The sequence below is a fragment of the Carcharodon carcharias genome, chromosome 1, assembly GCF_017639515.1.
Source record: "Carcharodon carcharias isolate sCarCar2 chromosome 1, sCarCar2.pri, whole genome shotgun sequence".
Taxonomy (NCBI): domain Eukaryota; kingdom Metazoa; phylum Chordata; class Chondrichthyes; order Lamniformes; family Lamnidae; genus Carcharodon; species Carcharodon carcharias.
In genome coordinates, this window is record NC_054467.1 from 1409591 (window position 1) to 1514624 (window position 105034).

Sequence of the window (105034 nt, forward strand, 5' to 3'; positions counted from 1 at the left end):
AACATTGCAGCAGGCCAAGGACGGACATGTGGGAATGAGAGCAGGGTGGTGTGTTGAAATGGCAAGCGGCAGGGAGGTCTGGGTCATGCTTGTGGACAGACCGAAGGTCACCTGCTGAGTTTTTCCAACATTTTCTGTTTTTGTTTCAGATTTCCAGCATCCACAGTATTTTGCTTTTATGACAGAATTTGGAAAAAAGACTTGAAGCAAAATAGGTTTGCAAGAAGCCAGAAGATCCAAAGAGACAGCTGAAGCTCTGGAAGTCTTTACTATGGGTGTATGAAGCAGTGGTGATCTGTTGGCACAGCTAAGTCAGAGAGAGAGTGTGTTGAAGAAAGCTTGAATGCACATGGTAATCCAGGGGTGAGAAACATCGGAAGGAAAGCTCAAAACCCAGGAGAGGGGCCCTAATAGAAGGCATCTGAGAGAATGCATTGAGAGGTGGGAGGGGATGGTGTTGTTTGGGAGAAGTGAGTTCTTTGAGAGTGGAAATGTGACAAGCGTCTGGGGGGGGGAAAGTAGATAAGGGGTCCATGGCATCTGATTGAGGTGGCATCTGTCACTTGGTTTCAGAGTGTGGTGTACCTGACCACAGGTCACCTATTGGTTTACATAGACAGTGTACTTACTGTGAATAGCTTTTGTAACTTGCGTAATCCTTATGGATCTGAATATATCTGTGAAGGTATAGTTGTGGGTGAAGGACTATTGTAATATAGTTCATCTTTTCTTGTTTAATAAATGTTTTATTCTTTTGTTAAAAGTTAATCAGCTGACTTCTGTGACTCTGTTCAGTCACCACTCTCCACGTTTCTAAACAAAAAATAAAAGTTAGGACCCATCAAGCCGGCTTGCACCCTGGGATCTGGCTTGTCCAGTAATAACATCAGCTCAGATCACAACAACTAGAATTTTGATTTGAGTCTTTCCTAGCAGCTGCCTTAGGCCAATGGACATTTTTTAAAAAGTTCTTGAGTCCCACTTCCATCAAGATCAATTTTCCTGCTTCCTAGGTCTGGGAATTTCAGAACCAGTTAGTCCATTCCATTGTGCCTGCTCATTAATACAATTAATGTAGACATCAATTGATTCATTTTTAAAGATTCCTCTTTTGACAGGAGAATGGTGCTGATGCATATTTGGCTATTTCACAAGCTGATCAGTTACACCTGATGGTATATGCAAATGAAGAGAAGAGCAAATAAAACATTTAGCGGAGCTCAGCAACAATCAATGAGTAAATTACTTTCAAGTCACTGGTGAAATGGGTAGATAAATGGCAGATGAAATTCAACATGAGTATTGTGTGATGTGGAGGAACAGTATAAACCAAATGATGAAATTTAAAAGGTGGTGCAGGAACAGAGAGATGTGGGATGGCAGGACAAGCTGGTAAGGCTGTTAAAAAAGCATATGGGATCCTTGGTTTTATAAACAGAAATATAGGGGCAGATTGGGGAATGCATGCCAGCAAACCCCCCCCCCCCCCCCCCCCCCCCAACCGAACCACATTGGCGTGAGGCCAAGCAGCCCTGCAGCAATAAAGCACTTATTAATGAGGGCCGAGTGGATCTTCCACTGTGGGCAGCATATTATTAGGATCAATAGGCTTGTTAACAAGCCTAATTGCCCTTAACTGGTCATTTTATGGGGGTGAGATTGGGGATGGGTGGGAGGGTAGCTCTATTTTACATATCCCCCCCTCCCCCCCCCCCGGCCCCCACCAGCAGCAGGAAACATGGGTGTCGGGGGCACTTAAAATTCAGCCCATAGAGTGTAAGAGCAAAGAACTTATGTTGAAATTTTATAAATCACTGATTAGAGCTAAGCTGTAGGATTGTGTTCAATTCTCGGCACCACATTTTAGGAAGAATATTAAGTTCTTGGAGAGGTTGCAGAGGAGATTAGAGTTCTTTGAAGGAGTAACATGTGATGTGGATAAAGGGGAGCCTGTAGATGTACTGTACTTGGATTTCCAGAAGGCATTTGATAAGGTGTCACATCAAAGGTTATTGTGGAAAATAAAGGCTCATGGTGTAGGGGGTAACATATTAGCATGGATAGAAGATTGGCTGGCTAACAGGAAAGAAAGAGTATGCATAAATGGGTCTTTGTCTGATTGGCAGGATGTGATGAGTGGACTACCACAGGGGTCTGTGCTGGGGCCTCAACTTTTTGCAATTTATATTAATAATTTAGATTGGAGGAATGAAGGTATGGTAGCTAAATTTTCAAATGACACAAAGATAGGTAGCAAAGTATGTTGTGAAGAAGACATAAGGAGCTTTCAGATGGATATAGATAGGTTGAGTGAGTGGGCAAAAATCTGGCAGATGGAGTTTAATGTGGGAAAATGTGAAGTTGTTCACTTTGGCAGGAAGAACAAAAAGCAAAATATTATTTAAACGGAAAACGACTGCAGGATTCCAAGGTGAAAAGGGGTTTAGGTATTCTAGTGCATGAATCACAAAAAGTTAGTATGCAGGTACAGCAAGTAATGAAGAAGGCTAATGGAATGTTATCCTTTTTTAAGAGAGGATTTGACCATAAAAGCAAGATACAGTGATACAGGGCATTGGTGAGACTACATCTCACTGTGGGCAGTTATTGTTTTGGAGACAGTTCAGAAAGGTTTACTCGATTGATACCTGGAATGAGATTGAGCTCTCTTATGAGGAACAGACTGGGCTTGTTTAAAGTTTAAACTGGAGTTTAGAAGGGTGAGGGGTGACTTGATTGAAGTATATAAGATCCTGAACGGTATTCACAAGGTGGATGTCAAAAGGATGTTTCCTCTTGTGGGTGAGTCCAGAACTAGGGGGCACTGTTTTAAAATTAGGGGTCACCCTTTTAGGACAGTGATGAGGAGAAATTTTTTCTCTCAGAGGGTTGTTCGACTTTGGAACTCTTTGTCTCAGAAGGTGGTAAAGGCGGGGTAACTGAATACTTTAAGGCAGAGGTAGATTGATTCATGTTAGGCAAGGGAATCAAAGGTTATCGGGGGTAGATGGGAATGTGGAATTCGAAACACAAACAGATCAGCCATGATCTTATAAAATGGTGGAGCAGGCTCGAGGGGCCGAATGGCCTGCTCCTGCTCCTAATGCACATGTGCCTACGTTTGTATGTTAGATTTACCAGGTTGGTAGCAGGGAATAGAAAATTTAATTGTATGCCGAGACTAGAGAAACTGAGATTGCCCTCCTCACAGGAATCACAGAATTGTTATGTCACAGAAGAGGCTATTTGGCTCATTGTGTCGGCGTCGGCTCTCCAAATGAACAATTCACCTGATGCCATTCCCCCTGCCTTCTCCCCATAACCCTGCATTCTTCATTTTTAGATAACAGTCTAATTCCCTTTTAAATGCTTTAACTGAACTTGCCTCCACCACACTCTCAGGCAGTGCATTCCAAACCCTAACCATTTGCTATGTGAAAACACTTTTCGTCATATCGCTTTTGCATCTTTTGCCAATGACTTTAAATCTGTGACCTCTCATTCTCAATCCTTTCACCAGTGACTGTTAAACAGTTTATCTCTATCTATTTTGTCTAGACCCCTCATGATTTTAAATACCTCTATCAAATCTCCTTTCAACCTTCTTTTCTCCAAGGAAAACAGTCCTAACTTCTCCAACCTATCTTCATAACTGAAGTTCCTTATCCCTGGAATCATTCTCATGAACCTTTTCCGCTCTCTCTCCATATACTTCCTAATGTGTGGTGCCGAGGCCTGGATGCAATACACCAGCTGAGGCTGAATTAGTGACTTAAACAAGTTTAACATAACCTCCTTGCTCTTGTACTATACGCCCTTATTAATAAAGCCTAGGACACTGCATGATTTATTAATTGCGCTCTCACCCTGTCCAGCCATGACATATAGGCATATACACCCAGGTCCCTCTGCTGCTGCAAACCCTTTAGAATTGTACCTTTTATTTTATATTGAGTCTCCATGTTCTTCCTATCAAAATGAATCACTTTACATTTCTCCACATTGAATTTCATCTGCCACTTTTCCACCCATTCCAACAACTTGTCTATGTCCTCCTGAAGTTCTATACTATCCTCACAGTTCACAGTGCTTCCCAGTTTTGTATCATCCACAAATTTTGAAATTGTGTTCTGTATCTTTCTCCAGCCCAAAAACCATCCATTAATCCCTACTCTCTGATTCCTGTCACTCAGCCATTGCATATCCATGTTGCTACTCTCCCTTTTATTCTATGAGCTTATAACTTTGCTCACAAGTCTGTTGTACGGCATTGTAATAAATGCATTTTGTAAGTCCATGTACAACACATAATAGAATTGCTCTCATCAACCCTCTCTGTTACCTCATCAAAAAACTGCAGCAAGTTAATTGGATACAATTCTCCCTTAACAAATCCATGCTGGCTTTCCATAATTAACTTGCATTTGTCCAATTGACTGTTACTTTCTTCCAAATTATTGTTTCTAGAAGTTTCCCCACCACCAAAGTTAAGCTGACTAACCTGCAGTGGCTGGGCTTATCTTTACACTCTTGTTCGAACAAGGGTGTAATGTTTGCAATTCTCCAGTATTCTGGAACCACCCTTCAATCTATGGAAGACTGGAAAATTATGGCTGGTGCCTCTGCAATTTCCACACTCACTTCCCTCAGTATCCTTGGATGCATCTCATCTGGTTCTGGTTCCTTATCCACTTTTAGTACAGACTACTCATCCAATACCTTCTCCTTATCAAATGTAAATCCTTCCAGTTGTATTAATTGCCTCCTCTTTCACCATGGCCTGGGTAGCATCATCTTCCTCAGTAAAGACAAATGCAAGGACTCAGGAGGGCTAAAAGGGGTCATGAAAAATCATTGGCAATTAAGGAAAATCCCAAGGCTTTTTATACATATGTAAAAAGCAAAAGGGTTGCCAGGGAAAGGGTAGGCCCACTCAGGGACAGAGGTGGGAATCTGTGTATGGAGTCAGAAGAAATGGGAGAGATACTAAATGAGTACTTTTCATCAGTATTCACCAAAGAGAAGGACTTAGTGGTCGATTTGTCTAGGGAAGTGTGTGAAGATAGCCTGGATCATGTTAAGATCAAAAAAGGGGTGTTAGGCGTCTTGAAGAATATTAAGGTAGATAAGTCCCCAAGGTCAGAAAGGATCTACCCCAGAGTACTGAGGGAGGCAAGGGAAGAGCTCGCTAGGGCTTTGACAGAAATCTTTGTATCCTCACTGGCTACGGGTGAGGTTCCAGAGGACTGGAGAATGGCCAATGTTGTTCCATTGTTTAAGAAGGATAGCAGGGATAATCCAGGAAATTACAGGCCGGTGAGCCTTACATCAGTGGTAGGAAAATTATTGGAGAAGATTCTTCGTGACAGGATTTACTACCATTTGGAAGCAAATGGGCGTATTAGTGAGAGGCAACATGGTTTTGTGAAGGGGAGGTCGTGTCTTACTAACGATCGAGTTTTTCGAGTAAGTGACAAAGATGATCGATGATGGAAGGGCAGTGGATGTTATATACATGGATTTCAGTAAGGCCTTTGACAAGGTCCTTCGTGGCAGACTGGTACAGAAGGTAAAGTCACACGAAATCAGAGGTGAGCTGGCAAGATGGATACAGAATTGGCTTGGTGGTCATGGAAGACAGAGGGTAGAGTGGAAAGGTGCTTTTCTGAATGGAGAGCTGTGACTTGTGGAGTTCCACAGGGATCAGTGTTGGGACCTTTGCTGTTTGTAGTATACGTAAATGATTTGGAGGAAAATGTAATTGGGCTAATTAGTAAGTTTGCAGATGACACTAAGGTTGGAGGAGTTGCAGATAGTGAAGAGGATTGTCAAAGGATACAACGGGATATAGATCGGTTGGAGACTTGGGCGGAGAAATGGCAGATGGAGTTTAATCCGGACCAAAGCGAGGTAATGCATTTTGGAAGGTCTAATACAGGCAGGAATTATACAGTAAATGGCAGAACTCTTAAGTGCATCAACAGGCAGAGGGATCTGGGTGTACAGGTCCACAGTTCACTGAAAGTGGCAACACAGGTGGATAAGGTAGTCAGGAAGGCATATGGCATGCTTGCCTTCATTGGCAGGGGTATTGAGTAGAAAAGCTGGGAAGTCATGCTGCAGCTGTATAGAACCTAGGTTAGGCCACACTTGGAATATTGCGTGCAATTCTGGTCACCACATTATCAGAAGGATATGGAGGCATTGGAGAGGGTGCTGAGGAGGTTTACCAGGATTCTGCCTGGTCTGGAGGTTATTAGCTATGAGGAGAGGTTGGAGAAACTCGGATTGTTCTCTTTAGAGCGACAGAGATTGAGGGGTGACTTGACAGAAGTTTACAAAATTATGAGTGGCATGGACAGAGTAGATAGTCAGAAACTTTTTCCCAGGGTGGAAGAGTCAATTACTAGGGGACATAGATTTAAGGTGAGAGGAGAAAACTATAGAGGAGATGTACAGGGTAAGTTTTTTACACAGAGGGTAGTGAGTGTCTGGAATTCGCTGCCAGAGGAGGTGGTGGAAGCAGGTACGATAGTGGTGTTTAAGAGGCAGCTTGACAAATACATGAATCGGATGGGAATAGAGGGATACGGACCCTGGAAGTGCAAAATGTTTTAGTTTGACAGGCAATATGATCAGTGCAGGCTTGGAGGGCCGAAGGGCCTGTTCCTGTGCTGTACTTTTCTTTGTTCTTTGTTCAAAGTATTCATTTAATACCTCAGCCATGGCATGCTCCCTCCAAGTGTAAATCCCCTTTCTGGTCCCTAATTGGCCCATCTCCTTTTACCACTTTTTTACTGTTTATATGCCAAAGAAGACTTAGGGATTCCTTTTTCTGTTAGCTGCCAGTCTCTTTTCATACTCCCTCCTTGCATCTCTTATTTGCTTTTTTCACTTTCCCCCCTTCACTTTTATACACAGTCTGATTCTCTATTGTATTATCCACCTGACATCTGTCATAAGCACACTTTTTCTTCTTTTCTTAATTTCTATTTCTTTTGTCATCCAGGGAGCTCTGGATTTGTTTACCCCACTTTTCCCTTTCGATGGGATATACCTTGACTGTGCCTGAACTATCTCATCTTTGAAGGTAGCCGACTGTTCAGTTAACACTTTTCCTGCCAATCTTTGATTCCAATTTATTCGGCCCCGATCCATTCTTACCGCACTAAAGTTGGTTCTCCCCACAGTTAATTATCCTTACTCTGGATTGTTCTTTGTCCTTTTCCATAGCCAACTTAAAACATATGATACAATGATCACTGTCTCTTAAATATTCTCCTGCTGACACTTGATCCATTTGGCCCACCTCATTCCCAAGAACCAGGTCCAGTAGTGCCTCCCCTCTCGTTGGATTGGAAATATACTGCTGAAGAAAACTTTTGTGAACCCACTCTAGGAAACTCTTGCCTTTTACATTACTATTATCCCTGCTTATATTCGGATAATTAAAATCCCCCATTATAACTACTCTTTAATTCTTACAACTCTAAAGAAGGTTAAGGAAGATTTGAAAGAGGTGTTCAAAATTATAGGGTTTTGATAGGATATATAGGAAGAAACTGTTTCCTCTGGTGGGATGGTCAGTAACCAGAGGATGCAGATTAAGAATAATTGGTGAAAAATCAAATTTGAGATAATTTTTTTTACACAGCAAGTTATGATTTATAATGCACTGAAAAAGTGGTGAAAGCAGATTCAATAGTAACATTCAAAAAGGTTTGGATATATACTCCAAGGGGAAAATCTGCAGGACTATGAAAAAAGAGCAGGGCAGTGGGACTAATTGCGTACCTCTGTCAGAGCATTGGCACAGTGACAAAGAGCAGAATGATCTCCTTCTGGACTGCATCATTCTTGTGTATATTTTTAACATTTCATCAATCGAAGAACTAGTGAAATGATGTGCAAAAATTATGGCCCAGAATGTAAGCAACCTTCATTTCACTTTCCACCAGCCTATTGCATTCCTTTCATAGAATCATAGAATGATACAGCACGAAGGAGGCCATTTGGCCTATTGTACCTGTGCCAGTTTGTTGAAAGAACTATGGTGGATGTGGAGAGGATGTTTCCTCTTGTGGGAGAATCTAGGACTAGGGGAAACTGTTTAAAAATAAGGGGTCGCTCATTTAAAACAGAGATGAGGAAAATTTTTTTTCTCTCAGAGGGTAGTGAGGCTTTGGAACTCTTCCTCAAAAGGTGGCAGAAGCAGAATCTTTGAATATTTTTGAGGCAGAGCTAGAGAGATTCTTGATTAACAATAGGGTGAAAGGTTATCGGGAGTAGGTGGGAATGTGGGGTTGTGGTTATATTCAGATCAGCCATGATCTTATTGAATGGTGGAGCAGGCTAGAGGGGCCAAGTGGCCTACTTCTGCTCCTAATTCGAATGTTCATGTCCAATTAGCCCTATTGCTTAGTCATTTCACTATTGTAATGCAATTTTTTCCCCTTCAAGTACTTAGCGGGTTTTCTTTTGAAAGTATTTATTGAATCAGTATTGAACATTATTTAGAACTGTGGCCAGAACCTCCGTAATTTCCACCCTTACTTTCCTCTGTTGCCTAGGATACCTTCCAGTGACTTTTCTATTTTGAGCATTGCCAACCTCTTTCTTTTTATCCTATCCAGTGTCTCTACTTCCTTCTCATTTACTCTGATATTGGCAGCATCCTGTTCTCTAGTGAAGACAGATTTAAGTATTAATTTAATTGCTCAACCATTCCCTCCAGTGAATCATTTTAATGGGGACTAGGGCTTCAAAGGTGGAGGTGAAGATGTGGTTAAGTTGATCGGTAGCTGCATAAATGTGGTGATAGGTGGGCCAAAGGCTAGACACTTTGAATTTAGAAAGTGCAGTTGTAAATGAAATAGGAGAGTTCTTAGCAGGGGCAGAAGCAGAAAGAAGTAGGATTGGGTGGAGGAAGGGAAAAGTGGTTAGAGAATGATACAAGGAAGTACCTTATTTGCTACTGATATACATCATAGAATGGTTACAGCACAGGCGGCTATTCAGTGCATCATGTCCATGTCTATTCTCTGCAAGGGAAACACACCAAGTCCCACTCCCTTGCCTTCAGATAATTATCTAATTCCCTTTTAAAAGTTACAATTGAATGAGTCTGTCTCCACCATATTCTCAGGTAGTGTATTCCAGATCCCAACCACTCATGGCTTAAAAAAAAATCCTCACACGGCCAATGCTTCTTTTGTCATTCACCTTAAATCGGTGCTCCCTGGTTTTAGATCCTTCTGCCAAGGGGAACAGTTTCTCCTGATCAACTCTGTCTGGGCCACTCATGGTCACGATAGGAGACCGCCATCAAATCTCCAAGGAGAACAGTCTCAGCTTCTCCAATTTATCCATGCACTTAAAGTTCCTCATCCTTGGATCCATTCTTGTGAATATTTTCTGCCTTCACATCCTTCCTAAAGTGTGGTGCCCAGAACTGGTCACAATACTCCAGGTGAGGCTGAACCAGTGTCCTTTCCTTGGTTTTGTACTCTATGTCCTAGTAACAAAGCCCAGAATCCCAGATGCTTTATTAACCGCTTTCTCAACCTGCTCTACCGCTTTCAATGCTTTGTACAAGTATACAGCCAGGTCCCTCTGCTCCTGTACTCCCTTTAGAATTGTACCCTTCATTTGTCTTTCCTCATTCTTCCGACCAAAATGAATCAATTCACATTTCTCTCCATTAAATTTCACCTGCCACTTGTCCACTCATTCCACCAGCCTGTCCACTGTCCCCCGCATGGTTCACAAAACTTCCAAGCTTTGTGTCATCTGCAAATTTTGAAATTGTGCCCTGGACACACAAGTCTAGGTGATTCATATATTTCAAGAAAAGTAGTACCCTAACACTGACTCTGGGGAAGACCACTGTATATCTTCCTCCAGTCCAAACAATACAGGTTCACCACTACCCTCTGTTTCTGTCACTCTGTCAATTTTGTATCCATGCTGCCACTGTCCCTTTTATCCCATGGGCTTTAACTTTGTTGATAAGCCTGTTGTGTGGCATTTTGGAAGTTCATGTACACCACATCAACTGCATTATCCTCATCAACCCTTGCTGTTCCATCATGAAAAATCTCAAGCAAGTTAGTTAAACAACATTCACTCAGGTGACGAGAGATGGCAGGTTGATAAGTCACCAGGACCAGATGGATTGTTTCCGAGGCTGCTGAAAGAAGTCAGGGAGGAGATAGCAGATGCTCTGAGGATGATTTTCAAATCTTCACTAGATACAGGGGAGGTACCGGAGGACTGGAGAAATGCAAATGTAGTTCCTTTGTTTAAAAAGGGATCAAAGGAAATGCCAAACAATTATAGGCCAGTTAGTCTTACATCAGTGGTGAGCAAATTAGTAGAATCAATCCCGAGGGCTAGAATTAACTTTCATGTGGAAAGGCATGGACTAGTCAGGGATGGTCAGTATGGACTTGTTAAAGGAAGGTCTTGCCTCACAAATTTGATTGAATTCTTTGAGGAAGCGACAAGAAGGGTTGATGAGGGTAGTGCAGTGGATGTTGTGTACATGGAATTTAGCAAGGCATTTGACAAGGCAGATTGGTCAGGAAAGTAAAAGCCCATGGGATTCAGGGTAATGTGGCAAACTGGATAAAAGGTTGGCTTTGTAACAGGAAACAAAGGGTAATGGTCGATGGATGCCCTTGTGAATTGAAAGTTGTCTCAAGTGGTGTTCCACAGGGCTCGGTGTCGGGACCCTTGCTGTTTGTGTTATATATTAATGATTTGGACGTGATTGTGGGGGGCACGATTGGGAAATTTGCAAATGACACAAAGATTGGCTGAGTAGTGGATAGTGTAGAGATTAGCCATAATCTACAAAACGATATAGATGGGTTGGTGGAGTGGGTGTAAAGTGGCAGATGGATTTTAACATAGAGAAGTGTGATACACTTAGTTAAATGTATCTAAGCACCATTTTATCATTCTGTGCCACTTCCTTAATCCCGCTTGCAAATACGTTCTTTCATATTTACCTACACTAAACTGTATAGGCCACTGGTTTACCCCATCCTGCTAGACTATCTTTGACCTCCAAATATGTTTCATAATCTCTGACATAATTTTCTGCCATCAGCAGATTTTCATAACATTCCCTCAATTCTGAAGCCTAGATCATTTTTAAAATTTATGGGAAATAAAGGTATCATGCTGAAGGATAACAGCCTTTAAACCTTTTCAATCTAAAAAATATCAACAACTTTGTTTTCAATTCTCCAATGGCTACGTTTCCATTCATTGATCTGCCTTAAGGCTCACCGGAAGATTCGTCTCTGAAGTCCAATCAAATACTTTTTGGGAACCTGTATCAATCATGTAGGTTGCATGTCCAAAAATTTCATCAGGTTGGACGAGCATGTCCTGCCTGACTTCAGAGACCTTAAGCCCAGAGAGACAGAGGCACCGGGCCCGGACGGACACAGAGGCACCGGGCCCGGACGGACACAGAGGCACCGGGCCCGGACGGACACAGAGGCACCGGGCCCGGACGGACACAGAGGCACCGGGCCCGGACGGACACAGAGGCACCGGGCCCGGACGGACACAGAGGCACTGAAATAAAAACAAAAAACTGCGGATGCTGGAAATCCAAAACAAAAACAGAATTACCTAAAAAAACTCAGCAGGTCTGGCAGCATCGGCGGAGAAGAGCAAAGTTGACGTTTCGAGTCCTCATGACCCTTCAACAGAACTAAGTAAAATTAGGAGAGGGGTGAAATATAAGCTGGTTTAAGTGGGGTCGGGGTGGTGGTGTGGTTATAGGGACAAACAAGCAGTGATCAAAAGATGTCACAGACAAAAGAACAAAAGAACAAAGAGGTGTTGAAGGTGATGATATCTAAACGAATGTGCTAATTAAGAATGGATGGCAGGATACACAAGGTACAGCTCTAGTGGGGTCGAGTTCTGGTCATAAACCAGCTGATCGCCGCCATGTTGTGGTATCGACTGGTCACTTTGACCCCTCCCCCGGACTTTGTCACAAGAATCCAGAAATTGTTAGTTGACTTCTTCTGGGACAAAAGATTGCACTGGGTCGCTGCTGAGGTTCTGAGTCTCCCGCTTAGGGAGGGTGGTCAGGCGCTAGTGTGCCTACGCACACAGGTGGCGACTTTCCGCCTTCAGACCCTGCAGCGATACCTTTACTTCGAGCCTCCTCCTAGATGGTGTGCCCTGACGACGTATTTCTTCCGTCAGGTGCACGGCCTGAATTATGACGTGCAGCTCCTGTTTATAGAACAGAGGGGCCTCGGTGGCTCCTTGCAGGCGTTGCCCGTCTTTTACCAGGACCTGATCAAAGTCTGGAATGTGGTCGCCTCGTGACGCAGCTCTCCCCCGTCAGGAGTAGCGGCTATCGTCAGAGAGCCGCTGCTCAGGAATCCGCCCCTCGGTCCTTTTCAGTGGTTGGCGGAGAGGAGGGCTGTGGCCGCAGGGGTGACCAGGATCGGGGACGTGCTGGGTGGCGGAGGACTGGGCTGGATGCTCTCACAGGAGTTGGCGAGTCGCGCGTCTGTGAGTGTCCAGGTCGCAGCCGATGCCATCCAAGACCTGAGAACGGTCATGCTCAGACCCTACGTTATTTTGGGTCTTGAGGTGGCCCAGGTGCGCGGTGGTCTTCCGTCTGAACGTTCCCCTGTTCGGACAGAATTCCACATTGGCCCCAAGCCCCGAACCCTCCCTCGGGTGCTGGTGCCCCGCAATATGAGCCGCCTCGGGGACATGCCCTCTGTGCCTTTTGGCACGGCAAAGAGGAGCTTTTTGTACGGACTGCTGCTGCACACCTTCCATTTTCTCGCCCTTGTCCGCCGCCCGGACACGCCCTGGCGTGCCTTGTTGCCGTCCGGCGGCAGAGGCCCCTGATGGGAGGCCCTCTACGGAGGTGTTCTCCCCCTTTCTATCAGAGACCTGGGTTGGAGGGTGTTGCATGCAGCAGTCCCCTATAATCATAGGATGCATAGGTTCACGGACTCCCAGGACACATGCCCTTTTTGCGGTCTTGTGGAGTCTGTGGACCATGTATACATAGGGTGTTGTAGGCTGCACTCCCTTTTTAGTTACTTGAAAAACCTTTTACTGATGTTTTGTTTTCACTTCAGCCCCACGCTCCTGATCTATGGACACCCGGTGCGGAAGGGGGTCGGGAAGGAGGACGACCTCCTCGTGAACCTGCTCCTGGGCCTGGCCAAGTTGGCCATTAACAGGTCCAGGCAGCGGGCGATCGACGGGGGAGTCCCGCCCGATTGTTTGTCCCTCTTCCGCGGCTACGTTCGCGGCCGGATGTCCCTGGAGAGGGAGCACGCGGTGTCTGCTGGCACTCTCGAGGCCTTCCGTGCTCGGTGGGCACCGCGGGGACTGGGGTGTTTTCTTAACCCCTTTAATCACATTTTGATTTAAAGTTTGTAAGTTTCCTTTAAACTTTGTTCTTGGTCTTTCAACTGACCTGAATTAGGGGCTGTGCCTGATTTATCCCAATTTTGTTGATTTGGTTTTAACTCGAAAGAGTTACAGCTCCAGTGGGGGTGGGGTGGAAAGACTAACGGGCATAAAAGGTATAGATTTAAAAATAATGGAAATAGGTGGGAAAAGAAAAATCTGTATAAATTATTGGAAAAAACAAAAGGCGGGGGAAGAACCGGAAAGGGAGGGTGGATGGAGGAGGGACACTGAACCCGGACACCCGGGGACCAGATGATGGGGCGGGACCTCTGGGCACTGATAAGGGCAGATGTTGCCTTGGTTACGGGTGCGTGCACCAGCTGCCAGAGGGGCGGGGCCCTGCGGGAGGGGGCGGGGCAGGGCGGGGCGGCGTGGGACAGGGGCGGGGCCCGGCGGGAGGGGACGTGGCGGATAGGGGGCGGTGCCTGGCGGGAGGAGGCGGGGCGGGGCGGGGCGGGGCCGGGCCCGGCGGGAGGTCCGCAAGGCGCAGGCGCGGAGTCGCTCGGTGAGGCGGTTTGTGCTGCAGCCGGAGCTGGAACGGGGACTCAGGGGTGAAGATGCCGCTGGAATTCGAGCTGTGCCCCGGGCGGCTGATCGGCGGCGATCATCCGTGTTTCATCATCGCCGAGATCGGCCAGAACCACCAGGGCAGCATCGAGATCGCCAAACAGATGATCCGGATGGTCAAGGTAGCGGCAGGGCCTGGGGGGGGGAGGGGGGAGGGGGGTGGATGCAGGGGGAGGGGGGTGGGTGGGGGAAGGGATGAGGGAGGGAGGGGGTGAGGGGTGAGGGATGGTGGTGTGAGGGAGGGGAGGGGGTGAGGGTGGTGTGAGGGGGGCTGAGGGAGGGGAGGGGTTGGGGGTGGGGGTGAGGGTGGGAGGGTGGTGTGAGGGGGGCTGAGGGAGGGGAGGGTGCAGGGAGGGCTGAGGGGGGGAGGGTGGGGGGGGGGAGTTGCGGTGAAGGGGTTTGAACAGCCCATCCGAAGGGGGAGGAGGGTGATTATTCTAAAACCAGTTTTAAAATAAAATCAGAAATTGATGACAAGACTCGAGCAGCATCATCAGAACCTTCAGCAGAAACATGATGAACAGAAGCTAAAACTCTGAGAAACCAGTAAGTCCCCCCAACCCCACGCCCCATGAATCTTGCCTGTCTTTGTAACTAACCAGAAGGGGGTTCTTGCTGCTTCCCTCTTGTCAGTCTCCTTTTTCCCCCTTGAAGTTTTTACTTACCTGCCCGCATTTGTCCTCTTCAGTGTCTGTCCATTTTCCCCCCTCCACTTCCTTGTTTGTCTCCTGTCCACCTCTCTGCTTTATATTGGTTTTCCACTTTGTGTCTGTGGTCCTGATATGCTCAAAATATTCCCTCTGTGATTCTCCTGAAGCTACTGATTCCAGGCAGATGACTTTTAAGTGTCTGGACCTTCAGTGCTGCCAGGCTGTTTGGCTTGTGGTGATGAACTGAGGAACTGAATGTCCATCCTCACCTGATCACCATATTTTTGTGGATGGGACTTTGGAATAGCAATCCGGATTGGATTGTGCCCAGTTTCCCACCCCCTAATCCATAGCTGCTTCCTAATAAAATAAAATGCTGCAGATGCTGGAAATCTGAATTAAAAACAGAAAATGCTGGAAATACTGAGTCAGACAGGCTCTGGAGACAGAAACAGAGTTATTATCTCAGGATGAGGATTTCTGTCAGAATTGACAGATGTTAAAAATTTAATACCTTTTTAAGCAGATGCAGGGGATAGTATAGAGGGCAGGAGAGATCAAATGGTGCGAGGCAGAGGTGTAGTGATGGGACAAAGATTCTGCCGATGCTATCAGTTCTCTGACATCTGCTCCTGTCTATGTGTTTGAGCAGATTGTGATTTTAACAATAACTTCAGTGTCTTTAATGTAGTAAAATATCCCAGGGTGCCTCGATGGAGTGTAAATCACAGAATCTCACACTGAGGTACCAAAGGAGATGTTAGGACAGGTGAGTGTGGAGGTCTGGTGGCCCAGTGGGTGGTGTCCTTGCCTCTGGGGCAGAAGCTCTGGGTTCAAGTCCAAACAGGTTGATTATCAGCCTGTAAATCCTTCCAATAGCCTGATGGCAGACAGCAGGCAGTAAGACCGGGAGAGTTTCTGGTCAGCCATACTGCAGAAGGCAACAACAACCCACTGCAGTACTTTACCAAGCGTAATCATGGACCCCTCAATGGAAGTCCACGGTCACCAACACCCTCTTAGGACATGGTACCTGGAGGAGGACCAGTGAGCAAAAGTTTGGTCAGTAAGGCTGATATGGCTGATTATAAATATTTCCTATTGGATGGGTTTGGTTAAATTGACTCTTTAGAGTAATTTCTAAATAATCTTTTTCCAACACTAAAAATGATAGCTGCCAAGGAAGAAATAGTAGTTTACATTTCATTTTTGTAAATGCAGTGAGATTCATTTGGTTTAATTATAAACTTGTGTGCTGGCTTGTAAATTTTTTTTTATTCGTTCATGGGATGTGGGCATCACTGGCTAGGCCAGCATTTATTGCCCATCCCTAACTGCCCTTGTTCAGAGGGCATTTAAGAGTCAACCACATTGCTGTGGGTCTGGAGTCACATGTAGGCCAGACCAGGTAAGGGCAGCAGATTTCCTTCCCTAAAGGATGTTAGTTGAACCAGATGGGTTTTTTGTGACAATCAGCAATGGTTTCATGATCATCATCAGACTTTTAATTCCAGATTTTTATTGAATTAAAATTCCACAATCTGCCGTCGTGGGATTTGAACCCAAGTCCCCAGAGCATTACCTTGGGTCTCTGGAATACTAGACCAGTGACAATAGTACAATGCCACCACACCACCACCTCTCCTATGTTATGAAAAGAATAAGTATTTTGTAAATTTCTGCTGTCTTTGTGTTTTTCATTCGTAGGAATGTGGGGCAGACTGTGCAAAGTTCCAAAAGAGTGAGTTGGAGCACAAGTTTAACAAGAGAGCTTTAGAAAGGCCTTACCCGTCTAAACACTCGTGGGGAGCCACCTATGGAGATCACAAGCGCTACCTGGAGTTCAGTCACGAGCAGTATAGGGAGCTCTCCAAATTTGCACAAGAAGTTGGTATCTTTTTCACAGCATCTGGCATGGATGAGGTATGTCCTGTTTTTAGGTTATTTATGCCAATTTGTGTTTTTACTTCTGGTTAAATATAATGTCCCCTGTAAATACTGTTTATATTTGCATAGTTTTTAAAATCCAGTTTCATAAAACAATCTGATAGGATCAGACAGGAACCTTCAGGTCATAGTTGCAAGTTTCATCTCTCCATTGTGCTTGGATATCTAAATAATAGATTTCATTTAACAAAAAGGGATGGTTAGCTGCAAGCTATGTTCAACATTTCCTCCTAACAGCATAAGGGTTGATGTGTCTGTGTTGTTAGCAGGAGCTGTTGTGTAATGGCCACACACATTCACAATCTCTAGTTATGTTACCCACTGAATATTCAGATCAGAATGACTCTTTTATTGGTGATCTGTACATCAACTTCAGTTTACCCATCCTTGTTCCATAACCATTAATATCCTTAGCCAACAAAAATCTATCATCTGTTAAATTTTCCGTTGATCCCTAACCTCAGATTTTTGAAGGCGAGAGCTCCAGATTTCCACCAGCCTTTGTATGAAGAAGTGCTTCCTGACTTCCCCCAAATAGCCTAGTTCGACTTTCAGGTTATGCCCCCTGATCCTATACTCCCTCACCAGATGAAATGGTGTGGAGAGAAACTATCAAGTTATCTAACCACGAGCACCTCGTGTAAATCATCTATTAATCTTCAATGAAACAGGTACTTTTTTATTAGTCTACCACTACAATACTGATTGTCAATGTAAAACACAATTGGCATGAGTAAAGGCCCTGTTTATTTATCAGACAGTGCCCTTCCCACACGTGCTGTCATTTCTTTCCAGTTCTTGTGGAGACCAACTGCTGCCTGCGTGCACAAAGTGGGAACTCTGGCAAAATCCAGGCTGTTGCTTCTAGAAAGGTACCAACAGAGGGAACACTGCTTACCTTTACTGTCGCTGGGTCAAAATCCTGGAATTCCGTACCCAACAGCACTGTGGATGTACCTACACCACATGAACTGCAGCGGTTCAAGAAGTCTGCTCACCACCACCTTCTTGAGGGCAATTAGGGATAGGCAATGAACGCTGACCTAGCCAGCAACACCCACGTCCTGTGAAAAAATAAAAAAACTCTGTTATGAGAGCCCCCGGATTAAGATAAGAGCTGGTGGGGGCACTGACTAGCAGGATGATGGTGTGTAAAATGATAGTTGACACCTTTCCCATCTAGCAGAGGCTGCTGGCAATATGCATGGCTGCACTGTCAGGAAGCACCTCTTTTTCATGTTTTACTCAGTCAGCTGACACACCTGTAAACTTTTATTTCCTGGTTAATTCAAACTGTTTTCTTTTTGTTGCTATGCCTATTGAAGCTTAACTTGAGTTAATAGTCATTTCACAATTTGAGTATCTTTTCAGTAGGCACAGACTGGAATCAAGATTGTTGAAATGAGTTGAGGAAAAAGGTTAGTGAGCAATAAGGAAGTCTATAAATGGAAAGATACAGCCAAACGTCCAGATAAATAGCAATGTTAGAATGAAAGACAAAATAAAAGGATTAATTATCAAAATCCATGCCAGTTGCAGACTGAGTGTTTGCTCCTCTATATTGCAGGTGGCAGTTGAATTTCTTCATGAACTGAATGTGCCTTTCTTCAAAGTTGGCTCTTCAGACACAAATAACTTCCCATATTTGGAAAAAGCTGCCAAGAAAGGTAAATAAGCAACATAATTTTCCACCATATGATTCAATTTCTACTTGTACTGATTATTTCTTTGCGTTGGCAGGTCGGCCAATGGTGATCTCTAGTGGAATGCAGAGCATGCAAACAATGAGGGAAGTTTACAAAACTGTGAAACCCATCAATACTAAATTTTGCTTTCTCCAGTGCACCAGTGCATATCCAGTGGAGCCAGAAGACACTCACCTACGTATCATCACGGTCAGTATAATGCCCAAATGTAGCATTCTCATTGAGAGTTCCTAAAAGTTAGGGCTTATCTGCCTGGCTGTACTTGGAATAAATCTCCCTTTGCGTTCTTCTCCATCTCCAGAGAATTGCCTGTTTATTCTGTGCTCTTCCTGTCTTGCCCACAGTTTTTAGAACTTGGCAGCATTGATTGGGGCCATTCAGCCCATCATGCCTGTGCTGGCTCTTTAGGGTTAATGGGATAGCTCTTCCGATCTCCTGCTTAATTGGGAACCAATATAGTTCCGTTAGCACAGAGTTGATAGATGAACAGGATTTGGTACAAGTAAGGACATAAGCAGCATCGTTCTGGAGGGCAGAATGTAGCAAGCTGGCCAGTTGTGTTGGAATAGTCAACCAAGTTGCATGTGACCCCATTCTCCTGCATCCTTTGAAGACCCAACCAATAAGCAGTCCATTGTTCTGCAACTATCAGTAGCTTTTATGCTGTATTGTCTTAATCTCTAGAGTTAGACACTACAGATTTTAACACTTGGATTTTAATGTTTATACCTATTCCTGTTTCCTTGCGCTGGACTGCTTTTTGAATTGGCAGTAAGGAAGATTTGAGTTTTTGTGAAGGGAAACTATGTCCTCTTCTGTTAAAAAACAACCAGGTTTTATAAAAGCTAAGTTCACTGTCCTAACAAACATTGAGTGAATAAATATTTCTGTTATAAACAACTGAAATTATCAGACAGTAAATGAGGGATGTGTTTGTGGGGGGGAAAATGCTATAAAATTCTAGGCCATCACTGTTGTGTTGCAAACAAAAGTCTGCACCCCAAATGAGACCTGCTTCTTCAACCTAGATATTGTTTCTGCTTCTGTGTTGAGGTGCTTAGTGGTCTCCAGCCTGCCTCAGCAGTGCTCACCTCTCCAGAGTTGTCAACCCTTAGCCCATCTGGAAGATTACTGAGCCAAGGTCGGAATCCAAAACCGGCGGCAAAATCCAGCCAGATAAGAGCATCAAAAAGCTGTGACTTATTCCCTATAGGCTGCTGCTGACTGTGGAAGTAAGTAAGCATGCTCCTGGCATGCCCTCCTGCACTCTTCATTGAACCACGGTTGATCCCCAGGCTTGATGATAATGGTAGAGTGGGGTATATGCTGGGCCATAGGTGCAGATTGTGTTCGAGTACAATTCTGCTGCAGCTGCTGCCCCACAGTGCCTCATGGATGCCCAGTCTTGAGTTGCTACATCTGATCGAAATTTATCTCATTTAGCACAGTGGTAGTGCCAAGCAACACAATTGAGGGTATCCTCAATATGAAGGCGGGACTTTGCCTCTACAACGATTGTGCAGTGGTCACTCCAGCTGATACTGTCATGGACAGATGCATCTGTGGCAGGCAGGTTGGTGAGGATGAGGTCAAGTATGTTTTTCCCTCTTGGTTCCCTCACCACCTGCTGCAGACCCAGTCTAGCAGCTATGTCGTTTAGGACTTGGCCAACTCAGTCAGTGGTGGTGCTACCAAGCCACTCTTGGAGATGGACATTGAAGTCCCCCACCCAGAGTACATTCTGCGCCCTTGCCACCCTCAGTGCTTCCTCCAAGTGATGTTCAACATGGAGGAGCCCTGATTCATCAGCTGAGGGAGGGTAGGGTACATGGTAATCAGCAGGAGGTTTCCTTACCTATGTTTGACCTGACACCATGAAACTTCAGAGTCAATGTTGCGGACTCCCAGGGCAACTCCTTCCCGATCTGTATACCACTGTACCGCCACGTCTGCTGGGTCTGTCCTGCTGGTGGAACAGGACACACCCAGGGATGGTGATGGTGGTATCTGGGACATTATCTATAAGGTATGATTCCGTGAGGTTGACTGTCAGGCTGTTGCCTGACTAGTCTGTGAGACAGCTCTCTCAGCTTTGGCACTAGTCTCCAGATGTTAGTAAGGAGGACTTCACTGGGTCAAAATCCTGGAACACCCTCCTTAACAGCCCTGTGGGTGTACCTACAGCACATGGGCTGCAGTGGTTCAAGAAGGCAGCTCACCATCACCTCTGCAAGGGTAACTAGGGATGGGCAATAAATACTGACCCAGCCAGCGAAGCCCACATCCTGTGAATGAATAAAAAAAAATCACCCCCTGACTCCCCAGAGCTGTCCACCATCTACAAGGGACACGTCAGGAGTGTGATGAAATACTCTCCCTTTGCTTGAATGAATGCAGCTCCAAACCTGAGGAAGCTTGACAGCATCCAGAACAAAGCAGTGTGCTTGATTGCCATCCCATCCACTGTCTTAAAAATTCACTCCCTCCAGCCCCAGGGCACAGTGACAGCAGCTTGTACCATTTACAAGATGCAATATAGCAACTCACCAAGGCTCCTTCAGCAGCATCTTTCAAACCCACAATCTGTACCACATAGAAGGACAAGGGCAGCAAGCACTTGGGAACACCAGCACTTGCAAGTCCCCCTCCAAGTAGGAGATGGGGGGGTATTAGAAAGGCTGGCTGTATTTCAAGTTGATAAATCACCAGGACCAAATCAGATACATCTGAAAAAGTAAAGGTGAAAATTTCTGACACTGCTTAATCTTAAATTGCTTAATCTTACAATAATCCTTAGATACATGAGTGGTACCAGAGAACTGGAAAATTGTACATGTTACACCCTTGTTGAAAAAACGTGCAAGGATAGCTCAGAATCTACAGGCCAATCAGTTTAACTTTGGTACGTGGGAAAGCTTTTAAAAACAATCAGGGACAAACTTAAGTTTCTTGGGTTAGTTAAGGAAATTAATTAATGACCTAGATTTGGATGTGCAGGACACAATTTCAAAATTTGCAGATGACGAAACCTATGTACTGTGATCTGTGAGAAGGATAGAGATAAAGGGAACATAGACAAGCTGGTGGAATGGGTGGACAAGTGGCATTTGAAATTTCATGCTGAGAAGTGTGCATTTTGATAAGAACAGGCAAAGCCAATATTAAGTAAAGCGTACTATTCTAAAAGGCATGCAGGAACAGAGGGACCTGGATGTATATGTGCATAAATCATTGGAGGTGTCATGGGAACTTAAAGATGTTAATAAGACATACCAAAACTTAGGCTTTATAAATAGGAGCATTGATTACAGAAGCAGGAAAGTTATAAAGATTAGTCATAAAACATTGAAGTATGTTGCTCAATTTTTGGCATTACACTTTAGGAAAGATGTGAAGGAATTAGGGAAGGGTGCAGAAAGGGACTTCAGTTACATGGATAGATTGGGGAAGCTGGAGCTCTTCTCCTTGGAGAAGAGCTGGTTGAGAGGAGTTTTGATAGAGGTATTCAAAATCACGAGGGGGCATCTGGACAGAGTCGATAAGAGAAACTGTTCCTATTGACAGAAGGGTTGAGAACCAGAGGACACTGATTTTTAAAGTGAATGGCAAAAGAACCAAAGAGGAGTCCTTGGCCTGCTGCATTGTTCCCGTGAAGCTCAACGCAAACTGGAGGAACAGCACCTCATCTTCCGACTAGGCACTTTACAGCCTTCAGGACTGAATATTGAGTTCAAAAATTTTAGATCTTGAACTCTCTCCTCCATCCCCACCCCCTTTCCGTTTCTTCCCCCTCCTTTTTGTTTTTTTCCAATAATTTATTTAGATTTTTCTTTTCCCACCTATTTCGATTATTTTTAAACGTATTTCCACCCATTGTGTATCTACAGCTTTTATACTCTTTTAGTATTATTTCACCCCACCCCCACTAGAGCTATCTGTACCTTGCCTGTCCTGCTCTCTACTCTTAATTAGCACATTCCTTTAGATAATATCATCACCTTCAACACCTCTTTGTTCTTTTGTCTGTGACATCTTTTGGTTATCTCCTCCTATCACTGGCTTCTTGTCCCAACAACCCCCCCCCCCAAACCAGCTTATATTTCACCCCTTTCCTATTTTTACTTAGTTCTGTTGAAGGGTCATGAGGACTCGAAATGTCAACTCTGCTCTTCTCCGCTGATGCTGCCAGACCTGCTGAGTTTTTCCAGGTATTTCTGTTTCTGTTTTTGTAGTGTTATGAGGAGTGAATGGCTGGGATTTAAAATGCACTGTCTGAGTATGTGGTTGAGGCAAAGTCAGTTGTGGCTTTCGGAAGAGAATTGGATAACGATCTAAAGAGAAAATTTGCAGGGCTTTGCGGTGAATAATGGTGGGGAAGTGGGATAGCTGATTTCCTCTGTCCTGTAACCATTCTATGATTCTACACCACGCAACATCCTGATTTGGAAATTTGCCACAGTACCTTCATCATTGCTGTGCCAATCCTGGAACTCTCTACCTAACAGTGCTATCAACTGCAGTGGTTCAGGGCTATAGCTCATCACCTTCTCAAGGACATTTAGGGAGGGGCAATAAATGCTGGCCTTGCCAGTGACACCCTCATCACATAAATGAATAAAGCCAGGGAAGTGGAAAAACAAAGGATGTGATAACAGGACACGTAGAAAATATCAACAGGATTAGACAAAGTCAGCGTGGGTTTATGAAAGTGAAATCATGTTTGACAAACTTACTGGAGTTCTTTGAGGGCGTAATTAGCAGAATAGATAAGGCAGAGCCAGTGGATGTGGTGTATTTGGAATTTCAGAAAGCTTTTGATAAAGTCCCACATAAGAGGTAAGTGTACATAAAGCACATGGGATTGGGGGTAAATTGAGAATTGGCTAGGAGGCAGGAAACAGAGTAGGAATAAATGGATCTTTTCGGAGTGGCAGGTGGTGACTAGTGGGGTACCACAGGGATCAGTGCTTGGACCCCGGCTATTCATAATATGTATCAAGGATTTGGATGAGGAACAAAACCTAATATTTCCAAGTTTGCTGACGACATGAAACTTGGTAGGTCTGTGAGCAATGAGGAGGGTGTCGAAAGGTTTCAAGAAGGCAGCTCACCACCACCTTCTCAAGAGCAACTAAGGATGGACAATAAATGCTGGCCCAGCCAGCAAAGCCTACATCCCGTGAATGAAAAAAAAAACAGGCTTCAAGGTGATTTAGACAGGTTGAGTGAATTGGCAAATATGTGGCAGATGCAGTATAACGTGGATAAGTGTGAAGTTATCCACTTCGGTGTGAAAAACAGAATGGCAGAGTATTATTTAAATGGTGATATATTGGGAAATGTTGATGTACAAAGGGAGCTGGGTGTCCTTGTACAGTCATTTAAAGCAAGCATGCAGGTGCAGCAAGCATTTAAAAAGGCAAATGGTATGTTGGCTTTCGTTGCACAAGGACTTGAGTACAGGAGCAAGGATGTCTTACTGCAGCTGTACAGGGCCTTGGTGAGACCACACCTGGAGTATTGTGTGCAGTTTTGGTCTCCTAACCAAAGAAAGGATATACTTGCCATAGCGGGAGTGTAGTGAATGTTCACCAGACTGATTCCTGGGATGGCAGGATAGTCATATGAGGAGAGATTGGGTCGACTAGGCCTTTATTAACTGGAGTTTAGAAGAATGAGAGAACATATAAAATTCTGACAGGGATGGACAGACTGGATGCAGGGATGATGTTTCCGTGGTCGGGGGGGGGCCTCTAGAACGAGGGATCACAGTCCCAGGATATAGGGTGTAGCATTTAGGACTGAGATGAGGAGAAAACTCTTCATTCGGAGGATGGTGAACCTGTGGAATTCTCTACCACAGAAGGCTGTGGAGGTCAAGTCACTGAACATATTTAAGAAGGAAATAGATTTCTGGACTCTTAAAGACAGCATTTGGAGGGGCTGGGGGGTGCGGTGGGGTGGCAGGGGAGCTCAGGAGTTTGGCATTGAGATAAGAGGATCAGCCATAATCATATTGAATGGCAGAGCAGTCTTGAAGGGCCGAATTACCTACTCCTATTTTCTATGTTTCTTTGCACATCTGTACCATTGTGTGTTGGTGTCCCCCAAGGACCTACCCTTGGCCCCCTCCTATTTCCCTTCTAACTGTTGCCCCTCAATAACATCTGAAAACACAGTATTAGTTTCCCCACTGACACTGACCCAGCTCTGACACATCACAATCTTTCTTGATTCTCCACCATCTCTAAATTGTCACTGTTTGCCTGAAATCCAGTACTGGATAAGGAGTAATTTCCTCCAACTAAATATTGGGAAGACAATGTATTTGCCACAAATTCCATCCCTCTGACTAGGAACTGTCTGAGACTGAACCAGGCTATTTGCAATCTCGGTGTCATATTTGGCTGTCAATGAGCTTCTGACCACATGCACCAAAACTGTCTGTTTCTACCTCTGTAACATCTCCAAACTCTGCCCTTGTCTCAGCTCATCTACAGCTGAAACCCTTGTGCTTTTTTTGCCCCTAGAGTTAACCAGTCTAACTGACTCCTGGCTGGCCTCTCACGTTGTAAACTTGATTTCATCTAACACTGTTGCACATGTCCTAATTTGTACCAAGTCCAACATCATTGTGTTTGCTGACCTTCCTTGGCTTCCAGTTCACCAAAACTTTGATTTTTTTTTAAATCCCTCCATGGCTTGGCTCCTCCCCATCTTTATAATCTCCTCCAGCCCCACAACCCTCCAAGATACCTCCGCTCCTCCAATTCTGGCCTCTTGTGCATCCCTGATTTCAATCACTCCACAGTTGGCAGCCATGCCTTCAGCTGCAAAGGCCCTAAGCTTAGGAATTCCCTCTCAGCCTCTCTACCTTTCTTTTCTCCTTTAAGATGTTTCTTAAAGCTATTTGATCAAGCCTTTGATCATTTGTCCTAATATCTCCTCCTGTGGATCTGCATCAGTTTTTCTCAAAGTAAGTTAGAGGATAAAACTTAACAATTGTTCATGGGAATCTCTTCCACATAACTATTAATTCAGGAACAAACAGGATTTGACCCAATCTCTTAACTAATTGCTTTGCCAATTGCTCACCCAATTTTCACTTGTTTTCTGTTGAGATGTTTTTTTTTCTTTCTACTTCCAGGAATATAAAAAAGAATTTCCAGATATTCCTATTGGATACTCTGGCCATGAAACTGGAATTGCTATAAGCATAGCAGCAGTCGCAATGGGAGCTAAGGTTTTGGAACGTCACGTGACCATGGACAAAACCTGGAAGGGCAACGACCACCAAGCATCTCTGGAGCCCAGTGAGCTACGGGAACTGGTTCACTCCATCCGTACTGTAGAAAAAGCGTTTGGATCTCCCATCAAACACATGCTGCCATGTGAGATGGCCTGCCACAACAAGGTAACCTTTCTTGAATGGTTTGTGCAGAATGTTGAAGAACAAAATCAATCCTAAACAAGTACTTAAAGCTTTTCTCTTTCTGTGCCAGCACTTTAATAATTATTCAATGCCATTGTGCAAAGACAAGGAAAGAAAGTTTAGCCTGTGTTCGAAATGGATTTTTTTAAGATTATAATCTTTTTAAAAACACTCATCTACTCTTTCTAGACACACGAGAAATTATCAATTCCATGTGTTGGCTTTTTTCCAATAAGATGACTGGTGTAAAACTAGCAAGAATACAGATGAAACACTCATTGGAATAAATTAGTGGCAGCACATTGTGGTTTTGAATCAGTTATTTTTCCGCAGAAGTATTTTTTTATTCTTTCATAGGTTGTGGGTGTTGCTGGCAAGGCCGGTGTTTGTTGCCTATCCCTGATTGCCCTTGAAAGGGCTTGCTAGAGCAGATGTGAGTCACCCACATTGCTGTGGGTCTGGAGTCACATGTAAGCCATAATGGGTAAGGATGGCAGTTTTCCTTTCCAAAAGGACATGAGCCAGATGGATTTTTTTTTACAACAACTGATGATAGTTTCATGGTCACCATTACTGAGAGTAGCTTTCAATTCCAGATTCTCAGGTCTCCAGAGCACCCATCACTGGAGTACTAGTCCAGTGACATTACCACCATGTCATCATCTCCTACATAAATCCAGTTAGTATAATGTGTAGGGAAACCATAACATATTGCATGTTTCATTAAAGCAGTTAAAATATTTATCTATTTTTTAAATCTTTTATAGCTGGGAAAATCATTAGTAGCCAAAGTGACTATTCCAGTAGGAACAAAACTGACCCTGGACATGATGACTGTGAAGGTGGCAGAACCCAAAGGTATTGAGCCAGATGACATCTTTAAACTGGTGGGGAAGCAAGTTAAAGTCCACATAGATGCAGATGAAACAATCTCAGATGACATGATTGAAAATTAAAGAAAGAAGACCTAAGTTTATACAAAGGTGGTGAATGAATTAAATATCTTAATTTAAATTGCCAATAAAATTAGGCCTGTCGGATGTACCAAATCAAGCATTTTAATTTTATATCTGACTTTAATTGGGGAAAATGTCACTTTTACACATCTGGAACTACTGTACCAAATCAATTAAATAAAAACTTAACTGCTGCATCAAATGATATGTTGTTAAATTCCATTCAATATTCTTTAAGAAAGACTTGTAGCTTTGAACTCCTTAGAATAGATATTGCCTGGAAGATAAGGGGGCAATGATCAAATCTATTTTGCTTTGTTGACCTAGCTGTTTGAAATGAAGCAAACCTTCACATAACCCTACCATAATTTACAATCCACCCTCTCCATGTCCCACATCTAATTCCAAATATACATCAGTCCCTGCTCAGTAACAACTTGTGTTTGCATGCTGCTGCTGCTCCTGTGCAGGAAGATGCCATCGAATACATTAAAATGATGAGGAAAGTATTTGGTAGAAACTGAGTTTGGAAAAAAGGGAAAGGAATGGAGCAGCTGAGGCAACCAAATAAAAGTACAAAGACATGGGGAGGGATTTTAAAAGCATGGGAGGAGAGATAAAAAGGAAAGATCTAGTAGAGAGTTTGAGTTAAAAGCATGGTGGCAGAAAAAACCAAACAGATGGTGGAACAAGAGAGGGAAGTTCAGTGTTAGAGGAGGCGAAGAGAATGCAAGGTAGGATGAGCTGTATGGTCTCTGTTAGTAATCTTTTAACTGGAACAAGTAGGCAGGAAGGGTGGTTAAGGACAGCTAAATACTAATTTGAAGACAGTAGGTCTACTATTCCAAGAATGAGAAGGAATTCTAGTAAATAATCGCAGCCCCATTAGCAGTGAGCCTGAACTCCTCATTCTAACTGAATTGCACTGGGACAATCATGCATATTAGTAAATGCCACTTTGGATGGGCTGTACCATTTTCCTGAAATATGCTTCATATGTGATTGTTCATGAAATGTGAGTGTCAAGTCAACAGATTTGAACTAGGATTTTATAAACTGGATGGTAGAAAACAAGATTTGCTTAATTCTGTAGAACTGAAAATATAAATCTAACAAAGAGCAGTAGGTGTATATTTCAGTACTGGTAACACAGCTGTCCCAAAATTATTTAGATTTTGTTTCTATTTCTCCTACTTCTGGTCTGTTTAATTTACCTCTTGTTATAGAACTGGAGCTGATGGGCCTTCTTCACACAGCAAGATCACCAATTGTGGCAAGTAGGTCATTGGTGACATAGTAATGAAACTTGGGTAGAAGAAAGGTTAAAATTGATACCCAAATCTTTAAATTGTGGAGCAAAATTACCCTAAAACTCCAGTAGAGAGGCAGAGGTCAGGATATACTTTGCCCTTTTCATGTAACCACAGCATTGAGCTTTTGGGTGAGTGGGGGTTGTTGGTGGAGACCAAAAAGGGCAATTCCTTTTCTTGCAGAAACTGTTCCTCCAGTGCATAAGGTATGAGGGCAGTTTTCCATCAATGACATCTTCATTGTTGATATTGGAACACCTGTAATTCTGTAAAAGAATCATCAACATGTGCTTCAAAATCAGGTTCTATGACATTCAAATGAATGCAGTGAAATTTCCAAACTTGGGTAAGCTGCACAGTCTCATTAATCCGCTTACTGACAGTAACAGAGTTAACATAGCCTTCTGGCGTATGTCTCCAAGCTGAGTGGCAATCACAGCATAATAATAGATTCTAGCTATTGAAGGTTATTGTATTGCCATGAACACAACTTTACAACATGGTTATGTTTTAAAATCTACCCTTTAATTTAAATTGAAACAGAACATTCTGAAAGTGGGGGTGGTGGTGGGGGAATGGTAAAGTTAGGATAAAACACATCAGCTCGGTACTTGCCTACGTGATCTGGTTGCTATGGGGAGAGAAACACAAACAAACCCACAAATGTTGGGTGCCAGTTTTAACACTTTTCACAGAAAAGCTGTTGCAGAAAGGGTAGAGATCTAATGCTGTGATCAAGGTGAACTTTTGTGTTAGATGATAGATGGAGGGACAGGTAGTATTGTGGAGGCGGGGAGGCTGCAGAAGGATTTGGACAGGTTAGGAGAATGGGCAAAGAAGTGGCAGATGGAATACAACGTGGGGAAGTGTGAGGTCATGCACTTTGGTAGGAAGAATAGAGGCATAGACTATATTCTAAATGGGGAGAGAATTCAGAAATCTGGAGTGCAAAGGGATTTGGGATTCCTAGTCCAGGATTCTCTTAAGGTTAATTTGCAGGTTGAGTTGGTAGTTAGGAAGGCAAATGCAATGTTGGCATTTATTTCAAGAGGACTAGAATATAAAAGCAGGGATGTGCTGCTGAGGCTTTATAAAGCTCTGGTCAGACCACATTTAGAATATTGTGAGCAATTTTGGGCCCAGTATCTCAGGAAGGATGTGCTGGCCCTGGAGAGGGTCCAGAGAAGGTTCACGAGAATGATCCCAGGAATGAAAGGCTTAACATATGAGGAACGTTTGAGGACTCTGGGTCTATACTCGATGGAGTTTAGAAGGATGAGGGGGGATCTGATTGAAACATAAAGAATACTGAAAGGCCTGGATAGAGTGGACGTGGGGAAGATGTTTCCATTAGTAGGAGAGACTAGGACCCGAGGACACAGCCTCAGAGTAAAGGGATGACCTTTTAGAACAGAGATGAGGAGAAACTTCTTTATTCGGAGAGTAGTGAATCTATGGAATTCATTGCCACAGAAGCCTCTGGAGGCCAGGTCATTGAGTGTATTTAAGACCAAGATAGATAGGTTCTTGATTGGTAAGGGGATCAAAGGTTATGGGGAGAAGGCGGGAGAATGGGGTTGAGAAACTTATCAGCCATGATGGAATGGCGGAGCAGACTCGATGGGCTGAATGGCCTAATTTCTGTTCCTATGTCTTATGGTTAACAACCAAGCAGGATGGTGGCGAGAGTTTGGTATCTGTATAAAAAGTAAGGGAACAGAACAAACTGGCACTCTTTTGCATTAACTAATTAACTGAAATGTGCCTTACAAAGCATTTTTACACAACGCCTGGCCTCTGGCAGATATGCAGCATTACAGGAACAGTCCCACAGTCACTCCCAGCTCTGAAGCAGCTTCACTTCTTCCTGCTCTGCTAGGTCGAAACTCAGTGTTTGCCAACGATCATTCAACTCAGCTAGAATATTCTGGCTCCAATTATAACCAGGAAGGCAAACCTCAGAGGCCAGGCATTGCGTAAAAATGCTTTGCGAGACACCTTTCAGTTAATGCAAAAGTACCTATTCTTTAGTTTGATATATTAGTTACCTGTTAAGTAATGTTTGATGTGTGATTTTGGATGTTTGTTACAGTAAAGGTTTTAAAATGTGAAATATTGTTCTCCACTTTCCATCAGTCACTTGGAAATTTTTTTTTTAAAGTTCTCTGCCTCTACAGGGATCATAATAGTATAAAAAAAAAGTCAACGTAACCCAGATTTTGCAATAAAAATGATAACAAAACTCAGTTCGCTGTCATTACTCCTTTGAAGTTGCCAGCAACTTCTCGAATCCAGTTAAATGCAGATGTTCAGAAATTGTCAATTATTCTACATTTCTCTGTAAAGTTGTTGTTGAAGTAATTAGGAAACATTAAACTGATGAACACCTTTTTACACTCAGTCATGCTGTAAAAACCCTTGATAAAGTTGCATCCTATGACGTATATTTGGAATTTTAACAGTGTACTAAGTTCATAATTACTGCTGAAAAACCCCTGTGCCTGGAAAACTAATTTTTATATTTGTGGAATGTTGAATTTTCCGATTAGGATAAAAAAATTAAATATATTTTTTATAAGCTTGTTTTAGCTTCTACCTTAAGCCCAGTTTTCAATCAAATATTGAAGATAAAAGATAATTAGTGGTCTTTACTTTCTGGTTTGTTGACTGTGAGAATTCTTCAGTGTGATTGGTTGCCTACCCTGCTTGATGACACCAATATTTCTGGATGCTTGAAGCCAGATTCAAACTGATGTCAGGAAAGGGAAAATCCATGTCACATAGATCTTTGCGAGCGGCTCTCTTTTGAGATCAGCGGTGAGTGCAATTGTTTTACTGAAGTTAGATGGTTATTAGCGAGTTTGGCTCAATAGCACTGTCCATGACATCTTCCATCACTTTGGGAAAAGACTGATGTGGTAATTAGCTAGATTGAATTTAAGAACATAAGAAATAGGAGCAGGTGGAGGTCATTTGGCCCTTTCAGCCTGCTTCATCATTCAATAAGTTTATGGTTGATCATCAACCTCAACTCCACCTTCATGCACTATCCCCATATTCCTTCATTCACTTGGTAGCCAAAACTCAATCCATTTGTTTTGAATATACATACTAGAACATTTAAGTTCCTATGGGGTTGGGAATTACAATGATTCATTGCACTTTGAGTGAAGAAATTTCTCCTCATCTCTATCCTAAGTGACTGACCCCATGTTCTTGAGTCCCCAGTCAGGGGAAACATTCTCCCAGAATCGACACTGTCAAAGCCCCTTAAGAATCTTATGGGCTGGATTTTTGCTACTGAGGTGGGTAGCTTGAGTCAGGATATTGTACTTGCATGTTAGATATTGTACTTGCATGTTAACTTAGTAATTTACAAGGACTACAAAATGCCCCTGAATAGCAAAATTTCCCAGTTTCTCACCGGTTTAAAACATTTTTTTTTCTGTTTTTCCTATCAAAATGGATAACTTCACTCTTTTCCACATAATTCTGAATCTGCTAGTTCTTGCTCACTCATCCAACCTGTCTGCAGCCTCTTCCTCACTGCTAACTCAGCCCCCTAATTTTGTATCAACAGCAACCAAAAATATTGAGTCTTGAAAGGATGTAAAGTGCCCAATCAAAAGATGAGGTGCTTTTTTAAATTCATTTTACAGGATGTGGGCGTCGCTGACTGGGCCAGCATTTATTGCCCATCCCTACTTGCTCTTGAGAAGGTGGTGGTGAGCTGCCTTCTTGAACCGCTGCAGTCCATGTGGTGTAGGTACACCCACAGTGCTGTTAGGGAGGGAGTTCCAGGTTTTTGACCCAGTGACAGTAACAACAGTATATTTTCAAGTCAGGATGGTGAGTGACTTGGAGGGAGGGGAACTTCCAGGTGGTGGTGTTCCTGTGTAGCTGCTGCCCTTGTTCTTCCTATTGGTAGTGGTTGTTGGTTTGAAAGGTGCTGTCTAAGGAGCCTTGATGATTCTCTGCAGCGTATCTTGTAGATGGTACACACTACTATCACTGTTCGTCGGTGGTTGAGGGAGTGAATGTTTGTGGATGGGGTGCCAATCAAGTGGGCTGCTTTGCCCTGGATGATGTCAAGCTTTTTGAGTATTGTTGGAGCTGCTGTTTCTTATATAAGGCTACAGGGATCAAGCAGGGGAGTCAGACTGACTGGATTGATCTACGGATGGCTAGCACGGACTTGATGAGCCAAATGGCCTCCACCTGTGCTGTACATGACTGTATAACTCTATATATTTCCTATATGAGGTTTTAAATGACATGAGATTGCAAGTGTGGGGAAAGTAAAACAATTAACCAATCTGTAGTTAATAGTTTTGGTGAATGGTGGTCAGTAGGTTGTCTAGCAGGAAGTCATTATGTATAGAATTCATTGCACCAGAAAATTCTTTGTCTTTGAAATGTTAAATGTATGCAAATTTGTAAATGTTTGTATTATACTCGGAATATCTTCTAATCGATTTGTTTGATCAACAAGTCAGGCATCAAGAGCAGTTGCAATCCACCAGGATAACTTGAAATGTGCGATTCAAACTCTGCCTACCTGACTGGTGAAGCTGATTGCATGGTTAATGGGGAAAAACCTTCTTGATAAATGTGGTTATTTTCTGTGTAATTATAATTCTTGTAAATAAATTCAAATATTAAGTTTTAACCTGAATAGTACATTTTTACCTTTTTACATAGCAACATAGGATGTAGGAGCACAAGACCATTCTGCCTTTTGGGCCCGCTCTGGCATTCAATACGATCATGGCTGATCTGGTTGTGATCTCAACTGCACTTTCCTGTCTGTCTCCTGATAACCATGACTCCCTTGTCTATCAAAAATTTATCTAACTCAGCCCTGAATAACTTCAATGATCCAGTCTCCACTGTGCTCTGGGGAAGAGAATTCCACATAATAATGGTCCCCAGAGAAAAGAATTCTCCTAATCTCCGCTTTAAAAGGGAGACCTCTCATTCTTGATCTATGTCCCCTAGTTCTAGTCTCCTCCCACAAGAGGAAACATTCTCCCAGTATCCATACTATCATCCCTTCAAGATGTTTCAATAAAATCACCCCTCATTTTAAACTCCAATGGATACAGGCCCAACCTACTCAACCTTTTTTCGTGATAACTCCTTCATCCCAGGAATGAGCTGAGTGAACCTTCTCTGAACTGCTTCTAATGCAATTATATATTTTTTCAAATAAGGAGACCAAAAGTGAACACAGTATTCCAGATGTGGTCTCACCAAGGCCGTGTACAGTTACAGTGAAATCTCCCCACTTTTATATTCCATTCTCCTTCAATAAACACCAACATCCCATTTGCCTTCCTAATCACCTGCTGTACCTGCATACTAACTTTTTGTGATTCATGTACCAGGACAGCCAGATCTCTCTCTACCACTGAGTTCTCCAATCTCTCTCCATTTAAATATTATGCTGCTTTTCTATTTCTGCCAAAGTGGACAAGTTCACATTTTCCCACATTATACTCTATCTGCCAAATTTTTTCCCACTGACATGTCCGTATCCCTTTTCAGACTCTCCACTTCCTCTTGACAACTTAGTGCATCTAGATGCACTATCTTGATATCATTGGCAAATTTAGCAACCATGCATTCAGTCCCTTCCTCCAAATCATTGATATAGATTGTAGCTAGTTGAGGCCCAGCACTGATTGTTGTAGCAACCCACTCGTTACATCTTGCCAGCCTCAAAAAGACCCATTTATCCCTACTCTCTGCTTCCTGTTAGCTAACTAATCCTTTGTCCATGCTAATATATTACCCCTACACCATGTGCTCTTACCTTGTTTAGTAAGTAACCTTTGATTTGTCACCTTATCAAATGCCTTCTGAACATACAAGTACACCACATCTGCAGGCTCCCCTTTATCCGACTTTCTTGTTACTTCCTCAAAAAACCTCTTAATAAATTAGTTAAACACAATTTCTATTTCACAAACCTATGTTGACTCTGCCTGATAATATCATTTCTAAGTATCCTCCTATAATAATGGGTTGTAGCAATTTCCCTGTGAGCGATGTTAGGCTAACTGGCCTATAGTTTACTGCTTTCCATCTCCCTCCTTTGTTGAATAAAGGTGTTACATTAGCTATTTTCCAATCCATTGGAACCCTTACAGAATCTGAGGAATTTTGGACAATTATAACCAATGCATCTCGGAATCTCTGAAGTCACTAGGATGCAGATCATTTGGTCTTGGGGCCTTGTTGGCCTTTATGTCTAATAGTTTTCTTAGCATCTTTTCCCTAGTGGTGGTGATTGTTTTAAGTTCCTCCCTCTCTTTCACCTCTTGATTTTCAAGTACCTTTGTAAAGTTTTCCAAATCTTCTACAGTGAAGACCGACACAATATCTGCTCAATGCTACCGCCAAGGCAGAGAGCATGAAATGGCAGTGGGCTATCTAACCAGGAGCCAGTCAGAACCTGCGTTCTAAAAGAACAATGAATATGTGACATCACAGGGAAGCAGGTAGGTGATTGGCTGATGAATATTTCTTGTTTCTCGTATCTTGGAGAGCAGAAGAAAAGGGTGAGAGTCCAACTGGGCATAAAAAGCATTGGAGGGAGTGAGACTTCACTTGGAGACCAGGGGAAGGAGTGGGAGCTGGGTGGGGCATAAAAAGCAGCCAGTGAGCGCAGACAGAGATCCAAATGTGATGTCAGGAATAACAAGTGACATTTGCACAGGGGTAGGAACTGATTGGTGAGTAACTGGTGAGAATTTCTACTTTCTAGTCTCCAGTTTATAATAATTAATCTGTAAAATAAAGGCATGAAAGAGAAGCTCAGCCATGTGGAGTGTGCATCCTGTGACATGTTGGAAATCATGGATGTTTCTTATAGCCTAGATGACCACATGTGAAGGAAGTGAATCAACTGCAGAATCTTGGGCTCCAGGTTTTGGAACTTGAGTGATGGCCAGATTTACTGTAGTGCATACACAAGGCTGAGAACTATATTGGATAGCACATTTAGGGAGGTGGTCACAGCACCGGTTAGGAGAGTACTGGCAGAGAGGGAATGGCTGACCGCCAGAGTGTAGGAGGTCCAGGCAGGTAGTGAGGAGCTCCCTGAATCCATCTCACTCAATAACCGGTTTTCCAATTTGGGCGATGGTTCCTCAGAGGAGTGCAACTAGAGTCAAATCCATGGCACCATGGGTGACTCAGCTGCACAGGAGGGGAGGAAGAAGAGTGGAAGAGGAATGGTGGCATGGGATTCAATAGTTAGAGGAACAGACAGGCGTTTCTGCGACTGTGGATGTGACTTTTGGGGAGGGTTTAAACTAGCTTGTCGGGGGATGGGAACCAGAGAGAGAATTCAGATAGAAGAGAAGCAAAGCTGGTAATGGTAGGAAGAAAAGTAATAAACAAAATTAGAAGGCAGTGGAAAAATGGCCAGCATCAAATAGGGTCAAAATATAGAAAAATATTAAGGCAAACTTAAAGGCACTCTAACTGAATGCGTGCAGCAATTGAAACAAGGTAAATGAATTAGCGGCACAAATAGAAGTGAATGGGTATGATCTAATTGCCTTTATGGAGCCATGGCTGTAGGATGACCAAGGCTGAGAACTGAATATTTAAGGGTATGCAATATTTAGGAAGGATAGGCAAACAGAAAGTGGGGTAGTGCTGTTAATAAAGGATGGGATCAGTACATTGGTAAGAGAGGATCTTAGATCGAAGGATCAAGATGTCGAATCTGTTTGGGTGGAGCAAGAGGAAGCAAACACTGGTGGGATTTGTTCATAGACCACCAAACTGTAGTGGTAATGTAGAGCATAGTATAAATCAGGAAACTGGAGGTGCATGTAACAAGGGTAATACAGTAATCATGGGGGACCTCAATCTACATTTAGACTGGGTAAACCAAATTAGTAGTAATGATGTGGAGGACAAATTCCTGGAATGTATATGAGATGGTTTTCTAATGCAATATGTTGAGGAGTCAACTAGGAAAGAGGTTAGTTTAGATGTTGTATTATGCAATCTTTTTTTGTTTGGCCAGGTATAGAGCAACAACTGTAATTTTACATCAAGGTGGTCAAGCCAGGATATTACATCAGTCTGATACAGGCGGTATCACTGTAATACCTCCTTAGTACTTGTTTCGGGAATCGAGTTATGTATTCCATGGTCTGTTCTGCGTGGCCACAGTCCCACACAGGAGAGTTTTTAATTTTCTATTTGTGCATTAGGTATCCACATCTGCCATGGTTTGTACGGATGTGGTTCAGGGATACCCATGAGCTTTGTGGGAGGTCAGAACCAGGGCCCTTCTATGTTGGGTCTTTCACGAGGTATTTGTTCATGACTCCTTGTGAGGACCATTCATTTTTCGCAGCTTCTGAAATTGCATTTCGTGAGGTTGTGTGCATGGGTCCAAAAGAGCTTACATGACTTCAATTGGAGGTGAGGGATGCAATGAGAAAAGGCTAATTAAAAATTTTGTTGTAAAGGAGCCTTTAGAAAAGAGTGACCATAATACAATAGAATTTTACATTAAGTTTGAAAGTGATGTACTTCAATCCAAAACTAGGGCCTTAAATTTAAACAAAGGAAACTTCAAAGGTATAAGAGGTGAGTTGGCTGTGGTAGATTGGGAATCCATATTTAAAAGGTATGACTGTAGACTGGCAATGGCTAGTATTTAAAGAATTAATACATAGCTTGCAACAAATATAATCCCTTTGAGGCACAAAAATCCAACAGGAAAAGCGATCCAACCATGGGTAACAAGACAAGTTAAAGATTGCATTAGGTCAAAGGAAGAGGCCTATAAAGTTGCCCAAAAAAAAGCAAGCCTGAGGATTGGGAATATTTTAGAATTCAGCAAAGGAGGGCCAAGAAACTGATAAAGAAGAAATGGAATATAAAACTAAACGAGTGAGAAACATAAAAACAGAACGTAGAGCTTCTATAAGTGAAAAGAAAAAGATAAGCAAAGTCAATTGTAGAGCCCATTACAGGTAGAGACAAAATTTACAATGGGGAATAGGGAAATGGCGGAGAAACTAAACAAACACTTTGTGTCTGTCTTCACAAAGGAAGATACAAAAAGCTCAGAAACATTAGAGAATCAAGGGACTAGCGAAAATGAGGAACTGAAAGAAGTTAGTATTAGTGCAAAAGTACTAGAGAAATTAATGGGACTGAAAGTTGATAACTCCGCAGGACCTGATGATCTACATGTCAGTGTGTTGAAAGAGATGGCTGTGGCGATAATGGATACATTGGTGATCATCTTCCAAAATTCTATAGATACTGGAACAGTTCCTGCAGATTGGAAGGTAACACATCTAACCCCACTATTTAAGAAAGGAGAGAGAAAGAAAATGGGGGAACGACAGACCTGTTAGTCTGACATCAGTAGCAGGGAAAATGCTAGAATTTATTATAAAGGATGTGACAAGAGGACACTTAGAAAATAAAGGTAGGATTGGGCAGGGTCAACGTGGATGTAACTAGCAGAATAGATAATGGGGAACCAGTGAATTTTTTAAAAATTAATTTGTGGGATGGGGATATCGCTGGCTGGGCCAGCATTTATTGCCCATCCCTAATTGCCCTTGAGTGGCTTGCTAGGGCATTTAAGAATCAACCACATTGCTGTAGGCCTGGAGTCACATGTAGGCCAGACCAGGTAAGGATGACAGGTTCCTTTCCCTAAAGGACATTAGTGACCCAGATGGGTTTTTACAACAACCGACAATGGCTTCATGGTCATCACTAGACTTTTAATTTCAGATTTGTATTGAATTCATATTTCACCATCTCGCATGGTGGGATTTAAATCCAGGTCCCCAGAGCATTACCCTGGGTCTCTGGAATATCAGTCTAGTGACAATACCACTATGCCCCTCTATTTGGATTCTCAGAAGGCTTTTGATAAGATCCCACACAGGAGGCTAGCAAACAAAATTAGAGCACATGGGATTGGGAGGAATATACTGGCATGGATTGAGAAATGGTTAATGTACAGAAAACAGAGAGTAGGAATGTCATTCTCAGGATGACTGGCTGTTACTTGTGGGGTACCACAAGGATCAGTGCTTTGGCCACAGCTATTCACAATCTATATCAATGATTTGGATGTGGGGATTAAATGTACCGTTTCCAGATTTGCTGATGACACAAAGCTAGGTGGAAATGTGAGTTGTGAGGAGGATACAAAGAGGCTTCAAGGGAATTCAGACAGGCTAAGTGAGTGGGAAAGAACATGGCCGATGGAATATAATGTGGAAAAATGTGAGGTTGTCCACTTTGGTAGGAAAATCAGAAATGGAGAGCATTTCTTAAATGGTGAGAGGCTGGGAAGTGTTGAACTTCAAAGGGACTTGGGTGTCCTTGTTTATGAGTCACTGAAAGCTAACATACAGGTACAGCAAGCAACTAAGAAGGCAAATTGAGTGCAGGAGCCAGGAAGTGTTGGTGCAATTATATAGAGCCTTGGTGAGACTTCACCTGGAATATTGTGTGTAGTTTTGGTCTCCATGTTTGCCATTGAGGGAGTGCAATGGAGGTTCACTAGACTGAGACCTGGGATGGTGAGATTGGGGAGACTGGGTCTGTATCCTCTAGAGTTCAGAAGAATGAGAGATGATCTCATTGAAAATGAGAAAATTCTTACAGAGCTCAACAGAGTAGATGCATGCAGGATGTTCCCCCTGGGCTGAGTGGGGGGAGGGGTCTAGAACCAGGTGACAGTCTCAGAATAAGAGGCAGGCCATTTAGGAATGAGAGGAGGAGGAATGTTTTCAGTCAGATGGTGAATCTTTGGAATTCTTAGTCATTGAGTATGCTCAAGACGAAGATTAATAAATTTCTAGATATTAAAGACATGAAGGGATAAGAGGATAGTGCGGGAAAATGCCACTGAGGTAGATTAGGGACCATGTGCAGAGTTGGAGGTGCAGTAGGGACCGGAGAGGGTAGGGGCCGGGGGGGGGGGGAGGGCGGTACCGTAGGCGGAGCTGGAGATCGGGATGGGGTCAGGGACTGGGGCGGTCAGGCCATGGAGTCGGCTCTCGGGTAGGGAGCTGAGTTGGGACCAGGGCAGTGTCGGAATTGATGCCAAGTCGGCATGAAGTCAGGAATGGCATCGTGGACAGGGACAGGCCGCGATGGAGTCGGGGATGCGGGGCTGTGTGCAGGCCAGGATGGAGTTAGAGATACAGCTGGAGTGGGGTTGGGACTGGGGTAAAGTTGGCGGCAGTGTCAGGGCCAAGCTGGGATGGAGTCATGGGTAGCGTCATAGGCAGGGTCACGCCAGGGCTGAGTTGGGGACAGGGTCAGGCCAGGTTGGGGGTGGGGACAGGCCAGGACTGAGTTGGGGGTGCGGTCAGGCCAGGGTTGGGTTGGGGGAGTGGGGTCAGGGGGCGTGGTCAGGCCAGGGTTGGGTTGGGGGAGTGGGGTCAGGGGGCATGGTCAGGCCAGGGTTGGGTTGGGGGAGTGGGGTCAGGGGGCGTGGTCAGGCCAGGGTTGGGTTGGGGGAGTGGGGTCAGGGGGCGTGGTCAGGCCAGGGTTGGGTTGGGGGAGTGGGGTCAGGGGGCGTGGTCAGGCCAGGTTGGGTTGGGGGAGTGGGATCAGGGGGTGTGGTCAGGCCAGGGTGGGGTGGGGGTTTGGGGTCAGGGCGTCGTCAGGCCAGGGTGGGGTCAGGAGGCGTGGTCAGTGTTGAGTTGGGGAGGGGGGGGCATGGTCAGGGTGGGGTGGGGGTGGGTTCAGGGGACGTGGTCAGGCCAGGGTCGGGTTGGGGAGGTGGGGTCAGGGGCGTGGTCAGGCCAGGTTTGGGTTGGGGGTTTGGGGTCAGGGGGCCATGGTCAGGCCGGGGGTGGGGTCAGGGGGCATGGTCAGGCCAGGGTTGGGGTGGATTTGAAAATTTGAATAAAATTAAACCATGATATCACAGGAAGATTGTGACTTGATTGGCTGGTGTGTTTTACTGTTGTGTTTCCCTTTCCTTAAAGTCAGGGAGTTAGACTAAGCAGCTGGCAAATTTTTTTAAAAAATTAAATCAGGATTATTTAAAACGTTCAGTTTTCCTATATTTAAGTGACATCAATGAAGTAGCTGGTGAGTCTCTTTTTTAAGTAGCATGGTTTATTAGTCATAGCAATGTTTATTATCTATTAGAGGAATTACAGGGCAGCTTTGACCCCTAGAGTACATCTCTAGTGCAATATGGGAACTCCAGGATACTTTCTGTGTCCTGGATGACCATTTGTGCAGGAAGTATCTATCGTCAGTGGCAGCAGCTTGAGCTCTGGGTTTCGGAACTTGAGCAGCAGCTGGTATCACTGCAGTACATCCTGAGTTTGAGAACTTCATTGATAACACATTTTGTAGATGTGGTCATGCTGCAACTTTAGAGTATGCTGAGAGAGAGAGAATGGGTAATCACCAGTCAAAAAGAAACAGGCAGGTAGTGCAGCAGTGCCCTGAGTGCATCCTTCTCTCCAAACAGCATTCAGTTATGAATAATGATGACAGTGATCGTTCATCTGGGGAGTGCAGCCAGAGCCAAGTTCATGACTGGCTCAGCTGCACAGGGGTACAAAAAAGACCAGGACAGCAATAGTATTAGGAGATTCGATAGTTAGGAGAACAGACAGGCATTTCTGCGGGTGCTGACGTTAATCTAGGATGGTATGTTGCCTCCCCCAGTGCCAGGGTCAAGGATGTCACTGAATAGCTTCAGGGCACCCTGAGGGGGGAGGATGAACAGCCAGAGGTCATGGTCCACATCAATACCAACAACATAGGTAGAAAGAGGGATGTGGTCCTGCAGTCAGAGTTCAGGGGAAGGCGCCGTAGTGGTAACGTCACTGGACTTGTAATCCAGAGGTCCAGGCTAATCCTCTGAGGACATAGGTTCAAATCCCACCACAGCAGCTGGTGGAATTTAAATTCAATTAATTAAGTCTGGAATATAAAACTAGTCGCAGTAATGGTGACTATGGCAACTATCAATTGTTGTAGAAACTCAAGTAGTTCGTTAATGTCCTTTAGGGAAGGTAATCTGCCATTCTTACCTGGTCTTCCCTCTGAAATTGCCTAGCAAGCCACTCAGTTCAAGGGCAATTAGGGATGGGCAATAAATGCTGGCCTTGTCAGTGATGCTCACAGAAGAAAAAAGTAGGAAATTAGCAAACAGGATCTCAAAGGTAGTATTGGCTGTCTTATATTTATTTCCTCTTGTTCTGGATTCACCCACAAGCAGAAAGTTTCCACACACTGCCTTTTTCAAAGTCACTTCATAATTTTAAAGATCTCCGTCATTCTCATCTTGGTCTTCTCTTCTCCAGAGTAGAGAGCCCCGGTCTGCTAAATTTCTCCTGATAATTGACATGTTTCCAAGGTGTTTTTTAATTATCAGAACTGGAAACAGATGTATCTGATAATTAGATTTTATTTGCAGCCTGTAGCACTTTCTCTTGGTGAAGTTACAAGTTTATTTTGAAGGAAATCATTAACAAATCAAATTTTCCAAAGGTGGCAAGGGGAGGCAGAAGGGGAACATCTGGAAATCATGGCTCATATTGCAACCAATGACATGTAGAAAAAAACTGTTACAGCTCGTGTGTATGGTAACAGTAAATTACAACAGGTTAATGTGTGGCTGGAGGAATGGCGGAGGAGGGAGAACTTCAGATTCCTGGGGATTGGAGCCAGTCTGGAGCAGTGGGAACAGGTTGCACCACAACAGGACCGAATCAATGTCCACATGTGGTGATGGAGATTTACTGTAAATAGGCAGGGAGAGGGGCACCAGGCTGAAGTATTAGAGAGGAGATACACACCAATGAGTGGGAGAGGCAAACAGTAATAGAATAAAGAATAGGATGAATGAGACCTGGGGCAATGGGGAAGCAGACTAAGATAGATTTGGAGCAGGTGCATAAAAGCAGGGAGTGTGGTAAATAAGCTTGGCGAACTGCAGGTGCATCTAGCCAAGTGGGATTATAAACAGAGATCTGACTCAGATAAGAGGAGGAATGGGTACTTAATCTTTTGGCGATAACGTATGCAGAAAAGATAAAAGAAAAAAAGGAGGGGTGGCTGTTTTCATCAAAGATACTGGTACAGCACTTGAAAGTGATGATGCACTTGAGGTCAAAGACAGAATTGATTTGCTTAGAATGAAGGAACAATAGAAGAGCTTAGACTGCTGGATATATACTGTAGACCACCCAATAGCCAGACAGTGATAAAGGATTAAATTGCAGAAAGATGTCAAAATCTTAGGGTAATGATAATGAGGAACTTCAATTGTCCTGATATAGATTGGGAAAATAACAATGTAAAGGGAAAAGAAGGGAAGCAATTCCTGAGATGTGTACAAGAGAACTTTCCTGATTATATCTTTTCTGTTTGACGAAGAAGGAAGCGGTGGTGGATCTAGTTCTGGGGAATGAAGTGGGGCAAATGGAACATGTTTCAGTGGAGGAGTATCTGGGGAACAGGCATCACAAGATATTATTAAATTTAGAGCAGTTATGGAAAAAGAACACATAAAAATCAAATGTGAAAATATTCAATTAGAGTTAAACAAAATAAGTGACAGTCATTTGTTGACTCATTCCTCAGGGCAATGCCTTGACCAATTAGGGTCAGGCTACCTGGTTTAAATTTCAAACAATGCTTGGCAGTTAACTGTCAATCACTGTCACTGGTGCATTCTCTATAGTAACGCCTCTACCAATCAGAGTCCACTTGCCAACCTACCAGCACTCTCTTCACATATAGAATAAATTGTGTTTTCCCCTTATTTTGGTATTCTTGTGGTGTCCTGATGAGTGCAAAATGAAAAGCTTCTACACGTCTCTTTTTCTTGGCAATGCTGAAGTTCTGTACTACCAAAGGACAATTAGAGGAGAGTTAATTTCAGTGACTTGTAAAGGGATCTGCCCCAGGTGGTCTGAAATCAAAGATTGGTGGGTAAAACGAGTAAATGAGCAATGGAAAACCTTCGAACAGGAGATAGTTTGGACATGAAGGAGCCCCATTCCCTTCAGGAGAAAAGGAAGGACATCCAAAGCTAGACCCCCCCGGGGTTTAAAGATATAGAGATTAAACTGAAATAGAAAATGAGACAGGTTCATAATGCAGTAGAAGAATGGAGGAGAACTGAGAAAGGAAATGAGGACCAAAGAGAGTGTCTGAGAATAGATTAGCAGATGACATAAAAAGGGAATCAAAAAATCTTCCATAAGCATATAAAAAGGATAGTCAAAGGAAGGCTGATTGGAGATGAAAAAGGAGATCTTAGGCTGAAGTGAGTACTTTTCATTTGTATTCACTAAATAAGAGAATGTTGCCAAGGTCACAATATAAGAGGGAGGAGAGAAATTGGACAGGATAAAAATAGATAGAGATATGGTTGACAATGCTCAAAGTAGAAAAGCCACTTGGCCTTGATGGGATGCATCCTAGGCTATTGATGGAAATACAAGTGGGAATTGTGGAAGCTCCAGACACAATCTTACAATCCTCCTTAAATGTCAGCTGTGGCTTAGTTGGAAGCACTCTTGCCTCTGAAGACCGTGGGTTCAAATTCCATTCTAGAACTTGAGCACAAAAAGCAAAGCTGACGCTCCAGTGGAGTACCGAGGGAGTCCTGCACTGTTGGGAGATGCCATCTTTCGGACAAGATGTTAAACTGAGGGAGGCTCAACCTGTCCTCTCAGATCTCATGGTACTATTTCGAAGAAGAGTAGGGAGTTTCTCCCTGGCGTCATGGCCAATATTTATCCCTCAATCAAAAGCACAAAAAAATTATCTGGTCATTACCACATTGCTGTTTGTGGGAGCTTGCTTTCCACAAATTGGTTGCCATATTTTCTACATGGCAACAGTGACTACGTCATGGGCTATAAACAGCTCTGGGATGTCCAGTGAACATGAAAGGCCACTATATAAATGCAAGTCTTTGCTTTTCTCTCTTAGAGATGGGAATGGTATAATTAGCTCAATTCTAGGCCCCACACCTTAGAAAGGAGGTCAAGGCCTTAGTGAGGGCACAAGGGAAATTTAGTAAAAGCAAAATACTGCAGATGCTGGAAATCTGCAATAAAAACAGAAAATGCTGGAAAAACTCAGCAGCTCTGGCAGCATCTGTGGAGAGAGAAACAGTTAACGTTTCAAGTCCGTGTCACTCTGGAGCAGAGTCATACAGATTTAAAACGTTAACTCTGTTTCTTTCTCCACAGATGCTGCCAGGTTTTTCCAGCATTTTCTGTTTTTATTAAGGAAATTTAGTAGATTGGTTAGTTATGTGGAAAATCTTGAGAAACTGGAGTTGCTGTCCTTAGATCAGAGAAAGGGAAAATTTGATGGACGGGTTCAAAATCATTAAGTAAATAAGGGTCAATAACCAGAGAACAAAGATTTACTGTGACTGGTAAATGGAACCAGAGGCAATGCAGAATAAGGAACAAACATTTTTTTTAAATCAGCAAGTTGTTAAGATCTGGAATGCACTGCCTGAAAGAGTGATGAAAGCAGATTCAACAGCAACTTCAAAAGGAGATTGGTTAACTATTTGAAAAGAGAGAATTTGGAGGGTTAAGAGGAAAGGGCAGGGGAGTGGAATCAATTGAATAGCTGTTTCAAAGAGCTGGCACAGGCACAGTGGGCTGACTGGTCTCCTTCTGTGCTGTATCATTATCTATGTGGATGATTTTCTGCATGCATGCTTCTATGGCACAGACTTTTTGGGAATTTCATTAGGGATTTAAATATGTGGCAAGTAGTTAGATGATAGGCTGAACTGCAGTCCTGGTGGGTGAGTCCCTGTCTGGAGAGTCACATTGAAAAAATCAGTTTCAAATGTACAGAACTGAAAAATGACAAGTCATCCATTCATAAGTGCAAGAATACCATCTCCAGCTGGCTGAGTTGAATCAGGTAATTTGTATTGTTCACCATCTGTGCCTTATAATAATCACAAGCTCCATCCTCCATCGATGATAAATTCTTTTCCAGTCACATAGGCTGACTGCAAATACAAACAAACATAAAAATCATCTTGTAATTTAGAATTAATTTTAAATTTGGCTTACAGCTTATAGAATAAACACAAAGAGAACCCAAAGGTAAAAGCACAAAACTGCAGATGCTGGAACTCCAAAACAAAAATAAAAATAAAAATACCTGGAAAAACTCAGCAAGTCTGGCAGCATCTGCAGAGAGGAACACAGTTAATGTTTCTAGTCCGTATGAATCTTCAACAGAACTAAGTAAAAATAGAAGAGAGGTGAAATATAAGCTGGTTTAAGGGGGGTGGGACAGGTAGAGCTGGATAGAGGGCCAGTGATAGGTGGAGATAGCCAAAAGATGTCATAGACAAAAGGACAAAGAGGTGTTGACGGTGGTGATATTATCTAAGGAATGTGCTAATTAAGGGTAGAAAGCAGGACAAGCAAGGTACAGATAGACCTAGTGGGGGTGGGGTGGGGTGAAGGGAAGGGATCGAAATAGGCTAAAAGGTAGAGATAAAACAATGGAAGGAAATACATTTAAAAATAATGGAAATAGGTGGGAAAAGAAAAATCTATATAAATTATTGGAAAAAAGGGGGGTGGTCGGAAAGGGGGTGGGGATGGAGGAGATCTAAAATTGTTGAACTCAATACTGAGTCCGGAAGGCTGTAAAGTGCCTAGTCAGAAAATGAAGTGCTGTTCCTCCAGTTTGCGTTGAGCTTCACTGGAACAATGCAGCAGGCCAAGGACGGACATGAGAACAGGGGGGAGTGTTGAAATGGCAAGCCACAGGGAGGTCTGGGTCATGCTTGCGAACAGACCAAAGGTGTTCTGCAAAGCAGTCGACCACTCTGCGTTTGGTCTCTCCAATGTAGAGAAAACTGCATTGGGAGCAATGAATGCAGTAGACTAAATTGAGGGAAGTGCAGGTGAAATGCTGCTTCACTTGAAAGGAGTGTTTGGGCCCTTGGACGGTGAGGAGAGGGGAAGTAAAGGATCAGGTGTTGCACCTTCTGCAGTTGCATGGGAAGGTGCCGTGGGAGGGGGTTGTGGTGTCGGGGGTGATGGAGGAGTGGACCAGGGTGTCCCGGAGGGAACAATCCCTGCGGAATGCTGCTGGGGGGTGGGGGGGGTGGTGGAGGAAAGATGTGTTTGGTGGTGGCATCATGCTGGAGTTGGCGGAAATGGCGGAGGATGATCCTTTAAATATGGAGGCTGGTGGGGTGATAAGTGAGGACAAGGGGGATCCTATCATGTTTCTTGGAGGGAGAGGAAGTTGTGAGGGCGGATGCGCAGGAGATGGGCTGGACAAGGTTGAAGGCCCTGTCAACCAGCGTGGGTGGAAAACCTCGGTTAAGGAAGAAGGAAGACATGTCAGAAGAACTGTTTTTGAAAGTGGCACCATCAGAACAGATGCAACAGAGGCGAAGGAACTGAGAGAATGGGATAGAGTCCTTACAGGAAGCGGGGTGTGAGGAGCTGTAGTCGAGGTAGCTGTGGGAGTCGGTAGGTTTGTAATGGATATTGGTGGACAGTCTATCACCAGAAATTGAGACAGAGAGGTCAAGGAAGGGAGGGGAAGTGTCAGAGATGGACCATGTGAAAACGATGGAGGGGTGGAAATTGGAAGCAAAATTAATACATTTTTCCAGGTCCAGACGAGAGCATGAAGCAGCACCGAAGCAATCATCGATGTACCGGAGAAAGAGTTGTGGGAGGGGGCTGGGGTAGGACTGCAACAAGGAATGTTCCACATACCCCATAAAGAGACAGGCATAACTGGGGCCCATGCGGGTACCCATAGCCACACCTTTTATTTGGAGGAAGTGAGAGGAGTTTAAGAAGAAATGTGAATTCTGTTTCTCTCTCCACAGATGCTGCCAGATCAGCTGAGATTTTCTAGCACTTTGTTTTTATCTCCCAGACACAACTCTTTCATGAACAAAAAGCCTTCCCTACTCTGCCATGCTCTGCTCTATCTGAAGTTTTGACAGTCGTACTTAAGATGGCGCCAGGTCCTCATTCATGAGGTTGTCATGTTAAAGCTACTTTTTTCTATTGGAATGCATCCTCTGGGTTCTCTTAAACAAAATGTTCAATCCCTCTACACTTCCATCCCCCACTGGGATGGTCTGAGGGCTCTCCGCTTCTTGCTCGAACAGAGGCCTGAACAATCCCCATCTACCACTATCCTCCGTCTGGCTGAACTTGTTCTCACGCTGAACAATTTCTCCTTAAACTCCTCTCACTTCCTCCAAATAAAAGGTGTGGCGATGGGTACCCACATGGGCCCCAGCTATGCCTGTCTCTTTATGGGGTATGTGGAACATTCCTTGTTCCAGTCCTACTCCGGACCCCTCCCACAACTTTTTCTCCGGTACATCGATAATTGCTTCGGTGCTGCTTCATGCTCTTGTCTGGACCTGGAAAAATTTATTAATTTTACTTCCAATTTCCACCCCTCCATCATTTTCACGTGGTCCATCTCTGACACTTCCCTTCCCTTCCTTGACCTCTCTGTCTCAATTTCTGGTGATAGACTGTCCACCAATATTCATTACAAGCCTACCGACTCCCACGCTACCTTGACTGCAGCTCCTCACACCCGCTTCCTGTAAGGACTCTATCCCATTCTCTCAGTTCCTTCGCCTCTGTTGCATCTGTTCTGATGATGCCACTTTCAAAAACAGTTCCTCTGACATGTCTTCCTTCTTCCTTAACTGAGGTTTTCCACCCACAGTGGTTGACAGGGCCCTCAACCGTGTCTGGCCCATCTCCCGCGCATCTGCTCTCACACCTTCCTCTCCCTCCCAGAACCATGATAAGGTCCCCCTTGTCCTCACTTGTCACCCCACCAGCCTCCATATTCAAAGGATTATCCTCCGCCATTTCCGCCAACTCCAGCATGATGCCACCACCAAACACATCTTCCCTTCACCCGCACCCGCCCCCACCCCCAGCAGCATTCCGCAGGGATCGTTCCCTCCGAGACATCCTGGTCCACTCCTCCATCACCCCCTACACCTCAACCCCATCCCACTGCACCTTCCCATGCAACCGCAGAAGGTGCAACACCTGTCCCTTTACTTCCCATCTCCTCACCGTCCAAGGGCCCAAACACTCCTTTCAAGTGAAGCAGCATTTCACTTGCACTTCCCTCAATTTAGTCTAATGCATTCGTTGCTCCCAATGCGGTCTCCTCTACATTGGAGAGACCAAATGCAGATTGGGTGACTGCTTTACAGAACACCTTCGGTCTGTCCGCAAGCATGACCCAGACCTCCCTGTCACTTGCTATTTCAACACTCCACCCTGCTGTCATGCCCACATGTCCGTACTTGGCCTGCTGCAATGTTCCAGTGAAGCTCAATGCAAACTGGAGGAACAGCATTTCATCTTCCGACGAGGCACTTTATAGCCTTCCGGACTGAATATTGAGTTCAACAATTTTAGATCATGAACTCTCGCCTCCAACCCCACCCCCTTTCCGAGCCCCCCCCTTTTTTTTTACATAAATTTATATAGATTTTTCTTTTCTCACCTATTTCCATTATTTTTAAATGTATTTCCTTCCATTGTTTTATCTCTACCTTTTAGCCTATTTCGATCCCTTCCCTTCACCCCACCCCACCCCCACTAGGTCTATCTGTACCTTGCTCGTCCTGCTTTCTACCCTTAATTAGCACATTCCTTAGATAATATCACCACCTTCAACACCTCTTTGTCCTTTTGTCTATGACATCTTTTGGCTATCTCCACCTATCACTGGCCCTCTATCCAGCTCTACCTGTCCCCCCCCATCCCCCCCTTAAACCAGCTTATATTTCACCTCTTTTCTATTTTTACTTAGTTCTGCTGAAGAGTCATATGGACTCGAAACGTAAACTGTGTTCCTCTCCGCAGATGCTGCCAGACCTGCTGAGTTTTTCCAGGTATTTTTATTTTTGTTTAAGAGAACCCAAAGGATGCATTCCAATAGAAAAAAGTAGCTTTAACATGACAACCTCATGAATGAGGACCTGGCGCCATCTTAAGTATGACTGTCAAAACTTCAGATAGAGCAGAGCATGGCAGAGTAGGGAAGGCTTTTTGTTCATGAAAGAGTTGTGTCTGGTGGATAAAAACAAAGCGCTGGAAAATCTCAGCTGGTCTGGCAGCATCTGTGGAGAGGGAAACAGAGTTAACATTTTGAATCCAGTGTGCTTCTTCACTGGGATTCAGTGTGTTCTGAAGAAAAGTCATACGGACTCAAAACGTTAATTCTGTTTCTCTCTCCACAGATGCTGCCAGACTTGCTGAGATTTTCCAGCATTTTCTGTTTTTAATTCAGATTTCCAGCATCCACGGTATTTTGCTTTTAACGTGTGTCTGTAGAAGCTGGGAGTGAATGTGGAAACTGGAGGTGAATGTGGAAACTGGGGGTGAATGTGGAAACTGGAGGGTGAATGTGGAAACTGGGGGGTGAATGTGGAAGCTGGGGGTGAATGTGGAAACTGGAGGTGAATGTGGAAACTGGGGGGTGAATGTGGAAACTGGGGCTGAATGTGGAAACTGGGGCTGAATGTGGAAACTGGGGCTGAATGTGGAAACTGGGGCTGAATGTGGAAACTGGGGGTGAATGTGGAAATTGGGGGTGAATGTGGAAGCTGGGGGTGAATGTGGAAGCTGGGAGTGAATGTGGAAACTGGAGGGTGAATGTGGAAACTGGGGGGTGAATGTGGAAGCTAGGGGTGAATGTGGAAACTGGGGGTAAATGTGGAAGCTGGGGGTGTCTGCAGAAGCTGGGGGTGAATGTGGAAGCTGGGGGTGAATGTGGAAACTGGGGGTGAATGTGGAAACTGGGGGTGAATGTGGAAGCTGGGGGTGTCTGCAGAAGCTGGGGGTGAATGTGGAAACTGGGGGTGAATGTGGAAACTGGGGGGTGAATGCGGAAGCTGGCAGTGAATGTGGAAGCTGGCGGTGAATGTGGAAGCTGGTGGTTGGCGGTGAATGTGGAAACTGGGGGTGAATATGGAAGCTGGGGGTGAATGTGGAAACTAGGGGGTGAATGTGGAAGCTGGCGGTGAATATGGAAGCTGGCGGTGAATGTGGAAGCTGACGGTGAATGTGGAAGCTGACGGTGAATATGGAAGCTGGGGGTGAATATGGAAGCTGGCGGTGAATGTGGAAACTGGCGGTGAATATGGAAGCTGGCGGTGAATGTGGAAGCTGGCGGTGAATGTGGAAACTGGCGGTGAATATGGAAGCTGGCGGTGAATGTGGAAGCTGGGAGTGAATATGGAAGCTGGGGGTGAATATGGAAGCTGGCGGTGAATGTGGAAGCTGGGGGTGAATGCGGAAGCTGGGGGTGAATGTGGAAGCTGGTGGTTGGCGGTGAATGTGGAAACTGGGGGTGAATATGAATTGTGTGAAGTAGTGTTGGAAACAATTTAGTTAACTTTATAAAACCAAAACACTACAGATGCTGGAAATCTGAAAAACAAACAGAAAATGCTGGAAAAACTCAGCAGGCTTAGCAGCATCTGTGGAGACAGAAACAGTTAACACTTCAAGTCCATATGACTCTTCTTCAGAGTTTGAAAATTTTGCCTTCCTTAGCACCTGAAAGGAAGAGAAAAAGGTTCTTGTTAAGGTGTTGGATGAGACGAAGAATGAAATGAAACTGGGGACAAGGAAGCTTTGAGATAGGCTGAGTCGGTGCTGCTGGAGGGAGAGGTCGAGTCTGTACTTTTGGCAGCATATGGCATTGTGTGTGGATCTCAGGATGTGGTGAGAACAACAGTTCGAGGAGTGTTGTATGTCCCGGAGATACCTGTAATCCTGGGTGGATTCAAAACATGAGGGATGGAACTATAGTTGGAATCCACGTGGGGTAAGTCAGACGGAGACAGTCACTGAGGAAAGAAATATGGCTTAATAAATGATCTGAGTGAAAGATCCCCTAAGAAACAGTGGTAGAATTTGGCGTTCAGTTTGTGAATGAGAAACTTTGGTTGGAAGCAACTGTGCTAAACTTAAATAAGGGTAATTACAAAGGAATTAGGGCAGAGTTGGCTGGAGTGGACTGGGAAAGGAGTTTAGCAGAAAAGATGGTTAATGAACATTGGCAGACATTTAAGAAAATAGTTCATGACTCACAACAAAGATTTATCCCAGTGAGGAAGAAGGATTCTAGGAAGGGGGTAAACCAACCATGGTTAACCATGGAAGTTAAGGATAGTATCAAGTTGAAAGAAAAAACATACAATGTGGCAAAGATTAGTGGTAAACCAGAGGATTGGGAAAGTTTTATAAACCAACAAAAGACGACCAAAAAATAAATAGAGGGAGAAAATAAACTTTGAGGGTAAACTAGCAAGTAATATAAAGACGGACAGTAAAAGCTTCTATAAATATATAAAAAGGAAGAGAAAGGCCACAGTGAACATAGGCCTCTTAGAGATGAGGCTGGGGAAACAATAATCAGTCTTGCATCAGTCTTCACGGTAGAAAATACTAATAGCATTCCAGAAATACTAAATATTCATGCAGCAAAGTTGGGAGGGGGGGGAATAATAAAGGAAAATCCAAAGTTATTTTACAGGTACATTAACAGTAAGAGGATAACTAGGGAAAGATTAGGGCCCATTAAGGACCACAGTGGTAATTTGTGTGTGGAGCCAGAAGACGTAGGTAGGGTTCTAAATGAATACTTTGTGTTGGTGTTCACAAGTGAGAGGGACGACATGGGTATGGAAATCAGGCAGAAGGACTGTGATATAATTAAAGAAATTAGCATAGAAAGGGAGGAGTTCTAAGTGCTCTGGCAGGCTTAAAAGTAGATAAATCTCCAGGCCCGGGTGAAACGTATCCCAGGCTGTTGAATGAGGCAAGGGAGGAGATAGCAGGGGCGCTGGCAATAATTTTCAATACCTCTCTGGCCACAGGAGAGGTACCAGAGAACTGGAGGACAGACAATGTGGTACCATTATTCAAGAAGGGAGGAAGGGATAAACCAGGGAACTACAGGCCAGTCAGTCTAACCTCAGTGGTGGGGAAACTATTGGAAGCAATTCTGAGGGACAGAATTAATCTACACTTGGAGAGGCAGGGATCAATCAAGGACAGTCAGCATGGTTTTGTTAAGGGGAGGTCATGTCTGACCAATTTGATTGAATTTTTCAAAGGCTGACCAGGTGTGTAGATGAGGACAATGTATTTTACATAGTCTAATTGGACTTCAGCAAGGCTTTTAATAAGGTCCCGCATGGGAGACTGATAAGGAAGGTAAGGGCCCATGGGATCCAAGGCAATTTGGCAAATTGGATCCAGAATTGACTGAGAGGCAGGAAGTAGAGGGGTGTTTTTGTGACTGGATGCCTGTGTCCAGTAGGGTTCCACAGGGCTCGGTGTTGGGTCCCTTGCTATTTGTGGTATATATAAACGATTTAGACTTGAACGTAGGAGGGTTGATCAGTAAGTTTGCAGATGACACGAAAATTGGTGGGGTGATAAATAGTGAGGAGGATAGCTTTAGATTACAGGAGGATATAGATGGGCTGGTCAGATGGGCTGATCAGTGGCAAATGGTATTTAATCTGGAGAAGTGTGAGATGATACACTTGGGCAGGACAAACAAGGCACAGGAATACACAATGAATGGTAGGACCCTGGGAATTACTGAGGATCAGAGGGACTTAGGTGTGCATGTCCACCGGTCCCTTAAGGTAGTGGAACAGGTAGATAAGGTGGTTAAGAAGGCATATGAAATACTTGCCTTTATTAGCCGAGGCATAGAATACAAGGACAGGAGGATTATGCTGGAACTGTATAAAACGCTGGTTAGGCCACAGCTAGAGTATTACGTGCAGTTCTGGAATCCGCATTATAGGAAGGATGTGACTGCACTAGAGAGAGTGCAGAGGAGACTTACCAGGATGTTGCCTGGGCTGGAGAGTATTAGTTATGAGGAGAGATTGGATAGACTGGGGTTATTTTCCCTGGAGCAGAGGAAATTGAGGGGGGGATATGACTGAGGTGTATAAAATTATGAGGGGCAGAGAGACAGGAAGGAACTTTTCCCCTTAGTGGAGGGATCAATAACCTGGGGGCAGAGATTTAAGGTAAGGGTCGGGAGGTTTAGAGGGGATGTGAGGAAGAATTTTTTCACCCAGAGGGTGGTGGGAATCTGGAACTCACTGCCTGAAAGGGTGGTAGAGGCAGAAACCCTCATAACATTTAAGAAGTATTTGGATATGCACTTGCGCTGCCATGGCATACAAGGGTATGGGCCTAGTGCCGGAAAATGGGATTAGAATAGTTAGGTACTTGTTTGACCGGTGCAGACTCGATGGGCCAAAGGGCCTTTTTCTGTGCTATAGACCTCTATGACTCCATGACTCTATGGCCGTGAAAGCGAGTTTTGGTAAACATCTTGTCAAACACCAGGAGGGAAATGGAAAACAATGAGGGTGAACAGGGCAAAAGAGGCAAACAGAAATCCTGTTGGATAGAACAGCAGGTACCTCTTCAAGGTTGGCATTCCTGGGAGAGAAGCAGCAGTGAATTAAACACTAAGATAGAAGCACAGTACTGTGGATTCTTGAAATCTGAAACAAAAACAGAAAATGTTGGAAAAACTCAGCAGATCTAACAACATCTGTGGAGAGAAACAGTGTTAATGTTTCGAGTCTGCATGACCCTTCTTCAGAGTGAACTTGAAACGTTAACTCTGTTTCTCTCTTCACAGATGCTGCTAGACTTGCTGAGTTCTTCCAGCATTTTCTGTTTTTGTTTTAGTTGACTTTATAACTGGGTAGGAGAGGCAGGGCAGGGAACATTATTAACCCCCAGGAACGTTGGGTTTGGAGGGAGGGGGTGTTGAGAAGTAAAAATGGTTTAAAAAAAAACCCAACTTGTCCACATTTGATTTTAATGGAGGTGGGATGAGAGGGAGGAGACAAATAGGGTCTCAGGAGGAAGGTGGGTCAGTAAAATCTTTTTCATTTTTACCCATTTCATAGGCTCAGAAAGCCAAGAAGGCAAAAGGGGGCGAGATGAGCAGGATCTATGCAGTAAGTGCCTTTCCAGCACTGCTAGTGGGCCAAAGACCAACAAGCTTACCTGTTCCCCTTCCCATGATTGACCAGTTCTCCCAGCCCTCCTTTGAAAACGCGCTCTCCCCCGACTAACCACACTTTCTCCCAATCACCATCTTCCCCCCCAACCACACTCTCCTCCCTGCCCATCATCTCCGCCCCCTCATCCACCATTGTCCTGACCCTAACAATGCTTTCCTCTTGATCACCATCTTCTCCCCCAACCACTGACCATGCTGTACCGTCCCAACCACGCTCTCCCACCACAACCACCATCTCTTTCCCCTGAATGCCAACTCTCCACCTTCACTACACTTTCTTCCCCTCTCACCGCCCACCCTCCCAACCATTATCTCCTGCCCTCCGGTGCCCCTATCACCTCCCCAATCACTACTCATGTCAAAAATCACCCACGGATGGAGAATCTTGGGTGTCCAGATAATCCTGGTCCTCTAGGATGCAATGAGTTCATTTCCTCACAAAGCAAACCCACCAAGGAGTTTCCTCTATGTATCTCCATCCCCTCTCTTTTCCCCTCTCTGGCTCCTATTCCCTCTCTCCTCATTTCCCACCTGTTCCCCATCCCCTGCCCTGTACTTGTCTGTTTCCACCCCACCCCAGTTCTAATTGCCACCTCACCCCTTAACCCTGCATGATCTGAACGTTGCACTTGGTCTTGACTTTCTCTGCTTAACATTGAGATATCGTCTAGTCATATAAATTGTTTCATTTGCATTGCTTTTATCAAGGCGCATCCAGCATGTGGTCCAATGACCTCAATCAGTCCAGCCCTCAAAGCACAGGCCAGTTTTGTTCCTACACTTCCTATTTCCTGGTTTGAATGTGTGGATCTGAACATTTGGAAAGGGCTGTTCTTAGTGCTGTTGCTTCATTGGTTGATAAATCCTAATTAAAAACTCCAAGATCTGTTAGCATTGACAACTCATGGTAGAGTGTAAATGCCCCTGTGCGTTGTATTGTGGGTTTCCCAAAGGCTAAATGATTGCTGGGAATGATCTTCAACTAGAAATCACTTTGTTGGGGGCGGGTGGATTGTCCACCGGGACAGCATTCAAATATTCTGGGCTTCCAACCGATAATTTCCTGAACGTTGGAATATGGAACTTTCTAACTTCTTCTGAAAGAGGAAAATCACAGCCACTCTCTGCATTCCTGCCACATTACAGAATTTACAATTTTAGGTTATAGATCTATACCATGAACAGCTTTTTAAGTCATTGATTTGCTACATACTTCATCAGATGCCAGATACACACAAAGGTGGGCCACCTCCTCGGCAGTGGCCATTCTACCAGTCTTCTGTCTCTCCAGGAATTGTTGCAAAGCCTGGATGGGAGGAAATACCAATTGTTTAAATATACAGTTGTCGTGCTTAGTACAAATATGAGGATTTTAGCTATTATGGACTGTGAGAGCATATTTTATGAAAGTGGCCACAAAACCTGTTAAGATGGCTACAACATGTGACTATGGATATTTAAACTCTGAACAGGATTTTATTCTGTGGCCAATATTTAATTAAACATGGACCTGAATAAAGGAAATTTGCAACCACCTGTGAAGTTTAAACATCCCATTGTTTAAAGATGAACCAGTGTTTGAGGAAAATGGGATCTCTAGACTGTTGGTCTCAGAGTGTCACATTGGACAAAGAAGAATATTTGAGCTGAAATTGGAGCACAGATAAGAGTGAATGACTATTGTTAACTGCTATTGTATTGTGGTGGTCTGGGCCTCAGAAGTGTTAACCCTGCAGTCATGTGACTGAAACTAATTTTCGGGAACTGCAGTATAATACAACCTGAACAAAGCAAATCTGACGGCAAGAAACATCTGAAACAACAAAAACATCTGAAATATCTGAACCATCATAGCTGATAGAGCCAAAGTACTGTACTTGTTTCAGTTTCCAAGTCCACCTGAGAACCAATGTCCTGGCTATTTGTCTCCAAGAGGTTTTGCAGGTTCGTGAGAATTCTTTGTTTCTAAAAGATCTTTACTCCAACTAAGGCATTATCAGGCCTGCATTGATGTAGAAACTTGGCTTTTTGTTTTATAATTACGGTTTTAACCTCATCTATATTTAATCTTTGCGTGTGATAGTGTGAGTGAAACAAGTGATTGAGATTTCACTGTTTAAATATCCAGGGCAAGTGTGTGATAATAAATAACCTTTTTTATTTTTAAAAATCACCAAAAAGCCTGCTGCTGGATTTTATTTTAAATTAGAAAAAAATCATTCTATGGGTAAGGTATTCACACGCCTTACACACAATCATCCTGATTACAGACCAGAATAGACCACACAAATTCTGTCTGTAACAATGTTACATACAAAAAACATGCAGAGATAGTTGTCCTAACAGGTTTTGTTACCATAGTCTTGCTAAAGTCTCTGGATAGATTTACTCAAAATGGGAACATGTTCAGTGAGAATGAATATACAAAACTAATCAACAAACTTATCGAAATAAAGCAGACTTTAATATAAACAGCATCTTGCTAGGGGCCAAGAATGTCTCATCATGGAGATAGTTGAAAAGACTACTGCATCTTTTAAGGGAAAAAAGGATAAGTCAAACATCGGAAGTCGCAGGACAATGGGGAGAAGGCGGGACAGTGGTCCAGTTTTTCAGTATTTGATCAAATAGCTGGCAGAGCCATGATGGGCCAAATGGCCTCCTCCTGTGCTATAAACATTCCTGATTCTATGGTTCAAAGATTGCATCAACCAAATGATGTAAATTATGTGATGAATAATTAACAAAATTTGCATTTTTATTCTCAGCCTAGCAAGGAAGATCAAAAATTGTATCTCTACAAATGGTATGAGCCATTAATACATAATCAAACTGATAATGTAAAAGCAAGAAAATAAAGACTGCATTCATATAATACCTCCTTACTCATGGTGTGTGTAGTCAGTGTTTTAAGTGGCAAATGCAGCAGCCGACTGGCATATAGCAAGCTCTCACAAACATAGGTGAATGACCAGCTAAACTATTTTGGGTGGCATTGATCAGAAGATTAATGTTGGCCAGGGTTGCCATGAGATATATACTAATTTCCACCAAAGTTAAGCTGACTGGCCTGTAGTTGCTGGGAACCACACCTACCATGTATTGTAGAGAAAGAGAGAATAATGAAGAGCAGTATTCACTCTTATTATCTCAGGGTGTCAGTGAAGCACTTTCTGCACTGTCTCCAGGTCCTGCTTCTCCATACCTGGCAGCGTCTTTTGCAACGCTCCAGGCACCGCTGAGGAACAGCTTTTCCTTTTTCATTCCCACCTTTTTAAAAATTTATTCGCTCTTGGGATGTGGGCGTCACTGGCTGGGCCAGCATTTATTGCCCATCCTTAATTGCCCTTGAGAAGGTGGTGGTGAGCTGCTGCAGTCCATGTGGTGTAGGTACACCCACAGTGCTGTTAGGGAGGGAAGCACCTCTCAGGGGCTTGCCTGCCACTCGTTTCATAAAAGAATTTCTCCTTCTAACATGCTGGAAAGAAGCCGCCAAGGAATGCAGTCTTGTTTTATGAAGTGAACTTTAATCTCCTGGCTAACCTTCCAGAAGCGGGTTGGTTTCTGGCCGGTTCAACCAATGCTTATGTTTCTCTTGTGTTTCATTCTGCCAGTTCCACAAAGTGGCCAAGCATTACAGGTGTGCACATTGTAAGAGTTGATGAGGCAAGCATGTGTCAACGTTCAGAGGTGGCAACAAGTTAATATACAGCAGCAAAATACTGCAGATTCTGGAAATCTAAAACCAAAACAGAAAATGCTGGAAATACTCAGCAGGTCAGTTAGCATCTGTGGAGAGAGAAATAGAGTTAGCATTTCAGACCTTTCAGTGGAACTGGGAAAGATAGAAATGTAATAGGTTTTGAGCAAGTGAAAGTGGGGAGGGGGGAGGAAGAACAAAAGGGAAGGTCTGTGATAGGGTGGAAGGTAAGGAGAGATTAAACGATAAGAGGCTTCATGGTGCAAAATCCAAAGGCAGTGGCAATGGGTATAGTGAAGAAACAAAAGATGTGTCTAGATGAGGCGTGAATGGGTGGATAGCAGCTGTCTAAATGCAAAGCAAAATAATAGGTGAGGAGGAATTTCTTCTCCCAAAGGGTCATTCTTTGGAATTATCTTCCCCAGAGACCAGTGGAGGCTGGGACATTGAATATGTTCAAGGCTGAGTTGGACAGGTTTTTGATCTCAAGGGAGTCCAGGATTATGGGGGGCAGACAGGAAAGTGGAGTTAAGGCCACAATCAGATCAGCCAAGATCTTACTGAATGACGGAACAGGTTCAAGGGGCCAAATGGCCTACTCCTGCTCCTATTTTTTGTGATCTTATGACTTAAAATAAAGAAAGAAACAAGAAAATACAAACCAGATGTAAAAAAAACACAAAAACAAAATGGAAGCAGAGTTCAACAATTTTAGATCTGCCCAACCTGCTGAGTATTTCGAGCATTTTTTGTTTTTATAACTAGCAATCACCTGCCTCCAAAAATTAAAACCACATGTATCTGCCTATGCCTTCAACTACATCTATTTATTAGTAAGCCACTGTTCATCATTTACTCTAACACTAATTCCACAATTGCAACTTCTGAATGGGTAAACTACTTTCTAAAATAGCAAAGATAGGGCTACACAATTAAAGCCCATTGAAGCTCAGAGTGTGATATGGTGTTAATAGCCCTTATACATCTACCTGTTGTGGATTTGGCTGAGCTTGGATTCTCTCTCTCAGGGATGGCGTATCTACAGTACCTTGGAAATAAAAACAATAAAATATTGTATGACATCACCATATAATTGTAACGTGTTTCTTGTGATAAGAAATACGTCATGTTGTGCTGAAAACAAAGGCTGTACTGACAGATGGTAAACAACACACTACTTACTACATAGAATTACACAGAAATTCGGCTGAACTAGTCTGTGGTGGTGTTTATGTTCTACATGAGACCCCTCCCACATTTCCCCATCTCACCCCATCAACATCTCCATCATGTGTTTATCCAACTTTCCCTTAAAAGTTTCTTTGCTATTCACCTCAACTAGTCCTTGTGGTGTCAAGTTCCACATTCTCACCATCCTCTGGGTATGGAAGTTTCCCCTTGTCCCTGATTCCACATATTCTGACTTTAGTCAAGAGCCTGCGATGCTGTAATTTATTGAAAACCTTTTGAAAATCCAAATATATTATGACTACTGCACTACCCTCATCTACTTTTTCTGTTACTTCTTGAAAGTATTGAAAAAGGTTGGTCAAATATGAGCATTCATCAAGCAACTAAAGCATTCGCTTTGAAATCTGTACTGACTATTCTTGGATGTTTCTCTATTACATCTTGGAGTAAGGATTCCATTATCTTTTCTATCGCCGATGTTAGGTTAACTGGGTATAGCGCCTTGGCTTTGTTCTATCTCCCTTTTTGTATATAGGAATCACATTAGCTAGGTAGCCAGGAGGCACCAGCAGAGCAAAGACATTTTTCAAGGGAAAGGGAAGATCATTACTTTCAGAGGAGGAAGGTAAGAGGATCAGCTGTGACAGCACAGGTTTTTCTTCCTTGACCTCCAGTTCATCCTCCTCTTCTTTCTCTATTTGTGGTCCACTCCTGTCTAGTCATCCTTCATGATTCCATTTCTACATCTCAATGGAGCCACGACATATGAAGCTGATTCTACTCAAGCTTGCTTCATCCTTCATGTCAGCCAGCACAGATACGATGGGCAGTGTGGCCTCCTGGGCCATAAATTTTTCTACATTTTCTAAATTTCTGAAAAGCAGGAAGGTGCAGGGATATGGAGAGGGCGGGGGAGCACCAGTACATGAATTGCTCCTTACAAGAGCCAACACCAACACAATGGGCCGAATAGCTGCATTCTATGCTGTGATGATTCTAAAATGTGGGGTGTTATGGGTAAGATAATGCAAGTGTGAGGAATGGAAATGTCATAATGATGCGAATGAAAGGGTACAAGAGATTTGCCATGGAGACAGGCAATGGTCGTACAACCAGGAAAGTCCTGATAAAATGAGAAAGAAAGTTTCACGTTTACCAGGGCATACACAGTTGCATCTTATGCCTTGTTCAATGAAGTCTGCAGCAACAGATTTAGTCAGTCCAATAACAGCTGCCTTGGAGGTACTGTACACACATCTGTTTACAACGCCTGTAAGGAATATATGAAGAGCCATTAACAGAATAATTCTCTCTCCAAAAAAATCCACAAAACCTCTTACAGAAATAAACAATGAAACACCAGGCATCGAATATCAAAAAAGATAATCTGAACAGTCAGTTCTATCTAAATTTATAGTGAAAAATCCCTCAAACACTAATGCACATTCCGAGTGCCAGTGGTGTGAAATCTAGTTTGCCATCTTGTTTAAATAACATTCTGTATATATTTTGCCAGACCTAAGCAATCCATTGATATCAACTGCACTGAACAACAGAAAATTGATTTTGCCAAATGAAAAGACAAAGAATGTGGAAAGCTTGGGACCTTCCAGTTACACTCTCCACAATGGGTCAAAATGTGCCATCTAAGCAATAATATTTTCTAAAATCATACAGACAATGAAGTGTTGGATATACAATTAAACTATAGTTCACAGATAAAACAATTTTTTCATCCAGCACACCTCTCTAAAATACAAATTATTTTAGTAATCTAGTAAACATAGGCTCTTTCATTCAGCAGGATCATTTTGGAAAATGAAAAAAGATTGGGAGAGTGTAGGAAGAGAATTGATACTGTTCAGTCTCAATGGTTAAACATAGGAACATAGGAGCAGGAGTAGGCCATTCAGTCCATCGAGCCTGCTCCACCATTCAATAAGATTGTGGCTGATCTTGTGTTTCAAACTCCACATTCCCGTGTACCACCGGTAACCTTTGATTCCTTGCCTAATGTTATGACCGAGCAGTTGATAAAACTGAGTTATTTAAGGGGGAAAGTCTAAACAACTTTCATAACCTATAATTTTAAGTGTTTTTTGAGATGCGACTCTAAATTCAGGAATCAGACCACCAGTTCTCGAGGTTTTACATTAAACTAAAAAACATTTTATTATTTTACACAGGTTAAAATATATATACACATGGCTACAAATTACTAATATCATAACTTTTAACAAATTCCCAAACTAATCTCCATTAAGGCAACTGCAACCCATAGGCTTAACCACACACCAGACAAAGTATTTTCACCTTACAAATTCAAAATGAGGTTCTTTTCACTTTGGTTCTGTGGAAACAGTTGGAGGCTCACAGCTGCTTTTGATCTCACATTGTCTCTGCCCTGCACACACAAAACTGCTGAAGTTATACCTACCAGCCCCATTGAATGTAAATTCTCATTGTATCACCAGCCTCTTTAAGCTCCATCTTTTAACAATAAAACCCCTTTCATAGTACCAATTTTATTAGTAATACAGACATATTGCTTGGTCTCTGCTAGCTAGGTGGTAGTTTTCACTCCACTTCTTGAATGCTCTATTCAAAAAATGCAAATGCCCTCTTCCTCTCTTACATTTCAAAACTAGTACACATCAAAGCACCCAGACCAGCTGGCTTTAATCCAATTAAGACACACCCACAGACTAAACCTCTATTTTAAAAGAAACATATTTTCCAATAATATTATATACATTAATAACTTCATGACACCTAACAAGAATCTATATACCTCTGCCTTAAAAATATTCAATGACCCCGCCTCCACCACCTTCTGAGGCAGAGAATTCCAAAGTCCCACAACCCTCCAAAAGAAAAAATTTCTCTTCATCTCTGTCCTAAAAGGGTGACGCCTAATTTTAAAACAGTGCCCCCTAGTTCTGGACTCACCCACAAGAGGAAACATCCTTTCCATGTCCACTTTGTCAAGTTCAGGATCTTATATACTTCAATCAAGTCATCCCTCACTCTTCTAAACTCCAGTGGAAACAAGCCCAGTCTGTCCAATCTTTCTTGATAAGACAACCAACTCATTCCTGGTGTCAATCTAGTAAATCTCCCCTGAACCACCTCCAATGCATTCACATCCTTCCTTAAATAAGGAGTCCAAAACTGCACACAGTATTCAAGGTGTGGTCTCACCAATGTCCTGTATAACTGAAGCATAATATCCTTACTTTTATGTTCAATTCCTCTCATAATAAAGGATAGCATTCCATAAGCCTGCTGTACCTGCATAGTAACTTTTTGTGACTCATATACTAGAACACCTAGATCCCCCTGCACCTTGCAGCTGTTCTCCGTTTAAGTAATACTCTGCCTTTTTATTCTTCCTTCCAAAGTGAACAACTTCACATTTTCCCACGTTATATTCCATCTGCCAGATTTTTGCTCACTCACTCAACCTATCTTTATCCATCTGCAACCTCCTTATGTCCTCTTCACAACATACTTTCCTACCTATCTTTGTGTCATCTGCAAATTTAGCTACCATATCTTCGCTCCCTTCATCTAAGTCATTGATAAATTGTAAAAAGTTAAGGCTCCAGCTCAGACCCTTGCGGACTCCATTTGTCTGTTAATTCATTGCCACAGAAGGCTGTGGAGGCCAGGTCATTGAGTGTATTCAAGACCGAGATAGATAAGTTCTTGATTGGTAAGGGGATCAAAGGTTACGGGGAGAAGGCGGGAGAATGGGGTTGAAAAACTTATCAGTCATGATTGAATGGTGGAGCAGACTTGATGGGCCGAATGGCCTAATTTCTGCTCCTATGTCTTATGGTCTTTTGGTCACATCCTGCCAATCAGAAAAAGCCCCATTTATGCATACGTGCATATTGAAACTGCATCCCCTGGTTCTAGACTAAACCAGGGGAAACACCTTACCTGCATCTACTCTGTCTATCCCTGTCTATTTAAGTATTTTGTAGATTTCAATGAGATAGACACATATCTCTCACATACAGTGTCATTTCAGAAAAGTTTGTATTTATATATATATAATGCAATTAATGTAGAAAAATATCCCAAGGCATTTCACTGAAGTACAATCAAGGAAATGGACTACAAGCCAAACAAGAAGATACCAGTAGGGGTGATCAAAAGCTGGCTCAATGAAGTAAGTTTTAAAGGAGGGTTTTAGAAAAGGTGAAAGATCTAAGGTGACAGAAGGTATGTCTGCCAAAGGCAGGCTGAACAGAGAGGGATTGCAGTAAAGGTCAGAATCAGAAGACGGGAGTATTTTGGGATGCTCTAGGAGGTTATAGATTAGGAAAGAAGAGGGCCATGAAGAGATTTAAACACCAAAATCAGAATTTTAAATTTAATGCTCCAGTGGATTGGGAGCCAATGTAGGTCAGCAAATTGGGTGCAATGGGTGATCAGGACTAGGTTTGTGATTGGATAAGGGCAGCAGAAAGTTCAATGGTCAGTTGTTGCAGTATTAAGAGGAAATAAACAGCCAAATCATATTGTGCGCACTGGAAATTATGCATTTGAAGAAAAGATAAAGTGAGAACTAATCAGAAAGGCAGCCTGTCCTGATTTTCTGTCAGAATGTGAGATACGTGGTGACAGTGCTAAATTATTCACCTTTGATGCTGGATACAACAGAGGACATATTGATGATGTTGCCAGACTTCCGAGCAAGCATCTGCATTTAAAAAGAAAACCAATGAAAGAAACAGGATAAGCATACTGATTTAGATAGTGATTGGTATAGACCTAACTGGCAAAATTCATCTCCAGACTAAATTTCAATCTCAATTACAGCTGTTATATAGAATAGGAAGAAATTCCAAGTAAATTGACAGAATTTTTTTATCTAAAGCCTTCCTTGATAAAAAATTGTAAATTGATTTAAACAAAATATCTGTGACTGTCATCAAAGCATACTTAACTATGACAAGTTTAAAAATACACCAGTAGCTGAAGCCCAAATGCAAATGATCCTTAAAGGAAGGAGAAGGCAACATTTACAGAAACAAAACAGCTCACTCAATGGGAGAATGAAGGTTGGCCTTTCTTTTTCATTCATTCATGGAATATGAGCAAAATTGGCTAGGCTAGGATTTATTGCCCATCTCTAATTGCCCTTGAGGTGGTGGTAGTGAGCCACTTTCTTGAACCTCTGCAGTCCATGTGGTGTAGGTACACCCACAGTGTTGTTAGGGAGGGAGTTCCAGGATTTTGACCCAGTGACAGTAAAGGAACAGTGATATATTTCCAAGTCAGGATGGTGAGTGGCTTGGAGGGAACTTGCAGGCGGTGGTGTCCCCACCTATCTGCTGCCCTTGTCCTTCTAGGTGGCAGAGGTCATGGATTCTGAAGATGCTGTTTAAGAAAGTTTGACAAGTTGCTTTAGGTGCATCTTAAATATGGTCAACATTATTGCTACTGTGTGCACTGGTGGTGGAGGAAGTCAACGTTTAAAGTGGTGGATGGGATGCCAAGCGGCTACTTTGTCCTGGATAGTGTCGAGCTTCTTGAGTATGTTGGAGCTACACTCATCCAGGCTGGGTCAAGATCCTGAAACTCCTTCCCTAACAGCACTGTGGGTGTACCTATACCACAGGGGCTGCAACAGTTCAAGAAGGCAGCTCACCACCACCTTCTCAAGGGCAATTAGGGATGGGTGATAAACGCTGGCATAGCCAGTGATGCCTACATCCCATGAATGAATAAAAAAAATTGGGGAGTATTCCATCACATTCCTGACTTGTGCCTTGTAGATGGTAGACAGACTTTGGGGAGTTACTTGCTGCAGAATTCCAAGCCTCTGACTCGCTCTTGTAGCCGCAGTACTTATATGACTGGTCCAGTTCAAGGAGCCTTAACAAAATTGTGTAAATGGGAATCAGGGGAATACTCTCCACTGGGTTAGAGTCATATCTAGCACAAAGGAAGATGGTTGTGATTGTTGGAGGTCAAACATCTCAGTCTCAGGATATCACTGTACGAGTTCCTCAGGGTAGTGTTCTAGGCCCAACTGTTTTCAGCTGCTTCATCAATCTTCTTATCTCTATTATGCACATAATTGCCAAGCAATTGTTAAGCTCCTCACAATTTTGTTAAGGCTCCTTGAACTGGACCAGCCATATAAGTACTGTGGCTACTGGTCCAGTTTAGTTTCTGGTATTTTGGATTTTAAAAACTAAAAGTAGAAGTTTTATCAACAAGAAGAACTCTTAAGCACACAAGATTATAGTTGCACAGTTAAAATTAGTCTTATAAAACATTGCTCCAAAAGACTCCCTACTTGGTCAGACCCATAAGAAAAAACCTTCCAGGCAACACTGCCTTATAGATGTTTAACTATAAAAATCCACTAGTATTACCCAAGGCAAACTGCTGTAGCTTTAATAAAGGCATACCACATAACCTATTAAACTCTCTTCTGCTCTGCTGTGGAAATCCAAGACTTCAGAACATGACTGCTTTTTGCAGCCCAAGACTGCTTTTTGCTGCCCAAGACTTTTCTGGCTTGACTGGATGACTGTATCAAACTGCATCTTTTCCCAGTCTAGAGCTATTTCCAGGAGATCTTCCTCACATATCCAACAGCTCTTAGTACCTCTAAAAGACCTTATTTCCCCGTTTCATCTCAGGTTCCATTGTTCTCGCACCTCTTTGAAACTCAAATCCTTCCAAATATAAGAACTTTCATGTTTCTATTTTGTCTTTGCTTTTGGGTCAATAAAAATGTAATATACTCTCTTCTGTTTACCCATGGAACTCCTTTGAGATGCAAACATGTTTTTTGATACCTCTGACTCCCCTTTGATATTCAAATGAACTCAACTTATCTAAAAACGCAAATATTAGATCCAACCTATTTACTTGTACCTCAAACCCACCATAATATCTCACTACAAATGCATACCTAACAACTCTATCCTTCCATGTCTTAAACCTCCCAGATAATCTGTCCCTAGTAACCTTTCCCTAGCTTAATTAAATCACTTACACACACACAACCTTCTTCACAGAATAAACAATATTCCCCAAAAATATTTTAAAAATCCATTCTCATAATAGTTAACATCAAGACCATCGTTTCACCGTTTAATTACAACATACTCCACAATAACCCCACTAATAAATAAAGTGGATAAGAATCATTTTGCAAAGTTAAAAGGTGGTGTCAGTTCAATGAACCAATTTAACATAACATTAGCTTTTAAAAGAGGCAAAAACCTAAAAGATCTATTAGTCAGGAGCAAAGTAAGGATACAAGCTACCCCATTTCCCAGCCCTCCTAGCCGCCACCATCCCCCTCCCCCCAACTCATTTGGCATGCCATTGAATTGACCTCTGTGTGTGTGTGTAAGACCAGATGGATGCTCCTCATTATCAGCACTAAAGTTAAATTCCATCCTGTCCTTATCCGACATCTCCACACTTTTTTTAACTGGATAGTGGCTGTTCTTTAGCTCAAGGACACCGGCCTCAATTTTTATTGGGAGCCAGGAACAGTGTGTGCGAGCCTGATAGTGGATTGCAGACCAGGACTGTTCAGGTCGATAGATGCCCTGCCAATTTTAATATCAGAGCCTCATTTACCATTCGCCTGGCTGGTGAATGGAAGTGGGAATTTTGCGGCAGGGCCTGTGTGGGAATGGTTCATGACAGTCAATAGATGGGATGAGGGGACAGCTCTGAATGTGATCAGAGATTGAGGCTGGAGCTGGAAAAGCCTAAGGGTTCCTTACAGGGCTCGGGGGAAGCACACCTGCTACCCCTGGCCCACAAAAGGTAGTAAAAGAAGCAAATTGCAGCCTTTTCCAGCAGTTGGTGCCTCTCGACATGATTCTGCTGCTTGGATGTGAGACTCTCCTTGACGAGAAGTCAACATAGTGTTATGGTGCCAAAAGTGTCATCAGGCGCAACTACTGAATAGTATGTCAGCTCCCGTCTTTAATGGGACCCTCATTGTTGGCACAGTTCATGACATAAAAATCATGGTGGCTGGCAACATGACAGATTGGAACCACTGCCATGCCGGTGCTCAGGCTGATGTACCACCACTCACTTTCCCACTGCTCCTCCAATCACAGGCAGTTTTTCTCCCATGCTTGCTGTTGATAGGCTAACTAGTGAGCTGCAGTTGAGCCTATCAACAGCAAGTGTAGGAGAGAAACAGCCTGTGATTGGAGGAGCAGCTCCTCACAGTTTCTGTCACTTCCACATACAGGCATGGCCTTTCCCACACAGGTCGCCCCCATGTTTGAACTTTCCGGGGCTTTCTGGGGGCTCTCGGTGAATTCACCTGCCCCCCCCGTATATTTTGAGCCCTGCTAAGGGGCACTAGTGAACCAGATGAGTTTTATGACAGTCCAGCAGTTTCATCACCATTACTACCAGATTTATTTAACTGAACTTAAATTCCCCAGCTGCCATGGTGGGATTTGAACTTTCACCTCCAGATCATTAGTCCAGACCTCTGTATGACTAGGGCCAGTACATAACCACAAAGCTACAGCAGCCACTGAAACTGATTACTATAATAAATAAGATATGGGACTAATTGATAAGATTCAATGGGAAAATTAGGGTATTAATGGGTTGAGCTGCAGTGAGAGAGTTAACACTTATGGTTTAATTATAACCATGTTTATAAGCATAGCCCCTCTCCCGTGGTGCAGTTAAGGTGGTGGTGAAGGAATAGCTCCAAGAAAATTCATAACTTACATTCATTGTGAACATGACATATACCTTGCTTGTGTGGAGAATAAATAGCAATACAGACTGGTTGGGCTGAATGACCGGTTTCTGTGATGGAGTAACTGTATAATTCTATGTTCTTCATATACAGAACTCTCACTTTATTACCATGATACTGCTGCCCCATCAGCCACTTATTTGCCCAACCGGTTATTGTTACTAAGATGGAAATTTCTCTGTCTTCTCAATAAAATACCCTGGTAGTCAGGATCTTTATATTAATTTATGCAAACAGTTGAATGGCATCACTACGTGTTGCCAGTGCTAGAATAGTAAGGTCTGCCATTCACTGGGTTCCAGAGGGGCTTACCTTAGGTAAAAAGGTTCTGATCATCAAATACATGCTGCGAACGTTAAGGTTCATGGTAAAGTCCCAGTCTTTGTCTTCACATTCCAAAATTGTGCCATGATGGACAAAACTAGGGCAAGAATAACACAATGAAAGGCAGTAAAAACAAAACAGTTTTTAGTTGATCTCTACGGTAACAAAATAAATAACCAACAAAAATACACTAACAAATAAACAAGCAGATACAGCAAGAAACAAGTGAAGAGGGCACTCAATGGAGTGCATACCTCTGCAACGCCATGTTAACTCAAGGTATTCCAATTACACAGTTCTTCTTAGAGGCTTTTCCCTGCCTGGTTGATACTCTGCAATTACAAATATGAAAAAGAAATCTTTTTATTAATCTCTCCCATCTTCCTAAGGACGCTTCATAGTTATCCACATCCAACAATCTGCTCTGAAAACTCTGCTCACATTTAGACAGCTGTGACAATCCACAACATTCTAAAACAATCAACAACATTCTAAATAAAACAACTCACAACATTCTAGAAAAAAGTCAATTCATGGATCCTTTAAAAAATTCGGGAATCAGATCTCCATCTTCACCAAAAACTAATCAGTTCTTCTTTGGGCCATATCATACCTGTGTACCAAGTTTCACTGAAATCTATCTTTTAGGTTTTGACCAATACAGTTTACAAACAAACAGACTAACAATCATTACCTCTGCCTACCTTCAACCCTTCACTAACAGCTCCTTGCAAAATGAGTAGACTGACTCTGCACGACTATAATGTTCACGAAGAACAAAGTGTGACAGCAATGTCCATTCTCCTTTAATACAGTAAACTCTCTAAGCTGAACAAGCTGAAGACATTAAATAGTAACTAAAGTGACAAAAAATTGATTCAGTTCTGAAGAGTTAATAAATCCCCAAGCATTTATCTAGAATTATCTTTTGCTGGTCCTAGCATACCTGTCAAACATACAAACATACAAAATAGGAGCTGGAGTAGGCCATTCGGCCCCTAAAGCCTGCTTTACCATTCATTAAGAAAATGGCTGATCTGATTGTAACCTCAACTCCCCTTTCCTACCTACCTCTGTCAATTATATACATAACCAAAGAACACAATGGTGCCAAAAATGGACTCCGTGACACTGCATTTTCAAATGCTATGGCCTGCCATTTAATATAGGATGTTTTTGTTCTTTGAGCAATTCTTAATGGTACATCTTAAAATTTCCATTTGAGTGAAAACAGGACAATGTGAATATTCATGAGAGTTCACCTGCAGTGCCTGTACCTGGCCTAGTGCCAACCTGAAGATCCCTGGCAGCACCTGTCCAAAACGGGTTCAGAGTTTCTGAGTGCTGTTCTGCCACAGCTGGAACACTAACTCTTTCCTCTCATTTATTTAGGTCTTTAATGTGAACTGGAAGTGTCAACTAATTGTTTAAATATACTAACTTTACGTTACAGAACAAAGCCAGTTTCATATCCTGTTGGTGACAATGAATAAACACAATGTTCCTGGTTTCTACTCAAGGAGGGAGAGCTATTGTATTGAAAGTTGTTTGAAGAACAGAAAGTTTTAATACCTATTACACATAGAACCAAAGTCTCTCATTTACTGATAGTGTTAAGATCTTTCAGTTCAAATCAATTTCACTTTATTATCCATACAGAATTAATTTCGGGTACATTTCTCATTCATTAAAAAATTACATATAAATGAACAATAACAATAAAAAGAAAAAAATTACCTTATCACAGAAGTTTAACCTTAAATAAAATATGTATTAAAAAGTAATCTAATGCACCAAAATAATCAGTCAGTAAGTGAGTGCACATCCTCGCCCAAACATCAAACTCCTGTTAAAGGTTCTTATAGAGAAGGACACAAATGAGTTCAGGAACTGTTTTGTCCTGCACCTGAGGGATTGTAGCCTTTTTCCTGAGCACATCCAGTAATCTGAGGACATGGGGTGATTCTCATTGTTTGTGACACTCTTTACTTTCATAAAAATTCTTTGAGACCAGATTTCAACAAAAGATTGCTCATAAATACTGTTCCTGGTTCAATAATCTCTGCACTTTCAAAAGACAACAGTACCAGGAGAGACATTCGAAAATCTCAATTACAGATTTTTGGAAGAGTTTCGCAAGTGTGGGATCTACTTGAAAGAATTTTAATTTTCTGAGGTAGTGTATGTCCCTTAGTCACTGCATCTATACATTGTTCCCTCCAGTTCAACTTATCATCTATTTAGATACTTGCAGTTAGTAGCTATTTCAATGTCCACATCATGAATAATCATAGGAAAAGTATAATTGACTGGCTTTTTCCTAAAGTCTATAACTAGTTCTTTAGTCTTGTTTTCATTCAGTTTAAGAGAATTGTTATTGCACCATTTGATCAACTTCTGTAGGGAGTTGCTATAGTTTCCTTTGTTATTCCTGAAGAGACCCACATGTACCACATCATCAGCATACTTCAGGATCATTATGTCGTTGTGCCCTGATTGACCATCATTTGTGTAGAGAATGAAAAGTAAGGGTGACAGCACACAGGAATCCAGCATTCATTAACATGGGCTCCAAGTAAATCCTGAAAACTTACACTCGTTGGGTCCTCTTGCGAAGGGAGTCACTGATCCAAAGTAGGATTGACATCAAGATTTTTCAATTGCTCAATAAGCTTGAATGGCTGCATGGTATTCAAATCTGAAGAGAAATCAACCAAGGTAGCGCGAGCATTGTTGCTTAATCTATCCCTGTACTGTTGGATCAGATGTACCAAGGTCAGAACAGCATTGTCCACTGACTTATGAAGTTATCAGGCAATTTGTAACTGAACAATATATGGGACAAGATCTAAAAGATGCTTTGACACAATGGCCGTAGCTTCCACGGAGTAGCAATCTGAGTTGGAACAGTGCGAGAACAGTGCAGTGCAGCGGATTCCCCAGGCCTTGTGTCAAGGGCAGCAGAGTTGGAGTAAGGAAGCCACACCCGCTTTTTACAGCACTAGCTGCCGTAAAGCAAATAGGTTTAAAGGTCCATCCATTTTGAGTAGCCAGGGAGAAGATAAATTTGTAATGTAAGTGGGTAGGATTGGGGGGTTGGATGGTTCCCAGTGCAAGGCAATTGCCCAGGGGATATTTGAACTCCCCGGGCAATTGTCATGCAGTCCTTACCGGGGACTACTGGGGATTGAGGAGGGCTGTTCCCAAGTGCATCTTTGGGGTACCCCCAGTTATGGCACCCCGAAGCCCAGAAGTTAAGGCCTATGTGCTCAAAACACTTCATGACTATCGACGTAAATACAACTGGTTGGTAACCATTCAGCTCAGCAGGCCACAACTTCTTAGCAACTGGAATGATGATGGCTGATTTCCAACAGCAAGGAACAGTATGTGCCAAACAATTTTTGAAAGACCAGTGAAAGGAACTGCCAACTGATGATAAAGAACTTTCAGATAATGAACAACAATGGTTCGAGCATAGTATAGTGTGAGAGCTTGGACGATGTAAATGGATAAACAACCTTTGATGTGAATGCACTCACCTCAAAAAAACACCTAGCTCCACTCGTCGATACACAGTTGTGACTTAAATGTCATCAGTATTTACACAAATGATAATGCATTGCAATATAGGCCTACCTGTTTAAAGATTTAATGTCAAGAAGAACCAACTCCTTCAAATAAAAGAACACTTTCAACAAATGACATCTACTTTCAAAGAGCAAACATTAAATTATTTCCCGTGATCCTTAACACTTTGACCATGGGTCTCATTCCATTGACGGGATTTTCAATTTTTCATCAACAGCCTATCAATAACTTAGTGCATTATCTTATAGATACTCATTTCACTTTGAAAGTGGGGTCAAAGGCCTGACTTTTTCCCTCATTGGCCACGCATGATCGGCAGGCCCGGGACTGGTCAGGAAACAGGGCCCCCAACCACAATTGGCCCCGACATGATTTCACACTGGCTGGCCAATTAATGGCCAGTCAGCGTGAAACGCGCGCTGAAAATCTTGGCGCTGCCGGGGAGGGGGTGGGAAGAGGGTGGGTGACAACAGTGGTTGCTGGTGAATGCTTCCAGTGAGCTCCCTGGAGGCAGACAGCTGCCTCACTCAGGGAGCTGCAGACCTCCAAATAATAAAATGAAGCACAAAAAGCTGCAAAAAATGTCCATACAGCATAATCAAGCAAATGAAAGCATACCTCATAAAAATGCTATCCCCAGATACTTATTTTTATTCTATTTCCTAATGGAGATTTTATCCCACACTTGGATGAGGTTTCATCAAAAATGTAAAAGCTGCCTGGCCGATTGGCCCGTCCGCCAACCATAACCTTGGACAGGCCATGAAAAATCGCTGAGAATTGCACCATTAATGGGTTTAATTGCCCACTTAATTGTCAGCAGGCACTCTTCTGACTGCTGTGCGCACCTGCTGAGTGAAACAAGTGCACAATGACTCCGGGATGCTCGCCCAACATCATCTCGCACGATTTTACGCCCATTTGAGTCATGCATGCACTCACCCGTGAAACATAAAATTCTACCCATACAGTCTCTGAAGATGACATAAGCTATAAATAAGTGATACTATAAAGGCCAACAAAAGGCAAACATCCATTATTTGGTCAACAGAAGCTTTACTCCAAAATGTATTTAAATTTAATATTTTTATTACCCTGCACAGTTGAACAGGATGTCAATTTTCTCAATTTCCTTGGCCAACTTTTCGACTTGTTCTTTCTGAGTCACATCTAACACTTTAGTTTCAATACCTGTTGGGAAGCAAAAACATTTAACAGAGATTCAGGTTAATTTATTGTTTAACAACAGGAGAGCAATAATGGTTGATTCACAAACACACCATTCATATAACAATGAATTACATAAGATATTTGGTACAGAAACAAATCATAAAAGCAAAATACCGCAGATGCTGGGAAACTGAAACAAAAACAGAAAATGCTGGAAAAACTCAGCAGGTCTAACAGCATCTGTGGAGAAAAAAACAGAGTTAACATTTTGAGTCTGTATGACTCTTCTTCAGAGCTAAAGAGATGTAAAAATGTGGTGAAATATACACTGTTTAAGGGGGTGAAGCAGGTGAAGCTGGATAGAAGGCCAGCAATAGCTCGGGTCAAAGGAGACATTGCCAAAGATGTCATGAACAAAAGGACAAAGGTGTGTTAATGGTAATGGTGCTGGCTAAAGGAGGTGCTGATGGTAGCATTAAGGTAAGAAAGCAGAATGTGATAATAGCAGGACAAGGGTAAGCATTCTGGAAAGAACAACATGGACAAGTGACAGATGGCCCTTGTGGGGGTGGGGCAGGGGAGGGGATAGTGGTGGGAAAGAAGATTGAAAATAGGATAAAAGGTGGGGATAAAACAATGAATAAAAATGAAATAAAAATAAAAATAAGTGGATAAAGAGTAAAAATTAAAAAGTGAAAATGAATATTCAAAAAAGGGGTGAGAGAGTTCATGATCTGAAGTTGTTGAACTCAATATTCAGTCCGGAAGGCTGTAAAGTGCCTAGTCGGAAGATGAGGTGCTGTTCCTCCAGTTTGCATTGAGCTTCAATGGAACATTGCAGCAGGCCAAGGATGGACATGTGGGCATGAGAGCAGGGTGGAGTGTTGAAATGGCAAGCAACAGGGGGTTCCTGGTCATGCTTGCGGACAGACCGAAGGTGTTCCACAAAGCGGTTACCCAGTCTGCGTTTGGTCTCTCCAATGTAGAGGAGACCACATTGAGAGCAGCGAAAGCAGTAGACTAAATTGAAGGAGGTGCACCAGAAACAAATCATTCAGGCCAACCAATCCATGCTGGAGTTTATGGTCCACTCAAGCCTCCTCCAGTCCTTCCTCGTCACACCCTATCAGCAGAATCCTCTATTCTTTTCTCCCTCATATGCTTCTCTAGCTTCCCATTACAGCCATTACCTGTGGTAGCAAGTTCCACAAACTCACCACTCTCTGGGTAAAGAGGTTTCTTCTAAATTCCCCCTATTGGATTTCTTGATGACTCTTATATTGATGGTCTTTAGGTTTTCTCTTATCACAAATGGATTTCTGTGTCTACTCTCTCAGAAACTTACATCATTTTAAAAACTTTTATTAGGTCACCCTCCAGCCCTCTATTTTCAAGAAAGAAGAGACCCAAATTTATCAATCCAATCATGATAGGTTTGACCTCACAGTTCCCTCAAATCCTTTTCGCACCGTCCTGGTGACTTATCAACTTTAAGTACAGCCAATCTTTCTAATACCTCTTTTTTGTTGATTTTAGCCAATCAAGTGCCTCAACTACCTCCTCTTTCACTATGACTTTGGCAACATCTTCTTCCTTGGCAAAGACAGATGCAAAGTATTCATTTAGTACCTGAGCCCCCTCCACTTGGACGTGGAAATCGCCTTTTTGGTCACGAATCGACCCTACTCCTCCTTTTACCACCTATTTACTATTTATATGCTACTGCAACCAAGTGAGGAAGGATAGACTGGTTTTCCTCCTTTCCCACTCTCTGTTTGGTTGTAGCAGAGATATTTAATTTTAAATAAGATGCTGGATTGCCAATTCAGAACGTACTTGACTGTGTACAGTTTGTAAGAATTAAGCCACATTTGAGTTAAACATATAAGGGGTTAGTTTTATTGTGCTAAAACCCACCCAGGTAAAAATATTAAAAATGTACAAATATATCCTACTTCCCACTAATGCGTGCAAACACATATTCAAACCCCAAGCATGTAGAAAAAATGCAACTTTACACAGTATCAAGGTTAAACTTGACCAAGTTAAAGTGAAGATTAAAAAAGAAAAGCCAATAAAGATTCAGTGATTGTATCCAGAAGCATTGGTTCTTCAGCTGAGGCCATTGGTTCAAAGTCATGGCTGGTATGTCCCTTTTCTCCTGGAAACATTTTAGAAATCCAGTGGCTTTTAGTAGAAAGTCTCTGTCTGCTGTAGGAATGTAGTCACACTTTTCACTCAGTCAAATAGGGTTCAAAGCTTAGATGGAATATTGTAGAGAGGGAGGGTGAAAAACAGCCGCTCACTCCAACAGCTAGATATCTCTACCAAATCCCAAATTCAAACATCCACACAAAAAGTTATGACATGACTGCTCCCCATATCAGTTGTATATTCTAAAAGGAAGTTGATCAGCTTGTGTCGGGCACAGCTCCTCTTAGCCATTGTAAATAGCCGGAGTGATTAATTTTAAATATTCCAGCAATTAACTCTTGAACGGTTCATTCTCCATTTGGATGAGATGGGAAGGAAACTTTTCAAGCCTCCAGTGAGGTCATCATCTAATGGAGCCTCTATAGACCTCCATCTCCATGAAATGGAATGGGGCTACACAGATACAAATTGGCAGCCATTTTAAATTAGTGCCTTTGTTTTTCAGTGAAATGTCCTTTTTTAAAAAGTTTAATATATGAAACCAGCTGACAAGATATCAAATTAATTCCATATTGCACATTTTCTTGACAATACCTATAGAATTCTTTTGGATCCAGTGCCTCCATACCTTTTTTATGGTTTGGCAACCAGAACTGTACACAATACTCCAAGTGTAAATTAACCAAGGTTCAATTCAAGTGCATTCAATAGGCCACCAACTAGTGAGAAAGATATAGAGAAACAAATTTGTAAGGAAATTATAATGGGGTGCTTTAATTATTACTGAAAAGAGAGACATGCTGCCGAAGCTCTTGCACTCATCAGGACAAACACAAGAATGCCAAATTTCAAATGATCACAACAATTTATACTACAGGAGAAAAGGGTGCTGATTGGTTGGCAAGTCAACTCTAATTGGCCAAGGCATTGCAATGGAGAAAGAAACAGGGAACTATAGGCTCCCCAAACTCTCGGGTAATTTTAAAAAGGTGCAAGGCTTGAATACATTCCTTATGCCTACAAGGGACGGGTCCCTGTGTATGAATGTCCGTGACTTTTGTAAAGCATTTGAGAGCCACATTGCAAGCCTGACTAATAATCTTAAATTGTGTTTTGTGTAATTCTTAGCACACTCAGGATTATTCAGCAAGTGCTGTCCAATCGTATAATCACACCTATCATGAGATATTTTGGGAACTCGCGCCCAATTCTGCACTTAGAACTCACTAATTATTTACAGGTGAGTATCGGGCCGAATCATCTAGCGGATGATTAGTCTGCTCCACCATCAGCTGGCGGGGTCAAAGGTCCAGGCGCCACATTTAAACATTAGTCAAAAACATACATCTCACTCTCTGTAGCCTACCAATCTCCAGGAGACTGTTACAGAAATCTTCCACGCACAAGGCTGCACCACGCTTCAGGCATTGATCAGAGGAGTATGGACACATAGGGATGTGTTTATCCCAGGGAATGTTCCAGGAAGCACACCAGCCTCACCTCTCAGGCCTGGAAGTCCATCACCAAGGAGGTCAGTGGGGCTGCCAGTCGCACCCAGAACAAGATCCAGTGCAGGATGAACGATCTCATCCGCTCCGCCTGGGTAAGTCATCCTTCAACATCCTCTAATATCAAACTCTCAGCGTGGCATCATGTCCTTCTTTGGCTACTCTCTTCAGGGGTCTCACACAACCATTACCAGGGGACACATAAGGAATGGGAATAGGAATAGGAGACTAAAGAAATCTTTTGCATCACAGCCAACCTCAGACCTGCTGGGTAGGGCTCACCACACAGGGGGCATGAATCTTTACTAACCTATACTCCATCCCTTTTCATCACATGCCTTTCTTGTGTGTTCACCCAGGCCAAGCTTGCCCACAACAGGCGGGAAAGTTCCCAGACAAGGGAGGGTGGGGAGGGCACAGTCGACATCACTGAACTCACAGAGTTTGAGGAGGCTGCAGCCCAAATTGCTGGGAAGGACTGTGGAGAAAAATCAAAACTTTTTTATCACAGCACGTGTGAAGACAATAATTGTCACTAACTGAATGTCTACAAAGGTATTCATTTTCAACGCATATGGTGTACTGTTTTCTTTCAGCATCTTTTTAAAGGCTTTGTGCGGCACACACCCACCGCCCCCACCCCCAACCACCAAGCAGTTCTCCTGCACTTAGCTGGCCCCACGACTAAGGCTATAGGGAGAAGGTTCTACCGGAAGCACTCTCCCTCACATGCAGACCCTTCATCCTTCAGACTCATCTCACTGGTCCCTAGCATATTCAATAGTGCCTGCTGTGGTTCCCTTCCTGTTGTCTAGCTGAGATGACCTGCATCTCCGCCCATGCACTGACCCAACTTTCATGCAGCACCATTGACCCCCACCCGGCATCACCTTCGACCTCCCCACTGTCACCTTTCTCTTTCCAGGATGTCCAGGTGAATATGCACATCCCCCTTCTTTCCAGAGCATCCTGCCCCCATTCACACTGACCTCGCCGACCTCATTCTTCCCACCCACCCTATGTCTGTGTCTTTCTCCATTTCCCAGCTAACAGCCCTTGCCGCCCCTTCACCCAACAATGGCTGATTTGATTGTGGCCTCTACTTTCCTGCCTAGCCCCCATACCCCTTGACTCCAGTGTCAGTCAAAAATCTATCTAACTCAGCCTTAAAAATAATCAATGGCCCAACCTCCACTGCTCTAAGGGGAAGAGAATTCCATAGACTAATGGCTCTCTGAGAGAAAAAAAATTCTCATCTCTGTCTTAAATGGGAGATCCCTTATTTTTAAACTGTGTCCCCTAGTTCTAGTCTCCCCACAAGGGGAAACATCCTCTCAGCATCTATCCTGTCAGTATCCTCAGGATACTGACAGGATATCAGTCAGTATTGAAACATATTTTCAATAAGATCACCTCTTAATCTTCTAAACTCCAATTGATACAGGCCCAACCTGTTCAACCTTTTCTCACAAGACAACCCCTTCATCCCAGGAATCAGTCAGGTGAACCTTCTCTGAACTGCTACTAATGTAATTATTTCCCTTCTTAAATAAGGAGACCAAAACTGTACACAGTACTCCAGATGTGGCCTCACCAAAGTCCTGTACAACTGTAGCAAATTTTCCATACTTTTGTATTCCTTTCCCCTTGGAATAAATGACAACATTCCAATTGCCTTCCTAATCATTGTTGTACCTGCTTACTAACTTTTTGTGATTCTTGTAACAGGACACCCAGATCCTGCTGTACCAAGAGTTCTGCAATCTCTCTCCATTTAAATAATATGCTGCTTCTCTATTCTTCCTGCCAAAGTGGCTAAGTTCATATTTCCCACATTATACTCCATCTGCTAAATTTGCTATTTTCCAATCTGATGGGATCTTTCCAGAATCTAGGCAATTTTGGAAAATTAAAACAATGCATCTACTATCAACAGCTACTTTTTTTAAGACCTGAGAATGAAGTCCATCAGGACACTTGTCAGCTTTTAGTTCTAATAATTTTCCCAGTACCCTTCCCCTGGTGATTGTAATTGTTTTGAGTTCCTCCCTCCCTTTAACATTTTGATTTACAATTATTTCTGAGATGTTATTTGCATCTTCTACATTGAAGCCAGACACAAAATTTCTGTTCAATGCATCTGCCATTTCCATATTTTCTATTATCAATTGGGATTAATGATTTGATGAGAGTAGCCATTATCCCACAGGATGTACCCTACTTCAGTGCTATGCTTGCACGATGAGAAAATTGCTTGACCCCCATTGATGAGATTGCTGATAAGGCCAGCTTCTACCCATAGAGATGTAGGAATCCCAATGCATATACTGACCAGTGAAGGTAGGCTTGTGGTAGACAGTAATAGAGAACCCATTAGTGGACTTCTCAACCAGCACATCAAGGGAAGGCAGCTTATTAGATAGCTCCATCTCAAAGGTGAATTTGAGTGCAAGATGGAGTACATTAAGGTGTGTAAGGAAATTCTTACATGCAGCTGCAGATTCAAATGCAGCAAACATATCAAAGAACAAAGAACAAAGAAAAGTACAGCACAGGAACAGGCCCTTCGGCCCTCCAAGCCTGCGCCGATCATATTGCCCGTCAACTAAAACATTTTGCACTTGCGGGGTCCGTATCCCTCTATTCCCATCATCTACATATCAGAAATGGGCAGGCGTAGGAGGTTAGAGGTCATACCATCTAAAACGTGTTTCTCATCAAAACCAACAAAAATGTTAATGAGAGCTGGGCCCAGAAGGAATCGCATGGCAACACCATCTATTTGGGCAAACATAGCATCATTAGAGCTGAATTCAAGTTCATAAGTTAAATGAATACAGATTCAGAACATGGCAGCGCATCTAGAAATCGGACAAGTCACTGGCCATCCTGCAATATGCATGAACTCTTCTACTCTCAGCTATCCTTCCACAAAGCAATGTCCAATCAAAGCGCTAAGTCCTTGAAAGTGTGCCTAGCTGATCTAATGTACACAAATTCAAAAGGTTAGGTGAGACTGATGTTATATGAGCCAAGAGAAGCCAGGACTGACAAGCCAGGTTGATTAATCAGCTTAGACAAGGAACTGAAGGATCGAGTCAGTGTTTGTGTGGGAAACTAGTGGAGTTGGAAGGGGCAGAGTGTTGATGGTCAAACACGAATACCTGCAACAGAAAATCATGCACTGTTGAACCAATAAACAAATGACAGAATTTAAGTTTAATGTGCTCTGTTCCCTCTGCCTTATATTGACTTATATTGAAACTCAGATCAACACTGAAACAAACTGGCAGATATTAATTTTGGCAGAGGTGGATGGACTCTTGGTAAGCAAAGAGGTGATAGAGTATCAGCAGTAGGTGGGATGCAGATTTCAGGTTACTATAAAATCAGCCATGATCTTATTAAATGGCAGAGCAGGCTCGAGGGGCTGAACAGCCCACTCCTGCACCTTGTTTGTATGTTGTGAGAGGTTCTGATTAATTCAGGTTAAGCTAAAGAACACCATGACCCTGGTTATGTCAATGTTTAGGAGGGATTTTAAGCAGCCACAATAGAGTCATCGCTGTAGCCTAGCCCATGTTTCCCATTCAAACACCTGCCTTTCAGCAGAAAAGAAAGGTCAAATGGTGGACTAGCTCAGGATGAAAGATCATACCCAGAATTTACTTGCAAAGTGATGTGTTGGGGATCATGAACCAGCTGCATGTGTTAACTGAATCCATGCCGGTTGGTGAAGTTAAAGCTAAGACAAGCAGTTTTCTTTGCTGGAGAGAGTTTATTGACTTAGTTCACAGTGAACACTACTCCAGCCCACCAGTGTCCCAGCTATCCCCATTTATAGATGTGCATATACCCATCACCTGTTTAACAATGTGATTGCCATTAAACTTAACAATGTAATTAATAAGACATTGACAGCATATTGATCCAAGCCTTATCTTTTCAGGAGTTTGATACTGGAAATGGGGTTCTGTGGCACAGTGAGCGCTGTCAGTGATCTGTGGCCTGTGTGGAAAGCTTGACATTTGGTAAAAATGAACCTCCTCTCTTGCTGATGACTAATGTCCATTAGGACAGCAAATTGACTGATATCAACTGTTCCCTGATATAGCCGGAAATAACTCCGAAATGAGGGCAGTTACCTTTACCATCATGCTCAATGTCAAGATATGGAGAGCAAACAATTTGTCTTTGGCCTCCCAAGGAAGCACAGTGTTTTCATGCATGTGATTGAAATAGGAAGGCCTTAAGTGGTGCATGCAGTTATGGGCTCAGCCACACAAAGAGGAACTGGGGTGGGACTACCCAAGCTCATCTCACAACATCTGCACTGGAGTGAGAGACAGAGAGAGAGAGAACCAGAGAAAGAGGCCAAGGGAGAGAGAGAGAAACAAAAGGAAGAGAAAATGAATACACAAAAGAAGGTGAGAGTTATTAACCAATTTAGGCTGTGTTTAAACACAAGTACTAAAGGTAAAATGATAGTAGTTTATCCTATTGTACTAAGCATTTCCTTGTTGCTAGCCTCATCTAATTATAGAATAGTTACATGAGAAGGCCATTTGGCCCATGATATCTGTGCCAGCTCTCTGCAAAAACAATTCAGCTAGTCCTGCTTCCCTGCCTTTTCCCCGAAGACCTGCAATTTTTTTTTACCTTTAGGTACTTATCCAATTCCCTTTCAAATGCCTCAATTGTATCTGCCTCCTTCACACACTCAGGTTCTGCATTTCAGATCCTAACTGCTCGCTGTGCAAGAAAGTATTTCCTAATGCTACCTTTGGATCTTTTGCTAATCAAATTAAATCTGTGCTCTCTGCTTCTTGATTATTCCACCAAAGGGAATAGTCTCTCCCTATGTAGACCCTCATGATTTTGAACACCTCAACCCTCTATTCTCCTCTCAACCTTTTCTTCTCCAAGGAAAATAGTCCCAGCTTCTCCAATCTACCCATCTAACTGAAGTTCCTCATCCCTGGAACCTTTTGTGCATCCTCTCTAAAGCCTTTACATCCTTCTTAAATTATGGTTCCCAGAACTGGACACACTACTCTAGTTGAAGCCCAACCAGTGTTTTATAAACATTCACCAGACCCCAAACTGAAGGGCAAGTCATCTGTGAACCTGAGGGACTGCCTAAGAAGGAGAAAGACTATTTATATGCCTCTAAAAGGCTTTGGGGTTACCCTTCTCTTCTCCTTTTCTTGTTTTGCTTCTCTTATTTCCTTTTTCCCTCTGAACTTCAGCCTGGCATTCCTGCTTGGATTTCTAACAATACCTTAGGTTCTGCACCTATACAGCTGAGTGATTATGAAGCAACTGCACCCTCTAGTGTTAGTACTGTTATTGACTACAAAGCATTGATTAATCTTATGGCACTTAATCGTTTGCTGAATCAAACGCTACCCTCAAAGAGATATAAATGAAAAAATGTCTACCACATCAGCAACAAATTGCATTTCTATAGCATCCTTATTATAGGGCGTCCCAAGGCTCTTCACAAGGGGAGACCCAGGCAATGTTGAGCTCAAATTAAACATGAACTGCTACTCAAAGAGCAGGAAATACTTTGAAGCTTTGTAAAATGGGACGTCAATTCTATTTCAAACAGTTTATTAAAATGTCCTTCAGAATAAATCAAAGGGTATTCAACTAACATGATTCCATTTCTAACTTACTCCATTTGATATGATTCCACTCTGACCTTTCCAATTGCACAAACTCAACCCTCAGGTGTTAAAATAACCAAATGGACTCTTGACATTAACGATTGAGAAATTTGATAGAGACAAACATCAGGAGTAAGAGGAACCTGTGTTGTACATACTAAGGTTTGTTGTTTTAATGGATAAGGTTGATTGATTTTGGTTCTTCTAGAAGTGGCAATGATACAGACATTACATAGTATTTACAAAAACAACAAGTCTCTGCTGAGATTTACACCTCCACGTTGTGCTAATAGTTACAGAAAATAAGCTTCCAACATATAAACATATAAAATAGGAGAGATAAAAATTCTATCAAGCCTGTCCCTTCCTGGAACTCTGCTGTAACACCCCCCCGCCCTAGCAGGGAAGAATCTCCGCAGACGGGCAAAAACATCAGGAAAAAACCTATAGGCCAACTTAGGAAAAAACATTGTCACTTTCCCCTCCAACTACCACCCCCGCTACCCGCCACCACCCAGCAAAACGTAATTAAGCAAATTCCAGGAGATCATGGTAACTAGGCAACTCCTTCACCCACACACCCCACCCCAACTCAAGGACCCATCTAACTTTTACATTTGAATATCTGGACCACATTCAGGAACTGATCCAGTTCTGTTCTGAACACTTGCAGGGATCTGCACTCACTGCCAAGTGGTAGCAACTTTTGCAGAGATTAAAGAAATTTTCTGAAAATTTTTAACACCTATCCTAATTTTTGCATTCATAATTTATACTTAATCACTCTGGTACCACCACAATCAATCCAGCATGAATAGCCTATCCACCTGAACCAAATCTATTTCCTTTTGTTATTTTAAAAGAACTCAATTAAATTTCTTCGAAGCCTATGTTTTTCCAAAGGGCAGCTTTCCTGCCATTCGCTTATTCTGTTAGCTAAGGGCCCTTCACAAAGGTATCAATCTACTGGCTCTCCATTGATCCTTTTCTGACCGCATCACAGGAAGACAACAAAATTATACACCATATTCTAGATATAGCCTGATTCAGGATATAGGTAAAGGATAATATTTCTTGCTTTATATTTAATTGTGCAGGTAATATATTTTAAACTCAGCATTAGTTATGAGTTTTCATTGTTTCATACACTATAACCCCCAGATCCTTATCCTTCTCAGCAGCCTTAAGCACACAATCCTACCTAGTGTATACATGCTTGGAGTTGCCCTTACTAGAATACATAATGCGAGATTTATCTACATTAAAAGACATCTGCCAAACATAAGAACATAAGAACTAGGAGCAGGAGTAGGCAAATCAGCCCCTTGAGCCTGCCCGCCATTCAATATGATCATGGCTGATCTCATTTTGGCCTCAACTCCATTTTCCCGCCCTCTCCCCATAACCTTTCAATCCATTACTAATTAAAAAGGTCTATTTAACCCATTGCACCCAGATCCACCTGCAATTTATTTTTATAATGTGAGCCACTTAGACCTGTATACTTGCTGGTATCTTTCCCAAAACCTTGGCTAATAGTAAGTACTTTGTGTACAGGAATGCAATTAACAACATTGTTTATTAGCCTTTTGTGCAGCAATTTGTCAAAATTTTTTGAAGTCTAAGATAAACAATGTCAGCCAAGCTTCCAACAACCACCGATCTGGTAACTTCTTCAAAAAATTCAAGTAAGTTGTTGGGGTAAGACCTTTTTAAACATATTCTTTAATAGCCCCTTCTCTTTCAAGGTGATTCCATCCATCAATGTAACTATAACCCATACCATGGCCTAGTATCATGGAGACTTCAAAGGTGATCACTTGCAATGTGGTGACCAGCGCAGCTGCACGTCAGGTTAGGCAAGGCAGGTAGTCACCTGAAAAACTTACAGGCCCAGTGAACATTTTACACTCAAAGAAAAGGGAACGACAGGTGGAATTTCTCCCCTTCTGTAAGAGTCTGTAGGATGTCTAAGATGTTTCCAATCCTCATCCCCCTCAAAACATAGGAATAGAGGGATTCTCTTTGGGAAATCTAACTATAACTGTGGTCTCTACATAGTTGACTAAACAGAACAATAACTGGCTTGACTGCATTGCAAGAGCATCAAACATTTAAAATCAATATAGAAGCAAATTAAGATAATCTTTCAGCTTCAGCAAGCAAAATGGCCATAATACCTCAGTGATATCATTGCACTGCTTGGACACCCATTTTTTTAGTTGCGGTAATAGTTTGGCTCTGAAGAAGGGTCATAAGGACTCGAAATGTCAACTCCGTTTCTCTCTCCACAGATGCTGTCAGACTTGCTGAGTTTTTCCAGCATTTTCTGTTTTTGAATAGTTAGGGTCGGTTGTAGACAGAAGTTGGGAAGATGGAGCAGGGAGTATTAACCATGCCCAATGGTTTTATTTGACATGTGCTAGGTTAGGCTCTACATCTGTAGAGGGAAAAGAAGATGAGCGCTGTTCCTGGAGAAAAATTCCACTGCTTTCTTTTTTTAAAATCCAGCAGAGCTCAGCATCCCAAAACAATCAAAAACAGCCTGCATGTCGAAGGAGAATCTAGCTATTGCTGAAAAAGAGAGACTTTATTTATCAAAGTATTCCATCTTGCACTCATCAGGACAATTCGCAAGAAAATACCAATGTTAGGAGAAACAACATATTTATACTGAATGAGAAGAGAGGGCTGATTGGTTAGCAAGTGGCCTCTGATTGGTGGAGATGGTGCCAATTATGACTTATCAACCAATCATCACTCTCTTCTCATAAATCAGTATAAATATGTTGTTTCCCCGATATTGGTATTTTCTTGCGAATTGTTCTGATGAGTGCAAGATGAAAAACTTCAACATGTCTCTTTTTTCAGCAATACTCAAGTTCTGTACTACCAAACAGTTATTTGTTTACCTTAGAATCTAGTTCCTAGATTCTGAACTTTCATGTTAGAAAAACGTACAGTTCAGAATTTCCAAAGCCTGCCTGTTCTCACAAAACAAAGTCAGATTGCTGAAACAGAACAAATGACTGCACACTGTGGCACTTTATCCACCCTGTTCAATAATTAAAGATGACAAATAATCTGTCTAATTACAGGATACTAACTACACATAACTTTCTGTATGAACACCTACATGGTGACTGCAGCACTGTGGTGTGATGTTTGGATAAAGGGAGGCAACTGAAGTGTTCACCCAGCTTCCTGTTGCTAATGCACCTGCTCTGCATGTTCAGTCTTTATGTTAACCTGTTACTCAAGATCTCAGTACAGATCTACTTCCTATACATTATATTCATTGCCTTCCCCATTTAAAAGCCCACCCATTCTTTTATAATGAGGCACGAACACCTATGTCACCATCTCCTGATTTTACAAACAATATGGTGATCATTCTAGGGAATGTAAATTGCATCAAGACATTGGTCATAAATTGCAGCCATTCCTTCTTCTAGAAAATGAGGATTCTCTCCCCTTCTAATGCACAGTCTTAGTAAGTAACTCGGAATGGATACCAATCCTCCCACAGGGTGAATAGAGGACGAGGAAGACTGGAGAATGGGTTTCAAAGATGGGGGCCTGTGGGGAGAGAAGAGTAGGACATGGGATTTGGGAGGTTAGAGTTCTGGTGATTGGGAGCAAAGGAGACTGTGCAGTGGATGGGGGTAATTGGTGCTCAACAGGAGAGAGGGAAGGTGGGGGTGGAAGGCATGAATGGAAATTTGGTTGAGGCCCAGCATTTCTTGCAGGGCTAAGAGCAGCAGCAATAGCACTGAAGACTTGTGCTCTACAACTTGCCAGCCCCTAGCAAAGCTGTTCCAGTACAGCTATAACACTGGCATCTACCCAGCAATGTGGAAAATTGCCCATCCACAAAAAGCAGGACAAATCCAACACATTCAATCAGTAAAGTGATGGAAGGGGTCATCAACAGTGCTGTCAAGCAGCACTTCGTTAGCAATAACCTGCTCACTGATGCTCAGACATGGCTCCTAACCTCATTACAGCCTTGGTCCAAACATGGACAAAAGAGCTAAACTCCAGAGGTGAGGTGAGAGTGACTGCCCTTAACATCAAGACCGCATTTGACTGTGTGTGGCATCAAGAAGCCCTTACAAAACTGGAGTCAATAGGAATCAGGGGGAAATCTCTTCTCTGGCTGGAATCATACCTAGAACAAAGGAAGATGGTTGTGGTTGCTGGAGGTCAATCATCACTGCAGGTGTTCCTCAGGGTAGTGTCCTCCACCCAATCATCTTCAGTTGCTTCATCTTCCCTCCATCATAAGGTCAGAAGTGGGTATGTTTGCTGATGATTGCACAATGTTCAGCACTATTTGCTGAAGATACTGAAGAAATCCATTTCCAAATGCAGCAAGACCTTGACAATATCCAGACTCAAGCTGACAGGTGGCAAGTAACATTCGTGCCATACAAGTACCAGGCACTGACCATCTCCAACAAGAAAGAATCTAACCATCTCCCCTTGACATTCAATGGCATTACCATCACTGAATTCTCCACTATCAACATCCTGGGGGTTACCATTGACCAGAAACTGAACTGGACTAGCCATATAAATACTGTGGCTACAAGAGCAAGACAGCGGCTGGGAATTCTGCAGAGTAACTCACCCCCTGACTCCCCAAAGCCTGTCCACCATCTATAAGGCACAAGTCAGGAATGTGATGGAATGCTCCCCACTTGCCTGGATGAATGCAGCTCCCATAACACTTCAGGCTGACACCGTCCAAAACAAAACAGCTCACTTGATTGGCACCGCCTTCAACATCACTCCCTCCACCACCAATGCACAGCAGCATCATTTACAAGATGCACTGCAGCAACTCCGCAAGGCTCCTTTGACAGCAGCTTCCAAACCTGCAACCTCTACCACCTAGAAGATCAGGGGCAGTAGATACATGGACACAGAACCACCTGCAAGTTCCACTGCAAGCCACTTGCCCTCCTGACTTAGAAAAATATCACAGTTCCATCATTGTTGTTGGGTCATAAGCATGAAACTCCCTAACAGCACTGTGGGTGAACCTATGCTACATGGACTGCAGCAGCAAGGGCAATAAATGCAGCGGCGCCCACATCCCATGAAGAAATAAAAAAGTCAGAGTTTATCTTGGTGAGTAATCCAAGGTACCAGAAAAGAAAGAAAAAAATATTTCTACTTCAAAGGAGTTTTGAAAGTAGATTCTATGTAACAACACAGTAAATAGCAAACAGATTCCATTACCTGGATACTGCTCCAATTCCTTTAGCTTCTCTTCATTTATATCGGTAGCAATTACCTTAGCACCTTCTTTTCCAAATGCCTCAAAATTAAAGACAGAAAACAGGAAAGTCATTCTGATGTGAGTTTTACATGAATTACAAGTTACTTTATTTTCTACCTGATATTGTCCTAAAATCACAAGCAATTTTTAAAATGTATGAATATGACTTCTAAAAGATAGCAGCTCTATCATTTGATCCTGATATGACTTGATCATATGTGCCCTGGTTCTTATTTAATGGACATCACCTGTCACTAAGAATACATTATATTGATCTCAGCATGGATGTTAAAATCTGAAATCAGCAGGACAACTTCCAACATTGTACACATTAAAACTGAAAACTTACAATTGCACATGCCCGCCCAATGCCTTGTGCTGCGGCTGAGAGAATGATCACTTTTCCGTCAAGTCGACCCATCTCACTGGCTAAAGAAAACAAGAAATTATATACGCAGCAAAACTTCTCTTCTTGTCAATAGAACATCGTACCTTTGTACAACAGTGTATTCTGTCTAAAGTGACTGCTTAGTCTTTGACCAAAATATGTCATTTTAAAATCCTGCACTTTAATTTCTTGCACTTACACTCCCCCATGTGTTGGATGTTTCGCATTTCTACCACCCTCTGTGTGAAGGAATTACTTCTTAATTATGTTTTCAGCGTATTTGTTCAAGTTTGAATCCACGTTTCTTTTCACTGTACTCTGCATTAATACTGAACATCTGACTGAGACCCAGTTTATCTATCCCTTTAGGATCTTAAATGCCTCTAAGCCATCATTTTTCCATTGTAAATATCTGAAGTGCTCCTATTCCTTCCTCATACATGAGGCTAGTTGTCTGATCTATCAACTTAATCACTCTTCTTTATCTACTTTCCAAGGCCTGGATGTCTCCCTGCTGGTATGGTACCCAGTATTTTACATACTTCAGAAAGAACTTGTTTTTATGTAGCACCTTGGATGACCTCAGGACATTCCAAAGCACTTTACAGCCAATGAATATTTTGAAGCGCAGTCATTGTAATGTAAGCAACTACTCAAGGTGATAACCCAATGCTTTCTACAAACATTATTTTCTAGCTTGTATTTATAGTTAGTTTCACATAATAAGAAAACTTCTTTAGCCAGAGAGTGGTGAATCTATGGAATTCATTGCCACAGAAGGCTGTGGAGGCCAGGTCATTGAGTGTATTTAAGACCGAGATAGATAGGTTCTTGATTGGTAAGGGGATCAAAGGTTATGGGGAGAAGGCAGGAGAATGGGGTTGAGAAACTTATCAGCCTTGATTGAATGGCGGAGCAGACTCGATGGGCCGAATGGCCTAATTTCTGCTCCTATGTCTTATGGTCTTATAAAATGTCCCACAGTGTTTCACAGAGGCATTATAAAACAAAATTTGACACCAAGCCACACAGAGAGATATTAGAGCAGGTGACCCTCTGGTTTTGAATTCCCCCACAAGATGTTGCTTGCATTGGCAAATTGAAAATGAGAACAAATAGGCTCTCCCATGAGCACAAACTTTATAACCTGCATAACATGAACAAGCTTAGTCAAAGCGGTTGGTTTTAAGGAGCATCTTAAAAAGGAAAAAAGAGAGGTAGAGAGGCAGAAAGACTGAGGGAGGGAATTCCAGAGCTTGGAGTCCAGGCAGCTGAAGGTACAACCACCAATGGTGAAGTAATTAAAATCAGGAACACTGAAGAGGCCAGAATTAAAGAAGTATAGATTTTTCGGAGGGTTGTAGGTCTGGAGGAGATTACAGAGTTGGGGGGGGTGGGGTGGGGCTAGGCCATGGAGGGATTTGAAAGCAAAGGCTGTGAATTTTAAAACTGAGGGAGCCAGTGTAGGTCAGGGAGCAGAGGGGTGTGTTCATTGGGACTTGTGTTCTCTCTCTCTCCAACAATACATTTGAAGCCCCTATTTCACTCTTCACGGCAACTGCACACTGTGCTGACAGTTAAGAGTGTTTTCCAGTTAAACTGCCAGATGCTGCTCCTGTGTAGTTTCTTGTCCATCTATTTCCACTTATGTTGTATTTCTGCTGTTTCATTTCCCTTTCCTGGCTTTCTAACCATGTACTTTTCTATATTAAAGGGGAGGTAGTGGTATTGTGGTATTGTAACTGGACTAGTAATCCAGAGACCCAGGTTAATGCTCTGGGGACCCAGGTTCAAATCCCACCACAGCAGATGGTGGAATTTGAATTCAATAAAAATCTGGAATTAAAAGTTCAATGATGACTATGAAACTATTGTCAATTGTTGTAAAAACTCATCTGGTTCTCCAATATCCTTTAGAGAAGGAAATCTACCATCCTTATCTGGTCTGGCCCACATGTGACTCAACTGCCCTCTGAAATAGCCTAACAAGCCACCCAGTTGTATCAAACTGCTACAAAGTCTATAAGGAATGAAACCGGACCGACCGCTCAGCATTGACCTAGGCACTGGAAACAACAACAGCAAACCCAGCCCTGTCGACCCTGCAAAGTCCTCCTTACTAAAATCCGGGGGCTAGTGCCAAAATTGGGAGAGCTGTCTCACAAACTAGTCAAGCAACAGCCTGAGATGGTCATACTCCTATGGTCATAATACCTTACAGACAATGACCCAGACACCACCATTACCATCCATGGGTATGTCCTGTCCCACGGGCAGGACAGACCCAGCAGAGGTGGTGGCACAGTGGTATACAGTCAGGGGGGAGTTGCCCTGGGGGTCCTCAACATTGACTCCAGACCCCATGAAGTTTCATGGCATCAGGTCAAACATGAGCAAGGAAACCTCCTGCTGATTACCATGTACCGCCCTCCTTCAGTGCTCCTCCATGTTGAACACCGCTTAAAGGAAGCACTGAGGGTGGCAAGGGCACCGAATGTAATCTGGGTGGGGGACTTCAATGTCCATCACCAAGAGTGGCTCGGTAGCACCCTACTGACTGAGCTGGCCGAGCCCTAAAGGACATAGCTGCTAGATTGCGTCTGCACCAGGTGGTGAGGGGACCAACAAGAGGGAAAAACATATTTGACCTCATCCTCACCAACCTGCCTGCATCTGTCCATGGCAGTATTGGTAGGAGTGACAACCACATAGTCCTTGTGGATACAAAGTCCCGTCATATTGAGTATGCTCTCCATCATGTTGTGTGAAACTACCACTGTGCTAAATGGGATAGATTTCAAGCAGATCTAGCAACTCAAGATTAGGCATCCATGAGGCAATGTGGGCCATAGGCAGCAGCAGCAGAATTGTACTCAAACACAATCTAACCTCATGGCCTGGCATATCCCCCACTCTATCACTACCATCAAGCCCGGGGATCAACCCTGGGAAAATGAAGATTGCAGGACAACTTGCCAGGAGTAACACTAGGCATACGGAAAAATTAGGTGTCAACTTGGTGAAGGTACAACACAAGACTATTGCGTGCCAAACAGCATAAGCAGCATGCAATAGACAGAGCTAAGCGATCCCACATCCAATGGGTCAAATCTAAGCTCTGCAGTCCTGCCACATTCAGTTGTGAATGGTGGTGGACAAGTAAACAACTCACTGGAGGAAGAGGCTCCACAAATACCCCCAATCTCAATGATGGAGGAGCCCAGCACAGCAGTGCAAAAGATAAAGCTAAAGCATTTGCAAAAATCTTCAGCCAGAAGTGCCGAGTGGATGATCCATCTCGGCCTCCTCTGGAGGCCCCCAGCATCCCAGGTGCCAGTCTTCAGCCAATTTTATTCAGTCCACGTGATATCAAGAAACAGCTGATAGCACTTGATACTGCAAGAACTATAGACCCTGACAATATTCTGGCAATAGTACTGAAGACCTGTGCCCCAGAAATTGCCATGCCCCTAGCCAAGCTGTTTCGGTTCAACTACAACACTGGCATCTACCCAGCAATGTGGAAAATTGCCCGAGTATGTGCCGTCCACAAAAAGCTGGACAAATCCAATCCAGCCAAATACCGCCCCATCACTGTACTCTCCATCGTCAGTAAAATGATGGAGGGGATCATCAAAAGTGCTATCAAGTGGCACTTACTTAGAAATAACCTGCTCACCCGGCACTCAGTTTGGGTCACTCAGGTCCTGACCTCATTACAGCCTTGGTTCAAACATAGACAAAAGAGCTGAACTCCCAAGGTGAGGTGAGAGTGACTGCCCTTGACACCAAGACCACATTTGACCAAGTGTGGCATCAAGGAATCCTAGCAAAACTGGAACCAATGGGAATCAGGGGGAAATCCCCTACTTTCAACATCCTGGGGGTTGCCACTGACCAGAAACTGAACTGGACTAGCCATATAAATATTGTGGCTATGAGAGCATGTCAGCGGCTCAGGATCTTCTGGCGACTAACTCACCTCCTGACTCCGTAAAGCCTGTGCACCATCAGGAGCGTGATGGAATACTCTCCACTTGCCTAGGTGACTGTAGCTCCAACAACACTCAAAAAGCTTGACACCGTCCGGGACAAAGCAGCCCACTTGATTGGCACCCCTTCCACAAACATTCATTTCACTTCCTCTACCACAGTGGCAGCAGTGTGTACCATATACAAGTTGCATCGCAGGAACCAACCAAGGTTCCTTCGACAGCACCTTCCAAACCCACGACAACAGCAGCAGACACATGGGAACACCACCACCTGGAAGTTCCCTCCAAGTCATTCACCATCCTGACTTGGAAATATATCACCGTTCCTTCACTGTTGCTGGGTCAAAATCCTGGAACTTCCTACCTAACAGCACTTTGGGTGTACCTATGCCACATGGACTGCAGCGGTTCAAGAAGGCAGCTCACCACCACCTTCTCAAGGGCAATTAGGGATGGACAATACATTCTGGCCCAGCCAGTGACATCAACATCCTATGAATGAATTTTTTAAAAAAGTGGCATTTCTCATTTTTGACCCTTGATGTAACTGGTCTTCAATTCTTTGCTATTCATAACCCTATGCAATGTGATATCATAGCAAACTTCATCTCAATCATTAATATACAACAAAAAACAACATGAGCCAATACTTGTGGTATTCTTCTAGACACCTCACTCCCTGTTGATGTTGCTCCCTTAATAACTAAGTCAGAGAACACTTATCTATTTCAAAAGCTTCCCTCCTATTCCGTTGTGCTTTGTAGCTTTTTATGTGAGACTTTATTAAAGCTTGCCATCCCATAAATTTTAGCCCCTTCATTTTAGTGAGCAGAAAAATCACCAGATGCTGAATTCAGTGGTCGGAAATACAGCCAAGTGTATTAATTCTACTGAGATCCCCCTGTTCAGTAACTCAGAACCCTAGGGGCAGGATTTTCTGCACTCACCCACCACCTGGAATTCCGGTCCCACCACAAGTCAATGGATATGTGGCTGGGGCACCGCCTCACCTACGACAGGCCCCGCCTGTGACCGGCCAAAAAATCAAGGCCTAGGTTTGTTGAGCACCTAAAACAGGTAAAACCAAGCAGACTACTTTTTAATCCTAATATGTTTGTTTCTCCTGATACTTCTCTGTGCTCTCTCTCATGTTATTTCCAGTCATCTCTCCAATTACCAGTCAACTAGTTTATCTGTTTTCTACTGTTCACAACCCTATGCAATATGTATAATCAGCAAAATGTTGGAGTCTCTGCTTTGCGTAGTTCAGGGCTCAGGCTCAGTTACTTCACTATCCCAAGAATGCTGAGTTTAAATTGAAGTTTATCTTTTATGCAGTCCAAAAAGAGTGCCACACCAAAATTTTGATTTAGTTGTTTTTAGATGCACTTTAATGTTGTCATGAATTATATTTTAGCATGACAGTATACATGAGAAATGTTCATAATTAATATTTTTTGTACAGTTGATGTTTCTCTTTGAAGTTGGAAGCTACAATTAGTCTTCTACCTGAAACTAGGAAGATAGGAACAGGGGAGGACAATTAGCCCCTTGAATTTGTTCCATCATCCAATTGGATCATGGCTGATCTGTATCTAACCTCCATCTACCTGACTTGTTTCTGTAACCCTTAATACCCCTGCCTAATAAAAATATATCCCTCTCAGTTTTAACATTTTCAATTGATCCCAGCCTCAACAGTTTTCGGGGTGAGAGGGTTCCAGGTTTCCACTACCTTTTCTGTGTTTTGTGACGTCACCCCTGATTTACCTGGATCTAACTTTAAGGCTTTTCCCCGGTTCTGAATTTCCCCCACAAGATGTTACTTGTGGTGGCAATCAAAGAAGATGGCTAATTAGCTCTCCTATGAAGACAAATTTTATAACAGCACAGTTCAAATAACAAGATGGGAGAAATGGAAGAGGACAATAAAGTTTGAGGATGAGAACATCAATGCATTATCAGTGCGGAAGCTTTTCTAGAGTGTAATGGGAAACGTTTTTACTTATTTTGTTGAGTTTCTTTTCAGTTCAAGTCTTGCTGTCATTTCCATGCTTGCCTTGAGCCCACTGATAAAGACTTCCAAAAGATTCTGGAGTTCATTCTTTAAAAGTTAAAGTTTTGAAAATCATTTTGGAAAATAGATACTTTCAGTAAATTTGTTGACCTCAAGCTGAGACCGTCACTGTAGCTTTGAACAAGAATGTGTGCGCTGCTCCCTGTACACAAAGCTTTTACTTCAAGGGTGATTTAGTGAAAATGTAGATCAATGATATTTTCTATTCTCAGAAAACAATCAATCTTGCAATTTGTGTACAGGGAGCAGTGCACACGTCCTTGTTCAAAGCTACAGTGAGGGTCTCAGCTTGAGGTTAACAAATTTACTGAAAGTATCTGTTTTCCAAAATGATTTTCAAAACTTTAACTTTTAAAGAATGAACTCCAGAATCTTTTGGAAGTCTTTATCAGTGGGCTCAAGGCAAGCATGGAAATGACAGCAAGACTTGAACTGAAAAGCAACTCAACAAAATCAGTAAAAACGTTTCCCATTACACTCTAGAAAAGCTCCCACACTGATAATGCATTGATGTTCTCATCCTCAAATTTTATTGTCCTCTTCCATCTCTCCCATCTTGTTATTTGAATTGTGTAGTTGTGAACATTGTGTTCACAGGAGAGCGAAAGAAATTAGCATAGAAATGGAAGAGGTTCTAAGTGGTCTGGCAGGCTTAAAAGTAGATAAATCTCCAGGCCCGGGTGAAATGTATCCCAGGCTGTTGAGTGAGGCAAGGGAGGAGATAGCAGGGGCGCTGGCAATAATTTTCAATACCTCTCTGGCCACAGGAGAGGTACCAGAGGACTGGAGGACCGACAATATGGTACCATTATTCAAGGGAGGAAGGGATAAACCAGGGAACTACAGGCCAGTCAATCTAACCTCAGAGGTGGGGAAACCATTGGAAGCAATTCTGAGGGACAGAATTAACCTACACTTGGAGAAGCAGGGATCAATCAAGGACAGTCAGCATGGTTTTGTTAAGGGAAGGTCATGTCTGACCAATTTGATTGAATTTTTCAAAGAGGTGACCAGGTGTGTAGATGAGGCCAATGCATTTGATGTAGTCTACTTGGATTTCAGCAAGGCTTTTTATATAGGTCCCACATGGGAGACTGTTAACGAAAGTAAGAGCCCATGGGATCGAAGGCAATTTGGCAAATTGGATCCAGAATTGGCTGAATGGCAGGAAGCAGAGGGTGGTGGTTGAGGGGTGTTTTTGTTAGTGGATGCCTGTGTCCAGTGGGGTTCCATAGGGATTAGTGTTGGGTCCCTTGCTGTTTGTGGTATATATAAACAATTTAGACTTGAATGTAGGAGGGTTGATCAGTAAGTTCGCGGATGACACGGAAATTGGTGGGGTGGTAAATAGTGAGGAGGATAGCTTTAGATTACAGGAGGATATAGACAGGCTGATCAGATGGGCTGATCAGTGGCAAATGGAATTTAATCTGGATAAGTGTGAGGTGATGCACTTGGGCAGGACAAACAAGGCACGGGACTACACAATGAATGGTAGGACCCTGGGAAGTACCGGGGATCAGAGGGACCTTGGTGTGTGTGCCCACCGGTCCCTTAGGTAGCGGGACAGGTAGATAAGTGGTTAAGAAGGCATATAGGATACTTGCCTTTATTAGCCAAGGCATAGAATATAAGAGCAGGGAAGTTACGACGGAACTGTATAAAACGCTGGTTAGGCCACAGCTAGAATATTACTTCCAGTTCTGGAATCCGCATTTTAGGAAGGATGTGATTGCACTAGAGCGAGTGCAGAGGAGATTTACCAGGATGTTGTCTGGGCTGCAGAGTTTTAGTTATGAGGAGAGACTGGATAGTCTGGGGCTATTTTCCTTGGAGCAGAGGAGATTGAGGGGGGACATGATTGAGATGTATAAAATTATGAGGGGCATAGATGGGATAAACAGGAAGGAACTTTTCCTCTTGGTGGAGGGATCAATAACCAGGGGGTAGAGATTTAAGATAAGGGGCAAGAGGTTTAGAGGAGATGTGAGGAAGAATCTTTTCACCCAGGGGGTGGTGGGAATCTGGAACTCACTGCCTGAAAGGGTGGTAGAGGCAGAAACCCTCATAACATTTAAGAAGTATTTGGATGTGCACTTGCAATGCCATGGCATACAAGGCTATGGGCCTAGTGTTGGAAAACGGGATTAGAATAGTTAGGTACTTGATTGACTGGCGCAGACTTGATGGGCCGAAGGGCCTTTTTCTGTGCTGTAGACCTCTATGATTCTATGGAAAAGTACATTTCAGATCTGTCTTGTGATGCAGTAATCTGCAGGTCTCATCAAAATAATCTTGAATTCGGTTGTCCAGAGGTGGCATATTTAAATCTTGCACGGTCCGGACAAGCCTCAGCTGGTTGTATTTTAAACATGGTGTCTGATGAAGAACTGCCTAGCATTCTACCATTTAGCCCTGGGTGTGCAGATCAAGAAAACCCCGATGTCTGTTATTCAACAAACCAAGGTATCATTACAGAAAGCTATACTGCCATCATTACTGACACTGTGCCAGCAATGCTAGAATCAAAAATGGAATTAAATGTACTTTGTAAAGCTGAGGACAGCTTTATCGAATTCTGGTAATTTGATTGCTTCATTCATTGGAACATCAGAATTTGCTCTGAGATATTGCTTTGGCAAGTGTAAAATCTTACAGGCTGAAGAACCCAATGATGGAAATCTCTCCTTTAGTGTGCAGTACATTGCTAAATATTTTTTTCGAAAAGCTTATCTATCAAAATATTAAATGGAAGAAAATGAGAGCCACTTGAGCAGAAATGCTGCTGCATCTAAACAAATTAAACCCAGAATTACCAAAAGTCAGAACGCATTTCTCTTTATAAACCAGCTTAGACTGCCTTAGTTTCAGAGTACTGGGCTGATGTGTCCCATTTATAATTAAGGTCTATTTAGTGCTGAGACAGTGTTTGAAATCTGCATCTGTCACTGATGAAACACCTTTCAAAATAAAAATATAGATTTGTTCTGGCCTATGCTTATATTTCTGGGTTTGTACATTCATGCAAAACCACATTTTAACCAACCAGATTTTAATAAGATGGTGTGAAGCAAAGCTCTCAAAATGGTATTGACTGGTGATTGATTATTATCCAGTGTGTGTTGCAGTTACAGTGAGAACATCATTGTTATGTGGATTTATGCCATTGGTTGCAGGGGTGGGTGCAGGTGGAAATAATCATAACGGTTAGATTCTGACTATTGGGTCATTGACCAGCAGATGCCAAAGGAAATCTTGGACTATTTTGAGATCTGGGCCTCATTACCATACCTGCTAAGTATGCGGGCAGTAAAAGGGCACCTGGAGCATCCCCCACCTCTGGGCTGGTCCAGTATCAGCCCTGAGAAAGGTCTCGCTGATTCATGGAATAGGTTAGAGGAAACTCCAGGCTACAGCAACCCAGGTTAGTACTACCCAGCTCAGAGGCTCCTCCTAGCCCTTTATTTACTTCGGACCATCTTTGAACTCTTGTTCGATTGGACTGCCAGCTGAAACAGGCTGCTCATATTCTGCCCTGTTTTGGCCTAAAATGGCACTTGTGGTCCAATGTGCATCATGGGACCATGACTTACATATTAAAAGGACACATTGCCCCAAAACAGGCCAGCATTTTGGTTGTATCCTTTGAAAGTTACAGTGGCCAAAGAGCACCAGAATGAAGAGTGATGGTTACTGTAAGGTATTGGGCGAAGTTCGGTAGGTCTTATAAAGGTATTTGTAGTTTTAGGTAGTAAAAGGTTAGTAAATATTTATTAACTACTAGAAACTATATACATAGGCACAGTAAAGGTCCAAACTAGGAGCTGTCTCCATGCTTGCTTGTGCACATGGCTCTGTCCAATACGACACTGACTCCTAGGTATGGGTCATGTGTTCACTTACATCACCGTGTGGGAGGTACTGTACTCAGTCCCACGTAAACCCTTCTGTGCCAGACCATTATAATACACCTCCCCCCCTGCAAGTTTTCATCCAATGTATTTACAAGTTATCCCAATTTAACCCATGTGTTACATCATTACTACTACCCCATCTACCCCACCTCAGGTCTCTGAGTTCATAGGTTCAGGCAGTCTGGAGGCCTTATAACACTTCCATATCTTGTTCTCATGACTGTAGGAGGAGTGATGGGCTCTATCACCACAGGTAAACTTTGTTGAATCAGAGATTATTTTTGCATCTGGGTGTCTTTCCATTCTTTGGCATTGAATTGCTCTTTGCTGATTCCCTGATTATAGTGATAGATGGCGGTTGGCTAATCTCGCTCTTTACGAGGCAGATGGACTCTGAGCTCGTCTCTATATATGACCCACACCTAGGAGTTAATGAGTTGGACAGAGCCATGTGTAGGAGCAAGCATGGAGACAGCTCCTAATTTGGACCTTTACCTATGCATATAATTTCTAGTAGTTAATAAATATTTACTGTTGAATTACCTAGGAATACCTTAATAAAATCTACTAAACTACTCCAACACCTTACAATAACATTAGCTCTGTTTCTCTCCACAGATGCTGCCTGACCTGCTGAGTATTTCCAGCATGTTCTGTTTTTATTTCAGCTTTTTAATCTCTCTTCCTAACGAACAGCCTTAGCAACATGACAAAGCTGCCCAAAATCACTCCAGCATTCCCCAAAACGGGAGGACCATTGCTTATAGCTGTCTGCCATCTGGCAATTCTTCTGCCATTATTTGTTACTCCTCAGCTTTGTACTTGCACTTGCTCTGAGTTACCTTCTGAAGCTGTGATTGCACATCATGCAAAGAGCTGAACCCAGAAATATAGTTTAGTTCAGCGTTGTTCAAATTGTACATGTGCAAACTTATGTTGGGCACAGGGACAATATCAAAATTTGCCCCGAAAAGTCTTGAATTTATTAAGTGCTGTACCTTGTAATTATGGGAAATATGAGAATAACAGAATGCAAATTTATACAATGCCTCATTATAACTGCAGGACAACCTAAAGCAATTCATATCCATTTAATTATTTGTGCAGTGACCATCATTGTGTAGCCGAATATGGCAGTCCTCTCATGGGCAAAGCTCGCAAGTTTGTTGATACTCAGCAAGCAGAAGCAGCTTTGTTGGCTCAGGCACATTCTCAGGATGAAAGATGGTGCAATATCTAAGGATTTTCTGTATGGAGAAGTAGCTGGAGCCAAATGACCAGTAAGATGCCCAAAGCTTCGTTTCAAGGATGCTTACAAGTGTGACACAAAGACCCTAAACACTGATTTTCACATCTGGGGGGCACTAGCTGATGACAGAGGAAAAAGGCAACATCGCCTATGGGCTGGCATGTGCCAACATGACAACGCCAAAACAACTCACAAGGGCACCTACAACCTCTGCGTATGCGAAACTTGTGGCAGAACCTGCCACTCATGAATTAGTCTCTGCAGCCATCAGCAAAAATGCACCATATGAAGCAAATCCTTCATGGATTTGATTTGCTGCACATCCATCTCACGCAGATGGAAGGATGCCGACAATGTCAATGTAACAGTCAGCGCGCACAGAACAATTTCCCACAAATATTACATAACCAGCCAGTCTGAAAAAACCTTTCAAGCAAATTCCTCTTCTGCAGTGATTGCACGGTCTTCCTCAGTGATAGCTGAACACTGAGTTGGCCACCAGATTGGTTATGGGAGTTAAGAGTTTGTGGTGGGGTGTTGGTTTGGTTGCAGGGGGAGGGCAATTTCCACTCTAATTCTTTCATTTCAATAATAATTTTGGGACTTTACTATCTTGGAAACAGATGAAACTGGATCTAAGCAAGCCCATGTGGCATTGCACCTTAAGAAGGATGTACTTACTTTGGAGGGATTACATTGCAGATCCACCAAAATGATACCAGGGTTCAAAGGGTTTTACTATGAGGACATGTATCATAAACTAGGATAAACAACATGAAATGCTGGTAATACTCAGCAGGTCTAGAAGCTTCTGTGCAATGTTAACTCTATTTCTCTCTCCACAGGTGCTGCCAGATCTGCTGAGTATTTCCAGCATTTTCTGTTTTCAATTCAGATTTCCAGCATCTGCAGTATTTTGTTTATGTTGCTGTAGTGTTTGTAGTCCCTTGAGAATAAAAGGCTGCTCTTATGGAGGTTTTTAAAATCATAAAGTGATTGATAGTTTCTCTGCATCAATCCTACTTCCTCTGGTGAGGCAATTCAGAACAAGAGGGTAGAATCTTAAATTTAGAGCTAAGCTGTTCAGGCATAAAATCAGGATGCATTTCTTCACATGAGTGGAAATCTCTCTCCCCTAAAGGCTGACACTTTCAAGACTGAGTTCATTATTAGATTTTTGCTTATTAAAGGCATCAAGGGGTCAAAAGAGGGTAAATGGGGTTGAGGTACATGATCATCCATGATCTAACTGAATGCTGAAACAGTCTTGAGGGCTGAATGCCCTACTTCAGTTCTTAGGTGTTAAGACAGATTAAGGACCACTTCAAAGAGAGTTGGCTGTCTCACAGATTTCAATTACAAGAGTAGTACCGAAAGCATCATAAGATTAAGTATTACAACACTTCATGCATAGACCATTAGAAAGGAAAGAATTATAGCAAGTCATTAAGATAAGAAGCACTTTCTATTTTGGGAATAAATTAAATTGCTCTTTAAAATGTCTCTCTCTGACCAAGCTTTTGACCATTTTAGAAGTGTGAGATGATGTACTTTGGCAGAAGGGAATCGGGAGAGGCAATATAGACTTAATGGCACAATTCTAAAAAGTGTGCAGGAACAGAGGGACCTGGGAGTGCATGTGCATCGATCTTTGAAGGTCGCAGGACATATTGAGAGTGATTAGCAAAGCATATGGGATCTTGGGCTTCATAGAAAGAGGTACTGAGTGCTAAAGTAGGGAAGTTATCCTGAACCTTTATTAGGGTCGCCAACCCAGGCTGGACACATTCCAGGAAATATTGGCAGCAGTATCATCACGGAAACCTGGCAGTGTGGTGTGAGCGATTTTGGGGTGGTGGTGGGTGACTCTTCAAAATGGGCAGGTCACCTACCCATTTTGTTGAGAAATAAATTCAGCATCTGAAAACTATCCACTCAACAGAATGAATTTGCAACTTGCTACATTTAAAGAGTAGCGAAAACAATGACTATTCACCACACTAAACAGATAAACACCTTAACTATTAAAACTTGCAGATGCATGTTGTTCTTTTCTGATCTCATTTCTGTTCCATGTTATAAATGTTGACATCTCTCATCATCTCAGCTACTTTTAATTTGTTTTTTTTACATGATTCAGTTTCTTTTAGTCTCTCAAAAGCCCTTCACATCTGTACACAAATAAACCTTGCTGAAGTCAAAACCCCATGAGCACTTTAAAAGTGGAAATGAAGTCTTGCGAGGCAAAGATGTTACTTTTCACACAATAAATCTAAAACAGCCACAACTAAAACCTGTTTGTTTTATAATACAGACAGAACTCACGAGAACATGCACGCCTGTAACTGAAATTCAGTGAAGAAAGGATTTCCTGCCAGGACCTACCAGAAGGGAATCTTGCATGTTTCTGTGCACAAGCACAGTAAAATGCAGCATGCTACAAATTGAGCTGGAAGATGTGTCCATGTGACACACTCACCAAGAATAGAGAATGCTGAAAATACACAATATATGTACTGAGAAAACAGCATTCCAATCTCCCACAATGTTTTCTCTGGCCACCAGAAGATTTATGCCGATTCCAGGAGACTCCTGGCCATTCTGGGTTAGGCCCCAACCAGAGCATTGTATCCAGTTCTGGTCACCACACATTAGGAAAGATGTGAGGGTCCTTAAGAGGGTGCAGAGGAGATTTACCAGAACGGTTCCAAAGATGGGCAGGGGGTGGGGGGTTTAGTTACAAGGTTAGGTTGGAAAACTGGGATTTTTCCTTCAAGTTAAGGAGATTGAGGGGAGTTTTGATAGAGGTTTACAAGATTATGACAGGCTTAGATCAGGTAGACAAGGAAAGCTCGTTCCATTAGCTGATGATACACTGACTAGGAGATGCAGATTTAAGATTTTGGGCAAGAGATGTGGGGGAATGTGAAGGAAGAACTTTTTTATGCAGCGAGTAGTGACCTGGAACTCTCTGTTTCTGCTTCCACTATCCTCGTGGGCAATCAATGGTTTCAAAATGAAATTGGATGGGCGATTGAAGGAAATAGACTTCCAGGGCATTGGGCATCGAACGGGGGAATGGAACTGACTGGATAGCTCTACGGAGAGCTGGCATGAACTCGATAGGCCAAATGGCTTCCTTCTGTGCTGTAAATAACTATGATCTGTTATAATATCTCCTTATATAGCTCAGCAGCTTTTTTAATAATGCTTCTGTCAAGCACCTTGGGATGTTTTATGTTATAGATGCTATTTAATGCAAATTGTTTTTGATTACAGCCTTGAACTGATGTACACTGGCCATAAAGCAGAACTAAAATTAGCCCCAGCTCTAGAATAGAATCATAGAATGTTTGCAGCACAGAAGAAGGCCATTCAGCCCATTGTGTCTCTGTGAGAGCAACTCACCCATTTTTCTCTGCAGACTGGCAATTTTTTTTCTTTTCAGATAATTATCCAATTCTCTTTGAGGCCTTGATTGAATCGCCTCAACCAAATTCAGGCAGTCCATTCCAGATCCTAACCACTTGCATATTAAGAAAGATTTTCCTCGTGTCACCGTTGCTTCTTTTGCCAATCACCATAAAATTGGTGACCTCTGTTTCTAAACCTTACCACCAGTTAGAATAGTTTCTTTCTATCTACTTCCCAGACCCCTCAAGATTTTGAACACCTCTATCAAATCTCCTCTTAATCTTCTTTTCTCCAAGATGTCCCAGCTTCTCCAATATATCCATTAACTGAAGTTCCTCATCCCCTGTGCCATTCACATTCTTCCAAAAGCATAGTCCCCAGGACTGGACACAATACTCCAGTTTGCACCCTTAATCCCTGTGCCATAGTGGTAACCTGACTGGTAACCTCAGGCACTGCAGCTGCCTCCAATGCGTTTTTCAGTCTTATGTTATCTTCAATGGAATGCACCTCAATATTTAACCACTTATCATGTGAATTTTTGACAGGATTCCTATACAAACAAGGAGTAGGAGTAGGCCATTCAGCCCCTCAAGCCTGCTCTGCCATTTAATAAGATCATGGCTGATCTGATAGTAACCCGAAATCTGCATCCCACCCCACCCCCACCCCCCCCATAACCCATTCCTTATATGTAAAATGCAAACACTCCAAATTTTATCTTAATCTTACTTAAAAGTTGATTTTACATAAATAGATTGTAAACCCTTTTTTATATACGCAATAAAACAAAAGAAGTAGCTGCATTTTCCACAGATCTTTCACATCTTTGGAAATAATCGGAAAGGCCCAGAGGCTGAAGATGAAAGTTCAGCATTCAAGGTGAAAGCGGCAAAGCAATATCGGATTATCACATCCCCGGAATCACTTCCTGGGTTAGGACAGTCTTATTTCTTTTTTATTATTACTGATAGTGCCCGTGCAAAACAACGCGTCTCAACCTTCTGATCCACGTCAGTTCAACACTAGGTACTGCAGAAGAAATGACCATTCTACGCCCTAGGGTAATACAGTAACTCATTGGCCAAATCATCAGGAACAGCATCAATCAATATATGCTGTACTCTGTTTAAAACACTCGGCAGACTTTACAAGTCACCACGGCGCTAAAATAGGCTGCAGAGAGCATTTTGCTCTCAACACTTAAATATAATTAAGGGTAGCTGCTCTTTTCAGCTGCGGCCGAGGTTCCCAGTGCGGCAAAGAATATTCCCTACTCCTTACCGTGCGGTCTAAAAGGTAATTCAATTTTCCAACTTTCTTCCGTCAAGGACTTAAGTGGAATTTGTACTGTGGGTTTATTGAGGAAGCAGATTTGTACGAACTACAGACCCCGCCAGTCCTTGCACCCGCATCCGCTCCCAGACGTTGCTGTAATGCTCTATGAAACTTCATCATATAAAAATTAGACACAAGATCGCTACTTGGCTGCCAAAGCCTTTGCTCTTCAAACTAGCTTCCTGCAGAAGCTACAACCTGGAATAGCGGTGGGGGAACCACTGCCCTGGATGGGACGAGAGCTCTGTTATCAGCTTCATGGAGCTGCTTTCGAATGTCGCTTCAGCTCCTCAGCGCAGAGGCAGATACAATTCAGGGGTTTAACTGCGGAGCTAACGCTATTTTTTTGCTTGTTCTTCTTCTCTTCCTAATGACTCCTATACTAATCATACAACACAGAATGAGGCTATTCGGCCTTATCTGCCCTCTGAAAAAGCTTCTCACTCGCCAGAGAATCCTTACAGGACAGGAGGCGGCCATTCGGCCCACCGTGGCTCTCCTAAGAAGCGGTTCACTACTGACACTCCTCAGGCCTCTCCCCACATTCCTTCTGTTCAGATATTTAGAATATGTAGAAAAATTTGCAGCACAGAAAGAGGCCACTCTGCCCATCATGTCTGCATCAGCCAAAAATCAAGCCATCCAGCCTCATCCCACTTTCCAGCACTTGGTCTGTAGCCCTGGAGGTTCCAGCACTTGAGGTGCAAATCCAGACACCTTTTAATGGAGTTGACAATTTCTGCCTCTACTACCCTTTCAGATGGTGAGTTCCAGACCCCCACAATCCTCTGGGTGAAGAAATATTTCTTCATTTCCCCTCTAATCCTTCTCCCAATCACTTTAAATCTATGCCCCCTAGTTGCTGGCCTCTCCACTAAAGTAAATGGGCCTTCCCATTGTTGTAGGGTGGCCGACTTGTACTATTAATGATAGGGTTGATCTGCAAACACTTCTTGAGTGGAAACATTAAGTTTATTTACAATATACTCAACAGCAACTAAACATGTGCTTTTTACTCCAACTCCATCTCTACATTGACTATGGAGCTAGCCTGTGCTACTCTCCTATTGGTTACTACAGATCATGTGATCTTCCTTAACAAGTATTAT

At 42.8% G+C, this 105034-nt stretch overlaps 2 protein-coding genes across 3 annotated transcripts; one reads left to right on the forward strand and one right to left on the reverse strand.

The window, feature by feature from the left end:
• Nucleotides 1-13947: 13947 nt before the first annotated feature.
• On the forward strand, nt 13948-26933 carry nansa (N-acetylneuraminic acid synthase a). Its single transcript, XM_041191151.1, has 6 exons — nt 13948-14162; nt 16398-16613; nt 18205-18304; nt 18378-18532; nt 25491-25757; nt 26543-26933. Exons 1-6 carry the CDS (start codon nt 14031-14033, stop codon nt 26729-26731), a joined length of 1059 nt encoding a protein of 352 aa, XP_041047085.1. The 5' UTR covers nt 13948-14030; the 3' UTR covers nt 26732-26933.
• A 1300-nt stretch (nt 26934-28233) lies between these two features.
• On the reverse strand, nt 28234-104011 carry bdh2 (3-hydroxybutyrate dehydrogenase, type 2). 2 transcript variants are annotated; one of them, XR_005943501.1, is made up of 11 exons: nt 103872-104011; nt 87900-87979; nt 87511-87589; nt 72854-72950; nt 68157-68265; nt 63716-63776; nt 60222-60335; nt 58864-58922; nt 55388-55480; nt 44956-45073; nt 28234-28307 (listed from the first exon to the last, which is right to left on the reverse strand). XR_005943501.1 is itself a non-coding variant. In XM_041191164.1 (10 exons), exons 2-10 carry the CDS (start codon nt 87969-87971, stop codon nt 45020-45022), a joined length of 738 nt encoding a protein of 245 aa, XP_041047098.1. In that variant the 5' UTR covers nt 87972-87979; nt 103872-104011; the 3' UTR covers nt 44309-45019. The 2 variants fall into 2 exon arrangements, 1 of the variants encoding a protein (XP_041047098.1); XM_041191164.1 differs by lacking the exon at nt 28234-28307 and having other exon boundaries at nt 44309-45073.
• Nucleotides 104012-105034: the final 1023 nt, after the last annotated feature.

What these genes read in the sequence shown, in the direction of transcription:
- nansa (XM_041191151.1), top strand. Translation starts at nt 14,031, where the DNA reads ATGCCGCTGGAATTCGAGCTGTGCCCCGGGCGGCTGATCGGCGGCGAT. An exon ending in CAGCATCTGGCATGGATGAG is followed by an intron (nt 16,614 to 18,204) that starts GTATGTCCTGTT and finishes TCTATATTGCAG; the next exon opens with GTGGCAGTTGAATTTCTTCA. An exon ending in CTCACCTACGTATCATCACG is followed by an intron (nt 18,533 to 25,490) that starts GTCAGTATAATG and finishes TTCTACTTCCAG; the next exon opens with GAATATAAAAAAGAATTTCC.
- bdh2 (XM_041191164.1), bottom strand. Translation starts at nt 87,971, where the DNA reads ATGGGTCGACTTGACGGAAAAGTGATCATTCTCTCAGCCGCAGCACAA. An exon ending in GGAATTGGAGCAGTATCCAG is followed by an intron (nt 72,951 to 87,510) that starts GTAATGGAATCT and finishes GCTTCCCAACAG; the next exon opens with GTATTGAAACTAAAGTGTTA. An exon ending in ATGCAACTGTGTATGCCCTG is followed by an intron (nt 58,923 to 60,221) that starts GTAAACGTGAAA and finishes TTTATTTCCAAG; the next exon opens with GTACTGTAGATACGCCATCC.